This window comes from Juglans microcarpa x Juglans regia, chromosome 4S (genome assembly GCF_004785595.1).
Source record: "Juglans microcarpa x Juglans regia isolate MS1-56 chromosome 4S, Jm3101_v1.0, whole genome shotgun sequence".
Classification (NCBI taxonomy): domain Eukaryota; kingdom Viridiplantae; phylum Streptophyta; class Magnoliopsida; order Fagales; family Juglandaceae; genus Juglans; species Juglans microcarpa x Juglans regia.
The window spans coordinates 5,328,317-5,472,495 of record NC_054601.1 but is presented as its reverse complement, the minus strand read 5'-3'; the positions used below and the strand labels follow the sequence as shown (position 1 = coordinate 5,472,495).

The 144,179-nt window shown below is 34.9% G+C and overlaps 8 protein-coding genes and 1 pseudogene across 12 annotated transcripts; 6 read left to right on the top strand and 3 right to left on the bottom strand.

The window, feature by feature from the left end:
- The first annotated feature begins 8,457 nt into the window (after window positions 1-8,457).
- On the top strand, window positions 8,458-11,695 carry LOC121262877 (transport inhibitor response 1-like protein). Its single transcript, XM_041165543.1, has 3 exons — window positions 8,458-9,348; window positions 9,730-10,234; window positions 10,320-11,695. The coding sequence occupies exons 1-3, from the start codon at window positions 8,729-8,731 to the stop codon at window positions 11,079-11,081; spliced, it is 1,887 nt and encodes a 628-aa protein (XP_041021477.1). The 5' UTR covers window positions 8,458-8,728; the 3' UTR covers window positions 11,082-11,695.
- Window positions 11,696-35,336: 23,641 nt separating this feature from the next.
- On the top strand, window positions 35,337-37,233 carry LOC121263014 (transcription factor RAX3-like). Of its 2 annotated transcripts, XM_041165773.1 has the most exons (4): window positions 35,337-35,770; window positions 35,893-36,022; window positions 36,147-36,511; window positions 36,596-37,233. In XM_041165773.1, the coding sequence occupies exons 1-4, from the start codon at window positions 35,635-35,637 to the stop codon at window positions 36,946-36,948; spliced, it is 984 nt and encodes a 327-aa protein (XP_041021707.1). In that variant the 5' UTR covers window positions 35,337-35,634; the 3' UTR covers window positions 36,949-37,233. The 2 variants fall into 2 exon arrangements, with proteins under 2 accessions (XP_041021707.1, XP_041021706.1); XM_041165772.1 differs by having other exon boundaries at window positions 36,147-37,233.
- An 8,866-nt stretch (window positions 37,234-46,099) lies between these two features.
- Window positions 46,100-48,318, top strand: LOC121263127. 2 transcript variants are annotated; one of them, XM_041165926.1, is made up of 3 exons: window positions 46,100-46,264; window positions 47,404-47,802; window positions 47,914-48,318. In XM_041165926.1, exons 1-3 carry the CDS (start codon window positions 46,202-46,204, stop codon window positions 48,085-48,087), a joined length of 636 nt encoding a protein of 211 aa, XP_041021860.1. In that variant the 5' UTR covers window positions 46,100-46,201; the 3' UTR covers window positions 48,088-48,318. The 2 variants fall into 2 exon arrangements, with proteins under 2 accessions (XP_041021860.1, XP_041021859.1); XM_041165925.1 differs by having other exon boundaries at window positions 47,896-48,318.
- A 236-nt stretch (window positions 48,319-48,554) lies between these two features.
- On the bottom strand, window positions 48,555-66,183 carry LOC121262847 (CSC1-like protein RXW8). Of its 3 annotated transcripts, XM_041165500.1 has the most exons (12): window positions 65,700-66,181; window positions 62,149-62,566; window positions 61,109-61,255; window positions 60,019-60,082; window positions 59,711-59,920; window positions 58,562-58,747; window positions 56,455-56,753; window positions 51,148-51,424; window positions 50,384-50,662; window positions 49,317-49,550; window positions 49,017-49,194; window positions 48,555-48,932 (listed from the first exon to the last, which is right to left on the bottom strand). In XM_041165500.1, exons 2-12 carry the CDS (start codon window positions 62,427-62,429, stop codon window positions 48,862-48,864), a joined length of 2,226 nt encoding a protein of 741 aa, XP_041021434.1. In that variant the 5' UTR covers window positions 62,430-62,566; window positions 65,700-66,181; the 3' UTR covers window positions 48,555-48,861. The 3 variants fall into 3 exon arrangements, with proteins under 3 accessions (XP_041021434.1, XP_041021433.1, XP_041021432.1); XM_041165499.1 differs by having other exon boundaries at window positions 48,555-49,194; window positions 65,643-66,183; XM_041165498.1 differs by having other exon boundaries at window positions 48,555-49,194; window positions 65,700-66,183.
- Window positions 66,184-73,612: 7,429 nt separating this feature from the next.
- On the top strand, window positions 73,613-84,565 carry LOC121263105. Its single transcript, XM_041165899.1, has 7 exons — window positions 73,613-73,912; window positions 74,884-74,925; window positions 75,724-75,852; window positions 77,091-77,326; window positions 83,292-83,328; window positions 84,014-84,071; window positions 84,192-84,565. The coding sequence occupies exons 1-7, from the start codon at window positions 73,772-73,774 to the stop codon at window positions 84,266-84,268; spliced, it is 720 nt and encodes a 239-aa protein (XP_041021833.1). The 5' UTR covers window positions 73,613-73,771; the 3' UTR covers window positions 84,269-84,565.
- A 211-nt stretch (window positions 84,566-84,776) lies between these two features.
- Window positions 84,777-92,909, bottom strand: LOC121262904 (annotated as a pseudogene).
- Window positions 92,910-97,800: 4,891 nt separating this feature from the next.
- LOC121263136 lies at window positions 97,801-101,252 on the top strand. The gene is given in 5 exon segments (XM_041165940.1): window positions 97,801-98,098; window positions 98,101-98,167; window positions 98,276-98,471; window positions 98,697-98,783; window positions 100,979-101,252. Coding segments are annotated over 5 exon segments (618 nt in total). The 5' UTR covers window positions 97,801-97,950; the 3' UTR covers window positions 101,099-101,252.
- An 11,446-nt stretch (window positions 101,253-112,698) lies between these two features.
- LOC121262861 (probable xyloglucan glycosyltransferase 12) lies at window positions 112,699-116,215 on the top strand. Its single transcript, XM_041165522.1, has 5 exons — window positions 112,699-113,879; window positions 114,023-114,331; window positions 114,463-114,753; window positions 114,851-114,964; window positions 115,089-116,215. The coding sequence occupies exons 1-5, from the start codon at window positions 113,076-113,078 to the stop codon at window positions 115,713-115,715; spliced, it is 2,145 nt and encodes a 714-aa protein (XP_041021456.1). The 5' UTR covers window positions 112,699-113,075; the 3' UTR covers window positions 115,716-116,215.
- A 15,866-nt stretch (window positions 116,216-132,081) lies between these two features.
- Window positions 132,082-136,286, bottom strand: LOC121262962 (transcription factor bHLH74-like). The gene is made up of 8 exons (XM_041165683.1): window positions 134,234-136,286; window positions 133,898-134,128; window positions 133,746-133,811; window positions 133,595-133,663; window positions 132,866-132,937; window positions 132,619-132,762; window positions 132,454-132,535; window positions 132,082-132,369 (listed from the first exon to the last, which is right to left on the bottom strand). Exons 1-8 carry the CDS (start codon window positions 134,819-134,821, stop codon window positions 132,347-132,349), a joined length of 1,275 nt encoding a protein of 424 aa, XP_041021617.1. The 5' UTR covers window positions 134,822-136,286; the 3' UTR covers window positions 132,082-132,346.
- Window positions 136,287-144,179: the final 7,893 nt, after the last annotated feature.

Genomic DNA, 144,179 nt, shown 5'->3' with positions numbered 1-144,179 from the left:
ACTTCAAATATCATTTATCAATGCTATTTACTAAAGGAAAACACTACTCCACCGAGTGGAGTCACCGATTTTTTTTGTTGATTGATTTTTTTTAATTTAATGATTAAGGAAGTGATTTTTAATGAGTTTTTGATTTTTATTTCTTTTTTAAAAATGTTTTAGAGATTTAAAAAATGTTTAAAAATAGAAAAAAATAAAATAACTTTTAGACACTTGGTGAAGAATTTCAATGACTTTTATTGTGAGAAGGGGTGTAAATCGGTCCAGTGGGTTTGGTGATAGACCATCATTTTCTCTGGATCGGTAGTCATCAATTCGGTTCGGTCCATTCAGTTTGACCTAATTATTTTATTATTTTTTCACATTTTTTTTCAAATAAATTAATAATAAAAATATTTTAATTACTAAGTTAAAATTAAGTGAATTATTAATATGAATTATGTAACTAACTCATTAAAAAAATATTTTACTATAATTATATTTATGATGTTGATAGTTACTACTTACTAATTTAGCCTAACTATTTAGATTTCATTGGATGTTGAGCTCAGTTGAGTTCTTTTTAAGTAGTAGTGAGTTGAGATGGTGAAGTAAGTTTTGTGAAACCCACTTAAGATGAGTTTAAATGTGTTTGAATGTTAAAATAAGTTTAGATATATTTATGAGAATTTCAAAAAGGTTGTGGGTCTAGCATGTAAAGAGGTGTTGAATTAAAAAAGGTTGTGGGTCTCACATGTAAAGAGGTTTTGAATTAAGATGAGTTTAGTGATTTAAGAGTTGAGCATTTGGATGTTAGATTCAGTTTAAAATTAGACTAAATTGAATTGATCTCAGTAGAGTAAACAATCAAACAAGGTAGTATGCATAATTATTAATTGTTAGGGAGGAGATTGGTTTTGGAGCTGAAAATCGAGAATCAGTGAGTTCGCTCGACTGCCGAAACTTTAACCGTGAGTTCACTCGAGGTGCACTCAATACTGGGCTCAAGCAAAGCTCAATCCGTGAGTTCGCTCGAGATGCATGCAACAGTAAACTCGAGTGAGACACAAACCCCAATGTTCGCTCCTCAACAACCCACTCGAGCCAATGTTAATGAATATCAAATAGTTTCATTGTACATAGATTATTCATGCTTGCTTGCAACTTAGGTATTTAAAAAAATTACTTAATTATTTTAATTAGTGTAAATAGTAGATTATGTATGAATGTATAATGTATTAACTATTTACATATAATAATCACATGATTTATTATTAATTGATAGCATATATTATTTTATATTTTATATGGTCAATAATAATAAATTAGATAAAAATACATCATTAACTTATATAACTACTATATAAAAATAATATATTAAATTATTAAAAATATTTTTAAAAATATATATATAGGGGTTCGATCCAATTCGGTCCGATCTTGTTCGGTCCAGTCCAAAATTTATAGACCCTGAGACTGGACCAAATATCATCGGTCCACAAATTTTGAGACCCAAACCAACCGGTTCATAATTCACTTCAGACTAAAAGTTCAGTTCGGTCGGTTTTGCCAGTTCGAACCGAATTACATAGAGCCCTAATTGTGAGTGTAGCATCACCCTTTACTAAATAAGAGGCTGACTTTGTCCAAAGAAAAAAGCTATGCTTGCTACTGGGAATTTTTTTTTTTTTAGTTTGTTTTTACTTAGTGATTAAATAAGTGTTTTTTAAAAATGTTGTGAATTTTTTTCTTTTTTAAAATATGTTTAAAGATGTTAAAAAATCATGTAAAAAAAAAACATAGAAGCATTAGCAAGAGCCCCTAGCAGGAGCTCCCAGTAGTGGGCGTAGACCCACTCTTTTCCAAATGAGTTTTGTTATTCATCATTCTCATACACCACACACTATATTTTTTTATTTTATTCTTCTTAAATTTATTAAATTTTTTTACTCAATATCTATATATTATATAATTTGTATGAGAAAAAAAATAAAAAATATAGTACGTGGAAATGATGAAAAGAGCGTAGACCCACCCTTTTCCAAATATGATTTAAAAAAACAAAAACAAAAGGGAAAGAGAACATATTGATATTAATAAAATTAGATTTTCACTATTACGATTAAAAATTTCGTAACTATTGAAAAGGTATAAAAAAAAAATCTGGATTTGAATCCGATAATAATAAAAGTACACTTCAATAGTCATTATAAGAATGGCCGAATAATTTTTGTTTAAAGAGCTATAATTCGACATACGATTGGCTAAGTACAAATAATTTAAAATCTGACATCGAATCTTCGTAAGTACAAAAACCAGAAATAAAATAAAGATATGCACATGGAAATTTGCTAAAAAGCTTAAGCACAACTCATTGGGTAGGGGGAGAGGGAGGAGTTGCCAAGTGGAAAAGGACAACGTCATGACTCCGGAAATGACCGCATTGCAATTTACAAGAGTGAATCGTACCATGAGGTAGAGTTAAAGATACCTTGGATAGGATCACAAAATCTTGCCTCATAAATGTGTCTCTGTGTGAGCGTTTTTAAGGAAGGAATAAAAAAAAACATAGAATTCTGTTTTGCACTGATATCAGCATCTACAAATTTCTAACGGCAAATATGGAAAACATATTTTATATTGTGATAAAACTTAATTTATAAATAAAAGAATTAATTTCCCTTACAGGCTGCTATTTCTCTTTCATTCCATCTGGCTGCTAACGTAAGTGAATGCATTATTTTGGATTAATTGCATTAATTGAGAATTATGAATTCAATTATTTAGTTTATATCTTGATAAATTTATTTAATGAAAAAAACCTCATTTTTAATTTGAGAATTTGATGATGAATTTTAAAAATAATATTAAATATAGTTATAAATTGTATAAATACTATACAACTTTTTAAAAAAAAAAAAAAAAAAAGAGTTCACCGTTAAAAATCTTTTTTGTATGCGTCTCGGGCTAAAGCCCTGCTCAAAATTTAATAATTTAGGACCGTCACTGTCCCATCAGACGGTAGCAAAACAAAACGACTCCATATCCTATGACGTTTGAATTGTAAAGTTGTACGTCGCCGTCCGTATATTTGAGGCCTCGGTTATACTCAGCTTCTTACACTACATATCATATATATTTTAAAATTTTTTTATTTTATTTATTTTTATTTCAATTTTATTTTTATTAAACTATTTAAATTTTTATATTCATCATCCATTCACTACATATTTATTATAAAAAAAAATTTTAAAAATGTGGTGTATAAGATGCTAAATAAAATCATTCTTTCACTTAAGATTTCTATAGTGAAAAAGATTCACATGAAGTAGTTTGTAACAATGGTAGCTAAACAGCTACTTGCTACAATTTCAATTTCAATGCAATCTCTTGACTTAAAAAAAAAAGAAAAAAAAAGTAGAATTATTCTTTCTATTATTCTAGACATAAAGTACACACTAAGCATATGTTTATAAATTTTTGTAGCATTTCAAATCACTGTTGTTCTCTCCTTTAAAAAAACTAAAATAAAATAAAATAAAAATCCCCTCCATGAATGATAAGCTTACACTTCACAACAACATTAAATTTTTTAGTAATGCTATACACAGTCATGAGTTATGCAAATACTGCACAGTCATTTTAAAAAAAAATGAAAGTTATCATTAAAAAATCAATTTTTTCATATAGATTTCATATTTATTCATTTTTTTTAAAGATATGTGTAGCTTGCACAATCCATAACTGTAAATATCATTTTTTTTTAATTTTTAAATATGCAAATTATGCAATAATTACATTAAAGAAAAGAGGTTATGCAATAGTTTAATTACAATTCAACATGGGCAGAACTAGATGGTGGGCTAAGATCAATTCAAGCTAGGTAGATGTTATCAATGGCCTATTATTTCGAATGGTACCATCCCTTATCACAAGCCCAACACTCGAATTCGGTTAATTTTTTAGATTATTGGCTCTTCATGATTTAGTAGTCCGAATGTTAAAAGAGATAATTAATATGCAAATACGGTTTTATGTGTTGACGAAATCAACATCAACATCACTGTATGTGCATGTCACTGCTGGACTTAGGTGTAATCGATCTAATTCGATTTTAGTTTAAATATTTTTTATAATCGAATCGATATATATTGATTTTAAAAATGTAAAAATTGATATCAAACTAATTCACTATTAAAATCGAAACCGATTTTTCCAATTTCTATCTGATCATATTTTTTCCATTTCGCAAATAAAATCATACTCTAATAAAACATTAACAAGTGATAAATCTCTCATTTTATAATTTTTGTCTTTTCTCTAAAAGTTGTTCCCTTTTGATGACTCAACGTCCCAATAACAAAAGTTATATTAAAATTAGAAGATTAATTTATGTTATATCATAATTAAATGTTACATCAATAGTTATAAGATTAATTTTATGTTATATCAAATATTATATTAATTTTATATTATAAGATTAATATGCATAAATAATATTAAGATTAAAATTTTATGTTATATTAATTAACAATTTAGTAGATAATATATAATATAATATAAGAAATTATATAAAAATATTTTTTATATAATATAAAAAATTTAAAAATATATAATTATTAGTTCGGTTTGATTCAAACATGTTATCATAATATCAAAATCGAAATCAGACTAATTTTCTATTAAATAAGTTTCCAATTACGAACGGGACCTAATACACCAATCGGTTTTTTCGATTTATTGTGTTTTTTTTACAGTCCTAGGTTTTGATTATGAAAAAATCTACACAACTTCTTACTATTCACACAACCTCTACACACTACATTTTTTTTTACTAAGAGGTACATTTGAGCGGTATGTTTGGAGCAGCATAGTAGCATTTTTATTTTCTTTCATATATTTTTTTAAACATTATTAATTAATAAAATAAATTAAAAAATACACAATTTTCTGAATAATCATTTCTTTTAACTATTTAAAAAAAATACTTAGAACTGTAATATTGAGGGGCATGGTCTACTTTTCAAACAGTACAGTTTTAGGTGTTTCCAAAATCAACGTCAGCATTATTGCATGTGTGTACATATAACTGTTGGAGTTGGTTTTTTTTATCTCCTTTTTGAGATTACAGACTAATCACGATTCTTGTTTTCTAGATGTTAAAAGGGACAATTAATGCACTTCACTTATTAAACACGGTTTTCTATGAAATCAAAGTCGGCATAATTGTATTTATGTGCATGTAACTGTTAGAGTAGGCTTTCGATCTTCTTTAAGCGATCTTCACGTTTTTGTAGCATGAATGTAAAAGAGACAATTTGATGCACTCCATTTATCAAAACACAATTTTTTAAGGGTGAATTTGGTTATACAAAATTAAATTATCTAATCATATATCATATCATATAATCATTATAATTTTTTTAAATTATCACGTAAAATATAATAAATAATTTAATTTTTTCAATTTTCAAAACAAAAATTATATTATAATAATATTTTATTCAACTTTTAACAAAACATCTCATTTTATTTTATCTGAACTGCATAACCAAACGAGCGCTAAGTGTTGTCAAAATCTATGTCATCATCAATGTATGTATGTGAAGGTTGGTTTTTGAACTCATTTTTAAATTATAAGTCGGTTTGGATTGAGATATGAGTTGAGATCAATGATTTCACTATTATTTATTACTATTTATAAATTTTAACTCATAAATCTCACTACTATTCATAAATTATCTTTAAATTTTTGCACCCAGAATGGTAAGAGAGACAATTAATGCACTCTTTGTTTTCTATGTACTAACAAAATAAAAATAAGCTAGCATCACTTTATGTGCATGTAACCGTTTGAGTAATTTTTTTTTTTTTTAATTTTTTTTTTTTTTTATCTTAGAGACTCTTCATGGTTTTGTGAGTTTCTATGTTAAAATATATTATTGTTGCGCTCCATTTAAAATGTATCGATAGCTAGACTGATAAGGGTAATAGTTTTTTCTTCTTTTTCTTCACGTATTTTTTAGACATATTTAAAAAATCAATTCACTAATAAATACTTTCTTAACCATTAAACTTAAAAAAAAAATTAGTATCGGTCAATTTTGGGGGTCCAATTCATCGGTCCCATGTGCATATAACTGTTGGAGTAGGTTTTCAATTGAGAAAGGGGTGATAAGTGAGAGTTTACGAGAGAAATCACCATTTAAGGAAAGCGATAAGGTTAGCTGATTGGGAGGGGGGGGCTGGGTGTTGGTGGTTCCTTATATTTGCATTGACTAGAAATCGTCACTCATTGATCAATATTCCTTTGTCAAAACAAAACATCGACACATGAAAATGTGAAAAAAAAAAAAAAAAACACAACAACAAATATTGAAACGCAACCTAAATTATTCTGTCATGTTTAATTATTAGAACTAAAAGCATAGAGTTGACAAACTAAAATCCCAAATCCAATGAAATCCATGTAGCGTAATAATAGTGGATTCAATCACAACTTCGGAACAGCAATCCCTGCTTATTAGTATAAGGAAAGGAAGAAAAGTGAGGCCCCGAGATAATACATAGTTTATTGATTTGGACAATGATGCTATAAAGGAAATCTTAATAATGATAATCAATGTCACTATGTGTAGTTAAAGTCAATCGGTTTTTATTACATTTATGGACAATTTATTCCACTCGATGTGGGATATTTATTTATGAAAAATTACATATACTCGTCATCTTTACATACCACATACTATATATAATTTTTTATTTTTTTTTTATCTTACCAAATATGTTATATATGGATGATGAATAGAAGAATTCAATTAGTTTAAGAAGAATAAAACTATAAAAAATTTTAAAAATAAATAAATAAAAATAAGTATAGTGTGTGCCGTGTGGTGTGTGGGAATGATGAGTAACAAAACTCTTAAAAATTATATATAGTATGTAGTGTGAAAATGATAAATATACTTTTTCTTATTTACGAGATATGCATTCCTTTCCTAAATGTCACTTTTTATCTAAACAGTTCAAATATAATTCAAAGTTTTATTATTTGCAAGTCATCACATATAAAATTATAAAAAAATTAAAATTACTATAAAAATTATTAAATTATAAACGCTACTGATGTGTTTGAAAGGTTAGATTGAAAATAATTTTAAATTCAAAATTTTAAAATTCATTCAAAAATCAACTTGTATTGCATTAATAATATAAGGACTATATTAGTCAATTATCTCACTTTTATCCTATTTTCTAAAGTATAATTATTTTATTAAGCCGGCGTATTAAGCAAACTTAATAAAGTGCTTGGATAACATAATTTAATTTTGAAGATAAGTTTTGAAATTTAAATTTTATAAATAATATTTTACTATTTAAGTGATACAGATGATGTGTTATATATACTGACTTAATAATAGAATAATTCGTTTGTAGTACTTTTTATCACTATTAAAAGATAATCAAAGACCTATCATTAATATTATAAGAGAAATAATATTTACAATTATGAGTTATGTAAGTGTCGCACATTATTCTAAAAAAATAGGTAAATATATGATTCACATAAAAAAAATTGATTTTTTGGTGATAAACTTCATTTTCTTTCAAAACGAGTGTGTTGCAGTTGCAAAACGGATAATTGTATCTAGTATTAGTAATATTATAATGAGATAAGAGTGAGATAGTAATTTTTTTAATATAAAATTAAATTATTAAAGAATATGTATTGTATGCGACCTTGTAAAACAAAAAGAAAATTGTTAGTATGACTATCAAATATATCCACTCATATATTTTAATTTTTGTAATGATTAAAGACGTGGTGACTATTAGTGAATATGAATTTTTTAATAATTAAAACTGTTTAAAAAATATTTAGGTCTCGTTTTGATTTATATTTGATCTAAAGGTCTCAACTCATCATATCATTACAACTTTCTTAAATTTCTACACAAAATATAATAAACAATTCAACATTTTTAAGTTTCAAAACAATAATAATATAAAAAATTAATATTTAAATAATATTTTATTCAATTATCAACTTTCATATCAATTCAGCATCCAAACCTCACTTTAAAAAAAAAGAAAAACCATGTTTGCATATTTGGGACGAACACTTTTGTGCTCGTTTGGAGAGTAAGATGAAATATAATTTTTTAAATAATAACGAGATAGCTTGAGTTGAGTATTTTTTAGATTTTGAGAAAAGTAAGAAAAAGTTGAATAAAAAATATTATGAAGTTAAAATATTGTTAAAGTATAATTTTATAATATTATTTTTATTTGAGGATTTAAAAAAATTGAATTATTTTTTATTTAAAAGTTTAAAAAAATTATAATAATTAGTTTTAAAAATAATAATGATTAATTTAAAAATATTTATATTTAAATTATATTTAAAAATAAAATAAAATAATATGAGATGATATTTCATACAAATTTTAATACGAGATCTATTTCCAAAACCCAAAGGCATATTGATGTTTTACTGATACGAGAACATATTTTTTTATTCTAGAATATAACGCGGAGCTTTATATATAGAACTCCGAGGAGGAAGTTTACAGACACTGTTGCGACGACTTGGGTAGCGCCAGTGTCCTTCCTAGTTGATCCCCCAATTCTCACTCTCTCTCTCTCTCTCCGCTGCCGAAAGCTCGAGATTTATTAAAATTTGAGGTTGTTATTGTCAGGCAAAACCTAGATCAGAGAGTGGGCGTACGGAAAATTTACTCGTCGGCGCATGAGGAAGGAGCGGAAGGAAATTTCACAAGACGACGATCGGTCCCCGCCGGCGGATCTTCGCGGGGCCGACAGCGCCGAATCGTCCAACAAGACCCGGAACTGCAGTGGGGTGGGGTCCGTGTCAGGGAGTACTGGGCCGAGTTCCATGGAGTTCCAGGCCCCGTGCCCGGACCAAGTGCTGGAGAACGTGCTGGAAAACGTGCTCCAGTTCCTCAGCTCCCGGCGGGACCGGAACGCGGCCTCATTGGTGTGCAAGTCTTGGTGGCGCGTCGAGGCTCTCACCCGATCCGAGCTCTACATCGGCAACTGCTACTCAGTCTCACCCAGGAGGGCCACGAACCGCTTCTCTCGTGTCCGGTCCGTATCCATCAAGGGCAGACCGAGGTTCGCGGACTTCAACCTGATGCCGATCGATTGGGGGGCCCACTTCGCCCCGTGGGTGACGGCAATGGCGTCCGCGTATCCTTGGCTGGAGAAGGTGTACCTGAAGCGCATGTCCATCACGGACGACGATCTGGCCCTCCTCGCCGAGTCCTTCCCCTCCTTCAAAGAGCTCGTTATCGTCTGCTGCGATGGCTTCAGTACGAGTGGCCTCGCCCTCATCGCCAGCGACTGCAGGTACTTTCCTTTTCCTTTGTTTCTCATGAGCTATATAGATCTATCCGAATATACACCCATGTTAAGATCTCTGGTCCGGAAACACTAATCAGTTGAATTTGTTGGTTGCTTTTTGTAATGTATTAATGTATTTTAAGGCTTTTTTTTCTTCTTTTATTTGTTTTGTTTTCTCTAGGGGGAGGAACGGGCAGATCTGTTTGTTGGATTTGATATGGGTTATGGTATTGATGCGTTTCCTTGTTTGTGTTACTCTTTAATAATTATAGTAATCGAACCCTAACTAGTAACTGACAAGATTGAGATGCTAAAAAAATGTTGGTGTATTTGGGATGGAAAAGCTTAAGGAACTCTATTCTAATTTTCTCATTTAACTTTCTTCAGACAACTGAAAGTGCTTGATCTGATCGAATCTGAGGTCACGGATGATGATGTTGATTGGATAGCTTGTTTCCCGGAGAGTGGAGCTACTTGTCTGGAGTCGCTGATTTTTGATTGTGTTGAATGCCCATTAAATTTTGACGCATTAGAGAGGCTGGTGGCTAGGTCCCCGTCCTTGAAGAAGCTTAGGTTGAACTGCTATGTTTCAATTGGGCAGCTATGCCGCCTGATAGTACGAGCTCCGCAGCTCACACACCTTGGAACTGGTTCGTATAGTTCCCCAGACGACGTAGTTCCGGGTGAACACGCTTCCGACCTTCAAAGTGCCCTTGCTTCTTGCAAATCATTAGTTTGTCTCTCAGGATTCAAGGAAATGTTGCCAGATTACTTACCGGCCATCTACCCTGTCTGTGCTAATCTTACCTCTCTGAATTTTAGCTATGCAAATATTCATGCAGATCAAATTATATCGGTCATATTTCACTGCCACAAACTCCAGGTATTCTGGGTAAGTATCTGTGTTGTGTTGTATTTATGTCCAAATTACGATCAAGATTTGGCTTGTGAAACTTACTATTACTTTCATAATGCAGGTCCTTGATTCAATACGTGATGAAGGACTTCAAGCTGTGGCTTCAACCTGCAAGGACCTGCGTGAACTTCGTGTTTTCCCTTTTGATGCTCGGGGGGATACTGAGGGCCCTGTTTCTGATGTGGGCCTCCGAGCAATTTCCGAGGGTTGTAGGAAACTGCGATCCATTTTGTATTTCTGCCAGCATATGACAAATGAGGCAGTGATAGCCATGTCAAGGAACTGCCCGGATCTTGAGGTTTTCCGTCTCTGTATAATTGCGCTACATAGCCCTGACCATGTGACTGGGAAACCCATGGATGAAGGTTTTGGAGCCATTGTTATGAACTGTAAGAAGCTAACTCGGCTTGCTGTATCCGGTTTACTGACTGATCGAGCTTTTGGTTATATTGGAAAATATGGGAAATTGCTTCGAACTCTGTCAGTTGCTTTCGCTGGAGATAGTGACATGGGGCTTAAATATGTGCTTGAGGGCTGCCCTAGACTGCAAAAGCTTGAGATCAGAGATAGCCCATTTGGGGATGCAGCTTTGCATTCTGGTTTACATCACTACTACAACATGAGATTCCTCTGGATGTCTTCATGTAGGCTATCTCCCAAAGGTTGTCAGGAGATTGTTCGAGCATTGCCCCGTCTGGTGGTGGAAGTAATCAAGGATGAAGTTGCAGAGGGCCCAGATAATACTGTTAACATTTTATACATGTATCGGTCTCTTGAAGGACCAAGGGATGATGCCCCAAAATTTGTGACCATCTTACAATAAAAGAAGTTGATTTGGCCGTTTGGTAAAATTTATGGAAAATTCAGTGGGTGGCTTTTATACGACCCGCAAGAAGGTTCTTGCAACCCGTCTGCCAAACAAATATGAGTGAACCACCGCTGGTCTTGACTTGAGCTGTTGCAGAAGCATCCAAAGCAGAAGTGAGGCATGAGACCATTGTTGAATTGGTATGCGTCTGAATTTTATGTTTCTTTTGCTTCACGTTCTATTTATCATAATCAAAGGCTGCCTAAAGAGAAGGGGGTTTTCAAGCTGCATGGGTAATTTAAAATATGGGAGTTTACCTGTATCATATTATTTATAAGAGATGGAGATGGTCTGGAGATGGTCTTGAAGAATTGGACATTGAGTAAGGTGAAATTTTGAAGAACTCTTCCATGCCGCCAGCAGAGAATCAGGAGCTAGTGTTCACTCTTGAAAATACTTCGATCTTTTTATTTTGATTCAAATGGTAGTTAGTTTAAGCTGTAGCTGCTGAAAACTAAATGCCCAAGCTAATGGATCTCTCTCTCTCAGAGTATTTGTTTTTTTCTTTTCCTTTTTCAGATGTGTTGTAGCACCTGAATGTTAAATTTATTATCGTTATTGTTAGCAAATGTGAGATGGGTCCTAAATGCCAAAATATGCATGGACCATTTGCCATATATATCTACTTGGGGGGCCTGAGTTTGCATCCTTTTTTCCTGGATGTGGAATGATCAATTGAAAGTGATACCCATTAATGATGTGTGGAAAGTGTTGTAGATCTACGCATTACAGGATTCCCCGTTCTCCACCGAGTTGGATTCCAATCAACTTACCAGCAGAATCCCGATTCTCTTTGCTTGTTGGTTGGTCATGGTGTAAGTTTTCTTTCGGATCCTTGGAGGAGCGCTTCAACTCTACCTTTATTTTAATATCCCAATTGGAATTCCAAGCTCATTCCAAGTTTGAAACTTTGAAGTCCATTTTTTATTTGCGACAGTCTGGGTTTTGCTTGCTGATATGTTTGCTGCATTGCAGTTCTAAGTTTCTTCTGACCTCAGTTGTATGTCTATATGCCTATGGTCTTGATGATTTGTCACACCCTGCTGTTTGCGTTATAAAGCAGGCAAGTCCACCAATTTGGATAGAAGTCTATCTGCCCCCTTTTTCTTTGCTGGTACTCTCTTATGGCAGGGTAGTAAAAGCCAAAAGGCGGGCTTATCATGATAGTGGGATCTGACTGTGCAGTTGAAAAGGTGATGGGGATATGCATAGCTTCAGCTTTCTTTCTTGTCGATCCTATTTGTAGGTCTGAAAAACAAGTGGACAATGCCAATGTTAATTGGGCATCTCTCTCTCTCTCTCTCACGTGGATCATTTGGGTCGCTAGGTCGGTTTACTTGGCAATAGGACCCGGTCTGGGTATAAGAATGGTGAGGTACGATAAGGGAAAGGATAAAAGAACATGGTAGTCTTATTACAGTAGTACTAAGGCAAAGCTTATCCGCATTGCTTAGGTTGGGCACTGCGATTATCTACAATTTTCTTACCTAAATATTTTTTAGTAATTTAATGAGAGGTATAATTTGGAGATTCGAACAAGAGTTAATTTTCAAAACGGTTCATTTGTTTATCTTCAAAAAACAACCTCCAATAGGTGAGTTACACGTAGCTTCCTCAGCATACCTATCATGTGCCTCCACCCCACGCACGCAGATGAATCCCTCAGGCCTCATCCCCTCTCATTCTCTCCCCCAGAATCCAGTTTAACCAAATTTCATCTTCCCCTCTCCGCCACTCTCTTCACCTCCTCTCTCCGTCATCGCATGAGGAATGTGACCTTCGATGGATTCCCTTGTTGCTGAGATTAGTTGGTTCTGGTAAGGGGGTGAAGGTGAGACACTGAGAACAATGTCGCCCACCTCCGATGGATCCCTCTGATGGTTGTGGTGGTTGCCTCCTCTTCCTCCGACTTTGGGTCAGTCGATATTTTTTCTATTTTTATTTGATCTGATCTTTTTATTTCCATTGGAAGGGTCTGCATGATTCTATGTTTTGGGAGGGGGGCTTCGTCTGGGTTTCGAGAGAGGGGATCAGTATTTGATATAGTGCGGCTTGGTAGTCACTGCTTCGCGCACAATTCTGTCAAAGTTGGGGTATCTTTTCTTGTAGTAATCGAGAGAGAGGTTGGATTCTGAGAAGGGAATGGAGAGGAACCATCTCAGCAGGAAATTGGGGAAGAAAGAGAGAGTTTATCTACAAATTTCGACGCAAAGTAAAAAAATTAAGAATAAAAAAGCCGATAAAAGTGGTGCGGATGGGAGATGTGTTCTTGGACAGTGAAATTCTGGTGTAAAGATGGTGTACTTGAGCGACGGGAAGATGTGTTTATTATCTAGTACAATGAGCTTATTCTGATTTGTGTGTAAATGTTGATGTGGTAGAGTACTATTGGAGGTTGTTAAAGGTTTATTTTCGAATGGACCTCTGCAAAGCGGCTTTGTTCTAACAATGATAAATGCTTTTACTATAAATGAATTTTATAAAATAAAATTTATAAACTGACGTAATTTGATGTTGTATTTCGTATTATTAAATTAGTTATGTTGTACAGTAAAACTAAAGTATAGTATATAATTACATTAATTTGTATATTTAGTCTTGTTGACGTAACACTTCTCACAAGCAGTATTTGTTCAGCATCTGGGATTGTTTATCGGCAATGTGAATTTTAGCATTAAACAAAGAGAAATCTACTGTTATAACGGTCTCTCTCAAAATTGGGAAGAAAAAAAAAAAAAAAAAATCTCTAAAGAAGAGATACATGTGAAGTCACTTTATATTTTTATTTATCTGCCGCTCTGAAATTCGGACATAAAAATTAAGAGAAGTTTGATCAGGCTGGATTGAGAAATAAAAATACTCTCAATTCATTTTATTTTATTTTATCTTTATTATTATAATTTTTATAAATTCTTTCATAAAATATAATAAATCTTTTAATTTTTTTAAATCTTAAAATAATAATAATATTATTTTACAATATTTTATTTAACTTTTAATTTTAATCTCAACTCATCTCATTTCAATTTGAGTACTATTATATTTACAAAATAATTATATAAAATAATCACACAAACTTACATAATTTTATATAATTTATTAAATTTATTTTACAATAAAAATATTTTTATAATTTAAAAAATCACATCAAATCACATTAATTTATAAATTATTTTTATATAATTTTATTATGACTAAATTATTTTTCTCTCAATTTACCATTCAAACCTAACCGGATTATTGGAAAGTGATGATGAACAATCTTAGCGTCATGCGGTCATGACCATTCCATTAATTATTGGCTTGGCACTTCACACGAGACGAGGAAATAGTGCTAGAGAGAGTCAATAGAACATTGGATTGCCGTACTACTGTATTTTCAAGGATAATGATTGGATTAGTAATACTACCTTTATTTATTATTTTATAATGTATTTAAAATTTTATTCTTTTTATTTTTTAAATATTTCTAATCATTAAAAATAATTAAAATATATATATAACTTCACTAAGAGTATTGGTAATAGTTTAAAGTTTGACTAGAATCTTAATTTTTAACTATAATATCAACTTTTGACTAGGTGAATCCACATTGGACTAGTCATGTGGAAATAAAATTTTTTATTTTTTTAATTTTTTTTTTGTAAATAAAATTTATATATTTCTTAGATCTTCATACTTTGTAGAAATAATATGTCTACTCTATCAATTAGTAGAAATAATATACATGCTATGTATGTTTTACCATTCAAAGAGAGAGGGAAGTGATGAAATAATAAATATCGCTTTCCATTGTGAATAGTAGCTAGTCATGTTTGGAGAGGACTTAAGATTTACTATTCATCAAGTCTTAAGCTTTGGACTATTGGCTAGTCCAATGTAGAGGCTTTTTCTCACATCTAGCTAAAGTTTAGACTTGCATTGACATTTGGCTAGTCCATTGCCAATGCTCTAATAGTTACTTACTTAACTATTAAGTAAAAAAATAAAACTAAAAATCAAAATAATAAATAGTAGTAGGAGATAGTTTATCATTATCTGTCTTTCAAAGCCCCAAAACGTCCTTAGATTTACTTTGCATTAAAATTGATATGGCCAACTCATCGCTCCGAGTCCAAGCCCATGAACATTCTGGTGAGTGTTCCTGGGTAAAAAAAATATAGCCTTTATTTAGAAACGTAACTGGTCCAGTTTTGGACATATTTTAAAATTGAACCGGCATATACTAGTTTTGAGATTTGAAGAACCGTTACCACACCGATTACACCCATAAACCGGTACTTCCGATTTTATCGATTCTGGCCCATATTTTCGGTACATTATATAGTATACAATATAGTTTATAATAATATAGTATATATATTATAGTACATAATAATATAGTAATAATATATTATAATATATGTTATAATTGTATTATAGATTATAGTGATTTAATATTAGTATAACTACTAATATAATAGACTATAGTGATAATATATAGTTATTTATATAGGATTTTAAAATTTAATATTATATTAATTAGTAATTTATCATATAATAAAAAATTATTAAACTATATATATTATATATAAAAATTATATATAATATAAAAAATTAAAATATATATTTATATGAACTTGTTCGATCTGGTTTGGTCCGGTGTTAGAAAAAGAAAAATTGGAACCAGATCTATTTCAATCGGTTTTGAGAAAATGTAACTGGTACCGAACCTAAAATACCAGTTCGGTCCGATTTACCCTTTCACTAGTTTTTTTTTTTTTTTTAAACCTTACCTTTATTGGATGATCTTTCGGATGAATGCCTTCTACAGATGGATCAACATCTGAGATGAGAATTTCGACGTCCCCAGCTTGTGTTTAGAGTCGAAGTTGACATTACAACCTCCCCTAAACTTGGTTTCAAGGTTTCGCAAGATCCATCTTCCACTATCTCGGGTGCAATCTCAATACGAATGGCCATTAGACCTGTGTTATTACTGCAAAAACCAGAAAGATAGACCAAAAGGAGTGTTAGAATAGTTAGAAGAAATGTGATTGCTGGTTCGAGTGATACCAGTTTAACGTATATGATTATATTTATAATGATTTGAGTTTGAATATACAGATAAGATAAACCATTTGAAAATACAAAATTACAGATTACAACAACTAGATAAAATGCTAACTATTGTTCCTAGATTCTCGGCACTACTTTCGGGATTTCTCTAGAGGCTTCAGATTATGTTTGATGAAGTTTATCTTGTCTAACATTCCCCCTCAAGTTGATGGGTAGTAACCGAATCATCAACTTGTCTCGCAGCAGTAAGAAACATGAAGAGGAGAGGCCTTTAGTGAAAATATCTTATGGTTGATCATAAGTGGGAATATAACAAGCTTGTAAGTCCTTGTTTAGAATCTTCTCATGGATGAAATGGTAGTCGACTTCAATGTGTTTCTTCCGAGCATGAAACACAAGGTTGGAGGATAAAGCTAGAGCTCCAATGTTGTCAACCCACAAACACGGAGTATAAGTTAATGGAATTTGAAGTTCAAGAAATAGTAGGTGCAACCAATATACTTCAGACACTGTGAGAGCCATGGATCGGTACTCAGCTTTAGTACTTGATCTGGCTACTACAGGTTGTTTCTTAGCAGCCCACGAAATCAAGCAAGGACCAAGATATATAGCATATCCTGTTGTTGATTTGCGATCATCAGGGCTACCAGCCCAATCAAAATCGCAGAAGCCATGCAGTTGAAGAGAGCCCTTTGTGAATTGAAGACCAAACTGAAGTGTTCCCTTAAGATACCTTAGTACCCGCTTAGCAGCAGTGAGATGAATTGTTGTGGGGCAATGCAAAAATTGGCAAAGTTGGTTGATACTATAAGAGATATCGGGTCTAGTCAAGGTAAGATATTGCAAAGCACCTACCAATGTTCGATACTCTGTTGGATCATGTAAAGGTTCACCAAAAAGCTTAGAAAGTTTACTACCTGAAATATAAGGATTTGATGCAGGTTTGGCACCAACCCTCTTAGTACGATGAAGAAGATCTATCACATATTATCCCTGATGAAGATGAAGGCTAGCAATAGTGTGAGTGACTTGAATGCCCAAGAAAAATGAGAGTGCACCAAGATCTTTGATTGTAAATTCTCGGCTCAAAGTATAAATAAGTTGAGAAATGGAAGTAGAAGAATTACTGGTGACTATTATGTCATCCACGTAAATAAGAACATGAATGCATATATTATGATGATGAAAAGTAAATAAAGAGGTGTCAACACTGGATCCAACAAAACCAAGCTCCAATAAGGCGTGTGAGAGACACATGAACTAGGCCCGAGGGATTTGTTTTAATCCATATAATGATTTCTGAAGTTTACATACATAATCTGGATGCTGAGGATCTTTAAAGCCCTTAGGTTGCTCCATAAAAACTTCCTCTTCAAGAAACTCACTAAGGAAAGCATTAGAAATATCCAGTTGTCTAATGGACCAATCATGGTGAATAGTAAGAGCAAGGACAAGTCAAATTGTTGTTGGTTTGATAACTGGACTAAATGTCTCGTTGAAGTCAATGCCAAGTTCTTGATCAAAACCTTTAGCTACAAACCGTGCCTTGTACTTGTCAATGGAACCATCAGATTTTTGTTTGAGTTTAAATACCCATTTGTTCCTCACTACTTTCTTGGATGTAGGTCGTGGACATAAAGTCCAAGTTTTATTGGTTAAGAGGGCATTGAATTCAGTCTACATAGCCTCACACCAATTCTAATCCTTCACTACTTTAGAGTAAGTTGTAGGTTCTAAAGGGAGGGTGACTGTCGACAAAGCTTGAAGGGAATGTTTAGTGGAGTAAAAGGTTTTGTAGTCAGGAAACTGTTTTGGTTTTAAGGAGTTTGTTTGGGATCTTGTGATTATATGGGAAGGTAGAGAAGGTACAGATTCTGAAGGAAAAATTGTAGGAGAACTTGATGGAGTCAAAGAAACAAGTGATGAGTTAGAGGAATGCTCGAGAGGATGGTTACTGATAGGTGTTTCAGATTCAGTTGTGACCAATGCAGGAGATTGATGGTAAGGAGCAGATGTTGAGTAGGATTAGAAATATTTGAGGAAATAGAAAGATCAATAGGGGAACCAAAGAGTGGTAGAGACAAACCTGATATAGGTGAAGGTGCAGAACCAGGAGTAGAAACCTTCGCAAGCCGAGGAAGCACAGGTGAATCTTGTGCAACAAAATTCAGTTCATCAAACACCACCTCGTGAGATGTAGACTCGATTAGTATGGGGATCTAAGCAACAATAGCCCTTTTGATTAGCACTATATCCGAGGAAAATACATTTCTTACTATGATAATGAAGTTTATGAGTTGTGTATGGGTGTAGAAAGGGATAACAAGTGCAGCCAAAAGTTTTAAGAAGAGAGTAGTCTGGTTACTTATTGAATAATTTAAAATATGGAGAAGTATTGGCAAGAATAGGGGTAGGAAGACGATTTATAAGTTAAGTGGTAGTTAAAAATGGATCAACCTAATATTTGGATGGAAGTTTGGATTGTGCAAGAAGAAATAGACCAATCTCAGTGATATGTCTATGCTTTCTTTCAAAAATTTCATTTTGTTCAGATGTATATGGGCAGGTTAGGCGATGGAGGATACCATGTGTTTCAAGAAATTCTTTGAATGTTGTTGAAGTATATTCTCCTCCATTATCAGTTTGTAATTGTTTTATTTTACAGGAAAATAGATTTTCAACCAAACATTTAAACTTAATAAAACACATAATAACATCAAATTTGTGATGCAAATGAAAGAGCCATGCAAAGTGAGAGAAATCATCAACGAAAATCACATAGACTTTGCAACCACTTACAAAAGACACTGGTGAGGTCCATAAATCCAAATGGATTAAATCTAAAGGAGATGTAGACCTAGTGTTTGACTCACTAAATGGAAGTTTGTGACTCTTGGCCATTTGACAAGATTCACAAAGTTTATTAAACTTAGAAGAACCTGAAATAGACAAGATAGAACTATTGACTAATTGATGAAGAATGGACTCAGAGGGATGGCCCAATCTTGAGTGCCATACTTGGATCGGTGCTTTAACTACTAGCAATGCAGTGAAAGAGGGAGGAGAAATAGGCATTGGTGATGCAATTTTGAATTGAAAATGCTGTAAATGAATGAGGTACAAGTCTACTTCCCTCGACCCTTGGAGGAGTGTCTCCTTGGTCTGCAAGTTCTTGATCATAAAAGAGGAGGCAGTGAGAATAAAGTAACATTTGTTGTCTTTGCAAAAATAATGATTTGATAATAAGTTAGAGGAAGCATTAGGACATCTTAAAATATTTTTAAGTAAAAATTTTGATTTTGGAGAAAAGTAATGAAGAACCAATATAGGTGATATGCAAACCTCCTCCATTACCAAACTTCACCATGTCTGCACCTTTATATGGCTTCTGTTGTAGAATTAAGTTGTCAAGATCAGTTGTGATGTGGCTGGTGGCACCACTGTCCAAATACCATGGATGTTCAACCTCTTGAAAGGCATGTGTTTGTGCTGCTAATGCTGCCAGCTGAGATGGAGGATGATGACATTGGTAGGAAAAATTCATCCTTTGGTAACAATCAAGTGCCTGGTGACTTGTTTTCCCACAAATTTGACAAGGTTGCTGATTTGTAGAAAATATTTTAGGATTGGTAGAGAACTTTGAACCTTGTTGAGCAGATGGTATGGAGGAATTGTTGGGAGACTTAAATTGTTGTTGAGAATAGTCTTGCTGCTAGAAATTTTTTTTCTTATGGTACTATTGTTGCTTTGGCTTATGTGTGAAGAAAGCAACACTACTTACTGTCTGCTGCAACAGGTTTGGGTTGTGCCTCAAGGAGCTACTCATAATTAAGCAATTCAGCTTAAAAATCATCAAAGCTGATAGTAGTGTTACAGATTGCAAAGTTCAATGAAGTGATAAATGGATGATAAGCAAGATTTATGCCTCCCACTATATATGAGATCAAATCTTTTTCATCAACAGATTTCCCAACCATTGCAAGTTGATCAGAATAGCTTTTAGCTATTAATAAATAGTCAGAGCAGCTTTGAGATTCTTGGTTCAAAGTCTGAAGTTGTATTTTGAGATGTGAGATTCGAGAACGAGAATGTGGAGCAAATCGATTTGCCAAGGTAGTCCAGACTTGGCGAGAGGTGGTCAGTCCATAAACTGTAGACATGACCTTCTCAGATAATGTGGCATTCAACCATGCCAAAATAAATTGATCATTTTTTCTGCCATAATAGATAGGCAGGATTGAGATCATTTCTCAGTATCATCAACAACAAATTGAGGAGGACAAAGATCTGAGCCGTCAACAATGCTCAGGAGATCATGGCTACACAGTACTAGAATAAACTAAGTAGTCCAGTTGAGATAATTGGTTCTATCGAATTTGACAGAGACCAAAGGGGTGATGTTGGGAATAACAAAGGCAGTGGAGGATGCACTTGAGGAGGCCATAAAAGATCAGGTGGGGTGAGCCAGAGTAGCTCTGATACCAAGCTAGAAGAAATGTGATTGCTGGTTCGAGTGATACCAGTTTGATGTATATGATTATATTTATAATGATCTGAATTTGAATATACAAATAAGATAAACTATTTGAAAATACAAAATTAAAGATTACAACAACTAGATAAAATGCTAACTATTGTTCCTGGATTCTCTGCATTACTTTCGAGATTTCTCTAGAGGCTTCAAATTCTGTTTGATGAAGTTTATCTTGTCTAACAAGAATAACATTTTTCTAATTATATGATCAAATGGTTTATGATACTTTGGATCCATCCATCTAGCTGTACGTTAGCCGATCCACTAACATGTGTACGTGGACCAATACGGTGAAGACAGCGGTTACATGACCATAGCTCAGCAAGTATATATGGAACTAAAAAACAGAGCCTCTCCCAGACTCCCGCTTTGTTTTATTTATGCTTTTTTTTTTTTTTTTTTTTTTTTTTTGAAATTTTGGAACACAAGGAATGCACTCAGAAAATGGAAGAGTAGGCAATACCCACTGATCGTATGTCAAACACCTTACACAGTTGTCGTTGGATCAATTCAGCTGTAAGCAGCCACATTACATGGGAAACCATGTCATCCTCCGAGAGCAGCAGCTCAAGCGAAGGAAATGATGGGGTGCAAAAAACCCTGTAATGACCTAAAAGCATATGATCTCTACATTTGCATGCAATCCTCAACCTGCTGATCAATGAAACACGCACGTACGCTTTTGAAAACCAAAACATGATACACAACCGCATTAAAAATCTTTCTATGAAAAGTGGTGTACATGGGACTTATTGCTAACATGTTGGGATCGCTTAAATCCTCCCCGGCCCTTTGGGATTCTGCAGAAAATATGCATGAATTGTAATCAATTCAACAAAAATCGATTGTCGATATGCGTGCATAATTTGGCAAGTTGCCCATGTGTTGTAGGGGACATTCCCATGCATTGCCAAGCTATCAATATTATAGTTGATGCACTGATTAAGACATAATATTATCTACTGTGCAATTAATAGTCCTTTGGATAACCATTGCTAACCAATCATGATAGCCTTTCCTTTTAATTATTTCTTCGTAGTTCACCATTCATCTTTCTTTTTGAGCAACCATTTCTGTCCCCTGATCAGAAAGAGTACTGTGTTTTCGTTTTTTTGGAAAAATTCGATAATAATGACCCTACGTGCCCAGCTGGGACGACGATGTGCATTTTCCTCAAATCTTTGCCGTTTGGTTCTAAACGATCGACCCATTTGATGGATCTGTATATCTTACCTACTGGACATGATATATATCAACATTCTGATCATCTTTTGTTAGATAAATATTGACTAAATTATGCGGTCCTAATTGAATAAGCAAACCAGACCCATCTGGTTAGCACATGCTTTGTACTGTTTACCAAGCACACACACATAATAACATGATGAAATGACAAAAGTTAACCCGATATTTGGGTATGCCCCACCCAATCCATCATTGAGTATGTGGGCCACGCGTACGTACGGTATGCGAGGTGGGATATATTAAATCACCAAGGCGTTTTTTGATTAGGCAATTAAGAAGAAATGTGATATTTTATTAAAAGTTAAATAAATTATTATTATAATATAATTTTTATTTTAAAATTTAAAATAATTAAATTATTTTTTATATTTTATGTGAGAGTTTGATAAAATTATGCAAAAATCATGCATTTATTAAAGGTAATGTGTCAAATGTTAATGGTGTTTAAAATTGTGGGGGGGGGGGGGGGGGGGGGGGGGGGGGGGGCAGAAACTACAGTCACAGGGGAAAACAACGAAAGCAGCTAATTGGCTGGTGAGTGCGCTAAGTTGATTGGGAAATTGTTGCGTAAAAATAGCATTACTTATATCATTTTTCTTTTCACTTGTCAAGATCATTTCATTCACCTAAAATAATTATACATACAATGATAGTGGTTAATTAAAGATTTACGAATATTATATATCTCATGTTTTTAAAAATAAATACGCTTTAGTACTTTCCCGATAGACAATATTTTCAGGATTGATATTGCATTCTTTATTTGATGGTCTAAGTTGAATCCATGTCTGATAAAAAGACTTTTGACATATCAATATTAATATTCAGTATTGAAGCGTTTTTTTACTACATCTTTCGTGTTCTCAGGAGATGTGCAGAACACAAAGATGCTTGGTCAGGGAAAAAGATGATGGAAGAGGAAATCCACCAAACCCCACGTCACTTCCATGAGATTCACTTTGATTTTGTGGTCAGAAAAGAAGGAAACATGATTGCGGCAGTGGGAAGAACATATGCAGAGGATATTTTATTTGTAAAAACTGACCTTATTCCCCATACTAATTCAAATATAGGAGAAGCAGCTGCAGTTTTGATGGGTATTAAAGAAGCAAAGCAAAGAAAATGGAGAAAAATTGCAATCAAAGGTGACTCACAGCAAGTGGTAAAGGCAGTGACATCTTCTAAACCAAATACGGACTGGACTATACAAGCTACCATCAATGACATCAAGCACAATTTGGAGAGCTAATTTGAAAACTGGTCTATGAAAAAAATTCATCAAAAAACCGATGTGCGCATAATATAGTGCAATGGACAGCTTCTACACAGGCCCTTGGGAATATCCCATTAATCCTAATACCACCAAGTTTGCTTGATTTCCCAAGTGGAAAAGATCCGCCTTTGTATTAAATTTAGATATATGCTGGCTATTTGTATTAATGTATTAACAATATCTGCTTGTTTAAATAAAAAAAAAAAAAAAAAAAAAAAGGGAGTTGGGGGGGGGGGGGGAGAGTGTGGACTGTGGAATATGATCAGTCTTCTAATCTAAGAGATTATTAGGTGCCGCCCAATCAATATATAATTTCCTGATCAGAATCAATGGGCCGGGGTCACGAGACTATCGTGGAAGTGATTTCATGTGTGTATATATATATATATATATATATATATATATATAATATAATACAAGTGCATTTTACCCGTTTAAGAGGTGGCCACTTGCATCTCAAATCGGAAAGTTATATAAGTGGGTCAACACTCAACATCAATTCCTTGGTGGTTGCTCACGTACGTAGTACAGGCTCTATAAGAGATTAACGTTTTCAAGGGTCAATGGTGTTTAAGATAGTAACTCGTGACTTGGATCAATCAAACAGCTTTACCCACTTGCTGAGGCTGATCCAAAGCAATTATGGTTCATAGGCCCTTTCAAATGCATGATTTGAAAGAGAGATCAAGGGAGGGAATCTGCTAATCATTTCTCCTGTAGAGCTGAAAAAATCCCATCACATCTACTTCATATACATACATATATATATATATATATATATCTCTGTTTGGGATGTTTGAATTTTCACACTGCGCCTCTCATGAAAATCTTTGATAATATTCCACTCATTGGGAAGGAAAACCACCCAAAGTTTCAAAAGAAAGTTGGGGGGGCTCCCACCATCAACTTAAAAATTAGCCTTTAACAACAAAGTAGTGCTTCAAGTTTAAGCTTGATGATCAGCTGGTCAGAGAACCTCAGCAAAGAATTTCCTGTTTTTTTCCATGGTGGACCCCGCCCATCTTATAAATTGGTCATGTTAGACATGAGTACCCTCGATCTTTCGGCATCACCCACCATCAATATCAACAAGCTAGCATCCATGAAAGAAACCTCCAAGCTCGAAGAGAAGTGAGATAAAGCATAAATAGTCCGTCTTGATTAATGGAGAGTACTGTCTCCATCCCTCCCAATCTTTTCTTTACAAACTCATGTGATTCCAATTAGTGAGTTGGAATTACATTCAACGAAAAGAAAATACTAGATATATCTTGTTAAAATATATACGGATAATATTTATTCATTTATTGATCATCATAGCCTTAATGATCTTGTCTATTCATAATTTTATATTTTGATTACTTCCTTTTTGAGGGTGGATATTATAATTTGTTAGAACGTAGTTTGAAAATAGATGTGGAGAGCGTAAATTACTACAGCTTGGAGACGCACAGAATATAACGAACTCTTCAATCGATCTCTTGATGAAGACCTTCTCGATAGAAAAGCAATATTAACGATCGGTGCACGGCCTGGAATATTATCAGATTACAATTCACGGGCATTTCGACTTTCATGATTGGTTTGCAGAAACATAAGAAAAGAACAAGTATTAGTTTGCATGCAGTACCACATGCAGCAGTGACAGATCATTAAGAGAGGGAAAAAAAAATGCTACGTCTTTTCCTGTTTATCGTCCAAATACCTGGCCCGTTCTGTTATCAACACACGTAACAAAGATCGTTGAGCTCGGAAATAGCTTGAGCTAGCTAGCTAGCTAGTTTGAATACTCTGACGTACGTGCAAGTGGATTTCCCAGTTGGTTTTGCGGCCAATTTCCCCGAGTTTCGTTTATAAATCCTTGGGACTTTAGCATGCATGGTGCAATACTTCAACGTATAAGCGGATCCGAGTAGCTTTACGGGATTCTGGATTGCTATATATATATATATATATATATATATATATATATATATATATATATTCCAAAAACAGCAAAGCACCAGGCCAGCTGAATTGACTGTGGTTGAGAAAAATTTTGGAATTAACTTGAAGTTGCAATTTGGAGTTCTAAACACCAAGAACTTAGATGCAACTGATTTAATTAACGCAAATACTGAACAGATGCTACTGATAATTTTTTTCACTGTGTTTAAAGATGATAAAGCAATTCCGATCTTAATTCCCTATCGATCAAATTGTATAGAGGAGATTAATGGTTCTCTGTTGGCCTCTGATCTGACTAAAATCTAGTGCATAACTACATGTTAGTCTGATTGCGCTAGTCTATATCCAAGAGGCTGTGCCAGTCATTGTCAGCACACTTGGTCGGCTGGTCCTGACAAGGATAATTAACATGATAAGCTGGCGCAATTGAGTTGAAGTGACAATACTCATCTAAGCTAAGATCAGCTATCTAAAACTCAAATCAACAAGATTGGAGCAGTGCAATGAATTATTAATAGATTGCAGTTTATTGAAAGTACCGTTTGATGCATATACAATAGTAGGATATCACCACTCTTATGGCTCTCCTCTTTTATTTTCTATCCTCTGGCATATATATGGCCCTAATCTTGGATATTTAATTAAAGTGTATGATTGACATGATTTCTGATATCTTCGTAGTTATTTGTCGTATAGTGTCAGACCCATTTTATATTACTTTTACAAAAAAAAAAAAAAAAAAAAACCAAAATACATCTATTTAGTAATAATTTGTCTTTTGGGCTTCTGACAGGGAGATGTGAATTGGGGTTGGCCTATTGTTGCAATAACCGTTGACCGATATGGCGTCTCAGAAGGAAGTTTTATTATTTGGGCTTAGAATCCAGTTTCCTTATTTGGGTTTAATAAGCTGTTTTCCTATTCGGGCTGAAAATGAGGTTATCTTCATAAAAGCGGAGAGGGCGAGCCTAATGGTCGTGTGAAAATTTGATTTGATCGAACCCTAGCTCGAGTCAATTCAAGATTTCTTTAAATTCATGTATTAAGTTTGTGGGGTCAAATCAGTAGCCTTGAGATAAGGCCAACAAATCAAGCTAAGAGATAAAACCGTGAAGTTATATGATAAGTTGACTCAAACTTTTAAGAGGAAAAACACACAAACTTCTAAAAGGAAAGAGACTCACATTTCTAAAACTAAAAGGTGTGTCTCTCTTTATTTATTTTTACTTATTTGTTTACTATTTATTTTATGGATGAACATGAAAAACACCGTATCGAAGCCCGAATCATCGTCGTGAGCCATAGATGATGTTTTCCTCCTTTCCGGTCTATTGTCCAAATTTAGACATTAACAGTTGATGCCGTTTGTAGGATTGACTAATCTTCTGCACCGGAATTGGGAGAAGGATATTCTCCAACTCACGAGATCGTCTTAGAAAAACCAGATAAGATCTCCTCAACTTTACTATTTTCAATTATTTACTCTCTTAACACAGCAGCAAATAAAAAAATATAGAGGAAGGACACAAGAAGCAAACCACACGTGTTGAGCACGTGCAACGTGCAGCATGCACTGCATACATAAAACACACAGTTCTTTTACCAAGAAGAACTTGCAGCCATCGGTAACTCACCGGTGATACACTGACGGCGTAGATACTACAATGACAGATACTCCGAACAGTAACTCATCGGATCAGAGTGATGTGCACGTTGTGCATAGTGCGGGCAAAGAGCAACGGGCTGCAGAAGGCTCAAGGGTAGGCGCCCGTGAGTTAGCCAGGATAGTACCGGTAGCCACCATAACTGCCAGAGCTTTTTGTGGTCTGCGGGGTAATTCCTCAACCATGGAAGTCGATCACGTCAGGTAAAGCACTACGAGCAGAGGCCGATCACGTCATGCAATGTTTCATACCCGAAGGACTACCATCGACCATGACCATGGCCACAGGATCTTCTGTCATCGGCAAGTAATCCCCTGGCCATGGACTCTCCTCCCGATAGCCTAGTCACCCACAACAAGTAACGTCTCGCGATAAGCCACGATGAGCATGTCTTGCCTAACCAACCATGAGCTGATGGAGACACACCCAACGACCACCGCTTGACCCATCGGCATTTTCTGCTATCAACAAGACAACTTTTTAGCTCAAGCTAGCCCTGTCGTTTTCTCTCTGTCGAAAGCTTGGAAGCCAGCTGGAAAGACCCCACCAGCGATTCTCGAACCAGGAAGGCCACTGCCTAGCTCGTCGGCCCACCACGATGGCGACAAAAGGCTACTCCTCGACCATAAAGCACTGCATGTCCTCGGCCACTTCCCATGCAACGTTTCATAGTTTTACTCACCCATAGTGATGGTCAACGGCCACACGAAACTCCTCGCCACTGAAGTTTCTCGTCACCTGCATTCACCACAGAAGTTCCTCACCACCACTGCTCGCCATTGAACTTCCATTACTCGCCACTAAGTTCCTCGTCAGTTGCTCACCTCAAGAAGTGTACCTCGCCATAGAGTGCCCCTCGCAATATACAATATTTTCCGCACCATACACATGAATTTTACTCAGTGATACAGTCCGATTTAAAAATAAAAATAAAAACGAGTCATTCTACTTTACTCAGAATTGAACTCGTCTTGCATCCAAGAGATTAGTGAACAAACAAAAATCATCCAAAGACAGAATAATTTTCATTGTTACAAAAGCACTCAAGGACGGACAATTTCCCCATGTAAAAATTATTCAGTAGCAAACGATCTAAGTCAAAGAGGAATTGAAATCAGCAACTAAACTACTCTGGTTTGTCTCTTTCAAACTTCTATTTTATTTTTACTAACAAATTTGATTTTTCAAAAACTTTCCCCCACAAAATTCCTCTAAGTTCCACAAAGAGAAAAACTTAGTGTCTATACATCACAAAAATATATTTTGCTGGAAATCACTTGCGTGGCGTAAAACATTGGCTGCCTCTCAAGCACTGCTTGGACATATTAATTTGTTATCATCATAATAGATTGTTCGGTATTGTGGGCATCCCATGTCTTCATTGTTGCAAAAACAAGGTTGCCAAAAGGCATCGTTCATGTATCACCAGCCTTTACCACACACAAGCGAGATAGCCAAGGTTTGTAAAACTCAACTTGTGATTTAGATTATTTAATCTAACCTATTTGGTTTTTATTTTGGTACAAGGCGAGCTCTAGCTCCCGACACAGAGTGCGGTCGCATTTTGTCTCCCACTACAACGAAGTAGTTAAGCTCAACTTTAACATCAACACGATCGAGGCATCCTCTTACCACGCTTTTATCCCCAAAGTTGAGACATCATCCTGCTACAATCCTATCACCGAGGTTACACGGTCGAGGCATCTTCCCCCTATACTTATCGCCAGAGTTACGCGGTCAAGGCATCCTCCCGCTACACTTCTATCGCCGAGGTTTTGATGTTGAGACATCCTCCCGCTATACCTATCACCAGAGTTATGTGGTCAATGCATCCTCCCGCTACACTCTTATCGCCAAGCTTATGCCTTCAAGGTAGCCTCCCGTTTCATCCATCGCCAGAGTTACGTGGTCGAGGCATCCTCCTGCTACACTCTTATCGCCGAGCTTATGCCTTCAAGGTAGCCTCCCGTTACACCTATCACCAGAGTTACGCGGTCGAGGCATCCTCCTGCTACACTACTATTGCCGAGATTATGCGGTCGAGGCATCCTCCCCCTACACCCATCGTCAGAGTTACGCGGTCAAGGCATCCTCCCGCTACACTTCTATAGCCGAGGTTTTAATGTTGAGACATCCTCTTGCTACACCTATCGCCAGAGTTACGTGGTCAATGCATCCTCCCACTACACTGGTATCGCCAAGGTTACGCCTTCAAGGCAGTCTCCCGTTACACCCATCGCCAGAATTACGCGGTCGAAGCATCCTCCTGCTACACTCATATAGTCGAGATTACGCAGTCGAGGCATCCTCCCACTACACTCTTATTACCAAGGTTACGCAGTTGAGACATCCTCCCGCTACACTCCTATCATCGAGGTTACGCAGTTAAGACATCCTCCTACTACAGCCATCGCCAGAGTTATGCAATCAGGGCATCCTCCTACTACACTCTCATTGCTTGAATTACGCGGTCGAGGCATCCTCTCGTTACACTCTCATCGCCAGAATTATTCGGCCGAGATAGCCTCCCGTTACACTCTTATCGCCAGCATTACGCGGTCAAGGCACCTTCTGGCCAAACGTAAGCCAAGTGTCTCCACTCGCCACAACTGTTGCCAAACCTTCTAGAATGAGCCACTGAGCTCCACAAATGCATCGCGCGGGTTTCCTTTGGGAACAAGTCAACGGGATCAGCAACCGCCTAATGTGGACCCAGGGAGTCAACGGACTTCCTAACCACTTAATTAAGCGCATGTTACTACCAACAAACAACGAAATGAGAACACCAACAAAAATTTACACCAAGGGCGGAATCCATTACTATCAACAAAAACAAAAATGATCACAAAAATACACACAAAAAACCAATCATGGAAATATGCATTCTTTGTCGACAATAAGCAATCTCTCAGCAAACGTCAACACAAATAAATAAACTTAAAATTGAGCTCCACGCTCACCAAATGTGGCCAAGTACACCTCCCGCCAAAGCAGAGCTACATGATCACCTAATGCGGTCTAGTACACCTCTCGCCAAAGCAGAGCTTCGTACTCGCACCTAATGTGGTCGAGTACATCTTCTGCCTATCTCTCCAAATTGAGCTCTTCACCGCTTAGCACAAAACCAATAGAAAACTGAAAATCGATGGATCAATGTTCAAAATATATTCTGCAGGTTATTGACTTGAAGATTCTCAAAGTCTTCTTGTCCACCAAATCACTATTAAGAATTGCAGGCATCTGTAGGGGTCAAATCAGCAGCCTATAATTTAGGCTCGAGATAAGGCCGAAAAATCAAGTTAAGAGATAAATCCATAAAGAGATAGGACAAGTTGACTCAAACTCTTAAGAGGAAAGACATACACACTCTTAAAAGGAAATAAATTCAGACTTCTAAAATGAAAATGCTCCATAAGGCAAGTTGGACTCAATCACTCCATGGAAATAAACCACTATATATATGAGGAGATCCCTCAGAAAATGGGCTCTGGAAAGACTGGCCACAACTTCTCTATGCTTATACTAAATTCTTCCATTGTATTGAGCGATATGTGAAACCATGAGAGATTGTAAAATCACCAATCATAGTGGATTTTACCTCCAAACAACCCGTAGACGTAAGCATCATGCCGAACCATATAAATCTTTGTATCTCTCTTTATTTATTTTTATTTCTTCTTTACTATTTATTTTATGGATGAACACAATGAACACCATAGCGAAGCCCGAATCACCGTCATGAGCCGGGGATGATTCTTTTCTCCTTTCCGGTCTGTTGTACAAATTAAGGCATTAACAAAGTTAATTAAGTGGAGAGGATAAAAAAGGCCTAGTCCGAGAGTCCGAAATCCCACAATTCAAAGGGAGGCCTATCGGTCTGGCAAAGTGAAGATGATGGCCTTTGGTGGGCTTGTCCACCAAGTGAGGCTGTTTGGCCCAACCCAAGAATAATGAGGCATCGAGAGAGGTGGCCAGGGATGACATACGCCGATCTATCAGCTGCCTTGAATCATCACCTACATGTGGATACCAGGAAGCATGCAGGGGAAGCTATAACCACCAATCACCTGGGAAAAGGAAGGTGGGCGCCACCAGGATAGGTTGAGGGGACGCAAACTCCTCAAGTTCCTGGAAAACGGCTACTAAGAAGCATGCGGAAGAGGTAACCATGACTTATACACTGAGGAAAGAAAGGCGGCTGTCACTGTAGCAGGCTGATAAGCAACCAAAGTGACAGTTGTGAAACATCAGCTGTGAGAATGTGTGCCGAAAGAGCAATCATGGCTCTCCCGCAAGGGGAGAGAGAGGGACTTGTCGACCTTGACTAAGAAGACGTCGAAACGTGAGTCAGAGCTCAATATACATTAATTATTTTTTTTAGGGTATCATGTCTCCTGACTGATTCACGTGCACGAGGCATGAGGCACGATAGGACAACTTCTTGGAATGAAAGCAACATAACTCCAAACTACCTAGTATAAAAGCCTTAAGGCAAAGTAAATACTTCCTAAAAGAAAAACTAACTTAAGCATCAGAAGGTCTACAACCATCCCCAAACTTCCTTATTTACTTGTATGTTTGTAGGTTTTTTGGTCTACCTCCCAAATGTAGGAGTTCTCTGGTACGTACGAAACACGTCAATGCCAAGTAACAAAAAAATAGACATGTTTCAGTCTGGAATTAATTGAATCGTCCAAAGCAATGGGACACAAAAGTCAGCGATACAGCTAATTTACACCGTAGACCACAACGTGAATTTTGACCATTAGTTAAAGACCAAATTTAAGCGACAAATATTAGGTTGTTTTTGTGAAATGCATTTATATATGTGTATATATATATATATATGTCCAGTTACATATAACCTGTGATCTGGCTATCCAGCAGGTTATTTAATTAGTTTTGTTTGGCATAGTGCAATGCATTTTTCTTTTGCACACGCCACTTTTTCTCGCAAGGTAAAACTTTGAATTTCTTTCGTGGAATGGAAGTCACATAATTTTCAAATGATTGGACTGTATTTACCATATATATATATATATATATATATATGATATTAACTTGTGCATTTCCTAGTACGTACTGTAAAGTGTAAATTGGCCCACATGTCTGAAATCAACTTGTAATTCCTCACTACAGCTAGCTCAAGCCAACGGTCCCCTTCTCCAGGCTTTATTTATATATTTTCTTTGTTTGACAAGATCAAAAACACACATGACCTTAATTATTATTATATATATATATATATCGAGGGTGAGATTTTAATTGGTCAAGGCTTTTTTTACGTTTTTAAAATAAAACGTTCTTACTTATTTATAATATTTTCTACTATTATTTTTTTTTTTTTTTTGCTTTCCTTGATTTTCGGAGATTGGTTTTTTTCATTTTTAAAATACTTTTGCCTTATTTAATCATATATATTGTGTTAGACGTTAGGCATGCAGTAATTAGGCTTATTCAAGCTCATGATTTATATTGAAAATGAGCCTTTTATACACACACACATGCGCGGGAACGACTACTGATGCGTTAGATCTGGGATGCACCTGACATAATGATTTAAATGAATAAAAATAAATAAAAAAAGTCAGTAGTTTATTTGTCTAGAAAAAAGAAAATACAAGGTAAAGAAAGACAAAAAATAAGATTAAAAAAAATCTAAATTTCAGCAAAGTATGAGCATTAGTCTGCATCCATATTAGATTATCTATTTACTCTCTATATAATAATAAAATATTATTAATTTTTTATTCAAAAAATTGAAACAAAAAGAAATGAAAATGAGTAAACTGTCAGAACAAAAAGAATATGAAAAAAGACGTCAATTCATGTGTGCCGCGAGCTATTAATAGCATTTTGGTAAAACGTGATCATTTATTAAATTCTACAAGAGAACTACACCTCAAATGGTTAAAGGTCTTAAGAACCTTTTGGTAAAACAGGATCATTCATTAAATTCTGCAAGGGAGTTACAAGTCAAATGGTCAAAGATTTTAAGGGTATTTTAGTAAAACGTGACTTAACGGAAAAATAAGAAAAGTTAACGGAAAAATACAAAAATTACAATTCATAGTTAGATAGTCACTTATTATAATAGAGTAGATATATATATATATAATTATATATATAATTAACCATAAATGGCCATACAAATCATGCACCTTCAATTCAATTAATCTAATTTTATATATGATCTATCTGAGGTCCGGAATGAGTTCATGACCACCACCCTGTTATTTTAGGTGAATTTTAGCAACTGAGTTCACATCTTAATTGATACTTTTTTTTTTAAAAAAAAAAAAAATTTCCAGTCCAAATCGTTTAGTTTGCAAGGTACAAATTATTGTTTGATATTGCACATGCATGCGCGCGCGGGGTAGCAGCCTGGTTATAGAAAAGCAATGTACAATTAACCATGAGAAATAACAAATTAAGGTCAAGTTAATGATGTTATATATGATGATGAATCGATCGATGATATTGATGCGTCACTGTTCACTCGCCCTTTGCCCACCAAATACGCTGCACCTTCTTTACGCATTTACTTCACAGTCAATATTTATGTCTTATATGAGAAAAACTATATATCCAAATTTTGGAATCATCTTCCAAAATTCTTGCTTTGTCAACTTGATTATTGTATACTACTCTTGAGTGTCATGATAACTCATCCGAATGTCGCAAAGAAAGCACAAGAGCACGTAGGCCTATCTAGCTGTGATGAAGCTTACCCAGCGTGGAACGCATCCAACCACCAACCCTAGGAAGTCGAACCCTAGCTACTAGCTCATGGCCGGCCGATTTTCAGCACACCACCCATGCGTGCGTAGATGTAAGTGTAAAGAAATTACAAAAATGTATATGTACAGTCAGTTTTGCTTACTTTTTGTATACTCTATCAATGTGATTAGTTACGTCATTTTTTTTTAATATAAAATAATTATTTTAATCAATTACATCAATGAAGTACATAAAAAATATATAAAAATGACTGTATATAACAGAATTCAACTCCCACGAAGGTGATGATAACGGTCATGACTATAAAAGCTAGAGATGATGGTTAATTAATTACCCCATGGAAACATGGTCATGAATACCGGCTGGCCGGTGCCATACAGCATGCGACATTCTTGTATATATAATAAACCAATAGATTTAATAAAATTTCCCAAATAAATACATATATATATATATATACACACACATTGACTTCGTGTCTAAATTAGACTCCTTAAATTAAACAACTAGCTGATCTTTTTTTTCCAACATATACAATTTAGACGACAGCTAGCTTCTAACTGTATCAACGTTAACATTGGAGGTGATCATGATCATAGGATCGATGAAGTACCTTCATGATCATCTAAACTTGAAGATGAGCTCAATCGCTAAAATCTTGATTTTCAACTATGAAACTATACCATTACCCAATATGCAGGGACGAAGGCTCGCGCTAGCTAGACTGGCTCGGGCGGGGCCGGGGAGTACATTAGCTTACAACAGCCAGCTTTGCTGGCCCCATTTTTTCCCTAGCCTGTTACTTGGCAACAAAGTAGTACTAGAGCTGCATGTATGTTCCTGATCTCTTCTCATGGCATTCTTTCTCCCTTGTTGTTTATTTGGTAACCTACCCAAAAGGAAAAATCCCCTAGCTTCTACAAAATTTTTGTACGCATCTGTTAGTCTTGTCGCTTTTGCTTCTAGAACTCTCTGCTTAAATTACAATCATGATGATGGATTTGATCATGAACGTCTGTCGATCTCAATTTCAACATCGTATTAAGCGATGCTTAGAGAATAAAATGAGATGAAAATTTTATGAATAGTAATAAAATTATTTATAAATAATAGTGAGATAATTTGAGTTAAATATTTATTGAGTTTTGAGAAATGAGAAAGAAAAAATTGAATAAAAAATATTATAAAGTTAAAATATTATTAGAATATAATTTTTTTAATATAATTTTTGTTTAGAGATTTGAAAAAATTGAATTATTTTTTTTATTAAAAGCTTGGAAAAATTATAACGATTAGTTTGAAAATTTTGTAATGATTAATTTAAAAATATTTGTATTTAAATGATGTTTGCAGGAAAGAAAATAAGATAGATGAGATGGAAATTGTTTCCAAAACATGATCCCCTTAATTTCAACCATTCATAATGATCATGTCGGGGGTTGATGTTATATATATTCATGTTACGTACTCATGTGTCAAGTATGGTTAATGCATGTTGTTCATTTTTACTATATTTACCAAAAATAATTTGATTGATTAGACGGGAAAAAGATGAACGCATACTACATGATGACGATCTTCTTATATATCAAAATATCGTGACAATAAGAGATCATAGATAGATTGGCATATCTCATGCACACCTAGGCATATATATATATATATATATATAATTATTAATATAGGTGTAATTAATGCGTTTATAACTTTATATATATGGGGTAGCTAGAATACCCGTCCACGGAAATCAACAGCCCTAGATATTATTATCTGAGTTGATTCTAGACTAAGAAAGACAAGAAGAAAAACCCTGCTCTCCCATTCTGGCATGCCTAGTTTCTGGAATTTTTTATATAAAGTTTGTGCCATACCTTTTTTTAAAAAAAATATTCAAATCAGTACTGTTCCGGAAACCATGTCTTATCTTTCAGCTTTTTTAATCCTCCCTGTCCTTCTCTCTCTTACTCCCCCTCTCTTTCTTCTATATCCTACTGGATTCTAGAGAGAGAAGCTATAGCATCAGGCTCAAATCAACACCAAGATAACATGGGGAGAGCTCCTTGCTGTGATAAAGCAAACGTCAAGAAAGGGCCATGGTCACCTGAAGAGGATAACAAGCTCAAGTCATATATAGAGCAGCATGGCACCGGTGGCAACTGGATCGCTCTACCACAAAAGATCGGTAATTGATACTGACCTTTTCCACTATTTTCTTTTCTTTTCTTGTTAGAAACACATCTGATTGAACTGCAGTGAGCTTGTTTATATATATCCCACATGCCAAGTTAATTTGTGCTGAATCAGGTCTTAAGAGATGCGGCAAAAGTTGCCGGCTTAGATGGTTAAACTATCTCCGCCCAAATATCAAGCATGGAGGATTTTCAGAAGAGGAAGATCACATAATTTGCAGCCTCTATATCAGTATCGGAAGCAGGTAAGTTCTAAATTATCCGGCCCTCGACTATAATTATAGCTTATTTATTTAACAATTTAGGCGCAAGAGAGATCTTATACAGTATTGTATTTTCTCTGTCAAACACTTTTGTTTGCATGAACAGGTGGTCTATTATTGCAGCACAATTACCAGGAAGAACGGATAATGACATAAAGAACTACTGGAACACAAGGCTGAAGAAGAAGCTTCTTGGCAAGCAGAGAAAGGAACAACAGGCTGCTCGTAGAGGTAGCAGCATAAAGCAGGAGGTGATGAAGAGATCAGGCGGTGGGAGTTCCATGGTTCCTAACAGTAGTAATAACCAAAACCCTCAATGGTCGCCAGGGCTGCCGCCTGCACTGCTGGCGCCCATACCATACTCAAACCAAGAACCTCGTTTTAATGACCATGCATCCATCAGGAAATTGCTCATCAAACTTGGAGGAAGATTTTCTGAGGCTGATCTGCCAATCCAGCTTCATGGGACAAGTACTCATCATTTCGCAAATTATAATACTTCCAGCACTGGTCAACAAATATATCAGGCTGTTAATATCCCAACTTCTCCCACAGATGCATTCAACAGCACTGGCAGTGCTACTCAATTTGCACAAGCCCAGTCCTACGTGGATGAGGCAGAATTAAACGTGCTGCAAGGAAAAATTAACAGTTTTCCGGCGGAGCTTGATCAGGAAATCGTATACAACAATCCACAAGGACTAGATGGGCTCGAATTCTTATGTGGGGAAGGCATGGTCGATAATATTAGAATTGGCACTAGTACTTCTGGTACTGAAAGTAATTTTTGGGGAGAGATGAGCTCTCTGGTTTATCCTCCTGTAGCTTCCAACTATGGAGGTATGCAACAAGGAACTGATCTACAAGAATGTGCTTTCGGAGAACTAAGGTACCACCGAGCAAATTAACTTGCTACATGTACAAGCGGTAAAAATTGATCTAGCAACTGGAAAGTGGTGTTAATGGACTCTAAGATCAGAAAACCCTAATAAACTCAATGGTAATGTGTTTGCTCTATCCACGGTACTGAACTATAGTACTTTGTCTACTATTTTGTGAGTGATAAGCTACCACTTTTCTTGGGTACTGTACATAATGGGGGGTTTTTCATCAGCTTCTGCTCCATATGCATTGGTAACATTTATGTGGGTATAAATTATGAACTCTTGCTTCTAAAATAATGAAGAAATGATTGAGTTGGTACTTGTTATTAATGCTGCTGGTTTAAATACAAATTTGCTGGAAAATCCTAGCTAGCTAGCAAGCGTAAGTACATTGATCTAATTGTAGGTAACAAAAAATGCGTATCGGGAAAATCACAGGAAATTAGACATTGCACATATAGATGATTGCTCATGGCCTTTGACTTATTAGCTAGCTAGGCAGGGCTTACTAATTAAGCTTAAGTTGGTTAATTATATTCCACATTCCATATAAGGTTGCATTAACTAGATAGTACTGCATGGTGTCTGTATCATGTATGTATGTGTCTATATGTATTTATGTATGTGTACTGCATACATGTATGTATCTTATATAGATGATATCTTATACATTATAAACAAGACCCGTGAGAACATGCCCTCATTTCTAATTAGTACTGATGCATACAAGAATTAAGTTCATTTGTGTTCAGCACATGATATTGGTAGAATATGGCATATTTCTCGTTTAGAGCATGGTTATACATCAGTCTCACTCTCCACACATCATACATAGTATTTTTTTTTTTCCTCTCCTCAACACGGTGTGCTGCGGCTACAGCAACTGATGTAAGTAATTTCTCTTCTCGTTTAATATAAGGAGATTAATCTAGGCAAGCTTCTAACTAGCTCTAGTGCCCGGTGAAAGCGGAAAGTACATTAGCATGCTTCATCTTATGTACATACATGCCAGTAGACTAGTAGTACTACTAGTCTAGTTATTTGAGTCTTTTTATATAGCATTAGCTAATTAATTAGCTACTACGTACGTACGTACTTCCCAAAAGTACTCTTATAAGTTAATTGGTTTTGGCCTCTATCGATCTTAATTATCTGCTTTCCTATATTTACTGCTTCTTGCTTCATCACCATCTTTTATCTTTGCTAATGTAAAATATTTGTGATGGAAAATTACTAATGTCCAAACATTGTCTTATTTATCCCAATTGTCTCTATATATGTACGTACGTAATATATATTGTTAGCTCTGTAGTTCTGTCTTGCTTGAGGTTAGCTCAGCTGTAATTTATTACAGATGAGCTGAGATTAATTAGTCTGGCTCGAAATCAGTTTAAAAAATCATGTGTTGAAGTTGAGAAATTCAGAAGTTTGTGAGACATCGATCTGGCCTGTGAGACACTGGTTCGATCGTCGAGCGAATTTTGCGATTTTCAATTTGTCAGATTTATGAGCTAGATTTCATCAGCACATGCAATGGATTATATATGAGTTTTGATTTAGAATGGCCGGTTTGATCAGCCCCTCTTAGGAACTGATCTTATGCACAATTTTTGAGACCAATGTGCATTATTTTATAAATTCTTATAATTCGCTTTCGAGAGAGAGAAAACCTATATATATATATATATATATATATATATATATATATATATATATATGCAAGATTGTGTGCTTTCCCAGCCGAAAGTTTTTTCTATCCTTTGTGTACGTACACCTTTTGGTTGGGATCTTGCTTATAGTTTATTAATGGTGCTGTTGGAGTTCCAATGCTAAAGAAAAATTCATCTTTCGGATGATGCCATATATACATATAAAGAGACATACTTTAACTATCATAAAGAGATTATACAAAAGTATCATCCTAAAGTAACGTGACTTGATGTGCTACATCATATTATAAAATTATTTTTATCTTAAAGTAAATCTAATAGATTATATGAAATTACGTCAATTTATAGATTTATTTTTATATAATTCTTTTATATCTATATCACTTCTCTAGATAAATAAAAGATGGCAGAGTTTCATGTATAACTACTATAGAACGAAGATTGAATGCAGGATGATTCATGAGGATTACAATTAGAATATTAATAAGAGTCAGCAAAGGTTTTATGAGTATCTCAAATCTGCATTAATTTGCATATATATATATATATATATATATATATATATCTCATACACTTTGTTTTTCTTGAAGAGTTTGCAAATTATATATAGTTTTTCCGCTGATTTTTAACTCTCTGATTTGGACTTGGCATCGATATCACAGTACTCAGTCAGCCACCAAAATTGCATTTCCTTGTTGAGCTTGAAAGACCAAAAGTCCAAGAAATGCACCCTAGCTAGCTAGACGCCAATCATCCGTAGCTAGCAGGATGTGAAAAGCTGTAGTTCCTATATATTTTCAATGCATTCACGCATATTATTATAAGTACGTACTCGATCTCTGCAATATGTAAGTGGCCTAGCTAGCTACCAATGATCTATAGCTTGGAATAACTCATTAATTAATCCAGAGGTCTATCAATCAAATAATATTATTGTATGTTTTTTACGTGTTTTTTTACATATTTAATTATCATCGTACGTATCTTTCATAATCACCAGTCCATTTCGTGAACCATCTACCCAATTGATATTCAAAGGTTTAGGTTTCTCTTTTTTCACAATATTTTTTTAAAAATAAATGCATTAATTGTGGATTTTGGGTGTGACTTTTCCCGACTTTTGCATTAAATCAACCAAAAAATATCAAAGTCCAATTACTTCTGCAAATCACACATCCAGTTTTTATACCAGTACAGATCAAGGAGACCTAGCATGTCTTACTTCTCCCGATTCTGACCCTTTTCAGCTGTTCATAAACCATGTGTGTACATACAAGAGTAATTAACAAAAAAAAGAAAAAACCATTTCATCCAAGAAATTACGAAAAATATAATTATAAGATGAGTTGCATGTCTTTATATATAGAACCAAACATGACAAGTATCACTTAATTAGAATCTTAGATATATAAATTAGGATTAATTAGACAGTATCTCCGGTTTCTTTTATCTTTCCTCCGTTTTTTCCATGCAGCACTCATCCGATCTGATGGAAATGAAACTTTGATAAGCGCCATAAACAAAATAAGTATGTGTTTTTTCTAAAATTAAAGAAATATATATGGCTCGCACTTTGGGTTTGCTTAATATTTCCGTACATTTATGATTTATTGATGTTGACAACCTTTATTGATATGGTGTATATTTCATGTGAAGTGTTTCTATATATATATATATATATATATACATGCCTATATATCTAGCTAGAAGTATATCTAGCTAGAAGATCATGATAAGCATGCATGCACATGATGATCAGATTTCACGCAACTTCATCTTGCGAGTTTTCTGAACTTGCAGCTACTAGCTCGCTGCTTTCATTAAGGCCAGCTCGGATATTCAGTGTTTGGATATATTAATTTCCTCTAGCTGGCCTTTCAAAGGAGACAAAAATTGGTCTTTAATTTCTCAAATAAGCATTTTTATTTTTTCTTTTTAGTGTAAAATTACTTAAAACGCCATCAAAATGCACGCTTGATATTGACTGATACCTAACAATCGAGCCCTAATTATTAAACCCTCAATTGTCAACGCAGTTGCATGTGATCCATCGTAATTAGGGTTTCTTCATCGCATTTGGTTTCAATCAACATCACGATATCGAAGCCATATCTATTTATGCCTCGACTTTTTATATTGTTAATTGTTAATTATAATTGTTCATTTGGCATAATTTGAGCCATGGCTTTTCTCGCATGTGTGTCTATATGTTTGTGTGTTTTTATTTTTTATTTTTGCAGTATTTTTAAGTATTTGTAGTTTTGGTCTTTGTTTGTGTTAGGAAATAAAAAAAAAAAATAAGCTATTAAACTTTGGTCTATAGCAGTAGAATCCCCACCTCTTTTAGAGGATGAGAGTGGTCTAATCATTTTCCTCCTTTGGAGGATGGGGTGGTTTGTCCTTCTCTTCCTTTAGAGGATGGGGTGGTTGTGTCCTTCTCTTCCTTTGGAAGAGATGGTTATTTTTGTTTATTTTACAGAAAATGGTATTCTCAAACAAACCAATTTTGTTAATAGAGAGTTCCTAGAAGTTAAGACTATAATGTCTGTCGTAAAAAAATTTGTGTGTGAGGAAGCTCTCCACGTACAGATGAGTAGTTTGACTTGTAATCTAAATTTTTTTCTGTAATGACTAGTTACAATTGTAACTTCGATTATAAGAATGAAATAATATTTATTTCCTATAAAAAAAAATAATAATTAAGACGTTATAATATTATTCCATTAATGTATTGCTTGGAATGGCGTTTAGCTGTCTTTCTTGTACAAGGACGACGCTACCAAGCTAGCTAGCATTTCTCTTTTGATAATAATTGGTTGTTTAATCACAAAATTCACGAATTTATTTACACCTGGGTATATGTATAGGCTACAGCTAGTAAGTACTGCAAAGTCATGAAATCAATAAATATATTCGTTGAAAATCAAATCGGAGATTGGATATCAAAATCATCCACCCAGCTGCTGAATTGATCACACGGATGCATGGCTAATTTAGTATCCACCAGGACGTACGAAAGCCACGTCCTGCAAGCACATTTCACTCTCTTTTTTATCTGATAAATGCAATAATGGAGTTAACCTGCTATAAATTAATGGTTCGCAACCAAAATAATATCCAAGATCGGCCAGACACCATATTGCAGTACCCCATATGAAATTTTCTTGACGTCTTAGATTACAAAAATAAATTAAAAGCACTACCAAACATGGAATCCCCAAGACTCAACCCGACAGTACTTCAGAACGGAATATTCCTCGTAAACTGAATTTTGTTGTTGCAGTGAGGAAATTAAGAATCCTATGCAACTGCAATCTGTAGAAAGACATCCTCCAAGACTGACTACCCCCTCCCAAAAAAAAAAACACCAAATGAAATCGCTCACACGGATTGAAGAATATCTTCAATATATAACTGATGTGATGATCATCAGCCTCTCTAAGCTTGGGGAGGTCGATCATGATCAGCCTGACCTCGCAGGATTAATGGTCGTTTTTTTTTTTTCTAGGTTTATAGGGGTATCCAATAAGATTTATTGCTGACGTGGCAGTTCTATATATATAAAAAATATACTGAAGTGTCACAACAATTTGGATGGAACTTGTAGTAAATTCTTAAGTCCCTGGCTAGGCAGTCAGTCTATACACATAAAAAAACAAAAACAAAAAAGAGAGAAAAGGTGTCCTACTTTCCAGGAGTCATGTAACATGAACGTACAAGTACTAGTGCTAGTGCCATTTCATAGAGACAAGACCGCAGGGTGTCACAAGTATCATATGTACAAATTGTATGTCAAGAAAGGCAGCTGAGATGAAATGATGGGTGGAAAAAGAAGTTAAAACACTCTGCTGTTAGTTGCTGAAGCCTTTGTCTTGTTTTTTTTCTTTTTTTTTTTTTTTTTTTTTTTTTTTTTTTTTTTTAAAGACCAGAGATCAAGATTATTATCTTACACGGTCGATCTCATAATCTCTAATTTGCTAGTAATTACAAGTACCATAAACATAGTTGATGACAGTTGTAATATTTTAGATCAAAATGTCCTTTTTGTTGACTATGCATCTTTGTTTGGTAAGCTATGGTCGTGATTGTTTGGAATTGGATGACATATTTTGAAATTGGAAGATTTCTTTTTTCTTCTCAAGTGATGAGTCAAAAAGGCGGGTCCCATTAGGTAAACCTAACTCTAAAATTCAAGTTATAAAAGCTTAACAATATATATATATATATATATTTATACACACCCACACACCCCACTAGCATGCATAGCTCTTTAATATTGTTAACATATATATAATGTTGGTCTCGTCCCACCTAAATTATAATAAACTCAACTTTTACCAACAGTACTGCCATATAAATTAAATCGACCTAGCTTATACATGATTCTTTCCGATGAACTCAACATATAAATTAAAGATCGATGTAGATTTCAAACTAATTTCTAGAGCCGTACACATGATGATAAGCCTGATCTAAGATTGAACCTCCTGAAATCTTTTCCTTTTTCTTCGTTCAATATTTCCTTTTATTTTGTTACATTTTAAAAAAAAATATTTTATCGTACCCAAAGAACCAAAACACACAATTAAAAAGGGATCATCAGGTCTAGATATCGGTAAGAGGGACGTACAATTAATTGAAAGCATGAGACGACAGATATATCATGATATGCTTGATCATTAATATAATTATTTCCCTAGGTAGCTAGCAGCTTGCAGGACTAGATCAATTTCAGTGCATAAGTTCTAGGGCTCTGAAACTTCATATAGATCGAGTATATGAAATAAACTTGTATTAATTCACTTAATTATATCTTCAGATCTAGTCATCTGACAATTATTGCTTCGTGATAAAACGCAGCCTCCAATGTGGAATGGTACTTTTTTATGGATGAGCATTTTCCCATACCTTTTTCTGAACACCCAAAAAGTGCATCAACCTTTTTTATAGATAGGATCGAGCAAGCAAGTACAGGCTTATATGTATGCATTTGAATACATTAGAGCGAAGATCAGATGCATGCACGCATGCAGCATAGGGAGGCCGCTTGCAGATTTCAGTCTCATGTAGTCAACCTTACTTGACGTACGTGGCAATATTCTAGTTGGCAATTCATCTTGTACAGCCTGGCAACTGCTCAGTGCCGACGTTCCTTCATATATATATATATATATATATATGATTAAGTAGTATTACAGCGCGCCTACAATAAAAACGAATATTTGTGACAATTTTTTTACAACAAAAATTATTATTTACGATAAAAATAATTATTTTACTGAAAATAATTGATCACAAATAATTAATTTTTTTGTAACTAGATGAACAATTCAAATTTCCACCAGCCATTTTCTTTCATTTCCATTTTCCTATGTTTGTCATTATTTTCTGCACAGTTTTACTTTTGAAACTTTTGGGGTATATATCGATTCTATCACTATAAATACTTAAAAAATGAAACGGAAACACAAATAATAAAAAAACAAAAAGCATGCACGCACCCTCGTACGTAGGTCGACATGCCTAATTTTCTCCCCTGTAAAGTAGCTGGGAATATCCCTCTCGAAGAATAAGCACAACACAAAAGGGTGTCAAGAAAAAACCAAGGATTAATTCATATATGACTTGGTGAAAGGCAGTACATTCCGTCAACTTGCTGACGATAATAAGCACCAAAAAGCATGCACCCGTAATTGAGGGTGCCTAGGGCAGCCAGCCTTATAAGCCATGACAATAGCCAAACGACGACTCCATTCCCCTACTTTTTCATTTTCCTAATTAATAACCCAACATCAATGTCGTATGATGCCCCCCGTGAATATTATTTATTTTATGAAAATGACACTCACTAACACAAGAAATTCTTTTCGTTTTTTGTCCTACGTACGTACCTTTCATGCCCTATATATATTGCAGACACAGTACAATCATATATAAAACGCAAGGGAAATTCAACATGCTGAGAACGATCGATCGAGCTGCGCGCAGATAGGGTTTAATAGTACTGTAAAAGTTATTCTGTTTATGAGGACACCGAGATATAGCCGTCGGTTTCGTTGTTTTCTGCTGTCAGAGGGTGAGCTGAGGGATAAGTTTCAGTTCTTGGGAATGTTTATATATATTGTTTATTTGTCTCATTGGTTTGGCCTATTTTGGTTGCTTGTTTTGTGAATTCTATTCTTTGTTACGCAGTGAACTACTTGATATGTGGCATCACCGACCACTGGGATGATACCTGTAAAAAATATTAAGAAATTGAAGAGGAAGAGATCCCAAACTTAGTGTGTTTTAATTAATTAAAGAAGAGTATATATCGTTATACCCATTATGCAGAGAAATGCATGCAGAGAGCAGCCGGCCTTACTGCATCTTGGGGATCATTTAACACTTACAAAACTATTCCTGGGAACAAGATATATATATATATATATATATATATATATATATGTAGATCTGGTGGGCTATTTGAAGGCCTACTCAGTATGTATGGTCTTAAGGGTTTTAGGCAACTGGGTCTTTGCTTGATTCTTTTATCCTCAGTTTGTTTTTTGAACTTTTCTTTATCTTGCAATTATATTATTTTCAATAATATTTAAGTCATTTCATAGATTAAGGTCTAGTTTGAGTACAGTTTTCTTACATTACTTTACTATTATTCATTATTTTATTATTACTTTTTATCTACTTTCACTACTATTTATTATTATTCAATATTTTATCATTACTTTTTCATTACTTCTTCACTACTATTTACAGAATACCTGAAAATATCTAACTACCCAAATGCAACCTAACTACTTTCATAATAAAAAAAAGTAAATTAAAATGTAACACTTTAGACAAAGTGATTAGGAATTAATGATCAAATTCAGAATAATGAACAAAATTTCTCTAAATAAAAAAGAAAAAAATAGACCTGTTATTTTTTAAACTTGCTACAAGTTCATTGAAACACATGATTTTCATCGTCAAATTCTATTCATTTGTGAGTTTCTTCAGAGGATATGTTTATTATGGTTTTACTAATCGGCCTATCAGACACATCTTATTTAATGATGAAGTTGTACGTCTTTCCGTCAACCATTATAAGTTAAACCTCTTTAACTAGTTATACATCACCGATCGAAAAATTGAGTAACGTTACTATATTTTATTCTAAGTTTTATTATCTTTAGTCACGATTAATTAGTATATTTTAAGTGAATTTAAATGTCTATTACGTAAAATTATCAAATCAATGGGTAATACTTAAATAAAAATAGCATTTCTCAAACAAATTAATAGATGTTTTCCATCCATGGCTCCACATAATAAATAGCGTTTAATTTTTCAAAAAGAACGAATAAATAGCTTTCGAGCAGGACTTTTTTGTTTTTCTCATTCATTTGGGCCCAAGCACACATTGTGAAGTGTCCTACACTGTAATTTGGGCCGTCTCTGGTTCTCAGGGCCTCGTACTTTACTAAGGTGATGATTAGGCCCACTTTCCTGAAAAAAGAGAATCTTGCTGAGTAAATGCTGACCCGAAGGATTTGGTGCTAAACCCTAGAGAAGCGAGATAGAACGCTTGCCAGCGAGTGATGAGGAAGAAACGGAGCTGAGAAACGATGGCAATGGCATCAATCGCGCTTCCAGCTTTCGCATTACTGCCTTCAACTCCGAAATTTCGTGTACGGTCTTTTCGGGTTATCCCTCCTTTGTGGAAACGTTTGTGTGTGTCTGGGTTTGTGTGGTTTACTTCTTATTCTTGTTATTTTCGGGTTGCATATGACCCTTTTGGAACTCGAGCTAAAACTTTATGCACTTATTTCCATGAGCATAAAATTCCCTATTTACTTACAATCCAAGAGTTTGAAGTTCGAGTCTGAGCTGCGCTTTGTCACTTCTCACACATTCGCATTCTGTTAGTTTTGGCTTGAAGTTACATACTACTCAATTCAACATTTAGTTGTAATATGCATATGGATTATGTTCATAAATTTTGACCGTTAACAATGCTGGAAATTGGGGTTCAGAATTTTCTAGAGAAATTTTTGGTTGATAGCATAATGGCTTTTGTTCTGGGTTTCTATGACGCCAGAATGTACAAGTGAATAGGTATCTTTGAAGACTGGTACATTTGACTGTTAATGAAAAATCAAACATGGGCTGCAAATAGAGAAAGGGTAATCAGTCGTACATGGAAATGCTTCAATGGCACAGCTTAATCGCTTTATAAGTTCAAATGTCTCGCTACCTTTGGTATTCTTGCTGTAATTTCCGGGAAGTATTTTTCTTTTCTGGAATAATTGCTGCACATTAGAAATTTTGAGTAACAAAGGATGCAGACTGTAGTAGCTTTAAGTTCATGGATTAACTTGAACATAATGAATAATATGAGTCTTAGCTCCCTTTGGTGGGCTTGTTCAGCTCATCGAGAATTTTGTTACTTTGCAGCGTTGCTCTTTTTTCTTGAATGGTCAGAAAAGTGGTCATCATTATTATTTTCATGCATGAGTAGAAAAGCAGCTGCATCCTTCCGTTCAGATCATAGTTGGCTGCGATTTCTTTTTTGGATCCTTCCAAATCGATGTTCACTTTCATATTATTATTTCTTGATCTATCAGCCAAGTGTTAGTGATTTTCCCTTTTCTCATCTATATTGGTAGCAACACAGTCAAATTTCCTTGCACACTTGACTCAGAATATACTTAACATTGCGTGTTGTGCAACTTAATTTAAAGGGTTGCCACCAAGATTGTGATCCCCAAATAATAATATGCTTTCTCCATCAGTATCATAATGGAAATTTCACATTAAGCATGTTCAGGACCAACCCTGTCAACAAAGGTGCTTGAGACTGCATGGACATCACCAACTCTCTCCCACATGCTCTATGAAAGTGTCCATGGCAGAATTTGGTGAACCAAATAAGGTCAAGATGCAGATCAATGTTGCGAGGGAGAAGTTGTGGGAAGCCACTCCTGACTCGGTTAAAGAAATTCCATGGAAGAAAGCAGAGAAAATACTGCTTGAGCGACTGCTTCTTCTGGGACAGAACACATTAAAGTGGACTCTTGTCATTTTCTTTATTTTTAGCTCCTTATACGATGTCATATTTTCCATCTCAAGAAACCAAGAACTGATAATTCCATGTGGTCTGTTTGTTGGCTGCTTGATGACTAACTTCTTGAAAGAGATATCAAATGAACTGTTTCGCAACTCAGAGGTGTGTTTTGCGGTGCATTCTTCTCCTTTGTTTACCAGTCTCTTTATCTGCAAATGAATTGAGTTGATATCTGTTTTGCTGAATCTGCGCATGATGCGATTGCTGCAACAGGAGCAAGGTTTGAACTGGCAGCTTGTGGGCATCGGATGCTTCTTTGTTCTTTTGAAGTTTCTCTCTGGAAGTTTAGTGTTACCAGCAAGGTTGTTTCTTTTTCACTTTGCAAATGGTGGGTTAATGCAACTTTTGTGGCTGTGGAGAAGCTTACCAGAAGAGAGAGAGAAATGAAAGTACCACTGCTGTGAGTACATTAAAGAGCTTAATTCAGAAGCTCATATAACAAAATATTTTAGGGCCGTTTCTGTACCAACCATTTGAGTTTGATTTGTTCTGATATTTTTGCCTTGAGAACTGGCTTGGACCCTTTGTAATACTGGCTGATGTTTTTGCACATTTATCAGCTGGGATTGTGCAGTAATTTCAGAAGAAGTAAAGCATTTTATGGTACTTCATTTTTCCTACCCAAGCTACTTTTTTTCCTTTTTTGGTAGCAGCCAAAGCTACGATTAACCACGCACATTATTTTATTATAAAATTAATTTTTCTGCATCACTTCTCGATTCGTAAAATATCTCAAATGCTAAAGTCCCATCCTAAAATTATAAGGTTGCCAAATTCATTTAGTTTGTCGTTCTCGCGTTGTTTAATCAAATGTCGAATCCATTTAGTTTTGTTTAGCATTGCATTACATTAGATACTCGGTTATCTTTGAACTTTATCATAATTTTACACAATTTGTATAAAGCTGTAGTCACAACGGTACAAGGTGGTATTTTCGTTTTCTATAACAACGTAACGAAACTTCATGTTTATAAGGTAAAAGATGTAGAAAACAAAGAACCGATTTCTATGCTTGTTGAACTACGCATTTCCCGACCAGAGTCCCCAGCAGCAGCACCTTTACCGTACAAGGCTTCCTAAAATATATATTTTCTTTGGCGCTTGTTCATGATGGATAAAACTGACATTAACATGGATTATGAACAAAACAATGAGCCCAATTTACTTCTTGCTGGTTTCTGCTATATCCAAATCGCAACTAGATGACCCGTTTAATTGGTTTGCTTCCTTTCCTGAAAAGAGAAGCAAAGACAGCCACCCAATTATTTCTTTGATTCCAGGTAGTGGGAGTCTCCCAAGCATTGGGTGAATCAAACCTGGGTTCAGTTTCTCCGGATCCGGAATGCTCTTCCCGTCATCGTGATGATTCAAGCATTCAGATCTACGCAACTCATGAGGTGTTTCTGTGAACTGACAATATGCGGACTGTAACTTTTGATAAATCTCTTCCATCCTCCCACACTGCTCATCTTTTTGATCCATCTCAATAAAAACCTATAAACAATCCAACCATCAGGCTTGAAATTTATCTTTTGTTTCAGAATTATCGAAATAAGTTCGATGGAAGGGGAAAAAAAAAAAAAACTGTTGAGAGAGGGTCCAATTAAAATTGCTACCTCTGCAGGAACCATCTTAAATATTGGAAGAAATCTCCGCCTACAGTACTCGTGAAATAGAAGAGTGCAGATAATCAATGGAATGGTAAAACCCGAAGCCACAGGCGATCGTTTGATTCCAAAGACCCCAAGCGCGATAATTTGAGACAACAACAATGAAAAAATTGTTGTGTTGTGGGCAATAGGCCAGTACTGTCCCTCGCTTTCATATTTTGGAACATATACATTGAGAATCTGAAAAAAAGTAAACAACATCATTTCAAATGATGGGATCAGATCAAAATCTCCAGTCAAACAAACAAAAAAGAGAGAATATTGAGAAAGAGAAAAATAATATTATAGGAACAATATATTTTCTTGTTGGAATACCCTGCTGTACCCTATTATGACCAGTCTATCATATAAAAGCATCAGTTACATACCTCAGGTGGAATCCATCGCCTGAGATTTTTATCAGACAATCAAGATGTTTTGCATTTGGATCAATTATGAAGAATCATCACATAAATCTTTACAGTCTCATTTGCATTTGGATGAAGCATATGTATTCCTCATCCCCAAAAAAATAAAGAGAACAAAAAATAAAGACTATTTCCTTGGCAGGTTTTATACAGAGAATGAAGGGGATTTCTTTTCATACATATCCCTTCAAAATAATTCCAAATACACACTGATTTCAATTCAAACATCTTCAAATTCTCTGTTTGGGTTTACAGAGAATTTTTTCTTGCTGTGTAGGCACATAAAAAGCAAAAAGGCAACTTCCATTTTCCAAGTAAGAGGGAGATGCTAAGAACATATTGCTAGAAACCTATGACTAACTTGGGATAAGAAAGCTGGCTGGATATGTACATAACAAACAGAACTACATGAGTTTACAACTCTGTATTCAAACACATTATGTAACTACAATGGAGAATGGAAGAACAAGCTCTGCATTGTGGAAAAAAAATATGATCAATCACTAATTAAAGGACTAGGCTAAAACTAAATACATTCAAGCAGCATATACAAACAGTAATCGCAAGTAACATCAAAACAGGTGAAAGACAAGATAAGGCACTCACCTGGTTTTTATACACAAGGTAAGCAAGTGAAAAGTAAATCAGCAAGAAGGGCAACATTAAGGGTGCCAAGATGGAACATGTGAAACCAAGGAATCCAAATAAGAGGACTCGTGGGACTTCTGTATGGTAGGGAAAAGAGAAAGTGCAATTGGACGAATCATCCTTGATTCTGAGTACGAATCTCTTGACTAGATTGCAGAAAAGAGCAAGAAATTGCATCACTTCACACGACAAACTTGCCCAACCAGATGTTAAAACATAAGTCATGAAGAAGCTAGCCTGCAACAATTTGAAAACCAAAATCACAGTAATAAGTTATTGAAAAAACTTCTACATTTCCACAAGAGAAGAATACAGGTTTTCCCCAATTTCTCTACTAGTTGGAATTTCCAGTTATCATGGCAGGAATTTCATCTCTATGTCCGTCTCCACAAATAATAATTTTTTTCCCACAGGATCATGATGTCTTCTACAGGATTGCAGCTCTCTTTATTTCATGAAAATCTAATAACCAAAGAAAGGACTTAAAATAGAAAGAAACCGATCATGAGGGATTATTTCACAAATAAAATTCTCATTTGTAAAGCCTTATTCAATCAATAATTGAAAATTAATATTACTCAAAACTTGCATCACTTCACATGACATAATTTAATATTCATGTTAGAAAAACAGAAAAACTGAATGAATGGTATACTCTGCATAGGGTAGCATAATCAGAGACAGGTAAATAGCAAATTAACAAGGGAATCAAAGAACACTACCTGCCTCGGCACAGCTTTGGCAAGTTGTGCAGGTATGTCTTTTACACTAGAAAAGAAGCTCAATTGGCTAATAACAGATCCCGTAAAAACGTTAACGAAAAATACATTCCAGATTGTGAAGTATAGGACTTTGCAGCATGCACTCCTTTTCCTCCCACTACGGGAAATAGACCCCTCCACAGCTGAAAATAGCATCATGGTTGGTGGAACTGTATACAGGGCTAAAATCAAAATCACACTTGGAAGATAACCTGTTACCAGCTGATTCATAAATTTCCTGCACCAGGCAAGGGATAAATTTACTTGAAAAAAAGTACATTTCTTACAGGGAATATAAAACCTAGCGACTTTTCCAAAATTCAGTTCATACAATATGATACCTCATACTGAGTATAAGTGGTGTATGAGATACCATATTGCTTGGAATGGAGAAATTCTAGCACTTTATAATGATTCCATTGAACTTCAATTATACCGTTGACTAGTCCTATTGTAGTATGGGCCCAGATGTGACAGCCTCCCTTAGTGCATTATAAATGGTATCAGAGCCAATCCCAACAAGAAATGTGAGAATTGAAGCATGCCACCTATGATGGAATGAACCCCAACAAGAATGTCCAAAATTTAAGGAAGAGAAACTGTGATGTCCCTTACTGAGTAAGTATTAAGTGGTGTAAACAATGAGTCGGTGGTGCTGAAAAAAAAAAACCTGTAAACCGGACCTGACCGAACCGATGGGTTTGGTCCGGTACCGAGTTTGTTCAGTCCAGTACCACTTTCATTTTTTTCAAAACCGGTCAAAATCGATCCAGTTCCAGTTTTCCTTTTTCTAACACTGGACCGGACCGGTTCATATATATATATATTAATTTTTTTATATTGTATAAAATATTTTTTATATTATATATAATTTTTATATATAATATATGTAATTATATATAAAATAATTTTGTATTATACGATAAATTACTAATTAATATAATATTAAATTTTAAAATCTTATATAAATAACTATATATTATCACTATAGTCTATTGTATTAATACTTATACTAATACTATATCACTATATATTATAATATACTATAATATATCACTATAGTTTATAATACAATTATAATATATATTATAATATACTACAATATATTATCATTATATTATTATATACTATAATATATATACTATATTATATATACTATATAATATACCGGAAAAAGGGAACCGAATTGAACCGAAACCAGTAAAATCGGAAATACCGATTTAGGGGTATAATCAGTGCGGTATCGGTTCTTCAAATCTCAAAACCGGTATATACCGATTCGATTCTAAAATATATCCAAAACCAGACCGAACTAGACCGGTTACACCCCTTTAGGATCCCATAATGCTCAGTAGGGAGTTCTTGAGCTTTATAATAATTCCAAGAGGCACGAATTGTACCATTGACAAGGCTTTTTGGAGTATGGACCTAGATGTGGCTTGGGGCTCTTGCATAGAGCACTACATACAATGCCATCAACCGTACCTTTTGAATCAATGGCTTTTCAATTATTTCATACACATAGCTACTACTCTAGATCATATCGAGGTGAGAAAAAAAAAAAAAAAAACCTATAGAAATTTAATAATTCAAGAAAAAGAATTATGAGCAAGAAGTGCGTCACAGGGATGGATGATTATTAACTTCATCAAATTTCTTCACAATTCTCACAAAAGCCTTTATATGTATATGACAAGATCTGTGAAATCCTGATGGAAATAAGTTGGACAGCTATTTAGCAATTTTATTCATATGTCTAAGTATGATAAGAAAGTGGACTGAGAAAGATAAAATGTCATTATCACACTAAACCATCAATGCTAGGTTATCTTTCAAAGCTACCACTAAAGTTCCATTTATTAGGAGGGGATGGCAGAGTTTCGAAAATCATATCCGTTTTGTGGCTGGAGAAGGCACCAGAATCAGGTTTTTGCATGATGTTTGGTGTGGAGATTGCGCTCTTGATAGGGCCTTTCCAGCTCTCTATCGCATCGCAGCCAACAGGGATGCTTCTGTGGCAGATAGGGTAGTTTCTCATGGTTCTCACTAGTGGAATATCCTATTTAATAAGGATATTCATGATTGGGAATTGCACACCGTTTCAAAATTTTTCAGGTTGATATACTCCACGAGAAACACTATAGCACAGGGGGATAGGATGTCGTGGAGGTCCAATGGCAGCAAGAAGTGTACAGTCAAGGAGTATTACAAAATATTGGCATCACAAGGTAATGGTCCCTTCCCTTGGAAGAATATTTGGAGGTCTCGTGCGCCTTCTAAAGTAGCTTTTTTTGTATGGACTGCTGGTCTTGGGAAGATTTTGACCACGGACAACTTGAGGAAGGGGGGGCTCATTGTGATGGATTGGTACTACTTGCATAAAAAGCAAGAAGAATCGGTGGATCACTTATTATTGCATTGTGAGGTGACAAGAGTGCTGTGGGATGAGATCTTTAGAAGAGTTGATATCACTTGGGTAATGTCATTGAGGGTGGTTGATTTACTAGCTTGTTGGAAGGAGATTTAAGGCTGTCCTCAAGTGGCGACAATGTGGAAGATGATGCCGTTGTGCATTATGTGGTGTACTTGGATGGAAATGAATGAGCGATGCTTTGAAGATAGGGAGCGCACAATGGCAGAGGTTTAAAATTTTTTTATACACACATTATTGCTTTGTTTTTCAGCCATTGTCCTTAAGGGGGACAATGCTCATGACTTCCTGTCTTTAATCTATCGTTCCTAGAATGTATTTAGGGTCATTTTGTATACCTCATGTGTACACGGGCTATGCCTATTTCATTCGTATCAATAAAATTTACCTTTTACTTAAAAAAAAGAAAAAAAAAAGAAGGTTGCAATTGCCCATGGCAAATTATGGTTCATTGGCCATATGCTAATGCTTTAAAATTAACATTATTCGATTATGAACATCTATATTCTATCATGAATCTATATGCTAGTGTATGTTGTGTATCTTCCAACAAATTAGAATTCCCTGACTTGTCCAAAAGAAAAGCCCTATAATCTTACATCTCCAGTTCATAAAGTGAATGTGTTTATTAACACTTCTTATCCACACAACACCAAATAACGAAAGACTGAGGTGGTTTTGTGGAGTGGTGAGGGATTGGTGGGCTTCCTATTTCTTTCACGATACCCCCAGTTTTATTGTGGATGGTAAACTCAAAACCCTTAAGCTGGATCTAAAGAAGTGGAACATTGAGGTCTTTAGACACACGGATGAGCAAAAAAGTCTTCTTTGTGAGCTGCATTCTCTAAAAGTTGGGGAGGTCACCGAGGAGTCCTAGTTGAGAAAGATTGAGGTGGTGTCTGAGTTAAAAAAGGTTTTTTTTATGGAAGAAATTTCTTGGAGACAAAAATCAAGGAGGACATGGTTGAAGGAGGGCGACAAATGTACTAAGTTCTTCCACCAGATGGCAAATTCCCACAAGCGCAATAATGTGATTGAGGTGATCCAATAAGGTAACACGGTGCACCAATATGCAGCAAGTTGGTTGGAGAGACCATTTGAGGAAGCCGGAGTGCAGAGGTGGTGAGTGGTATGTGCAAAGATAAAGCCCCGGGCCTGGATGGATTTTCTTTGGCCTTCTTTCAAGAGTGCTAGGATATAGTGAAGGATGACATGATGCAGGTTTTTCATGAGTTTCATCTTTGTCACAAGTTTGAGAAGTCCCTTAATGCTACCTTCATTGCCCTCATCCCGAAGATAGAGGGGGCAATTGAGTTGAAAGATTTCCGTCCTATTAGTTTGGTAGGCGGGATTTATAAAATCATTTCAAAGGGTGTTAGCAAATCATATGAGCTTGGTGATGGAAAAAAGTATCTCCAAATCTCAAAACGCTTTTGTAAGGAGTAAGCAAATTTTGGATTCAGTTTTAATAGCAAATGAGTGTTTGGACAGTCGGTTGAGGGATGGCGTTCTGGGAGTCCTTTGCAAGTTGGATATGGAGAAGGCCTACGACCACATGTGCTAGGATTTTTTGCTATATATGTTGAGAAGATGTGGCTTCAGGGATAGGTGGTGTGGATGGATCAAACATTGTGTTTTGACCGCTCGGTTTTCTGTTTTAGTTAATGGCCAACATTGTGGATTTTTTCAGAGTTCGAGGGGGGTTGGTGTTCCAAGGAGGGTATAGGGTCTTATGGTGTGAGTCTTTGGAAATTTATTAGAAATGGGTGGAAGGTGTTTGCAACACACATCATTTTTGAGTTGGAGAAGGCACAAGAAATAGGTTCTGGTTTGATGAATGGTGTGGTGAGAGAGCTCTATTTTCTGTTTTTCTAGCTGTTTTCAGATTGGCTGGAAATCAGCAGGCCGATGTCTCAAATGTGCTGTGTCAAGCCATTGGTACAGTGCATTGGAATATGATCTTTTCTACAAATGTGCAGGAATGAGAAGTTGAGGAGATAGCAGGTTTTTTCAGCTTGCTTTATTCCAAGAGGATACGAGGTAATGGGAGTGATAGAATGTTGTGGAAACCTTTAGGGAGTAAAAAATTCTGTTAAATCTTTCTATAAGGTGCTGACAAATTATCAGCCCATTGCGTTTCCATGGAAGGGTATTTGGAGAGTTCCTGTGCCTCCCAAAGTTGCATTTTTTACTTGGACAGCAACTTTAGGAAAGATTTTGATGGCTGACAATTTAAGGAAACGGGAGATGATCGTAATGGAGTGATGTTATATGTGTAAGAACAATGGTGAATCGATTGACCACCTTTTTCTATATTGTGAGGTGGCAAGGGAGTTATGGGATGGCATATTTAGTAGAGCCGGGTTGACTTGGGTTATGCCCAAGAGTGTGGTGGAGCTCCTGGCATGTTGGAATAGGCATCATTATAGCCCTCAACTGGCTGCGACGTGGAGGATGGCTCCTTGTGCTTATTGTGGTGTATATGGATGGAAAGAAATGAGAGGTGCTTCAACAACAAGGAGAGAGCTATGGGGGAATTATGGAATTTTTTTGTACTTTCTTTAGTTCAATTGCTTTCTGCTATAGTTTTAAAGGGAGGGAATGTTCATGAGTTTTTGCTATCTTTTCAGCTTTCTAGAATGTAACTAGGTGTCTATTTTGTATACTTCTTGTGTACATGGGCTTTGCCTACCTTTGTTCGATCAATGAAATTTCTTACTTATCAAAAAAAAAACACCAAAAAATGAAACATTCAAATGAATTCTAAGGATAACAAATAAACACAGTCATCATCACAATGTTTACCCCTTTTCTGAGTTATCGCAACATATACTTACTTCTTTAAGAGTCCTCTCAAAAATGGAAATGTTTGTTGTAGCTGATCTAGCTGAGTCAAGCCTTGTACAAATGTTACGGGAATAAGAAACACCAGCACAAAGGCAATGGAAGCCACAAGAGTTCCTATCTTTCGGATCCAAAGTTGTCTATATGGTATACAAAGGTTTGACCAATAAACATCATGTGGCTCTGGAGCCAAGACTGACACCCATAACATGGGATTTGAAGATTGAAGAACCTCTGCAGTAGTAACAGCAGCATAGCGAGTCTTGAAGAAAACAACAGCTGCAGCACACTCCTGTATGGAAGATCAACATGCTTTAGGCTACTAGTGACAATTTGTATACCTTAACGAGAAATGAAAATGTAACAGGTGAAGAAGTAATAGTACAACGAGAGAGAGAGAGAGAGAGAGAGAGAGAGAGAGAGAGAGAGAGAGAATAGGAAGAAGAAGAAGAATGGCCTTTTTGTAACTGGTACAATGACTAAACTGCAATGAGTTTAAAGCAAATGGAGGTGTCATACAAATCCAGTTTCAAGTATACCACCACAAACCATGTCTGCAAATCAAACCTAGACAAACTAAATAACACTATATCTCAATGTATTCTAATGTTTAAGCAAACAATTTCATCACACTTCACCTACACCATCCTGTCACTCTCCCACGCCCACAAAATGCATGTACAGCAAGCATTATTTTGATCCCAAACCATATAACTGAGTGAAGAACACATAATAATGCATTGTGACACTATATAAGAAAGATAGACAGGAACAAAAGAGAAAATAAATTAACCTGATGGTGATCCGGCAAAAGCCAGATCCTCCGGGAAGATCTAGATAAAATCTTAACCTAAAGGATTTATTTGTAGGTGAGGTGGTGGCTTAAAAGGTCCCAAACCTAAAAGATTTATTTGCAAGTGAAGTAGGGCGCTTTATTTGCAAGTGAAGTAGGGCGCCTTAAAATAATCAAAGCTCCCACTAACAGTTCATATCTGAGCACTCTTTGACAGGTTATGAGAACCAAACATCAACTTTCTTATTTCCACTTTTTAATTGGATATGTTATGAAAATACAAAATCAAATTTATAAACCATTTTTCAATAAGTGAGTTCATTTTTCAAAAAAGGCACAGGAACAATCCAAGCACACAACTTAAATAAGAAAAAGAAAATAATCAAAACTAAACATTATCGTAGCAAATCACCATATATCATAGTGCAACATATGAAAGACGAGTAGAATCAGGATTTTTGTAGGGGGGAAATAATTTTAAAAAAGAGAGAGAGAGAGAGAACTTCAAGACTTGGCAAATACAATTCCTTCCAAGTGTCCAAAAGCAGTCAAACTGAATTACTAAATTATTTCCAAGAAAAAAAGAAAGCCCTGGAAGCAACTTTTCACATATTTAGACTAACGTTTTTCTCCGTTAAAAATCACATATTGCAACTATTCTGAAAAATTGATCAACCCAAAAGTACTTGCTTATCTTGGAAAAAGCTAGACAGGTAACTAGAGAAGCTTAAATTGCAACATTGGACATTCCATGCTTTAAAAAATAAAATAACCAAATTATAACAATCCAAGGAAAGTTTAAGCCACACCTGGACCTAATACTCCAAAAGAACTAATCAATTATAAATTGGAGCTACTTGAAGCTTATAGCAACAACTTCTCCATACCAGGTAATATGAGAACTCATTCACCACCCACTCACATCAAATCCAGGGTATTAAAATCCCCCTGAAATCTATGACATCCTCGTTAAGCCATTTAATTGAAAGTAACACAGCCCAACTCCCATAATTTGGCTAAGTTGGCTCTCATACCATTTTTAAGGACTCAAAGAAAGCTCGAGCTACACATAGGTTTATAATCCAAAAGAACTAATGAATGTTATAATTAGAGTTCTTTGAAATCATTATAAATCGCAAGAGCTTCTCCCTCGCATGTAATGTGGGATTTAATTCACGATTCTTTCATACTAGATCCAAAGCTTACAAAGATGGAGAGAAGAAGTCAAACATGAATTACTTTTATGCACATAAATACCAAAACACACAGAAGTCAAATACTAAAATCAGTTCATGCCAAGATTTGACCTTTCTTATAGTAGCCAAATCCAAATCACCAAAGCCAGTTTTCCCGCTAATATCATCCGTCTCACGAGAAACTATCTCAAAAGATTTTGTAGGTCCTCCACAAAGACCTCGTGGCATAAAACTTGGCTGGCAGTTCTGTTCATGAGCAGCCACCTTAAAAGTCATGTACATCCTCTCTGCATCAGTCTGCAAATATTGAACAGATCTTAGAGGTCCAAAAAAACAAGATAATAAGGCACTCAAAACATTTTTTATTTCACAGCAGTCAACCAAATTTAACTCAGAACAACAATGCAGCAAAGGCCCCTCTTTGACCATCATAGTGAATATGTCATACAAAGCCTCAGATACAAATTTAGTCGCATAGCAATAGAGAGAAATATGGAAGCATCTAAATTAAGCATACTATGACTGATGCCTTAGAAGACGAGAAGCTGACAGGAATCAACTGCACAACATGCAAGTTTAGAAAATCAGTGGCAATGGTCTGATGCAATAATTCAAGTACTGATCAATGTTATTGCCCAGATAAACTAGAATGATCAAGTAATGCATGAGGACGCATTATTCACTTCAATCACAGAGTAACATCCATTCATCATTTGGTGCTAAAAAAAGGTCAGTACAAATCACAACACTAATCGTGTCCACATGATACTATGACTCATGATATCGTTGAATTTCTTATAGTATAGAATGGCACATTAATTATGAATCATAGCAAAACATTAACCGAAATCATTAGCACTCTCACACTGAAAGAAAGATGTGGTGCTTGATTACTAAAAAAAGAGGTAGTAGACTCCCTTGGATTTGCAAATTGGTTTTCTGAAAATAATGATAAAAAGGGGATATTCCATCCAAAAAGCATCAACTATGCTGACTGATATAAATGAGTGCTTGGGAAAGAAAAAAGAAAATTGGGCATTCCAATTTCTATTTTTGTTATAAGAAAAACATGAGCGTGCATTCACCTTAAACAATATAAGAGTTTGAGACTCAAGCATATGATATACAGATGTTAGCATGGTAACCAAAATGAAGATTTAATAAGCCAGGAGGAAATCGATTCACGGACATGCAAATCTAACATATTAAAAGAAGTGCGTCTATGTGTGGCTGGTTATAAATAATCAATTGCTCATTTACCATCAGTTTCTGTACTCTACCAGACCGATACACCATTTGGTGTGACAAATAGCTTGATGAATGATACTTTGTGAAAAATTTATTCACTGTTTCACTGTAAGTTTCATGTGAGCACCGGGGGATAGAACGAACAAGAACCGTAAAATGACTTGGATTTGGAGGAGCTCCAGTGATATGTTTTAGTCTCATCTTAGTGATGCTCTTGTACTCCTATAATAAATATAGAAGATTTGTCAAGAAAGTTACTAGAACCTTGAACAAAAGATAAGCTATACAAAGCAGATGCTACAGAAGAATTAAATCCTTACAAAGTAAAGGAGTATGCAAGCAGAACAGGTTATAATGTATAATGCGAGACAATGAGTCCAAAGCCTGAAAAAAAAAAAAGGGATAAAAAGAGAGAAATCAATTTACAGCAGTCTTATAACAAAAACTAATTATTTCGATAGCAAAGGTGATTAAATGTGGGACAACTGAAAAGCGATAATTAATACCAGATCAAGGTTATAAACTGCTTGAGTAGACTTCTACTCGAACAAATTAAAAAAGGAAGAGATGGCATTTTCCTTTTGGAGCATTGTATGCATGCCTAATAGGTAAGCATCTAAACACATGTTAAAAAGAAAAAATAGAGCAGATAGTTCTTTAATATAACAAAGATCTGGGATGAACATGAGTATAGAAATATTCATGAATAGTGGTGAAAAAAAAAATTAGAGGTTTAGGGCTTGTTTGGGGAGTGAGATGAGATGAGAATTTTGTGAATAGTAGTAAGATAGTTTGTGAATAGTAGTGAGATAGTCTGAGTTGAGTATTTTTTGGGTTTTGGGAAAGGAGAGAGAAAAAGTTGAATAAAAAATATTATAAAATTAAAATATTGTAATAATATAGTTTTATAATATTATTTTTATTTTGGGATTTGAAAAAGTTGAAATTGTTTTTATTTTTTATTTGAAAGTTTGAAAAAGTTGTAATGATTAATTTAAAAATTTTGTATTTGAATTATGTTTGGGAATAAGATGAGATGAGATCAAATGAGAATTTTGTGTCTCATATAAGGCCCCAAACCTGCAGACTAATAAGTGGTAAGACCCATTGAGAATATGTTTAAATATGAGTTTTTTTTTAGTTTTTATAGTGAGTGTAAAAAAAGATTTACAATTATGTTTTAAAAAACTAAAACCAAAAATCCACAGCCAGCCCGTAGTGGCCAGCCTGGCCACCTAAGGCCACCATGGGACGGCCCAAATCGGCGCTCGTGGTGGCTACCACCATGGGGTGGCCGTTCTTACTCTTTTTTGTTTTAATCAAAAATATTATTAAGGAGGCGGCTTTTTGGGAATAAAGTCTTTAGATGTCAAAACCCCCTCTAAACCATCAACAGAAAATATCTCATACCACTTTGAACCTTCTTTAACATTCGCAATAGTAAAAACTTCCAGCGACTCTAAAGGGATCCGCTTGTGACGCATTTCTTGCCCATGATAACTCACTGGAAGTAATAGAAAAAAGCAGATGACAACAGCAACAGAAAAGATTCTAATGCTGCAGAAAATTAATTAGCGTTAGTAAGTTTCAATTGAAAAACAAGCAGTTTCTACAAACATGGAAATGAGACTGAAAGCAAACCATAGATACATGAAAAGAGAGACCAATTTCAGAGCATGTAGTTTGAAATATAACTAAAAGCCTATTGCTTAAAGAATCTATGGCATGTACTTAAAAGGACAGATTGGTGCAAAATAATTAGGAGTGCTAAGAGTTGCCTCCACAACAATTGAATTATGAGAATGGACATTTAACAAGAGGAGTTCAATAAACAAAAACAACATCTAAAATTTATATCATTAGATACATAGATTATGATATATTGTAAATAAAACCCTGTGAACCCTACATCCACCAAGTTCAAGTAGCATTCCCAGTGTGCTTAGACTGTCTACTACAGTAGACTTCCCCAATTTATTACAAAAAAGAAGACATGCACCAAATATCTAACAGGCCCTCGGTCTCAGCTTCATCATCCAGATAAGGGGCACAAAACCACATATAAATTATTAATATGTGAAGCATGCACTTAATTGACCTAGAAACCTCATCCAACTCAAGTAAAGATATTTATATTATAGACAGTTCCTTTTACTTTTCAATTTTACTTACCAAAAATATTATAGACAAGTAAAAATGAATTGATAAAATGTCCAAAAAAAGTGAAAGAAAGTTGATCTTATGCAAAAAGCTTCACAACAAAAAGAGAGATGAAAAGAACAGAATAACAATAATCCACACATCAAACCATCAAGTAAAACCAACTATAACATCTTTCCAAGACATCCACCTTCAGAAATTCGTACAATCTCATTACATTTTTCACCAAACAAATAATAAGGCACAAATTCACCTTGATTGTCAACAAGTTTTGGGTAGTAGGCAATCACCTGAAAACAACCATCCTTAGAAACACCGCAGCATCCATGCCTCCAATGGCCAATATTTCCTCTTCAGTTGTTTCCCAAGCTTTCACTATCCAACTAGGAGAAGGAACAAACCTCTCAAAGCTGAAAGGATCACTAGGTCTTGAGCACACTGACACAAGCCTTCGTCCAAAGTACACGCCTACATTGCTTGGTTGTTTTCTCAATACGGAATAAAGTGATAAAAGAACAACACACACGCCTATATTAATTCCTGCAGAAGTTAAAAGCGCAGAAATGTTCATCTCCGTTCAATATGTTGGTAAGCTTCAAGCGTCCTATCACTTGAGGAGAGGAATATAGGATGTCAACAGGATTTCCATGGGCAGAAAGCATGCAGTTGTCTTCACTTCTGTGGAAAAGCAGCTTTACTTGACCTGAGCTGCAAAACTTACATATCAGTCTTTATTTTCTGCTTAGTGAAAAACTTAACATGTCTTGAATTCTGAACAATGGTACAAATATTGGACTCAGGTCAGTTTCTGTTGAAGCATATGCAAAAGCAAAGAATTAACTTCACTTCAACCTTAAGAATAAGCAACAAGATACCAAAGCAGAGCATAAGTTTTTTAAGTAATCAAAACTTTTTATTAAAAAAGCGTAGCCCAAAAACACAAGAAGTATACAAGAGAACCGCCTAACTAGAAATAAGAAAAGGCAGCAAGAAAATATGAACCTTGGCCCATTAAAATCTAGAGAAGATGCACAAATAAAAGGGGTATTGAAAACAAAAGTTTTAAGCTCCTCCATCTTCCACTCACGATCTTCAAAATTTTCATCATTCGTTTCTTTCCAAATAAACCACACCATATAGATATAGGCCATCCGTCGTTGCCTGCAATTTATGCGCTACCATGGAACCTGCTCCAGTTGAAAAAAGGGCCTACTAGTCTTATCGGCATAACCCAAGCCACCCCAACTCGACAGAAAATAAGTCTTTCCACAGGGCATTGTCAAACCCACAATGGAGTAAAAGGCAGCCTACAGAAGTATTGCTCTTTCTACACATATAGTACCAATTTATTACAAGGATATTAGAATTCCGTAGGCTATACATGTCAGTATCTTCATTAATGAGGCTGTCCAAGAAAAAAAAAAATGCTCTCAAAGGCGTCACAGTCAACCAAATACTCTTCTTCCATGGGAGACAGCTACAATCCTTAGGTATAAGGGCTGCAGAGAAAGATCAAATAGAAAACTTCCCTTTCAGGGAAGACTCACAAAAAATCTTATCTACACCTCCAAGATAATCTAGTAAAGTACAAGAGTTGAAGATTTTAAGAAAGTATCAACCTCCTCATCATGAGCCGCTCTGAAAAAAAAACATTCAACTAAGGGGAGCCACTTACAAACTCTAATAAATCAACAATTTGAAGCCTTCACCACGCATGCAATACTATACATCTATGAGAAAGCTTCCTTGAGAACCCTGTTACCACACCACAAGTCTTGTCGGAATCTAGTTCTAGAGCTATCAAACACCTTGAGTCTAGCATGACTAGAAAAAAATCCATCCTTTTCTCCTGATAGTTTTTCCATAACCCACCCCAAATACAATCAATTTAGAATCCACTACAGCTTTCCACAAGGCCTTCCCCCTCCATTGGTAACGCCAAAACCACTACCCTATAAGTGCAAAATTGAACAAAAGCACGTTTTGAACTCACAAATCTCCCTAAAAAATATGAAAGCCCGCCTTGGCCCAGTTTAGTTAGTAAAATTTGGACTCTTCACCTAAGCCGATTCATAAAAAGTCACACTGTAGCTTATCTATTCAATTAGCAACGCTAGTGTGAAAGCGAAACAATAACATAAAAGATAGAGCCGAATTAGGTCACTTGATCAAGGTGATCCTACCACCTTTAGACAAATACATCATCTAATAATCAGCCAATCGACACTCACTTTTCTCCATTACTACACCATCCTGAAAAGACAAAAGAGAACCTATAAAGAGGTTCCCAAACAGAGGCCAAGATATTTCACAGACAGATAAAACCTTGCACCCCAATATGGTAGCCAAACTTCCCACACACCACCTACTCTTTATAATATTCCAATGGGGTTCCAATTATATCATTGACTAGTCCTTTTGGAGTACAGACCATGTGGCTTGAGCCTTCCACTGGGGCATTATATTATCAAAAACATTTCCCACGATAACCAATCGCTCTAACTTAGCCAAATTTACTTTCAACCTAGAAACAAATCCAAAGCATAAAAGAAAGGCCCTCAAAAAACAGAGGTGATTGTTTGCCCCCCAAAATATCCAAGTATTATTAGCAAATAAAAGATGCGAAACACCAAGATTACTAGCTCCCATATAGAAGCTTGAGAGAGAACCTCTGTCAACAATAGCTGATAACATTTTTTCTTAACCTCCGTAACAATAACAAAAGATAACATAAACAACATCACCATGTCTCAAACCACGATAGCTACTAAAGAAGCCAATAGGAGTCTTATTCACCAATACAAAAAATAAAAGAAAAAAAAAACCTGCATCTCCCAAGCAAAGAATAAATGAACTCCCACTTAACATGATCATAGGCCTTCTCAATATTTAATTTGCAGAGGACTCCAGGCTCACTTGAACTGAGCCTACTATTCAGACTGTAAGAAAGCACAGCAGAAAAATACCTCAAGCTCAGCTTATAAAATTGCTCCACAAGTTTATCTAGATTGACAAATCCCAAGCGTTTCCTCTTAGTGGCGAAGTGTACTACGTAGTATAAAACTAGAGTAACACTTAAAAAATCCACAGCCTAAATATCTTATTAAGAGAGAACAAAAGAGAGAGAGCTTTTGTGTATTTTAGATGATGCCAAAACCAAACTGAGGGGGACTATTTATAGTCCACCAACACACGGGCCAGCCATTACACTGCAATCAAATTGCAAACGTTGCAAGCTGCAATGTAACGTATGGCATTAAGCCATCCGTTACAAGTCAAGTATACGTTACTCTGAGCATGAAGGGAGGGGGTCAGCCCACGTGGGCGCCCCTCCTGCCCTCCTGCTAACACAGACAATCAAAGCAAAACAAACACACATTTAGCAAACGAATTTTGTGCCTCCGGATGAAAGTCGCACAAGAGTATAAATAGCAGGATTACTAATGTCAATGATCCCCAATAATGTTTTCTAAACACAGCAAAAATAATATACGAACATCTCGCTTTGGGGCTAACCTACACAAAAAATGGCTTTTTTACACAGTAATTTTATTATGAAGCATGATTTTTATCATTCCATCATCTATAATTAAAAAAACTGCACATAACAATCTTTTTTTCCTGAGTTCGCATATTACAACTTAGCCCATGCAAGAATCCAGGAGAAAGTAAACCCATAATCGTGAGGGAAAAGTATAGTGCATGCAAAAACCTTAAAACAACACATAACTGATGTTAAACATTATCGACGCAATAAATTTGAACAAACTATGTGTACACGTACATAGGAAAATAGTGGAATTGAGCAAAAAGTTTCAGAAACAAGTAGAAAAAAGAAAACCTGCTCGGATCTTTGATTGAAAAAAGGAACAAGAACTCGTCAGTTATGCGAGAATTCCGAGCGATCAAATTCCCGAAAGGTAAAAACTACGAGTGCACCAAACGGTCTTCAAAGAAGCATAAAAGAACCGAACAAATAAAGACTGTGAACGCGTCAAAACTCGTACACCATTGCGGCTTTTCACTTCGACTTCACAACAACAAAGATCTGGATTTGATATGACTGGGAAGGAAGGAAATCCGAAACCCGGAGTCCTTGATCATCAAAAGGAGAAGAAAAAATGGGAAGTAAAAAAAGCCGCTGATCTTCGGACACAACACGCAAAGGGCAATGTAAATGTCCTTGTCTGAGTGAGTTTCAAGAGAATCGAGGGAAAAAAATCCGTGATTAGAGGGAACGCCACGTCCCGTGCGAGTATAAATTCCCAAAGACACCGGCACGTGGCCAAAACAAGGAGCAGCGTCCAACTCCGGAAGTTCTTCATCAATGGTCCCGCCTTCCGCCGTTCCGCGGATACGATTTCATCCTTATAATTTTTTTAAATTTTTATATAAAATATAATAAAATTTTAATTATTTAAAATTTTAAAATAATAATATTTTATTTAACTTATAACATAGATTTAGATACACAAATCTATTTCATTTCATCTCATATTATCATTATAATTTTTTTAAATTCTCATACAAAAATATAATAAATAATTTAATTTTTCTAAATCTCAAAATAAAAATAATACTATAAAATTATATTTAATAATATTTTATTTAACTTCCAACAAAACATATATATCTCATTTAAATCCTCTATCCAAACCAACCCTCATTTAAAACCACCTTATTTATCTTCCCATCCAAACAGAACATAACCGTATTCACGCGTTATCAGGTATTCAAGCGTCCTCGTTGTAAATTGTAATCATAATTATTATTAAATTCCAGAAGATAAATGTTTTTTATAAGTGAAAATCATAAGATTTAAGTTTAGAACGAATATTATTTTCAATTAATAATGCTCCCATGAACAATCTTTATGATATGGTTCGGGTATAACGTTATTCTTATTTTGAAATATTTAATAATTTTATTTTTTTTCGATTCAAAAAATAATAATAATAATAATAATTTTATTTTTTATAATTGTCTGATCAAATTATATAACTTATTTAATGAGAGAAAAATACAATACCGAGTATTTATATAGAGTCCATATTATTAAGAAATCTTCTCATTATACCGTTCACGTGATTTGATATATTAATTGGAATAATTATTTATAAGTCAATGTGAAATTATTGTAGAGTTAGTATATTCTCAAAGTCAGTTTACGAAACACATAATCCATGTAACTTAAATGATCAACTTGATTTGAAATTACTTTAGAGTTATTATTTATAAACTTTATTTTTTACGCATCCTACACAATGTTGATATGGAAGCTTTTCATTATAAGTGATACCTGCATCACCCGTGCGAGCAGGCTCGATTCCTCCCACACATGAGTGTCGGGGGACGAGTTGGGCCACCGGACCCTAGGCCACCCCTTTGGGTGGGTGTGTAACACCTGGCCAGCACCAAGCTCAAGCTAAGCCGTAATTTATAAAATTTTTTAGATTATTATTTATGGGAAGCTCATTCGATATTTATTAAATAATTTTTTAATAGATTACAGGCCCAAAATATTATAATGACAGGATTATGATTTTTATTGAATTGGATAATTAAGTTAAATCTCATTTATTATTTATGGACCAAGTGAGCTATAAATAATTAAAAATTGACCCAATAAATTCTTCTAAAGGCTCGGAGATATTATTAGAGGATGGATTTATTTTAGACATGAAGATTAAGGCTGATTTAAATATTTGTGTTCAATTTCAAATAGATTAGGGTTACAATTCTAGAGTCTCCTTCTCATTAAAATTCGTAAATCGACTATTTATATATATTATATATATATATATATATTCAACCCATGCATCGTGGTTGGATCTTATTCTTCCTCAAAACCTAGTTTAGTTTTCTAGTTACTTCACCCACGTTCACCGCACCATGCATGTTCCTTTCCCCACCACGTTCACGACAACAGTCTCATATATATAGATATATATTCACGTATAAGCAAGTTGTTCATTAGTTTTACAAACTAGGATTGCCGCACCTTCCTCATAGGTTTCAAAAAACTGAGCTCCGACCAAAAGGCAGCAGGACGTTGCTGTCAGCCAGCAGCAAAACAAGTGAGCCTCAAGATAACACCACCCAAAGCCACCTCAATACCCTTCTTGCACACCACCCCCACTTGCCGAGACCACCCTTACATGACGGCCGTCACTAGCCCCACTGCCAAGCCACGTGAATTTGGCAACCACCATGACTCTCTCCCATAAACCGCAGCCACCCATGCACAACGGCAACAAGTCGCAGATTGCACCGTTGACCTTCACGTCTAGGAAGCAACCGATAAGCCACCTTAACATGCACTCAAGCCTCCGCCCCACACCACCGTCGGAAGAGTCATCGTCGCCCAACATTGTCTGCTCTTTCGACATCCAAGAGTCGCCATAGTGATCACCTCTGCAAGCCCTCACTCCTCCATGCTTCAAACACCATTAGCCAACAACATCGAAGACCCACATTAACGAAGACTAAGCCGAGAGCCATCTTCCACACCAACAGCCTCTCCTTCACGGCCAATCACCCAATCGACACTACCCAGTTCCTTCAAGCATCAACGCTAACGGCATGCCCTGTTTTCCTCAACAAAAAACAAACAAAAACAAAGCAAGTTGGTGCTCCAACAGCCACCCACACACGTCCCCATAACCGTCACATGACCATTGTAGGCCACGGACGTAGCCAACCACAAGATTACACAGAGAAGCCAACCACCACGAAAGTCCAGTCCTCCTCCGCCCTTCTCAGCTATCTTCTTGGTAAAACTCACTCTCTTTCTCTAAGTCTCGATATCTCCCTCGAGTTAATAGTTTCTCTCTCCCTCCAGTATCTCTCTCTCTCATCACTATATCCTTCCCTTTTTACAGTGCCATGCCGCCACTCCCAACTGCGCCGCTATCGTCATCCACCCAATGTCACTCCGATCCGCCGTCGTGAGTTTCCCTCACGGTGAGCTTGTTTCCATCACATAATATTATGGTTTTCATCTCAAAAATAGTTTTTGCAAAGTTCAACATGCAGATGCATTTTATGCTTATTTCCTAAAATGCCTTTTCCTTTAGGTGGGTTTTATATCAAGTTTAAATTTTGTTATTTGTAAGGGTTTTAGTTTTTAAATTTATAACTTATAAAGAAAATAAATAAATATTTGAAGTATATTATTAGTAATAATATATTTTTAAAATATAAATTTTAGAAGTACATAGTAAGTTCAAAATTTCATTTTGAACCCTTTAAAGATAGTCTAATTAATCTATTTTTATTAAATGAAATTTTACTTTCCTATTTTAATCAATTTTATTATAATTTTGTTAAGAGAATTTTTAAACTAGAGATTTATTTTATGTGGCATAGTTGTAATTAGTAAAAATATTGGTATACATTTTTAGAAATAATTTAGAGTTTAATAGCCAGAGAAATTAAGTGGATATTGAGGAATTTGAGAAGTGATAGTATGTTAGGTTTTGAGAAATTAAAGTAGGTTAATTTTAGCATTTTAGGTTAAGTATTGAAATACGTGTTCGATGAAAAATTTACAAAGATTACATGACTATTTTTTTTAATAGGCGACGATTAATAATTGCTTGACATTATTGTGAAAAAATTTTGAAAAACTAAAATATCCAAGTAAGCGGGGTTCCTATACTAGATTTGCATAAAAAGAAAAAATGAGCTGAAGTTAGTTTGTAAAATGTGCATGTTATGTTTTAAAAGAAAATGTGAAAATAACCTCAGTTATATGTTCTGCATTCACTCGTGAAATATGTATGAAAAAGAAAAATACTTTTTGACATTAATAGTGCAGACACGAGCAATATTTGACATGTTTTTGAAATGTGCAAAATAGTGAATATTAAATCTGAGAATTTTTGCACATGTTATACGAAAATGATATGAATATATTCACCATTTTCTTTGATATGATGTGCATCTGAAAAACCTTTGGCATGACTTTCTTTTTCTATTCTGATTTTGATTCTGGTTCTAATATGATACTTCTGATTCTGTTATATGATTGATATCAACACTTCTGATATGATATGAGTGCACCCACTTTGTAAGCAAATAAGTTTTTTCTTGTATTTTTTTTATGTGTGCACACTCGGAGTTCTGAGAATAAATAAGGGAAAGTTTCACAATATGATATTGTCTGGTTTGGCCACCAATGATAGCACAACCCTATCATGAGGATTAAACATGGTATATGATATGATATGGTGATATGATACGATACGATACGATATGTTATGATAAGATAAAGATGTTTAGTCATGTTAAGCCAAATAGTCTTTTGAATATGAATAGTTTGAAACTTGCTCTGATTTTCTAATAGCATGTTTTTGAGATCTGCATATAAAAATGAAATGTTTTGTTTCTGCATACCGAATTTTCTGAAAATGCTCATATTTACATGATAGTATATGTTATCTGCTTACTAAGTTGTTGATGACTCATCACTTATCTCTACAATATTTTTCAGATATTTTTTAGTGTTCAGTTGAGGATCAAGAGTATAAAGTATGTGTAAGGCTACATGAGTATAGTGGATTAAGTATAAAGATGATACTTGGGTTATTGGAGATTTTATTCAATAGTTTTGTTTTCTATGTCGACCGGATATTTTGAAGGATTGATGTTAATTTTGAGATTTTGTGGTGTTTAGATTAATCATATAGTAGATTTGAAACAGCAAGTGTTAATCTTATGTGTGTCATCGAAAATTGTGGAGTCTATGGGTACGTTTGGGTAGTGAGAATACCTGAGAAGTGTTGAGAATGTTTGTGAATAGTTATGAGTAGAGATTGGAGTGAGTTTGTGGGTCCCATTGAGAGTATTTTGAGTTGTTTGGATGTGTGAAGTATGTTGAGTTGCTGACTTTTGGATATGTAGTGGAAAAATGTGTGGCTCCCATAAATATTATAGTTATTTTATTTTTAGTAATAAATATTATAGTGATTTTATTTTTAATAATAAATATTATAGTGATTTTATTATAGTGATTTTATTTTTATATATAATAGTGATAAATATTTTAATGATTTTATTTTTAATTTATATATAATAGTGATAAATATTATAATAATTTTATTTTTATATATATTAGTGATAAATATTATAATGAATTTTTTTTATATATATCAGTGATAAATATTATAGTGATTTTTTTTTTCTTTTCTCATTTTCTCTCTCTCCTCTGGCCCGATTCACCCCACGCCTGAAATGGGTTTTGAGCCCAGCCCGGTGCCGCCCCTTCTCACTGCCACCACCGACGACTCCCCCTCACGCCGGCGACTCCCCCAGCCACCGCCAATCTCCCCCACGCGCAGCGTTACGTCCCTTGCGGTAACCCAACCGAAATGGGTGAAACCCATTTCCATCTCCCTCTCCGTCGCACACATGCAAACTACCCTCTCCCTCCAACCTCTCCGTCAACCACCTTTGACTATTTTTGGGGAAGAATGTGTGTGAAGGGTGCGAAGAGAAAGGGAGAGAGAGAGAAGGGTGCGAAGAGAGAGGGAGGGAGGGAGAAGGGTGCGTGCAAAGAGAGAGGGAGGGAGAAGGGTGCGTGCGAAGAGAGAGAGAGGGAGAGCGAAGACTGCGAAGAGAGAGGGAGGGAGAGAGAAGTCTCTGGGCCGTACGAGAATAGGGTGCGAAGAGCATTTGGATGTAAAATACTTCTCATCCGTACAAGAACCATCAAGAGTATCTCAGAGTAGTTGGACACCCAAACGTAGCCTATAACTATATTGTTGAGACATTATTTTGAGTGACAAAGAATAACTCTCAAACCCATCCAGGACCAAGGCGTTACAGGGTGGCAGGTGCCCTCGTCTGGATGCGAGGGACGGATTGGCCCTCAAGGCTGTTTGCCCATCGCCCACGACGAGAAAGAGAGTTTCCAAATATAGAGCTTTTAGAGAGAGCGGGGGAGTGCTTCCAACCTTACTTTCCACATCAATTATGCTAAAAAATAATTTTTGTTTTAATTTTTTTAAATTATAATGGACTTCACTTTAAGTGGTGTATTAACACACCGACGTATATATAGTAAAATTCAATTTTAAAATAAAAGATTATATTCGCAAGCCAATGTGTAAAGTATGTCTAATAAAGTGCTTATATAACATAATTTGATTTGAAAAATAAATTTTATAATTTGAATTTTACAAATAAAATTTTACCATTTAGGTAATATGGATGGTGTGCTCTACACATTAGTTTGCGGATATAATAATTCTTTTAAAATTTATCTTCTAAATCAAATTATACTATGTAAACATTTTAAGTCTGTTCTAGACACATGTTTGAAAATATTATTTTTTATTATTTTAATAAGGCATCAACTCATCTCATCTCCATTCTATAATTATTTGATAATTAATTAAGAAAAGTCATAAGAATCTTATTAATTTTGGTTAAAATTGATAGCATTCTTATAAGATAAAACATGGGGACCGAAATATAGAGAATAATTTACACGAGTTGCGCTTGAGACTGGATGGGTGCCCAACGTCTATTCACACCGGCCAATAAGAATATGCCATGTGGGCATTCCATGGAAGATAAAATAAAATGAAATGTACTAGATCTTGTCAGAAAAATTACTCCTCTCCCTCCCAGTTCATTTCAAGTCTCAGCCAAACATCACTTCTCTCTCCCTCTCCTTTTCTTCCACTTTGATTGAACATAGTTTAAGCAAGGTTACTGGTTTTATGAACATTGATGCAGTATCCAGATAAGACCCAACACCAAAAGCATAGTCTTTAAAAAATTAAAATTAGAAACTAAAAATAAAAGAATATCAAAAAACTATTTTAGTATTTAACACCATTTTCAAAGACTCAAAAACTCATTTCTTGAAAAACCTCTGCATAGATTCAAAAAATAATAATAATTAAACTAAGAAAAATTTCACCATAATTTAAAATAAAACGCCCTTTCATAAAAGCTTTATTCAAATTCTATGTAAACAACCTTTCATTTTAAATTCCTTTTAAAAAACTATACAAAATATTGAAACTTTTAGCTGCCTAAAGATGGCTATATACGAGCCAATCATATGAACAGTTGGAAGATGAAGCAATCCATTGCAACCGAAAAGGATGGACGAGATTCTACGGCAACGTCATCGACGATGTAGCCGCAATAAGCAAAAAAAATAAAAAAACAATTACAAAGGAATAGAAAACAAACACGAAAGAAGGCTGGCTTCATTAGGTAAGATTATTGAAGAAAAAAAAAATTATTTACCTTTCAACTTGAAGATTATTTTTTGGGGCTTTCAGTGTGGTGGAGTGAAGAGCAGATGGGGCTCGAGAAGGCTGGCTCCGATGCGCAAATGGGTTCCATGGTGCCAATGGGTTCTGTCGAGAGGGAAAAGGAGAGAGAATGAGATATGTGAATTTGTGTTTGGCTAAGAACTCCAAATGAACTCAGATTCGGGAGGGAGAGGGAGAGGGAGAGAGATCCAGTGTATTTCACTTCATATTACTCTCCCATAAAATGTCTACATGACATATTCTTATTGACTGATGTGAATACACGTTTGGCACTCATCCGGCCTGAAGGTTTTTCCTTTACACAAGTAGATACTAATCATAGACTGGACTTATTGTCCATCCCTTTCCAATACGGTAAGCCCATTTATTTTCCTACTGATGAGCCCACTTCTTTCTAGGCCACGACGAGTTCAGCAAGATGACAACAAGGGTGCCATTGCCATGCATCCAAAAGTACACCTCACGCACAGAGATCCGCGAGAACCAAATTCAAAGCCGGTCTATAGGAAGAGTTCTACCATTCTAGTCAGATACTCAGCAGAAACAAAGGGTTCCCGCTTGCATCCTCTGCTAAGAGCAATCGTTGAGTGCACAACCTTTCAAGTTTCGAGACAGAAAAATGAGCGGCGACGATGCTAATCGGAACAAGGATAATCCCTGGCCGTCTCCGAACAGAGCCTCTCAAGAAAAAGAGGAATACATGAAGCTCTGGGGGATTTTTCTCTTCAGTCTAATCGGCGCCACTGCCACTACTTTTGCCGTGAGTTATTTATATAATTCGACGTATTTTCTTGTTTTTCCTTCCAATGACAAGTTATTGGTTTTTTTTTTTTTTAATATTTTAATTATATATATATATATTTTTTTTTACGTTAATTAAAATTTCTTAATACGTTTTGCTTTCTTGTAGGCTTTAAAATTAGCAGAAAGAAACATTGCGTTGGAATGTTGAGTGAACTTGAATATAATCTGCAGTATTGCTGTGATTTTTCGTGAAATCGATGGCCGTTTATTCTATATAACTTAAACGCCCTTTAAGCCATAGCTCTCTATCGTAATCTTAGGGTTTGCTACCCTGCGACGTGTTCAACAAAATCGTAATGTTACGGTTTGCTACCCTGCGATGTGTTTAACCAAATCATAATGTTAGGGTTTGCTAACCTGCGATGTGTGATTAATTGGTTATTAGTTTTTTGGCTCGTAAAGTTAATATTGCGCTAGCGACTCGTGTAAAAAAATTTGTTAAATTGTAGTTGTAGTAGTTGTTAAGGTGCTGGATGTAAACCATAGCTGAGGTATTTGTTTCCTCTTCCTTTTACATTTTAAACGACCAGGTACAAGTGTGCACGTTTAATAATTTTTATGGCACTTTCATTGCTTTCGTTATTCACAACTGCTGCTTTTAAACGATTTGCAATTCTTTTTACTTGAAGTACATTATGTTGCTTGCCGAATATTATCTCATTATCTAGGAACGGACGCTAACGTCTTGGCTTAGCAAAAAAAAGAATGCTGATGTTTTGGATACATCTGAAAAAGTGTTATAATTATATGGTTCCATTATACAGCAGAAAAAAATAGTTATCATCCTGAGTACTTTATCAGGTGCTCTAAAGTTTACTAACTGAGGCACCTTTGCTACATGAGATTCTGAGAACTTTGCCTTTTTAGTATTCTTCACTTCTTACATTCTGTGAAGTACGTCTTTTGATTTTTGTGGCTATTTGGTAGGTTGGCCAACTTCGGAGGACTGCTGATTGGATCTATGTTCAGGTGGTATACATGCTATGTTTTCAAATTTTCTATTATGCCAGGCCTGTGCTTGTGTTTCTTAATCCAAATCCTGGTAGTTCAGTCCTAGTTGTTATGATGTTCTAATCTTTAATTTAACAAACTAGGGTCATGCTTGCTGGTTTTGCCTGCAGCTCATATGAAGCCATGCCTTCTGAAATAGAAAAGAGGAAAATTGTGGATGTGTGTGTATGTGCAGTTGCACTGGGTTTTAGTGAGACTCTAGTTTATCAGCTCTATGTTGATTTGGTTGTAACAACCTAGTCCACCAGTTAATGTGTCCATGTCAGCATTTCAAGATTGACTAACCGATATTAGGTTAATAAGCAATTCGTTTCAGTGTGGCAAATGATTTCTGAGTTACATATATACTGTTTCCTTTAGCAAATTGCTTCTTTTTAGTCGGGAAAAAAAAACATTGTAGAAGATATGTTTTGTTATTCATCTGTCTCTATATGTTAGCCAGGGTATATTATCCTCCCTTATCTGACTTACATGCAAGGTTGTTTCTTGTAATATATTGTTATCATCCATACTACTTTTTTCTACAAGCATCTTGCTGATAAATATATTTGCAAGAGTGGTGGTTTCTGCTGACATTAAATTTTTTGGAATTGTTCTGGGGTCTGATTGCCTTTGTTGGGAAATAATACTTTGAATGAGTATGTTTATTATGTTATTGTTTACAATAAAAAATATTAATTTTAATTATCGAAGAAAGAAAAATATAAATTTGAATGTACCAAGGAAGCTGACCTTGTATTAACTGCACCACAAAAGCTGACCAGGTCACAATCATCATGGAAAGGAGGAACTGGCAGTTCTTTCCGGTCAAGCTTTCAGGAGGAAGCACGGAAAAAGTATAATCGCCGCATGCAAGAGGAGTATGAAGAAGAAATGGAGAGAGTTGTGAGTCTTTCAACCATTTTGTAACTTTTTCTGTTGCATATTTTTCTTTATAACCTAAATGTGATGATGAAACTAAAAAAAATTGTATTGTTAAATACCAACCATTTTGTAAAATTTTGTCTGTTGCAAATTTTCTCTTTATTAAGGAAAGTGTTATGATAAGCAGTGTAGAAGCTATCCAGTCAAATATTTGTAATGTTGTTTCTATTTGGAAGATTGACTAGTGTTGGATGTGCAAAAAAGTGGGGAAATGGTTGGGCGAATTCTATCCAGAAAAAGATCTCTCTACTTTGAGAAGAGAATTGTTCGTTTGATCAATGAACCATGTGGGATAATTGACCTTCTTTGGATTTTCAGCAATTTTAAGTAACAATTCTTTTTTTTATATAAGTAAGAATCTTTATTGAATAGAATGAAACTAAGCAATGCCCAATTAAGTAACAATTCTATTTAACTTGGCTTTCGAAGACTGGTTGGTCATAGACTAGTGCATTCGGCAATCTAAAATCAAGGTGCTAGTTAATTTCTATGGTTGTGGTTGCATTTATTTACTCAACTTGACACACGGGAATGATTGGGAGTGTTTTTGGTCTACAGTAGAATAATTTATTCTACAGTAAAAGTTCTTCCCCAACTTTTTCCCAAACATACAAAACTCCTAATCAAATGTTTCACTTCTTCATTAAAAACATATTATTTTAATAAAAATACATCAATTAAAAATAAATAAATAAACTATAAAACTTTCACATCTGTATTAAAAATTTATTATTTAGACAAATTTAAGATGAGACCCACAAGGGCCACAACTTTCACAAAAACTTATAAAACTTTCATCTCAACTTCATTGTTTAACTATTTATCAGGAACTTTCCAACTTTTTACATCCAAACATTACCTTACTCTCCCAGTGGCTCGGCTTGACCTCACTCCCTTCCCACGCTGTTCCTTCCCATGCACAAGAGCGATTGATAATCTCGATAACCTTTCTGAATATCTATCATCGTGGCGTGATAAATGATATTGCTACCTTTTCATGTTTACTACATTCTCGCATCAGAGGTAGTTTTTTTTCCATTTGTCAGAACCATGCTTGCTAAATTTCTGAGTGAAATTCTATGTTTGGCTGGTTAGCTCATACCCAGTTATATTTTTCTTCATATGTTTGTTATTCTGGTCTTTTTCTCCAAAAGAAGAAATGAACTTCTTGTTGTATATGACTCTTCTGCTCTTTGTAGGAACGTATAAGGCGGGTGCAAAGTGTGTTCAACAGAGAGAGGAACAAATACAGAACGGGCTATGAGAGCTGGAGGGAAAGTGGACCTGGTGCATATCATCAACATTTCCAGCGAGATGATTGGTATTGGAAAACTGATACGTCCCATAAATATCAGAGATCCAGTTTCAAGGAAACTCCGAGAGCAAGTGCTGGTTATTGGTTATCACATCATTATTCAGTTTTGGGTCTTAACAGGTGAGGATGTGTTACAGAAACCTTTTTTTTTTTTTTTTTTGATAAGTAAAATAAGTATTTATTCATCCAATCAATTGTCAATTACAAAGTCAGAATATGCCCTATTTATGTAGGAGCATTAGAAACTAAAAAGTCATGAAAATCCATGTCATTAAGGTCCACAACAATGGCCCAAGTACAAAGAGTCCTAAAAAGTAACATTTTTAGCTCCGCCATAGATCTCTCTGTCTTCAAAAATCCTCTCATTGTGTTCCTGCCACAAGCACCACATAATACATATAGGAATCATCTTTCAAACCGCTTTGATATGTCGCACACCTCGAATTGAGATCCAGCATGCCAAAACATCCAACACAGTTTTTGGCATAACCTACGCTATATCCATTCTGTTAAACACCTCATCCCATATAGACCTGGCTACCTCGCTATGTAAAAGTAAATGATTTACCGACTCACCCCCTCTTTTACATATGCAACACCAGTCTGCAATAATTATCTCTCTTTCTCAGATTACCGTAGTGATAATCTTTCCCAAAGACGCTGTCCGCACAAAGAAAGAAGCTTTGGGATGAGCCTTATTGCGCCAACGCTTTCTCCATGGAAACTATATCTCAAGAACTTGTGTGAGTACCTTGTAGAAGGAACGAACAGTGAACACCCCTTTCCTTGTTGGACTCCACCACAAATCATCTTCATGCTGGATATTTGGACGACAAGAATACAAGAGACTATAAAAATCTACAAAACTCTCCATCTCCCAATCCTGTGCCGCCCAGTTGAAGTTGATATTCAAGTGAATGTTCCTTCTTGCGACTTCCATAACCTCCGCCACCATGGCATCTTTAGCATTTGCAATCAAGAATAGTGTAGGAAACAGTTCTTGTAGAGCACTATTGGTACACCATACATCCTTCCAAAATTTGATCTTGGAACCCGTACCCAATTGCAGTCTAGTGTGTTGGTGAAAGACCTCTCATCCTCTTCTAATGTGTTTCCATAGCCCCATTCCAAAGGCCCATCTTACTTCTCTAGTACACCATCCCTCCCCTAAATCACCATATTTGTTCTCGATCATAGTCTTCCATAAGGCTTCTGGTTTCTTGATATATCACGACAACCATTTGCCAAGTAACGCACGATTGAACAACCTCAAATTTCTGATACCCAAACTGCCATTAGAGATAGGATGGCACACCATCTCCCACTTGACTAGATGGAATTTAAACTCTTCTCCTAAGCCTCCCCACAGAAAATCTCTCTGTAGCTTCTCAAGTCGACCTGCCACACTTGCCGGTATAGGAAATAAGGATAAGAAGTAGGTGGGTAGATTAGAAAGTGTACTTTTAATTAGTGTAATCCGGCCCCCTTTTGACAAATAGATTCTCTTCCAACCTGCCAGTCTCCTCTCTACTTTTTCAATCATTGTATCCCAAATAGAACGCGACCTTGAAGCTATACCCAATGGTAATCCCAAATAACTCATAGGGAGAGACGCTATCTTACAACCCAGTGTGCCAGCCAACTCCCTTATATTCTGAACTTCTCCAATAGGCGCTAACTCAGATTTATCATAATTCACTTTTAAACCAAACACTGTTTCAAAACAAAGCAGCAATGCCTTCACAGCCCTCAACTGATCTTGATTGGCTTTGCACATAATAAGCGTATCGTCTGCAAACAACAAATGCGAAATAGTAGTGATACCCCTACTCGGCGATCCAATCTGGAAACCACTAATAAGACCGTTAGTCACTAAAGCCGAGATCATCTTGCTTAGTGCTTCCATAACAATAACAAGAAGTAAAGGAGATAACGGATCCTCTTGTCTCAAGCCACGAGAGCTCGGGACGAAAGCCTCTGGGTTGCCATTGTTTAATACAGAGAATCTTACCGTGGATATACACCAGCTGATCCAAGACCTCTACCTTTCTCCAAAACCACACCTACCTAGTAGATATAGAAGAAAATCCCAATTAACATGATCATATGCCTTTTCCATATCTAGCTTACACATAAGCCCTGAGTTGCCAGACTTCACTCTACTGTCCAGACATTCATTCGCAATTAGAGCCGCATCAAGGATCTGTCTACCCTTCACAAAGGCATTTTGAGGCTTAGTAACAATCTTCCCCAAGACCCCACTTAAAACGATTTGCAAGCACTTTTGCAATAATCTTGTATGTTCCATGCACTAGGCTAATAGGCCGAAAATCTGTAATCTCAATGGCTCCTACTGTTTTAGGGATCAAAGCGAGAAAAGTGGTGTCGAGGCTTTTCTCAAATTTTCCTATCGAGAAAAACTCCTGAAACACCTTCAGAAGATCTATTTGAATTACCTCCCAACATTCTTGGAAGAAACCCATAGAGAAACCATCAGGGCCGGGGGCCTTATCTTTTGCCATTTTCCTTATTACATCATAAACTTCTTCCTCTTTGAAAGCCCTCTCCAACCTAGCAACATCCCCCAACTCAATAGTGTCAAAAACCAATCCATTCAGCATGGGCCTCCACCCACCTGCTCAGTGAGGAGCTTTCCAAAGAAATCGACCACGTGATCTTGTATTACCTCTTCTTCTCTGCTCTCGACCCCATCAATTTTTTCAGCACTTCAATGGTATTATTTATTCTACGAGAGTTTGCAATTTTATGAAGAAATTCCGTGCTCCGGTCCCCTTCCTTTAACCAAAGAGCTCTTGATTTCTAGCACCATGACATTTCTTCTAGTAGGATTATCCTCTCAAGATCCACAACCAGCAAAGTTTTCTGTGCTTGCTCCTCCTCAGTAAGTAGTCTCCCTTCCTGTATTCTTTCTAAATCTTGTATTTCCCTCCACTTAGTATTTTTGTTTTCTTCTACATTGCTGAAAGACTGCTGATTCCACTCCTTTAAGTCTCCTTTTAAGGCTTTCAGTTTATTTGCAAAAATGAAACTGGGGGTACCCTAAAAAAGATACGAAATCCACCATTGTTTAACCCTTTCCACAAAACCTTCAGACTTCAACCACATGTTCTCAAACTTTAAGTACCTTCTACCGCTACGAATATCTCCACAATCAAACAAAATAGGCCAATGATCTGAGGCTAGGCATACCAAATGCGTTTACCAAACGTCGGAAAATGGCTTTCCCATTCAGGTGAAATTAAGAAACGATCCAAGCGGGACCAGGTCTGATTATTCGACCATGTGGCTAAACCTCCTGCAAGTGGAAGGTCGATCAAATTCAAGTAAAAAATACACTCTGAGAACTCCAAACTTGCTGGCCTCAATCTTCTACTTCCAAAACATTCACTTTGGAAACGAACCACATTGAAATCTCCCCCAATACACCAAGGGAGCTCCCACCAGCTATATGCCCCTACAAGCTCATCCCACAACAATCTTTTGTCGACATCTTGATTAGGCCCATACACTTGCAAATGCCCACAAAAAGCCATCTGATACACATTTAAATGAACAAGCTATCATATATCTCCCTATGGTCCAGCCCCATTCGTGTTCTACCTGTTGGGCTTAGATGGCCCAGACCCCCAGACAGTATTAAGTTTTGTTTATTGGGCCGGGACGGCCCACCCCTCTTTTGCCACACAGCCCATCCTTTGCCCCTATTAAATTTCTGATAGGCCTCATTCTGGGCTTTGCTAAGCCCATGGCTCGTAACTTGTGTCTTCCCTTTTAAATCCCCCGTATCTTCCTTTGCCTTAAATGAACCAACAAATTCCACTATTGCAGCCATGTCCCTCTGCAGAGAACACAGCTGCCCTTGCATTTCCAGATTCCTCTTTCTGACTTCCCACTTCTCCTGACACGTCGCAGAGCCCATGCCATGGGAGTGGCTCGGTGCACCATTCGATGTGCCTTCTCGATGCCACTGCCCTTGCCCTCTGTCAGAGACTCGCGCCACCATCACGCAGGTTTCCTTTCGGCATCGACGCAGACAGGGCCTCCTTATACGACCGAGCATGGTGCCTCAGCGCCCCTTTACCATGATTCCGATAACCTCCACCAGTCAAATCCCCCACTTTAGTGACCTCCTTCCCTTGCTCTACCAACACCTCCCTCATCTTCCTCCATCCCCATCTATTTTCTCCTTCAGGAATACATAAAACATTCCTCCTCCCCCTTGGTTATACTCTGAAATTTCAAGATATCTCCCTCTCCTATCTGCACATCGTTGAGCAATAATACTACAGAAACCATCTCGCGTTGCCGAATACACCTCCTTCTTCCCCTTGTTTAGGCTCTCCTCTAATACCTTCCCAAGCCACTGGATTGAAGAGTGCCCCAGCATCACCGTTTGCTCTGTTTTCTAGCTTCTCTCAGTAACTCGCAAACCATCAGCACCAAATTTTGACAGCATAAAGCATTTGGATTCAATCACCACTTCTATTGAACGACCCACGTAATCATCAAAACTTCAGAAAAACAATTAAAGTAACATTGCCAATGAAAAAAGCGTTACATGAAGCAACAAGAAGAAAAAGTGTGCATGTGTACGGAGAGAAAATTTCTAGGAGAGGTGTTACAGAAACTTAGTTGCAATAAGTACTAGAAACTGTCTTTTCTTTGTTTTATTCTTATCAAGGTAGTATACCCCACCTATCAAGCTGTCCCAAACAAAAAAAGTATTGAAATTGTATCACACCATCATGATTCATGAGGGTGTGTTTGGTTGTTGAAATCAATTAAACCCATCTCAAACCAATCATTGATGGGACTCACTACTTTTTCAATCTCCAAAAAAAAAGTTGAACACATCTCAACCTACTTCATACATTCAAACACATATCTCAACGTATTTATATTAAAAAACATCTCAATGGAGTCCACAAAATACTATTCACAAATCAACTCAGATCATCTGAGATTATCTTAGCATCCAAACACAGCCTGAAAGATCTTTAATGAAAAACTTAAAAACTTGTTTTTACTTTTAAAAAAAAATCTTTAATGAAAAACGCTAGCCCATAAGTTATGCTGAGAAGTAGAGTTTATATGGAAGTCTTGGGGATTGTTGGGTTTTTTCAATCGCACCTTATGGCTCGTTGGGAATTCTTTTCCTGCTATAGTCAGATCTTGCCAAATATGCTGCTTTGGAAGGAGTAATGTTCTGTAGCAGTTAGTTTATCTCCTATTATTGGGCCATCTAGACGCATATGAGTTGTGTAATCTTTAGTAGTGGCTGGAGATAAAAACATACTAAATGTAATCAATTGACACTCTTGACAGGTTCACATTACTCCCGTTTGCCTTAGGGGATGTTTGGAAAATTTTTTTATCTCATCTCATCTCCTTCCCAACCATCATTCAAACACAAACACTTTTAAACTAATCATTACAATTTTTTCAAACTAATCATTACAACTTTTTCAAACTTTCAAATAAAAAACAAAAAACAATTCAACATTTTCAAATTTCAAAACAAAAATTATATTAAAAAATTATATTATAACAATAATTTAAGTTTATAATATTTGTTATTCAACTTTTTCTCTCTCTTTTTCCGAAATCCAATAAATACGTGACTCAAACTATCTTACTACTATTCACAAACCATCTTATTACTATCTACAAAATTATCATCTCATCTCATTCTCCAAGCATCCTTTTATGTGATAAGTACACAATGCCCTTGCATCTGAACAAGAGAGTACATCAAAGTTCATAAGCATAAAATTTTTGATACGTTGTACTTCTAAGACCATAATACAATCTTTCTTCATGTGGTTGATCCAAATAATATAACAAGAAACCTCCGCTAAAAATGGCATATGCATGAGTAGACTAGAATTGTATTCTCAATTTTAGGGAGTTTGCACGAGTGTTGCTGATGTACCGGAATTCACTCTAGACATGCTCATGCACTTCATGAAATCATATCAATCCATATTAGGAAAAGCTAATGCATTGGACAGCCATTCTTTTAATTAGATAAAATAAATCCAGTGCTTGGCTTTCTTTGGAACAGGTGCAGAACAACACCATATACTGATGCTGAGATTAAGGTATTCCTCCCGAGCTTTGCTACTCACCATCCCACACACCATACTTATTTTTATCTTTTTTGAGTTTATTCCTCCTAAACTAATTGAGTTTTTCTACTCATCATCCATGCACCACGCTTTTGGCAAGGGAAAAAAAAAATTAAAAAATCTCGTGTGGTGCGTAGCGTGGGGATGATGATTAGAATTTTTCATTCCTCAAATTCAACATGATATCTGTGGCATCTCTGTTAGAATGCTGTAGGTTCTTGCGAGCTATAACTTACATTAAAAAGGAGAAAAAAACTGCTTTGCCAGCTATAAGCTGTTATTGGGTTGTATCATCCATCTAACAGTTATGATCAAATCACCATTTGATTTTCTATTTGATTCGTAATTTGTTGGTGGATTTGAAGGTTCTTTAGGTGATAGGCTAATGAATTCCGTGTTCCCAATCTTTGTACCGTATGATTCTAATTACAGCTGGTTTATGGTAGTGCATAGTGGTTTCTGTTTCTGAGTGTAGTCTTGGTAAGTTATATCAATTGCTTGCAGGAACCTCTTATATAGTGATTTCAAGTCAGAACTTCATGGAATCACACTGCCATTACTCTGTTTTGCACTTCTTTTTTTCCTTTTTTCACCTTTTCTATTCTTTGTTCCATTTTCATATATGCAACGGCAAAAATATTCCTTTTTATCCTTGCAGACAGCATTTAGGGCTAAGGCAAAGGAGTTTCACCCAGATCAGAACCAGGATAATAAAGGTGGGGATGTGGTGGGCCATTACTTTATGCAACTAAGTAATCCGAGGCCATTGATTGGCTTCTTTTTTTTTTTTTTTTTTCCCTCTCCAGTTTAATTCTATTGCTCGTTTTTTGTTCCAGAGGCTGCTGAGGTAAAGTTTAAAGAGGTGATGACGTCATATGAGGCCATTAAGGAAGAAAGAAAGAAATTTGCGTAAATCGCCTCAAAATCCAGTAAGACTTGGAAGAATGCACGGTATATACAGCTTGATTCAACCATTTATCAACACCATCAACCGGCGCTAGAAAAAAATGGTTAAATTGAGATTATTTGAATGTACAGGCTACATAGGTTGAAATGATGCCTCTTTTTCTCACATACAAGTTGTCTATTTATAGAGCATGCGTATCGCCAGTGTAATATATGCGGTGTAACGAAATTCTATGGAGTTTTTTTTTATAGGTTGTAATTCTTTTAATGAAATAGTAAGTAATAATTCAATTATGATTTTTAACTGTCGTACTCAGTGCTAATGAACTAAAATAAAAGACAGAATGGTCATTTTACTTATGAGAATAACGTTTAGCCATGAAGTAAACTCGAAGCGTTTATCTTTTCGGCTCAGACAGCGCCATTAAATTTCACTCGACGATATTTATGGACATTTAGAAAAATTGTACTTTCTTTAAGCTATATAAGTCAGTCCAACAGCGAAAAGCGTATCGATACAAATTGGCCTGGCCTGACTGACAGCAGCGAAGTGTAGTCTAAATTATTTCACTGTATCTGGCTCTCTCAAATGGTCTTTCTTAACGGGTGGAGCTCTGTAATAAGCTGGAACGGTTGCAGGGAAGAACATTTGCCTAACACCTTCTGCCTTGATTATGGGGAAGATGATTGCTGATGCACCCTGCAAGGGAAAACTCAAAAATTCTTCATCAGTGAGAAGAAAAGACATCTTAATTGCTATGTTTATATATATATATATATATATATAGAGAGAGAGAGAGAGAGAGGCTCATACTGACCGAAATTAATCTGGCTCCAATCCAGATGCGTGAGGGTGAAGGGAAGGGCACCAATAAGCGGCCAACACCGTAAACTGCAACAGCAAAAAAATGGAGAACCAAGCTCAATGGGCGAGGGTTCAACCCGAGAGTAGAGAAACCGGTCCCATTGAGAATACACCTCCAAGACTTAAATAATCAAAGCAAGCCTGGCGCATTTCCTTCCTCGCTCGATCAGGTGATGCACAAAACACCTTGTACAAGGCCCCGCCAAAGTATTAATTGTGGATGCCACCGGCTGCAAATTGAAACATTTTAAGAGATTCTAAGTTTCCTTGAGAGAGGAAATTATCCTAATAATAATAATAATAATAATAATAATAAACATTCATGTGAACGTGTTCTCCTGTTGCTACTTGCGAGTGGTAAAGTTCAAAGGAGAGGACCACTAACAGCTGCATATCATTACAACTAACCTTACGCAAGGTGTAGAAGGATTCAAGATACTTGCAGAGTGTGGGTGCATCATTTAGGTCTCGCAAAGGCTTGAGCAGATCCCGCAGCACGACAATATCAGACAATGCCACAGTCATTCCTCCACCGGTTAATGGGTGGCGCATGTTGAATGCATCCCCATTAACAAGGCTCCAGGAGTAGGATGGGGGGCAGCCGGCATACTTCGGTTTGGCATTGTCCGTATGTTACCTCTATCGACCGCAGCTACAAATGAATCATATATTTCAGGGGGAAGCTGCAATATAAATGCACTCAACCTATCAGATCTTTTGATTTTAAAACATGTCTCAAGAACAAGGATGAAAAAGGTTAAAAGAAATAAGGAGGCTGAAACTAAATGGAAACGGGCGGAGCACTTGTATACCTGTGGGGCCACCATGTTCTTCAAATACTTTTCCATTTCACCATTTGCAATAGATGGAACTTTCTTTCCAGGTACATCAACCAGACATCGTACCTCTGTGCTACTAATAGGATAAAACAAAATGGGTGAAGGGTCTGCTAGTACGACATGCCCGTGATTTGCATATGGAAGTTCGCAATTCTCCAGAACCAAACCAACAAAAGATGAGGGCACATCAACCTGCAAAGAAAATATATACATGATTAAGTTTCTAAAACTATTTATAGTCACGAACAGGGGATATATATGAAGTTCGAGTTATAGAAGTGCCTTTATACTCCACGGGTGAGATTAAGAGGGAACCAAACCTGAGGATTGCAAAGTGAGCGACGCAAATTTGAGAAACAGCCATCACAAACAATGGTTAGAGGTGCATATGCTGTCAGTTCATTGCCATCTTTAGTCTTGTACTGCACACCTTTAACTGTTCCATTTTCTTCAAGCAAAGAAGTAACGGTTCCTTGCTGCAATCGAACACTGCAGAAGATTGAAAAAAAGGAGGCATAAATTCAAGAAGATCCTCTAACACAATGATATATAAGATAATTACTAACTATATCATGACACCAAGGCAACAGCGGTAAATGTGACTACAAAAAATGAAAAAGACTGGTGTGGAACTTTGACCAAGTTTTTGTAAAGTGGTTTTTACTCATACGCTAAGTGAGGAATGAATGCTATAGATTGAATTATTTGCTGAAAAAAAAAACTGATCAAGTCAACAATCAAACTGGGGAAAAAACCACTAGAAAACCCAAAAACTTGCATCAGAAAACCTCACAGATCATTTTCAAATCTCAAAGCCATAGGCATGCAGAAATTCTTGGTAATTAATTATTAATACGCAATGAGTAGTAACCATGTAAAAGAACGGGAGTAAATATATAAACATCCTTCTGCACATCTGTAAAGGATTATAATTTTTACTTAAGAAGGGATGCAGCCTTCTCCCGCATCCTCTGTATGAATCGCCCATTGTGAAAGCTTCTGCCAGACACATCTGAGTGAAATTTCTCCAAGGGATAAGAGAGTCGGGTATTTTTCCCATCCTTAAAAAGAGCATAGCCAAACACTCGCTGAGCATCAATGTCCTCCACACAATCTGCAGTTGGAAATGATATATCTTTCATTCAACAACTGAAATCCTCAGTAATTGGGGGTAAGACCTAATTTCTATGCATAGTCAATAAGCTTGAATTAAACACCTACCTTCAAGCCCCAGCTCAATTAACTTGAGGTAACCTCCAGGTTGTAGCAATTCGCCAACAATTCGGTCAGGCTCCGTTAAATCTCTTTCAATCACATGAACTCTACGTCCATCCTGCAACTTTGAAGTACAAAATCAATACCCGAAAAAATCTTCACTGGGGAACCGTGTTATTGCTATAGAGACAAGCTAAAAGCTAAATCCAAGATGAATATAGAGATCAACCTAAGGAGTATGTGTAATGTTACACGTAACATCACAATTAAAACACCCACATAATACAACAACTGATGTGGGAGACATATATTAGTCATTAAAATTTGAAATCAAACCATATTCTGCTTGCTAAATCAGTAACTTTACATGGATGTTACACTGGTGGTGTTACAAGTAGCATTAGTCACAGAATATTTGAAATCAGTAATTGGGGGTAAGACCTTGCATCGAGAGGGTTAGAAGGCATATGTTGCAAGGTTAAAAAAGAGTGTTCTTTTAATTAGACAATCAAACTGTCGTTTGGATTATAAAAATTTATTTGAAAGTATGTTATTGAAATCCTAAGTAATTCACTTTTCTTTAGATTGTAAGCATGTAGAAATCAATACTTTAATACTTTTATTCTTACTTTTTAAAAAATTCTCAAAGACTCTTCAGTCTAATATTATTAAATGAAATACTTTTCCTTTTTATTATTTAACCCCACACTCAACACGAGTACTCTGTCACCTTAATAGTATTAGGAAGTAGGAACTGTTGATGGCGTTGTAGTGTATAGATATAGTGCACTAGGACACAAAGGTCAAATCGTGTTTAGTCATTAGTGCATCAAGAAAGTGATCGACAAAACACCACAGCTTAATTTCCAAGCATAATCCAAGTCAAATTATATAGGCACTCAGAAATATCTCGGATTATGGCAAGCGCCATAGTTAAAAGGATAAATCGTGTCATTAATCCTATGGTTAAAAGACCCACTTGTCTTTATACACGAATAGAAATTCGAAATAAGCCTTCAATCTTTCGAAGTATTAAGGCTTCGTTTGGTTCATTAACTGCTCTCAACTCATCATTACAATTTTTTCAAATTTCAATACAAAATATAATAAACAATTCAATTTTTTCAAATCTCAAAATAATAATAATAATATTAAAAAATAATATTCTAATAATATTTTATCATCTCAACTCAACTCAACTCAACTCACTTCAACATCCAAACACACTCTAAAAATTCAAATTCCCTGTTCCCACTATGAGTAAGAAATGACTTCTACCAGAAATAGTTTTTACGTACAAGTCAGACCCCACTCCCCACCCAAAATTTTTAAACTATTGATTGATAACTAGGGCTGTAAGTCGGCCGGTCCGGATCGAGAAAACCGACCGGACCGACCGGTTCGGTCCGGTCCGGACCGGACCGAGAATAGGCATTCCCGGTTTCGGTCCTCACAAAATGAGATTTTCGGTCTTCGGTCCAGTCCTGGGTTTAGGGGTTTTCGGACCGGACCGGACCGACAAAAAAAATTAAATTATATATTTATATTTTTTATATAATAAATTATATAATTTTCATCTAACCTACCACATGGTCCAATTAACCTATCATCAATTCACCACTAACTAATTAGTAGACATCTACAAATACAAGACTACATCTATCTAGATTCTACATTATTAGATAACATTTTTTAATATATCTAAATTGTAAGCAAGTATAAAGCAATTAAAAATTTAAAAGTAACTAATGTAAATTATAATTAACTTCATGATTCATGTATGACATGAATATCAATTAACTCACCTATGAGTCTATGACTAATTCACCATTAACTAATTTAGAAGTTAGAAGTTAGAACTATAATAAATTGTAATACATTAACATACTTTAAATTAGTAATAAAGTAACAATTAACATCATCAATATAATTATAAGTTTATAACCAAACTAAATTTATAACTAAATCAATGTAAGTCTATAAGATATTATAACTAGTAACTACAAGTCTACAAGTCTATATATAGTATCAATACAACGAATACTATGACTAATGACTAATGAGTATTACTAATGAGTATGAGTAATGAGTCTATATGATATATCACGGATTCACTATGACTCTAATTTACTATTAGTAATTTAGTATAGTATAGTCCATAATTTAGTATCCATGTGTTATTATATAATATATATTCCATAATATATAACATATATAATTATATTATTAGTATCACTATTACTATTAGAGTATAATATATAATATTATCATTAATTATTTTTTCAATGAGTTACAGGAATAATCACCATTAAATAGTTTAATTAAATTTACTAATTTAAATAATTTTTTTAATTAATTTATGTGCCAAAAAGATAAAAAAAAATCACAAGTTTAAAATTAAAACACATCAAGTTTGGAAAACATCAAACGGCGCCGTTAAAAACAAAATTGGACTTAAACGAAGTCCCAAACAGCGTCGTTTCACGCAACTTTTTTTTTTTTAAATGAGTGCAAGCTTACTTAAATGGTGCCTTTTGGGTTCAAATTTAACCCAAACGGCGCCGTTTCGTCACCCCCACTTCCCCAGTTAGCCCCCGGCCCCCAACCCCCCACTCCACGGGCCACGAAATTGGAATTCTCAGTTTCCCAATTCTGTAACCCTAGCAGCCGCGCGACAACCCCCCTCTCCAGCAGCCCAGCCCCTCCGTTCGGTCCCCTAAAAATTCCAGCCGGCAGTCCATCGTCTGAGTCGTCTTCGTTGGGTCCCCAAAAAATTACAGCCGACAGCCCCACTCAACTGCTCCGGTGCTGCCTCAGACTTAAGCCTCACTCTCGGTATGTTTATTTCATTTCATCTACTTGTAATTCTCGGTATCTTGATCTTGAATATTGTGAATTTGTGGGGGTATAAAATTTCGGATGCCCGAATATGAAACCCTTTTTTCCTCTTGATTTTTTTTATTTATTGGCCCTCTTGTTTGGTTGGTTAGAAAATTTTTTAATGGTGAATCGGTGATTTTTTAAATCATAGACTATAGTTTATTATGTCTTAAATTTTAATAACCTGATTATAGACTATAGTTTATTATGTCTTAAATCATAGACTAGTAGTAGAAGTAGTAGTTATATGCATCTATTTTGGTATCATTACGCTGCAATTAAAGGGGAGCCTAACGCCCTGCAACAATATATCAAACAGTTGGCCGACCTAATTTCCTTGAAGCCAAATACCTGCACCACAGCTAGCCATGTTTAATTAGCTTGCATGATCTACCTAGCACCATAATCAGATCAGTAACATGCATGCATCATGATATCATGCTATTTCCTAATAATTTCTTTGTTTACACTTTACAGAATACTGTGAAAACTGAAAAGTATGCCAAGCCAAAAGATGTAGGAAGCTATGGCTTATGAGCTGTCAGGAGAAGAATTATCTTTATTGTAATTTGTATTTAGAGCTTTTAATTTTTCAGTTATTTGGGAATTGTATAATTTTTAATTTTCATTATAATTTATCTATGCTTGGGAATGATTTTTTTTTCTTTCTTACTTTTAGAAGCCAAATCTGCTTGGAATGTTATTTCAATTTTCTTTCATTATCTAGTATAATTTTTAGTTTAATTATGTTTAAATTGTTTGGAATCTTTGGATGGATTAGTAGTAAGAAAATCAAGTAGCTATTCCTTTTTTAAAGTTTTTTATGTATATAGACAAAATTTATTTTTTGTACTAAAACCTTTTATTCAAATTTATTCACTGTAATTTAGTTAGCATATTGCTTGGCAACACAAGTATTAATAATTTATTATATTGACAATTTTTTTATGATTATTTTTATTTTCCCTTTAAGTTCTTTTGTATTTTTTGGTTTCAAATTGGATAAATTGTTAGTGGGCTTTCACCATTGGGCCGAAAAAATAGAGGAATAAGATTGGGCTTTTGGCACCATTGGGCCGAAAAAACAGAGGAAGAAGATTGGGCTTTTGGCCCATCCAGTTAGGATTGGACCGAATAGGACCGACCAGACCGGACTGGACCGGACCGGTCCTTCTGCCTATTCGGTCCGGTCCAGGGTGAAAAAACCCTGGACCGAATTAGTCCGGTCCGGTCCATAACACCTCCTTCGGACCGATCGGACCGGACCGAATTCACCCCTACTGATAACAGACATTTAGGGCTCGTTCGGTTATACATCTCATTATTACAATTTTTTCAAACTCTCACATAAAATATAATAAACAATTCAACTTTTTTAAATATAAAAAAGATATTATTAAAAAAGATATTTTAATAAATATTTATTTAATTTTCAACTTTATCTCAACTGTATAATGTAAAACTGATTAAAATCCGACTTCCGACTAAATGAAAGCTACAATCTGAGCTTAATTATTTTTCAAGGTATAAGAATATAAACTCAGGGAATTGATTAGATCACCAACACAATAATGTCAGACTCATTGCGTGTATCGTCGTGTGGTTCTAAATTTTAAGGCCATATCCCTGACAGATAGAAAATTGAAATCGTCAACCACAAAGAGAAGATCCAGCTAGCGAAAAATAACTATAATAAGATTTATGTAATGGAGACTCAAATATTCAGCAACGCCTTGAGCAAATAAATAGAAAACCACTACACAAACTCCAAATTTGCAACAACTTAATTCATTTGGTTGATCGAAACGCATATCTTAGAGGATATTTTGTAATTTTGAGATTTCTCTCCCCAACAAAAACGCATGTATAATGGGAAGACTCTAAGAGTACACGTTACTTCGACGAGCTACATATTAAGAAAATTACAAAATTTATAGCTCATGCAAGACTGTCACAATAAAAAATAAAAAAACAAAAAAAAAAAATCAACATGTAATTCGGCATATCGAATCTGTAAATTCTCTAAACAGTAAACCCTGGGAAAAGAAAAACACGAGGTACTAGTTTTGCATCGGAGAGTACAACACACAGCAGCACACGGTTTTTATTCTTTTTCTAACAGAAACGAATTCTGTTGCCTTGATAATTTAAGCAAGCAAATCCAAAACCATTCGAATTTCCAAATTCCAGCGTGAGTTTTCTCGTAAAGAACAGACAGAACGCCAAATATAAAAATGCATCAAAATTATATGATTTGTATGGATGCCAAGAAACTGCAAGAAAGCAAAAGAAAGGGAAGAAAAACGAAAAAGAAAAAGAAAAGGCTGAGAACTATAAAATATGATAATCACCTTGCCAAGAGTATGAGCGAGAGAGGAACCGGCGACTCCGGCTCCGACGATGATTACGTCGGCATCACCGTCAGTGAATCTGCATTCTCCGCTGGTGGTCGTGTTGACGCTCTCCATGCCCTCGCTTCTCGCCTCCGAAGAAACTTTGCTGCGGTTCTTCTTGTCCACCAGAATGTAAAGCGCCACGAGCCCCATCAACACGGAAGCAAAGCTCCACCCAAGCGCGTACGGATCCACCATTCTCCAAAATTCGAATCCCGGCACGCTCACCAGCGGAGAATCACGGTACAGCACCACGAGTCTTACACGCACGCTCTCTCTCTCTCTCTCTCTCTCTCTCGGTTTTCAATGAAATGAATCAACCGTTGATCCACAGAATTCGAGGAATCTGAGGGCAGATGTCCATCTATATATAAGGCCTCACCGGTCACGAGGACAAATCACGGCTCAACGTCTAATGTTTCCGTGCTAACTTACACCAGCTAGCTCGTGTTTTCCCTTAAGCTGCGCACCACTAGGATTTGTCCATTTGACTGCAATTATAGTGCAATATCTTACTCCCTTGGGAACCAATATAGAAAGGATTAAACTAGTCTGCCGCTCCATTTATATCGATCAGTGTGACCGTTTATCATATTTTTTTTTTTTAGTAATTAAGAAAGTGATTATAAGTATATTGATATATTTTTTTATTTTTTTAAAATATTTAAAAATGATAAAAAAATATGAATAAAAAAATTAGATAAAAAAAAACACTAATTTTACACTAACAGTCACTTGCAGCGGTAAGCTGCAAGCCGTGTGCTAGTGCTACTCATATAAAAAATGAAATACGAGTGTCTAAAAATAAATTAAAATTTCAAATTAATTAATTAATTAATAAGATATCTAATTGAAGAAGGCTATTTTTCATCCTAAATTCTATTATTTTTAGGCATATATAATGATGTTTCATATTTCAAATAATTTCTACTCTCAAGTAATTAAATGGCATATACTTGAGATTTATGGCAGTATCATGTATGACTAAAAATGATAATAATATTACTGTATTTAATAGATATTCTATTACAAAATATTACTTTGACATTGGTGATGTTAATTAGAGCATACATTTAAGACATGATGAAACACACATAGGGAAAAAAAGTCTACATATCAAACATCATGGTAAACAAACTTTACTTTGTCACTTGAATTATAATTTTAATAGAACTATCTAGAGTTGTCGAACAGAATGTTTGATTAATACCATTGAAAGGGATGATTCATAAGTTTTGGGCGGTGCATGTGATTCAGCCTTTTAGCATTATACATCTTACTAGCTGTCATTTTTTTAAATAGATTTCATTTTATTTAATGAAACTCAAAATTACAGCTGTGACTGATAAATATAGGAAAAAAATCTGGATTACAAGCTAAACTACTCATCTATTTGGGACTTTTCTGCACAAAATTTATTTGTGACGTACATTGTCTTAACTTCTATAAGATCTCTAATGACAAAATCTTATGAGATATGAGACTATGTAAGAACATAGATTTCAATCCCATTTTATCTGAGAATATAACACTTTGTAAAAACAAAATAACCAACCCCATCCTCTAAAGGAGGCGAGGGTTCTCCTGCTATGGACAACAAGTCTAACAACTTATTTCGTTTTATTTTTTCCTAACTCAAACAACTAAACAGAAAAACATAGAAAATATCGAAAAAAAAAGAAATATAACAAAATAGAAACTTGAAATACACTGAAAACTGAAAAAATACTAAGAAATGAGGTTGTAATGGTGCGTGAAGGACACGTGCCACACTAGGAGTGTGCCGGACTGTCGATCCTGAAACTAACAAGATCGCTGATCCAAATAAACGCTGCGTATGGCGACAACATAGCCCTCTATGTGGTGACGCGTGGAAGTCACGCACGCACTTTGACCCACGCATGTAGATCACGCGCCGCTCATTTTAGCAAAAAACCTTTGGCAGTTTGAAAGATCGGGGGCTTAGGAACCCCGCGGTGAGGTTCGTGGTAGTCGCTGGCCACCGGAAAACATCAAACACCGTTTCTAAATGCCTTGATCGGAAAAAATAAAAACAAAACTCAAAACACAAACTAGACAAATAAACACTTTGGAGAAAATTGCTATAAGACGAGATTGTTAATTACTAGCTGTCATTTGCCAAACACCATTATCCGCTCTGCATAAATACTTTATTTTTCTTTACACGATGTTTTATTTATGGATGCTACTGGTTCCTAATCGATGGTCCTACCGATAAAATGTAGAAGCGACTTTCCTCCTATGTCTCAACGGGCTTAAAAATGGTAATTAAGTGGATCAGAAGCAAAGGTCAGGCCCACGAGTAGACTCTTTGGATGCTACCTACATTAGGGAACGTGTTGCTGGAGATGAGACTCTCGTACCTAGAGACCCCTCGAATAGTGTCTAGCTCTGGAGTGTTTGTCCGTGTAATTGACCGAAAGTACGGGGGACCCTCGATCCTTTAACATGGAAGGCATCAATGGACCACCAAGGACGCTAGTAGGGTAAGGCAAATGAGGAAACATGCTGCATTAATGACAACATTACCCGATATACACGTCACATTAATGACGTTGTCGCAAAGTCATGCCGCATTAAAAAATTCTGAAAAAATGAACAGTACGAATAACACGAACTCTATAGGGGCAGACACGATCTATCCCCAAACTCATGGTATAAATAGCAAGTCTCAGGTACGAGAAACTCTCTCTGATCCCTAGACTCTTTCACTTATTTATAAACTTCCAAGAGAATTCACTGACTTAGGTATCGAAGACTCCCAGCCCCAAGCTGCCCTTTCGCAATTGCCTTATTCTCTATTTTTGCAGGCCCAAGTTTTGAAGACTTGAGTTGGTGGAATATGGTCCAAATGCGTATGAAACATGACGTTAACAAAATGTAATTTCAAATTTTTTTTTTCTTACAAAAATACATAAATTTAATAATATTCACTTTCTTAACTACTAAGATTTTTTTTTTTTTTAAAGGGTAAAAACCACCAATCCTTCACCGATACAATAAGCATTACTCTTTATTTATTTTTATACAACCGTGCTTTATATTTTAACGGTAAGTGTTGTAGTCACATGGATTTTACAAAACTAAACTTATAAATTAATATATTTTTATGTGATATGTTAGATATATTTTATAATAATATATTTATAATTTCATGATATAATATACCGTATTAAATCACGCCAATCTATGAATTTATTTTTGTGAAATTTTGTTGTGACTAAAATATTTCTCTATTTTAATTTGCAGGATCGTTCCCCATAAATAATTTAAAGAATAAGTGGATGCCACTTATTAGTTTGTTTGGATAGAGAAACGATATAATCTCATCATTACAATTTTCTCAAATTTCTACATAAAATATGATAAACAATTCAACATTTTCAAATTTTAAAATAATAATAATATTAAAAAATAATATTTTAACAATATTTTATTCAAAATTTTTTTTTTAGTTATTATTATTATTAGTGTTGTTGTTATATCTATAATTATTCAATGGTTGAAAGTTCCCTTAGTATGTTATGGTGTGATGCAATGACCCATGAATACTGCACGTCACTAAATGAATGAAGTCAATATGAAGTTATACATTTTATAAATCGTTGTCCACTTATAATGTCCTTGTTCATGATCATCATCCTTTGATTTTTTTTTTTTTCCCACGTATGGTGATTTGAAGTTGCTTAGCGACTCGCATCAGTTAGGATTTAATAAAAAACAACAGCAGTGTTTATAAATAATTATTAACGTAAACAAGTCAAAAAATCATAAAATATTAACATTAAAGTAATCAATTTGGTAGGTAACAACTAGCATGCTTTATAAAAAAAATTACAAAACGCCGATCAATGTTGGAGATTGTCAAACTATATACATGCACATAATTATTTGAATGAAGCACTGTCTGCTCTGTCCCTAAATTTTGCTTGCGGAGAATTAATTAAGTATCAGTGGGATACTGGTATTTGTCATTTTTAGCGTGATTGGTTCAAGTCATTATACATTATGTTAATTTAATTAGTGTCGTTTTGGTCATGCAAAAAGGTAGATGTTTGACTGGAACGAGTCCTTACCTACCATCGGAGAGCGTCGTTTCTATTTTCTAGTTTTGACGTCGCCGGAAAAGATAAGAACCAAATGTTATTTATAGATAGATGATGTCAAAATAAGTTTAGAAATTGACGGAGTTTAATGTGATATCTTAAAAGAGAACAAAATAAAAAAACGTGTATATATATATATATATATATATATAAGAAGTGTTATATGTACAAATGGATTACATAAAAATAGACTTATAAATTGACGTATCATATAAAGACACGTCATTTTAAAAGTTTATTTTTGCGTAATTTCTTTATGAATAAATAATTTTTGTTCTCTATATATATACATATATATCATAGACAACTGTTTATGATCAATGCAATAATTATTTATTGAATTGAAAAGGGTTATATATTACACAATCGTTCTGTTTTAACTTAATATGTAAATGCTAATGATACGTCAATTCTTGAATTTATTATTATAAAAACCAATAATTGCTTTAGTGGTTAATGAGCGATACATGAAATAGCATAATTCTATTGAATTACCTATAAAATTCATTTCATAAGAGGAAAAGATTTCCATCTCACTCTAATTATGTCCATGTGGCATTGTTGATATGCTTGAATCCCTTTTTTTTTAAAAAAAACACACTTCAAAGATCAAAGGGAAATTGCCAAGTAAGTTATGAGCATGCCTAAGAATTGAAAAAACCACAAATATATATAATATATTTATAATTATTTCATAATCAATCAGTGTAAAATAAATTTAAATTTTGTAAAATTATTTTCATTTAATATAAGGTTATATAAACCTGTAAATTAATCATTGTCCTTTATAAATTATATCTATATTCGAGAGTATGATAATTTTCCAAATGATGATGCTAGGATGCTCTCTAAACATGTCTCCAAAAGTGCTTATAGTGTATTTTATTTTTATTTAATATTAAAAAAACATACACAAATTAATTAGTGATAACTTTTTTTAAACATTTGAAAAAAATAATTACACTAAAAGGCTGCATTGGATGCTAAGATAATTTCAGATGATCTGATTTGATTTATAAATATTAATATTTTATAAATCTTATTGAGATGTATTTGATTGTAAAGAAATTGATATATATATATATATATATTTGTATGAATAAATATGTTGAGATAAATTTTAATTTTTTTATAAAAAAATTTAAAAATAAAAAGATTTACCAATAATTAATGAGATAAATTTATATCAGAGACATATTTGGAATACAAAACAGTTTCCTTTCAGAAAAGCCAGGAGCCTAACAGCAAAGGGCAGTCTTCATAAAAGTACCGCGAACTTTACAATCTGGCACGCGGGGAGAGGCATACGATACTAAAGCGGAGGGAGGAGGGGAGAGGAGAGGAGAAAGGTATAGGAAGGAAGGAGTAAAATGAATTTAGAGTGCTCTGATCCGAGTCTCTGGAAAGAGGCTCTTTCATCCTACTCAAATCGCATTCAATCCCTCAACAAACCCAATTTAATTTCCCTCGACCACTTCTACTGCAACCTACTCCCTCCAATTCTTCACCAACGAAACCCTAACCCTACATCACCACCACTGAACTCTCCACTCTCATGCAATGGAAGCTCACGCGTGGCAAATGGAGGTACTCTCTCTCTCTCTCTCTCTCTCTCTCTCTCTCTATTCATACATGCATATAGATTACCTTTTGCGTGTGAATATTATTGACGAGAATATTATATGTGAACTTCAGGCCGCGTTTGTTGGACTTCGTTTCTTCTTTGGATGAGGTCCTGGTGAAATCCTCATCCCAAAAGGCATTTCAATCTCTTCCCGATGTCTCCAAGGCTGTGTCCGAGCTTACGGCGCTCAAAGGCGTTGGTCCTGCTACCGCCTCCGCTATTTTGGCCGCTTACGCTCCGGATTTGGCACCGTTCATGTCTGATGAGGTAAAATTCGAAATTTAATTATAGTCAATATATGTCTTGTTGCGGTCTATGTGCGTGATTAGGTACAGCAGACACGAGCGAGTGAGTGATATGGACATAAGTTAGCTAAATTGCTAAATTTGGGGTTAAGATGACGTCAAAATTTGTTATACTACGGAAATTCCGTTGCTGTTTATCCTTGATTTTTAGGTATAATTATCGATTTGTTGTAATGTTGGTGAACAGGCTATGGAGGCGGCCCTTGGGAACTCAAAAGATTATTCACTCAAGCAGTACCTGCTGTTCGCTGATAAACTCCAGACTAAAGCAAAGGTCAGTGAATGTCCCTCGTTTAACTATATGTTTAATACTGGCAAGTGTATTAAGGGAAGAAAATACTCCAAGCAAGTCCTTGCCGTTATAAGTGACGCACGAGTTAAGGCCATTCACAATTGTTGGACTGCAATAATCAACTGTGATTATTTTGTTCGTCTACCAATTTTTAGACAGGATGTGTCATTTATGCTACAGCTCGTTAGCAAATATTTCCACATAAAACACACTAATCTCAAATGTATGGCAAGTATATTCTTTTTGTGACTTAACATCGAACGCATATTGTGTGCGAGTAATGGCACAGATGGGAAGACTAAGAGAAGAAATATTCGGAGGATTTTTTCCTAATAAATTATAACAGGATGTTTACTTTTCAAAAATTAATTTTTGGCAAGCAGCTAGTCAAGAATAAGGCTGTTGTGGTGACTAGATTCTTTCTTACATCATAACCTTTCTTTGCTCTATTTTAAGGGTTGTTATAGGTGCAAACTTCTTGGGGAAACCATCACTCTTTATGTAAATAAATTTATTGCTCACCAAAAGAATCCCTACATCAAGATAAAGTCATTTCATCGTTATAGGTGCAAACTTCCTGGGGAAACCATCACTCTTTATGCAGATAAAATTATTGCTTACCAAAAGAAGCCCTAAATACATAAAAATAAAGTTATTTCATCAATAGAAGGTTTGGGATGTTGATCATCTGGTGAATCTGACACATTAGAAAACTAGGAACCAAAACTTTGAAATGTATTGCTTTTTGTAAGTGGCATTTCCCTATACAGAGAAATGTAGTATAAGGTTGTGAGAGGATCTTTATTAGTGATGCTGATATGGGCTTTTTGTTCATATCAGCCTTGGTGGTGCTTGGGAGATAGTTTGGTGACAGGATATTATTCGTGATGGTATCATAATATCAACATTTTCTGCAGATTCCTAAGAGGCTGAACCTCTGCAACAGTGATTGCTATTAACCATGTGATAAAACCATAAAACCAGATCATTTGGAGAGCAATGTTGTGGCTATTATTACTTTGCTTACCCCAGTGCTTCTCATGTCTCCTGATGGATAACAGCTCTGATATTTGTGTCAAACATATTGTTTTTGTTAGTATGGTTTTAAACTCAATGCTATTAGTGGGTCGGTGGTGCAATAGTAGTTTTTTGTGAATGATTAGTGTATATAAATCCTAGTTCAGAGTGTCAGAGTCGGAGGCTAGTTTACACACCAACTACATCTCCGACCCTTCCCCTGCTGACCAACATTTGTTGTCCATAAACTGGAGCATGAGTTTCTCTTGGCTGTCTGGTAGTTTCTATTGGGCTTTGACAATTTTTGCCGTGTGAGTTTTTTCTGGGTGGTGAGGACTGGAGGGTTACAGATCCAGGCTAAAATGTACTCTTTACGAGAGTAAAAAATGGACCTAAAAATGCAAGAGAATAGCTGAAAGGAGAGAGGATCTACTTGGAACTTAGAGTGGCCAGTGAGAATGGGAGGGAGGGATGCCCAACTGTGGTTTGGGGATGTTTGGGGTGGTGTTACGAAGGCTACGGATAGCTTTTGTCTTTATTGGGTCTCGTGAGTCTTGATTCACTTCAATAAGTATTAATTATAGTTGTAGTTTACACTTTATTAAGAAAATCGCTTTTAATCAAAATTAAAATTCGGAGTTTGTAAATTTTGTGTTTGACTCCAACTCAATCCGACTCCAACTTTGATTGGAGCGGAGTTGAATTTACTGTTTTTGGCAAATTACTTCCCTGTCCGTGTACTCCTACTAAAATTCAAATAAAACTTTTCCCTCTAATTATATATTCAAACATGAACTTCAGGATGTTAACTAAGAATTCTTCATAGCTTCTAGATAATAGATATACAAATCTCAAAACCTCACTATAGTAGTCCATCCGGCTGCTCTTGCTGAAATCATTACTCTTCATTCTCTTGTGCTCTAGCAATTGCACTCCCAAGACCATTGCCATGTAGTTAGGTAAGGACAATCAATCTGTAGTGACGGGAAACTAGTAATGAATGGGGATCCCTATCAATAAAAAAAAAAAATTAAGAATGCACTTGCTCCATGTTGGTTTCTGCCCGTCAAATAAATTGTACCAATAGTCAGAGTTGAAATGTTCCCCACTTTTATGGATAATGGCTGTCTTTTTAATTTCTGATGGAAGATCATATGCAGGAATTAAGTTCAGAAGACGATACCTTCACTCCATCAGATGTAGAAAGGGCTTTGTGGAGTGTTGCTGTAGGGGCCAAGATTAATCCATGTAAAACCTCCAAGAGGAAGAGAAAAAGTTGATTTAGCGTCGAGGAAGTTGACTACAATGCATATCCAGTTTTCTAAAACTATGTCCTCTGTAAGTCTTATATGTTCTAACAAGCTTGTTCAAGTCCCTTACCTGACAGTTGTAAATTTTTATTTACTTAATGCTAAACCTTTTTTCTTTTTACTATTATGGTTTCTAGCCCATCACTTTCTGCAAAGTACCATCAAAATGACCCATTGTTGCTGCTTTGATGTACCATTTGCGGGGATCTTTCTCATGGAAAATTTTCAATTTGTTCGGACATGAATTAAAATCTTATTTTTGGGTTTGGGCCTCACGTGCTTTATTAAAGCCCATCCGAGTGTTCGGATTCATTTTACTAGTATGGCTAAACTAAAAAAGTTTTGAGACATTGTTGCTTTTTCCTCTACATTAAGAAAGAACGAGAGTGCGAGTTTGATCGATATAGCTTTTTCCATAAAAGTAATGCTACTGACAAATCCCAAATTCATAAATCTTGTGCAAAGTTATTTCATTAATTCTACATGTGATAAAATTTGCATATTATGTTGAAAGTTCTATATGTTTTGCAATATTAATTATTAAAAAAAATTATGTGGCATAGGTTGATTTATAAGATAATTTTTAAAATTTGAATTTTATAAATTAAAACTTATCATTTAAGTGATATGGATGGTGTGTTTTATACACCGATTTAAGAATATAATAACTCAATTACTAATATTTACGTAGGAGTAAAAAAAATTCAACTGAAATGGACTAGGCGATGGGCGTCCAATGGGGTGTCTCTTGATTTATCAATTTTTAGTTACACCTTAGTCAATGTAACATGTCTATCTTTGTAAATATAGTCATTCGCCCGGTAGTGATTATGCGATAAGTTTATATTTTTTTTAAAAATTAAGTTAAAAAATTACTATTTATTCCTTTATTTAAAAAATTTATTCCCACCCAATTTGAAGGAAGATTCTCTCCTTCTCCCCTTTTGTTAAAAAAAAAAGCCGCTTTCATGAAATCTGCACATGGCTGATGTTGTTCTTGTAGATTATGGGCATTATTGATATTATCAGCAAGAAGTGGTTGCTGATGGTGAGAATAAACTGTTACACGTGGATGACGGTGTTATGATGTCCATATCCATTATCATGGCATATAATTAATTTCAAGTGCGTAAAAGCAAAGTTCGGTTGGGTACAAACCTATATTGTATAGTAAATTGCTCATTGAAATTTAGTTTTTGTTGATTTACATACACTTGCACCGCGGGTTTCCTTTATCAAGAATATTTATCTGCTTGGCAAATGAAGCTAGAAGAAAAGCAACCACAACTATGGCAAAACCCTTATCACAACACTATAAGCATTTCTTTTGATGTGGTAGTCAGGACATCGTCCTCTTTGGCCTTTGCAATAAGTCGTGATTTTGAAGGAAGTACAATTGAAATATGGACAGAAGAAATTGGCACAACAATTCCAGTAGTTGCATAAGCAATTGCGGCAAGACTTGCAATCAATATGACTAAACAGTTAAACATTCTAAATGTTACAATTGAAGGAGATTCTCTTCTTGTATCTCAGCAATTCAAGAGTCATCTTCAGTCTGGCAAATTTCTCTCATCTCTAAAGACATAGCTCTTATCATGTCCTCTCATATAAGATGGTGTTTTAAAAAAATAGATCGATCTCAAAATCGATTTGAGCATTCTGTGGAGCAATGGGCCGCAACTAATGGAGTGATTGGTCGCATACCAATAGCTATTTTATCTTCTAGTATTGCACTTATTGATAGTAGCAAGGGCCCTCCTAGTATTGTAATTTAAAACTTCTTATTTATAAATATGCAAACTTGATTAGGAAAAAAAAAAACTATGCGTCCGTCTATACCTACAAAGTTTATAAATTTTTACATGTATACGTATTTATGTGTTTATATATATATATATATATATATGTATATATAACGATCACAAATCTAGCATTCTACATTATGGCAGGTTAAATTTTTACACTTTCTCAAATGGAGATCAAAGCAATAAGATGAAAGACTAAAAATGTTAGTAGATGAAAGGTGGGATAAGATATCTCATCTCATCTATTGTGTTGTTTTCCATTTTTTACTTCATACTTTTTTAATCTTGTTCAATTCTTATTTCTGTTGGCGCAACCCCGGTTGTAAAGAATCCCAATGGCTGTGTTTGTAAGACCCATTTTACTAGAAAGAGCATTTAGGGCATGAGTGGGTAAATGGTTGACCCCAAATTCATCTGTAAAAAAATCAGAAACAACTTCTTCGCCATTATTATTTAAAGCACTGGTAGAGTGTTGTTATTTCTTTAAATCAATAAGTATTTGATTAATTTTATTAAAAATGTTGGCCTGTTTGGTCTTAGGACCTTGTCTATTCTATGGTAAAATAATAAAAAAAATTTCAATTTTGGAAGTCGATTTAGAAACAGGACTTTCGATCTTTTATTTAATACAATTCAATCGCAGACCTATAATATGAAGAGTTTGATTGACAAAATTATTTTATTCAATAATCTTATTTGTTTTAGTAAAAAGATCAACATATATTTTTATATAACTTGTCTTGTAACTTGTGTTGCTTCTTATTTATAATTAAACTTGAGGTGTGTCATCTCCTGTCATAAACCAGAGTGAGAACTCAATAAAATCACTCTACTACTTGTGCATAATGGATATGACTTGTTTATTAAATGACTCATTATTATTATTATTATTATTTTGAATCATTCATCAATATTCATTCACTGTAAAATGTTACAAAGTTTGTCCTTTACAATATACTGTTGTATAGAGTTTGGTACCTCTTCCATCCAGAAAAGTTCCTCATCATTCAAGAGAGCTATTCTTGCCAAATTATGAGTCACTTCATTACTTTCCCTATGACTGAAAACCACCTTCCAATTGCTGTGCAGATTCCCCAGTTGCTTAATATCTTCAACAATCAGCCCCCATCTGGAGTCCTCCTCTTCGTCTGACATCACAGCCTCAATCAATTCTTTTGAATTTCCTTCAAAAACCACATCCACCACACCAATCTCTAGACAGAATCTCATTGCTCTCCACAAGGCCATCCCTTCTGCCACATAAGAATTTTGGATATCTCTTCTTGAAGCACACATAGCAGCAACTACCTCTCCCTCTATCTCTAATTACCACTCCCATTCCCATCTTTGAGCAACTCTGGTCAAGAGCTCCATCAAAATTGACTTTGAAAGCTACACCAATAGGGCATTTTCGATGACATTTTTCTCTTTTCCCTCCCTTCCCCTTATTCAACTCAGTTTTTTCCTCATTTGCTGAATAAAAAGCTTCCAACCCCGTAACTGCCATATGTACTACATTACCTGGCTTCCAAAACTTCTTCTCAAAAATATAATTGTTTCTTTTATACCATATACCCCTCATTATTACAGCCACCATTTCAATTATTTTCTGATCCATACCTCTGCACAAGTCTAACAATTTTTTTTAAACCTGTCATTCACGTCATATTCAAGTCATATCAATTATTGAATAAGTAGATCAAATGCACACCTTGTCTCATGTGTCCTCACTAATCTTATATATAAGATAATACAAAAAAGAATATATTTACATATAATTTCTACAAACTCTGAAAAGTTAGATACTTGTAATGTTTGGTATTAATTTCGACAATCCTCCATTTCATTGTCATTTATATATAATGGTAAGTTGGTGATTTGCGTTATCATGTCGAGTTTGTGTGGTTTTTAAATCATGTCTCCGTTAAATATAAATTGACCATGATTCAAAATTATTTATTTAAACCAATAAAATTTGAATGAGAAATGTTATTTATTATCCTTACACCGCACACTAATATGCGATTTGATATTTTTATCCTTCTATTTAAATATATATATTTAAACATCAATATATATATTTAAATAAAAGGATAAAAATGACCAATCGTATAGATGGTATAAGAAATGATAAATATAATTTTTCAATCTTAATATACTAATTTTTTTTTATTCACTTATCACGTAATTATAAAGAGAAATTAAAAAAGATTGCTTGATAATGCTTTTGGATTTAATTGGAACAATCCTCTGTTTATAGTCATTCCTATATTATATGCGTTCTCTATGACTTTTTTATTCCTCTGGTTCGAGGAATAGGTACTATGTAGTTCTCATCCGAATTTGGAAATAACTACTTTTGATGCTAAAAAACACATGACGGCTTTAATTAACACGTAGTAATATGATTCGATATAAAATAAATACTAACAATAAAGACTCGTCATATAAACAAATAAATATTGTATATTAAATATTGATTAAATTTATATATCACTATCCTACATCTCATATTTTATAAAAAATACTCACATTTTATAAAAAAAAAATTATAAATATAAAGTGTGAAAATAAATAATGATGCATAGAATTCTTCATTTCTAATTTGACTCATACGTCTATTATGAAACGTGTCCGGTCTATATTTCAACCTAATTTATTTCTATATGCACAGTACATTGAACAATTAAAGATTCCAACATATCATTGTACAGCTATTATAATCAAACTCCTTAATCCGTTATTGAATTTAAAGTGTGACAAATGGCCCTTTATTCACACGTAAACCCTTTGATTTGATAATAAAGATGCCATGGGGCCTACATGTCATGATGATTTTTTAAAAAAAGAAAGGTATTTTTCTTCAATGTTATTGCAAACGAAACTTTGATAATTGGATCCTTCTAGAGTTACCGCAAGGGCTCCGCTGGTGTATTTGATATGTGATTTTTTTTTTTTTTTGTCATTGTTTACATATATTTTTTAAATATTTTCAAATATTAAAAAAAAATCACATCACTGTTAAAAAAAAAAATTTAAACAATAAATAAAAGAAAATAAAAAATAAATAAAAAATCCCAGCGGGAGCCCCAAGCGGGAGCTCCCAATGAGAAGACTAGTATTATCCGTGGATAATTCTGTACGTTGATTTGTAAAAGGAAAAAAAGAATCCAAAAGCAATCGTACGGAGGAGATAAGCTGTCACCCATTAGTTCTATTTCCGGTCAAATCCTGGATTCAGATGTTGTGTGTGGAACAAGATGCTTACTTGACCATGGAAGTTTGAAACAGAAACACGTTTTTGAGGTTACTGCACAATTTTGACTCGATTATTATTCAAAGTTTTTATTTTCCCTTTAATTCAATCACATTACCTTACCATCAACAGTTTAAATATATTTTAAGAGATTATTATTTTTAATAGTTGTAATATTTGTGTAAGAGTGATAATTGTATTATTTTTTGTAAAACTTTTTAACTACAAATAAATTTTATAAGAATAAATTTATAAATTAACATGATTTGATATAATACATTAAATTATGAAATTATTTTATTATTAAATAAATTTAACATAACATGAACTCTAAAGGATCGCTTGGTTTCACAGATAAAATTATTTTATTTCATATAATCATTATAATTTTTTTAAATTTCTACATAAAATATAATAAATAATTTAAAATAAAAATTATATTTTAATAATATTTTATTTAACTATCAACTTTTATCTCATCTCATTTGTGTAATCAAAAAGGCATAATTCATAACTTTATTTTTATAAAATATATTCATAAATGTAGTGCTTATTTTTTCTTATCTTAAATATTGTATATCTTATTAAAAGTCTTTATACTTTTTATTTAAGACTTGGTAATCAACAAGAAATTAAAAATTCTCCAATCTTTTAGAAACGTCGGAGCAGGTGTGGTAGCGGAGATTGCGCGCAAATGCCTGCGGGCACGACAAGCTCCATTGCCGGCTGTGGTGGCCAGCTTGTTCCTCGGTGTCTCGTAGGACCACCGCTTCCACGTGTCCCATTGTCTTACTCGTCGTGTACTGTTCTTCACGTGCGGTTCGTTCGTTCCTCGTCTCCTGCTGCGTCGTGTCCAAAACTCACTAGCTATACCAGCTACGTACACCTTCGACGAATCCCATCAATCAAATTGATTAAGGTTGATGGACGCGAAATCCCTTTTCGCTCCCCCCGATCTCCTCAGAATCACGAAAAACACCTGAACAATTTAGTTCTTGTTGAAATGTCCATTTTATCCCTTATCCGGTGCGTCCTTTTGCATTTGAGTCCTGAGTGAAATTTTATAATAAAAAATAATAATCACACAACGCTTTATATTATATTTTATATAATAATATTTAAAAGAAGGAATATTTTTATAAAATATTTTATAAAATTAACGTCATTTATAAAAATATCTTTATTTTTATAATATATTGTAAAAAATATTATGTAAAATGTTATATATTTGTCACTACTCTTTTATAATTTTGAGTCGGCACTCAAGGACCCACGGTCCTCACGTGACTACGCAATGACTCGTTATTACCGCGAGAGAGATACTCTAGTGCAGCTCATCAGTATGAATGTTCGTGTAAAGACAAATCATTTATGACTTGCAATTTTTAAAATTTTATTTCATATTATCTAATTTTATCATATATTCGTTCAAAATATAATTTAAATATAAATATTTTTTAACTAATTATTATAATTTTTTCAAATTTAAAAAATAATAATATTATAAGATAATATTTTAATAACATTTTAATCTTATAGTATTTTTATTCAACTTTTTATTTCTCATATTCTAAATTTTAAAAAGATTCAATTCAAGCTATTTTATTTCTATTCATATATTATTTTATTATTATTTAAAAAATTCTCATCTCACTAACCAAAGGTGAGATATATTTGAATAGTGTGATGAAAAATTTTTATTTTAGATAAAAATTTAAAATATTATTTTTTAATATTATTATTATTTTAAATTTAAAAAAATTAAATTATTTATTATATAAGTAATTTTATATATAACTATGAAGTGTGTAAACGATGCGTAATCGTTTTGAAAGATAGTAAGGTTCATAATTAAAAAATTAATCTTTTTTATATGGATCTCATATTTTATTCATTTTTTTAAAACGATTACGCGACAGTTGTATAGTTTATGATTACAAGTATATTTTCTCATATTATATTTTATGTAAAAATTTTAAAAAATTATAATAATAAAATAAAATGAGATGAAATATAACTTTTCAAACCGAATAATTTTATATATAACCGTAAAGTGCATAAATACTACATAATTATTTTAAAAAAATAAAATTTATAATTAAAAAATTTATTTTTTCATTCAAATTTTATATTTTATTTATTTATTTTAAAACGATTATATAATTACTAAACAATTCAACTACAGATATCTTTTCTCTTTCAATCCAATCCAAATTTGGATGAGGGTAATAATTGGTGATCTATGGTGGACGTATGTCGCGGGGCTCAGTAGTACGTTTGCAGTATTTCCGGACTTCCGTCAGCTAGTCTTCCTGAAATGCCCCCAATGCCCTCCAATTGAAACCGTCGGTGGCCGATTCCAGTCGAGGCTAATTTTGGCGATTAATATCTTATCTCGTAACTTTTAGCAATAAGTTGGGAGTATCTCAATTGCACCGGCAATAAGAGCGCGTGTGATAACAACATTTTAAAATGAATAAGAACAAATATAACAATTTTGTTGTTAAAAAATATACTAGAAAATTGTACAAAATAAATAAAATGAGACTTTCTCAAAATCTAGATATCTTAGGTAAAAGGATTTCATTTCATTATTATAATTTTTTTAAATTTTAAAATAATAATAATATTAAAAAATAATATTCTAACAATATTTTATTCAACTTTTAACTTTCATATAAAATTATCTCATCTCGTCTAATTATTCACACTATACGAAAAACCAAAAACCAATTAAGATTTTTGCACATGAATAAAAGCTCATAAACGTACAACCTATTGGTGTATTTTTATTTTTATTTTTCTAATCAAACATTTTATAGATATATAAAGAAATACAAAAGTTCAAAATAGATCTTTTCTACTATCAATATGCAAAAAGAAATTAGGAATATTATCTATAGGCAGGCTTCTAAAAACATGATTGGTAGCTGTCCATTGCGCCATAGAGTGTGCACATCGATTTTGAGATCGATGAATTTTAATAAATCTCCAGTCTTGATAATGTCGAGAGTTAATCAGTATATCCTCAATGATGGTTGAGATGTTTCAAAAAGGAGTGAAATCTGGATTCTCTGTAGATGTGAATATCGATTGAGCATCCCCTTCTATAATTGCTAGATTCTAAGTAGAGGCCATTTTGGATGCTAGCAGTGCTGCCGATGCTTCTGCCACTAGAAGGATAGTTGTTTGTACCTTATTTGTTATTATCCCCAAAATCTCTCTATTGTGATTTCTTTGTATTATTGAGACAACTGAATATTGGTCTCGTATTGCTGCATCAATTGAGAAGCTTAGATAATTTAGAGGAAGAGGCTTTCATTCTTCTTCTTTGCTCTGTTGACTCTGTTTTTCTTTCCATGCATCTTTATAGTCTTTATAGATGTGTTTCAACTGGACATTTGCTTATTCCAGTGACAAAGAGATGTGATTGTGGACTATGTTATTTCTTTTCCTCCAAATAAAATCTAGCATTATAATCGCAAATAGCTGAAAATGATGCTTTTCTTCTATTCGGAGTCCCAACTCTTTTTCTGGGTAGATGATCATTTTGATCCAGTCTACAATAGAGTTAATAGTAATAGGCAAGCTTGCAAGGTTTAGAAGCCAACTGCTCTGTTGTCACAAAATTCTGATGACAAGACATTCTATGAAAATATGTTTTAGAGTATTTTTTTTCTTGATTGCAGAGTGGACATTCTTCTGATTCTTGATGGGGAACGAAATCACCAATTCGTGATTTAGTAGGAAGAATATTCCAAAATAGTTTCCAGATCAGTAATTTATGCCTATCATAAATTTTTAGGCTCCACATTGGCTTAAAGAGTGATATTAAGTTGTCATGTTGATCTAGAACATGACTACTCAATGTTACCTGATAAGCTGTCTTAACAGAGTATTTTCCATTGTGGTTTAGTATCTAAACAATTTTGTCTCGTTCCATTGATCTAGTTGAGAGGGGTATTTTTTTTTATATATGATATACTTACTTGATCAAAGAGAGTTTGCATTTTTGGAACATCCCAACTCTTATAATTATTGATAATAAGATCTGAAACAGTAATAGTTGGGTAATCTAGGGCCATATCTTGTATTTACTGTGGTTTAAAGTTATTCAGTGAAGGAATCCATGGATCTGACCAGATGTTTACTGATTCTCCACTTAGAATTTGAAAACAACGACCTTTATTTAGCAAATTCTTTGTTTTGAGTATTCCCTTCCACATGCATGAATCAATTGTCTTCTGTTTTATCTCCCAGAAAATAGTGTTCTTTAGGTATTTGACAGTTAGAATTGAGTGCCACAAACCATTTATTGGCTCACCTAATTCCCATCCTGTTTTTGCTAACATTGCTTGATTCATATTATTCATTAATCTGATACTTAAGCCACCTTTTTTCGGTAAGTAGATGATAGACTTCCATGATTTTAATGTCATATTATGAATTTTGTCTTCTGAGAATCCCCACTAGAAGTTTTTGAAAGCTGTATCAAGTGATCTGTAGATTAATTTTGACAGTTGAAATGAGCTCATATAATAAGTCTTTTATAAAAAAGTAAATCTCGCTAATAAATAATATTTTTTTACACTTTTTTAAGTGTAGTCTACTTTATATAAAAATATATTTTATTTAGCTATGATATGTATAAAAATATATATTTTTTTAATCGGTTGGTTTGGCAATTTGAACCTGCTTCAAACTGAAATCGAATTGGCCAATGTCAGTTTTAAGTAAGGAATTTCTACTGTCGTCTGACTGTTTCTCTACCGATTTTAGCTGATTTCGTGCTTCAGTGATCAGTCTGCATCGGTGTCGGCCAGTTTCGTCAGATGGTATTCAACCCTATTTTATACCATTAGGTGCTCAATTTAAGTGATGGTATTAAAATGGAAAAAATGAATTAATATGCCTTTAAATATACATATATATACATGCAGATATCATAACATTTTAACATATCATTACATGTATAATTTATTGAATATAAACTATTATCTTTGGAAAAGGTAATTAATGATTTTTAAACAAAAACCATCAACATAAAAGCCAATGTAGATTTTTTGTTTTTCTTTTAGATCTTTTTTTTAACACTTTTAAATAATTTTTAAAAAATAAAAAAAAGAACAATCCGACTTGGTCATAGAACTTCCAGGGACTTGGTCATAGAATGACTTTCTAAACCTCTCCACCAATTAAATGGCAGGACATCAAAAACAAAAACGTTAAAAATACAACAGACAAATATTTTTCACTTTCCTCTCCCCACCATTACGCGGTTGGTGGTTACACGTTATACTCTCTCCCCCCTCTTCCCTTATCCTTTCCTTTGAACCTTCTGGATTCGGTGCCAACTCGTGTGGTTTTATTTGAATTTACAAAAGTTGGTGGCTTCAACAAAATTGAAACAAAAAAAAAAAAAAAAAGGCTGTCTTTGTCGGAAATCTGTATCTTGTTGTGGCTTTGCAACTTTTACTTATTGCCCATTTAAATTCGATCATTTCTTTGTCTCAGAAAGAAAAAAGAAACTAAAAAAAGGACCCATTTCGGAGCCCGAGAACGTGCTGTCTGCGTACATATTTCCAATGAATATTGTTTTGATTTTTTGGAATCAAAACCCAAAGACGCGTTGAGCTCTTACCACATCTCCGCGTATATATCAATCGCTGTCTTCGTCTCTCCGGAACACACATACATACATTCGATTGGTTTGTTTTCACCTATAAGATGATGTGGAATAAAATGAAAGTAAAAAGTTAAATAAAATATTATTAAAAATATTTTTTTAATATTATTTTTATTTTAAAATTTAAAAAATTTATTTAATTATTTATTTTATTTTATGTAAAAATTTAAGAAAATTATTATGATTTGATAAGATGAAATGAGATGAGATGAATTGAAAAGTTTTGTAAAAACAAACTAGACCACCCGGTTTCGATAGATAAAAACATCCCATCTCATATTACAATTTTATCAAACTTCTACATAAAATATAATAAATAATTTAATTTTTTTAAATATTAAAATAAAAATTATATTAAAAAATTATATTAGTAAAATTTTATTTAACAAAATGTATCATCTCATCTCATCTGAACTGCGTAACCAAACGAGACATTAAGATGATATATAAATAGTGAGATGAGATGAAATAATTTTAGATGAAAATTAAATAAAATATTTTTAAAATATTTTTTTTGAATATTATTATTATTTTAAAATTTAAAAAAATTAAATTATTTATTATATTTTATATAATAATTATAATAACGAGATAAAATAAAATAAATTGAGATAATTTTGATATCAAATTGAAGTAAGAGCCGATTAGCTTTTGTTTCATCTCAATTTTATTGTTATAATTTTTTAAATTTTTATATAAAATATAAAATATAAAATTTAATTTAATTTTTTAAAATTTTAAAAAAATAATAACATCAAAAAATAATATTTTATTATCTTATAATATTTTTAAACTTTCTCCTCGTGTCCAAACCGCACCTTATTCTGCTTCTTATGACGTTTTCGACACTTCTGTTGCAAGCTGTAAATTGAACGAGAGCTGCTTCTGAACTTATTCCGCTCTCAATACGAGCTTTAGCTCTTTATATCTTCACTCCCTCCATCCATCCCTCTGAAATTAGCTCTCTCGTATGAGTATTCTCCGAATGTCAACCAGGATTTAGAGATGCCTCGTGCCGGTGCTGCCTTTTACTTCCATTTCCTCCACGCGTTTGCATTTTTCTGACAATGAGATCGAAGTCATAGCCTTTTCTTTTGTTTTTGTATATTCCGATAGTTTTGTTATTATCCTAGCCGTCTTGAAACCGAGGTTTAAGGGGGTCTCGTGTCCTGGAACTGTGAGATCGGACTCCCAAAAATGGCACCCTCGTTCGATTGGTGGGCGAAGCAGAGCCACAGGGGAACGCCGGTGGTGGTGAAGATGGAGAACCCAAATTGGTCCATGGTTGAGCTCGAGGGTCCATCCGAAGAAGACTTCCTCATCACGACCGAGTCTCCCGGTTCGGGTCGCGCCAGAGACAAAGGCCACCGAGACGGCAAGAACGCCAAGCAACTCACTTGGGTCCTGCTCCTCAAGGCCCATCGCGCCGCTGGTTGCCTCACATCCATTGCCGCCGCAATGTTCAGCCTCGCCGCCGCGATCCGGCGTCGCGTCTCCTCGGGTCAGACCGACTCCGAAGACGCCGACAACGACCAGGTTGCGGGATGCAGGGAGAAAGAGAACCCCACGGTGAAGACCAGGTTCTACTTCTGCATCAAAATGTTCCTCTGGCTTTCCGTGCTTTTGCTAGGGTTTGAGGTGGTTGCGTTCTACAAGGGTTGGCATCTCGGTGCTCCGCATTTCGAATTCCAGTTGCAGAGTCTGTGGGCAACCCCATTGAGGGCCAAGGGTATGTTCGACTGGATTTATTCTAGGTGGGTTTGGGTTCGGGTGGAGTACCTTGGTCCTCTTCTGCAATTCCTCGCGAATGCATGTACTGTGCTCTTTTTAATCCAGAGTCTGGATAGGCTAATTCTGTGTCTGGGATGCTTGTGGATCCGAATAAAGAAGATCAAACCGGTTGCCAAACAAGATGAAAGCGATAAGGATCTCGAATCGGGCGAGAATAATGGTTTCTTCCCTATGGTTCTTGTTCAGATCCCCATGTGCAATGAAAAGGAGGTAAATAGAAGTTGGAAATTGAATTATTGAAATCGAAGTCCCTACTTCGGTTTTTCGAACTCTCGTTGCTAATCACTATTTAAACCCTGGAAAGCTTTTTCTGTTTTCGGTTTTTAATGCAACTCGGGGATGCTTTCGTTCAGGTATATCAGCAATCCATTGCTGCAGTGTGTAATTTAGACTGGCCGAAATCGAAGTTTCTGGTTCAAATTCTGGATGATTCGGATGACCCAACGACGCAATTGCTGATCAAAGAGGAGGTCCACAAATGGCAGCAAGAGGGTGCCCACATTGTGTACCGGCATCGGGTGATCAGAGATGGGTACAAGGCTGGAAATCTCAAGTCCGCAATGAATTGTAGCTATGTTAAAGACTACGAGTTTGTTGCCATTTTCGATGCCGATTTTCAGCCCAACCCTGATTTCCTCAAACGAACAGTTCCTCATTTTAAGGTACACATGAGTTGCTAAAATTTCTGGACTTGGATGAGAATTCAAAAAGATAACACGAGTCTAATGCTTATGTTTATCTTAGTAATTCACTCGGAGTAACTTGAATGGAGTCCCTTGTTGTGACACAACAGGATAACGAAGAAGTAGGATTGGTTCAGGCAAGGTGGTCCTTTGTGAACAAGGACGAGAATCTGCTAACAAGGTTGCAGAACATTAACTTGGCCTTCCATTTTGAGGTAGAGCAGCAAGTGAATGGTCTTTTCATTAATTTCTTCGGGTTCAATGGCACCGCTGGTGTGTGGAGGATCAAGGCCTTGGAGGATGCTGGTGGGTGGCTGGAGAGGACCACCGTGGAGGACATGGACATTGCTGTCCGTGCTCATCTTAAGGGATGGAAATTCGTTTTCCTCAATGATGTCGAGGTACTGCTTCCCCTCGTTCGTTTATCTTGTTGAATTTGTATTTGTCGAAAAACAGTTCCTCTGAAATTGATTGTTACCTTCTTGTGTTCAACTTCAGTGTCAGTGCGAATTACCTGAATCTTATGAAGCTTACCGGAAACAACAGCATAGATGGCATTCTGGACCTATGCAGTTGTTTAGACTTTGTTTGCCAGATATAATGAGAGCTGAGGTATACTCGAGTTTGAGATTGTTCTTGCCTTCTAATTCCGTTCTGTTTATCCAATTTCATTTGTTTAAAATCATGACGGAATGTAATTGCTGACGCGGCTCTTCTCAATTTTGGCTTGATGCAGATAAGTTTTGGGAAGAAATTCAACTTGATATTTCTCTTCTTCCTCCTTAGAAAACTGATACTGCCCTTCTATTCCTTCACCCTTTTCTGCATAATACTTCCCATGACAATGTTCATACCTGAGGCTGAGCTTCCTTCATGGGTTGTATGTTATATCCCAGCCACTATGTCTTTTCTTAATATCCTCCCAGCCCCAAAATCTTTCCCATTTATCGTCCCTTACCTTCTTTTCGAGAACACCATGTCGGTGACCAAGTTCAATGCCATGATTTCCGGGCTATTCCAGCTTGGAAGTGCTTATGAGTGGGTCGTTACTAAGAAATCTGGGCGTTCCTCTGAGGGTGATCTTGTCTCCTTGGTCGAGAAGGAGCCAAAACATCAACGTGGGGTCTCAGTGCCCAATCTAAAGGAAATGGAGGAGGAAATACTACAGCAAGAGCAAAAGACTTCTCGAAAGAAGAAGCATAACAGAATATATACGAAGGAGCTAGCATTAGCTTTCCTTCTCCTAACAGCCTCAGCAAGGAGTCTCCTGTCGGCTCAGGGAATCCATTTCTACTTCTTGCTGTTTCAGGGGATATCATTCCTGTTGGTTGGTTTAGATTTGATTGGCGAACAGGTGGAATGAACAAGAACCGTGAGATTGTGATGCTATTTATGGATGATATAAGTACAAGAAACATGGGTGGACATGGAATCTGAGTATCGCCGACTGAAAACAGCTGTGGGGGAAATCCACAGAGGCTGAGAGTGCTTCCTTTCTAGCTTGTCCTCCACCCTCTAGATCCCCACTCGGAATCTACCCAATACATGAAGAAATTGTGTTACACGCTGCACAGAAGAATGACTTTCATATGGAGAAAGACTCACGTTAGAAAATGATGAAGCTCTTCAATATATGTAAGGTTTCATTTTTCTATTCTGTAATTTTCTTTTGTTTTGATTCTTTTCTTTTTTGGGTCAATTCTTTTGTATGAACAATTGTCGTTCAAACATCATACAGAGATTTTAGTAACAGTTTTAGTCAGAATAGTGGCACTCCTCTTGTGCTTCTTATCGTTTCTCAATTGCCTCGTAATGTTGTTGAGATTCCCATAACGAAAGAGAGTGGAATTTATTCCTTGTTTAGGCTTGAGTTTCTATCTGATGCCTGAGTGAACGAGATTTTTAGTCCGTCATCACTTCAATTTCTAACATCTTACGAGGCTTTGCTCGCATCACCCTTCCCCCCTTCTTTTCAACACACTGCAAAAAGAAATAAAGAACGAATGTTAAGAGCTGCAGCGGCAAAGAAAACCCATCGGTTGTTTTGGTCATTCGGCGCGATTTTTCATGGAGAGTGTTGGGTGTTGTTCTTTGGAGTTCCACGTCGGTGAGAAATGAGGAAGAGACGAGGTCCAAGGTCTATAAAAGGAGGTTAAGTAGTTTAGATTTAGAGATGAGTTGAGATAAGTTGTAAATAATAAAATAAAAGTTGAATTGTTTTTTATATTTTGTGTAGAAATTTAAAAAAATTATAATGATGAGATGAGATGAGATGAGATGAGTTAAAATGAGTTTATGTGGGTTTTGAATTGAAATGAATTTAAGTACACCAAGTCATAAGTTTAGTTAGCAATTTATGATTCTAGTAAAATTTATCTGCTGTTCTTTTTTTTGTAAAAGAGAAAGATGTGAGAGTTAAAATTTTGCTAGTGAGAAAGTTTTGTGGGTGTCTTTTGAGATGAAGAGAAAAATTGTGTGATTATAACGATTTTCACATAATGGATTTTCTTCTCTGGATCTGATGGTGGTTCTCCTGTTTTGGGAGTTTCTATATAAATTCTGTGTAGTTAATATTTATCTATTTTTCTTGAAATTCTTGCAAATGGTGGATCCTAGGTGGTATTGAGAGGTCCAAATTCCTAATAAATGATATCAGAGCCTAGGTCCTTTTGGTGGGATATAGTTTTGGTGTGGTAGTATGGATATGTACTGTCTAAGAATGTTCTGTCTAGGAGATTGGAATTTTAGTGGGACCATTATAACCTTCCAATCTTTCCTGGAAATTTACTTAGTGGGTACTATTCATTTCTACCATAAAAATTCATCAAGATAATGTCAAGAAGTAAGGTTTCAAATCCTATCAGATTAAAGGTGGAGAAATTTGACAGGAGAATCAATTTTGACTTATGGCAAGTTCAAGTCAATGATGTTTTGATTCAATCAAGATTGCACAAGGCGTTGAAGGGTAGACCAACCCCGGAAACCAACAGTGATACTAGCGACTGGTGAAATGGCTAGTACAAGGAGCATGTTTGGCAAGTGGTTCCAAGTCAGTAAATGGAGATACTGGTAATGAAGCTAACATTGTGTCTCTCTATAGAAGACGATATCTTTTGAAAAGAGACATGTACATCCTCATGGCATGTCGCTAATTCTCAAAATTGTTATGATTGATGATGAGTTAATGTTAGCGAGTCCACAAAGTTTGTACACATGCATTGGTTTAGCATTGATGCATGGTGTGTGGTGGAGATTCATGTCGATGACAGATGAACTTCCAGAAAAGCCAAACGAGGAATGTTGTTTTTGACATGGGCCGAAATGAAATGCTTGGAATTGGTTTATTCTGAGTGGGTATGCTTTTATGGTGGAGCATGATAGTGGAAGCTATGAAGATCTTTATTGAGGCGGAACGTGGCAGTGGGAACAACCAAAGTCGCAATGTGGAGATTGTTGGGTGTTGCTCTTTGGAGTCCCACATCGGTAGGAAATGAGGAAGAGGCAAGGCTCAAGGCCTATAAAAGGAGGCTAGCCTCCTTGATTAAGTGCACCAAGTTATAAGCTTAACTAATAACTTGTGACTCTAGTATAATTTTATTTTATTTTATTTTTTATTTTTTGTAAAAGGGAAAGAGGTGATAGTTAAAGTTTTGCTAGTGAGAAATCTTTGTGGGTGTCATTTGGGGTGAGAAAAAAAATTGGAAAAAGTCTACTCGCCTCGCTCTTAGGTCTCGTTGTGTTATCCCGCTCGACGTGAAAAATAATTTATTCATTTTAAAACACACAAAGCCAAACGATCTTATTATTCTCCTACGCTGCCTTTGCACGTTATCTCTCTCGCCCATCGCCCATTGACCCTGTGAGCCCCAGGTTCATCTCCGACAGAATCTCCGAACCCCAGCTCCATCTCCGAGCTCATCTTTGTCCTTATCTCTACACGTTTTTTTTTTTCCTCCTAGACCTACCATTTCACCGTCCCCAGCCCCACCATCTCAGCCATCTTTCCGACGGAATCTCCAAGGTAGAGTAATTATTTTTGTTCATCTCAGTTTCCTTCCCCTACACTAGACTAGGGAGGCCGAGATGTTGTAGTTTTTTTTTTTTTTTTTTTTTTGTCTAGAATTTTTTTTTCTTCTGAGCTATGTTATGATTCTTGCTTATTATACTAAGGAAGGGAATGAAAATTGAATGATGAAGACATTTGTGAAAAAAGAGATTGCAGTTGACATGTTTGTGAAAATGCTTGTGAGAAGTGAAATTCCTGTGAAATGGAATGGTCTCTCGGTTTGACATGCATTACTAAATATTCAATAGATGTCATAATGCTTATTTCATTATATGTTTATCTCTAGCTCTCGTATTACAACTATTCTTATAAAGGTTTGTTTTAATATCCTTGTTTCATATGTTGTATATTTGTAGATAATTTGAACGTTGTAACAGATGCTAACATAGAATTTTCAAATAATAAGTGTGATGAGGTAGAAATTGATAAGGAGATTGGAGGTGAGGAAACTATTGAAGAACCTACGGTTGTAATGCAATTTTCATTATAAAAGAAGTGCATGCTTATTATATGAAGTATGGTAAGAAGAAATGGGTTTGGGGTATCTAAAATGAATATTAGACAGGATGACAATAGGACGGTAAGATGGTTTTGCTTGGCATGCGCTCAAGGAGGCACATCGAAGAGTACGGTTGTCAACGTTATGAAACCAAGATAAATAGTAAAGATGGGGTGTAAGGCTAGGTTTAATGCGGTATTCAATGTTGAAGGTGGATATACTATATCTAAGGTGATATTGGATCACACACACGCCTGTAGTCTGGGGAAGGTAAGACATTTTAGATGCTTTAAGAAGGTTGATGCTCGTGTCGTTAAGAGGCTTGAAATAAATGACGAGGCAGGAATATGGTTGTCTAAAAATTTCAAGTTTGTGGTTGTGGAGGCAAGAGGTTATGAGAATGTAACATTCGGGGAGGAGTGTCGAAATTATATTGACAAAGCATGACAACTTCACCTCAGGGTTAGAGGTGGCATAGCTCTATGTAACTATTTCGAAGATATGCAAAAAAGAAATCTGGAATCTTATTATAAGATTGACATTGACAATGAGATTCTGTTAAAGAATGTGTTTTGGATAGATGCCTGGAGTACAAATGTGTATGAATCATTCAGGGATGTGATTACATTTGATACAACATATCTAACTAATACGTATAAAATATCTTTTGCATCGTTTATGGGTGTGAATCACCATGGACAGTCAATTTTACTCGGGTGCGGATTGATATCCAGTGAGAATGCAGATGCATTCGAGTGGTTATTTGAGTCATGGTTGCAGTATATGAATAACCAACCGCTAAATACAATCATCACAGATCAAAACAAGGCCATGAAAATTGCAATCTCGATGGTGTTTCCAACTTCTAGGCATCACTTCTACTTGTGGCATATAATGAAAAAGCTTATTGAGAAATTTGGTTCTCATTGTCAATATGGGGAAATCAAGAGTATTGTACATAAGTACGTATATGACTCTTTCAGTCAGCATGAGTTTGATGAACATTGATGTCATATGCTCGATACATTTGATTTGCATGAGAATGCATGATTGATATTACTGTATAGTGATCAAAATTATTGGGTGCCGGCCTATGTTAGAGACACATTCTGGACAGGAATGTCAATCACACAGCGAAGTGAAGGAATAAATGCATTTTTTGACGACTACGTTCACTCTAGAACTACTCTGAAGCAATTTGTTGACCAGTATGATTCGGCCCTTAGGAGAAAGGTAGAGAATGAAGAAATTGCTAACTTCAATTCCTTTAACATATACATTCCTTGCATCAGTCGCTATCCTCTTGAGAAACAATTTTAAAGTGCATATACTCTTGCTAAATTCAAAGAGGTACAAGAGTAATTGCGAGGATTTTTATATTTGACTACTAAGGAGATGAGGTGTAAGGATGGTAGATATACGTTCGTTGTTGTGGATGAGGTTCAAGTTGATTATGACTTATTAAAACGTGTAACCATTAATGTGGAAGTTGATCAAGATCCTCTTGATGTGAAATGCAGTTGTAAGTTATTTGAGTTTAGGGATATTTTGTGCAGACACGCTCTTCGTGTCTTAACTCAGATGAGCTAACATACAATACCATCAAAATACATTTTGGATCGGTGGAGGAAAGATGTTAAGTAAAAATACACATTCGTGAAAAGTAGTTATGATACTACCAGCATCGATGATGTAAGAAGGTACGACAAGATCCAAAATTACTTCTATGAATTGTGTTCCAATGCTTCAAAGACTGAGAGCAGTTGTGTTAAATTGGTTAGTTAGATAGAACAGTTGAAGACACAGTACCCTGGTATCGCTGATCATGATTAGGCCTGAAAACCAACATTATCGGTTTGGTTTATTCATGAAACCGAAAGCAACATTTTGTGGGTAAAAACCGATCAAAACCGACCGGTGTTAAGGGCTGAAACCGGCCTGCTTCGGTCCGGTCGGTTTGGTTTGATCGATTTGGGCTTTTTCATGGGCCCTTTTTGGGCCTTTGTTCTATCCCAATTGGGCCAATTCAACAAATATTTTGGACTTTTTTTTTTCTCATTTCATTATTTAAGTTCTTTTTGAGTTGATTTCATTTTAATTTTTAATAGTAATGTCATTTATAATTTTCTACTTTTACTAACTAACTATATTAATTATTACTTACTACTTATTACATAATTAAAAAAAAAATAACTTCACTGGATGTTTAGTATTACTTAATACATATTAAAAAAAACAAAAACAAATTGTCTTAAGTATAGCAAAATGCAACTAAAAAATATAACATAATTAAATGGCAACAAATTGGATAGTTGCTACTTGCTACTTCAACTTCAAGCCGTCAACTTTCAATCTTCAATACTTGTCACGTTTGATTGTGTGTCCAACTCTATATACAAACATTCATAAATATTAATAATAAGAATAAAACATCAAATATTAGTGAATTTGGTTTATAAAAAATACGAAAATTAAATTATAATAAAATCAAAGAAAATATTACATGATTCTACTATGAAGCTCTCCACATTATCTATAGCCTCCCGGATGTCAATGATTGTTGTCGGATGTTTTAACCAATTTTGAGTACAAATCAGTGCCTCAACGGTTCTCAGAGCCAATGAACTTCGAAAAAGGTCAAGCACACGACCTCACGTACTAAATGTTGACTCGGATGCAACCGTGGAAACAGGCATGGCCAATAAGTCTAGTGCAATCCTCGCGAGTATAGGATAATTAGCCTCATTAATTTTCCACAAAGTCAACAAGTCAAACGATGTGGAGAGTGCCTCACAACCATCTGATAAATATCGATCTACTTCTGTTTTGACAATATTAGATCCCATGACGGAAGATGTTTTATACCACTCATAGAACCATTTGGTCTCACGCTTGCCATCACCATCATTCAAGGTTCTAGATGTCGGAAGGGGCACATGTTTTTGGGTACTTATGGCGGAGCCGAATTCCGCATACAAATCTTTCAATACTTGTTTCACACTCGACACCAACTCCTCAGCACGAAACTCATTATGAACTTTCCTCAAGTGGAAAGTAAGAAGTCCTAACTTGCTTCATGGATCAAGCACAACTGCAATTAACATGAGCAAGTTTAGCCTGTCTAATGACCCCCAATACTTATTATATTTTGTTCTCATATTTATGGTCATACGCTTCAAGCAACTATTAGGACTCTTGCTCAACTCCATCAACTAATTTTGGAGATCACAAATCTCCAGAAAACTGGTGTTGGCTGTCACATATAAAGATCCAAAAAATCTATTAGTAGCATCATAAAATATCTCAAAAAATTTAACAAAAACCCTCACTGTCTCTCACTCACTAGCTTTAAGAGGCCCCATGTGCCCAGACCCAAGGCCATCATCAAAGTAAGAGAGGTAATTATAATCCCCACTCTCCATCCGCCTAAAAGCCTTCTCAAACCTCTCAGCCGCCTCCAACATCATATAAGTTGAGTTCCATCGTGTCTGTACATCAAGACACAACATTTTCTTACAATCAATTTTTTCTTTTTCTGCACATCTCTTAAACTTGTCTAATCTTGCAAGAGATGAACGCACATATTTAGCTGTATTTCTAACCATTGTGATGGTGTCATTACACCCCTTCAAACCCTCATTCACAATAAGATTCAATATATGAGCACAACATCTCATGTGCATATACTTACCCCCCAACAAATTCCCACTCAAAAACTGTTTCAAATATGAAATTACAGTATCATTTGAACTTGCATTATCAACTGCCACAGTAAATATTCTATCAATGCTCCAATCATATAAGCATGACTCAGCATATCTCCCAATAGTTTCCCCTCGATAATTAGGGATTAAACAAAAGTTAATGATTTTTTTTTCTGCAATTTCCAATCTTTATCAATGAAGTGTCCAATTAGACATAGACACATATATTTCAAATTTTGTATTGGTGTCCATGTATCGGTTGTCAACAAAATCCTCATGCTACCATTTTTTAACACTTTTTAAAGTTTTCCCTTTTCACTTCCATACAATTTCATACAATCTCTTGCCACTGTGACATGACATGGCACTTTAAATCGAGGTTCAAAAGACCAACACACTTTCTTAAATCCTTGTCCTTCAACAACTCTAAATGATAACTCATCAACAATTACCATCTCTGCAATCGCCAACCTTACAGCATCTTCATTATATTTGTGGGTTATAAGACTCCTTAACATACCATCACTCTCTCCAACCCCTCCTCAGGTGTTGCCTCACCTGTTAATATTTTTTGATACCTATCCAAAGGCCCACGTTTATGAAGATTTTTAGGACATGACGGCAAATGGTTTTGTATTATTGAAGTCTCATTCCTCTTTAAGTGGCAAACATACGTCTTGCCACAATAATTACATTTAGCTTTTGGATTATCTATAGCACAACCATCCACCTTCATAAAATGATCTCAAACAATAGATGGATCCTTCCCTTTTCGTTTTTTAGGTAATGGACAAGTAGTACTAGTAGGGGCACTAGGGGTTTTTGATGACTGGATCTCCCTCACATCATCTCCCAAGTTAATGGTTGGTGTTGATGCATCAACATCAATCGGAGACGACGAAGAATCCATCTAATTATAAAACAAAACATAAATGTTATACATTAATACTTAATACGTTATCACATACATTATAAAACAACACAGTGATTATTAATTTAGTATTACACAACAGCTAGTTTGTAACATAGCAAACATCACAAGTCTAAGACTTTAATTTAAGTTTAGTTCACTCATCACATTTCATGCTTTAAATTCATGGATTCAAAGACTGGTAAGAAAATAAAATTTCCAAATAAACACAACCCACAAGTCTATCACAGACACACACACAAATTATCACACACTGTCTGTCACAGTTACACTGTAAGCATTTCGGGCCTTCAGCATAAGCTCATTTTGGCATTGCTCCATCACACACGACACAATGTCAGTCACAAACCACAATATTTTTAATATGCAATGCAAAAATAGAGATTCAATATTTCATCTTCCTCCCAAAAAATTCCTCAAGAAATTAACATTAACAACTAACAAAAAAATTGAACTCAGAAAATATGAATTACAGTTCTGAAAATATAAAACTTATAGTGAGATGTGGGCCATATGGGTCGTTTGCGACGAGAGAGGAGAGAGGGATCGACGGGAAAGGATAGTGTAGACTGATAGTGCAGATCACATAAAGGGAGAGGGAGATTGCAGGTCACTGACTCACTGGGTCCGGGGAGAGGGAGAGCTAAGAGGGAGTCTGGGACTGGAAGCGGCTCACGAAGACGAAAGAACGAAGAGGAAGGAGAAATAGTGCCTGCCGCGGGGGGGTGGGGTTCTAAGTTCTAACCCTACCCAAAAATGATGCCGTTTGATTTAGACCAAACGACATCATCTCGCCATTGTTTTTTTTCATAGGTTTAAGATCAAAACAACGCCGTTTCATGTGAAACGACGTCGTTTTGTATACGAAATATATATAAAAAAAATATACAATTAACGTCGGTCAGTTCTTCGGTTTAGACCGGGTCTGAACCATAGACCAAATCGGCCGACGTCAGTTTCGTTAATTTGCTACCGCTAGCCGACCGGTTCTCTGTCGGTTCTTGAATCCGGTGGTCGGTCTGCGTTGGCGGTGGTCGGTTCGGCCGGTTTGTGTACAACCCTAATTATGATACTAGCAACACAGTTGATACAACTCATTTGACGGAAGCTTTGACCCCTAAAGTTCTTAGTCCGTTGGTAGTTTGGAATAAGGGAAAACCACCATCTAAGAGAAAAATGCACCCCGCTAAAAAGAGTATTAAGAAATCCAATACGAAAAGACGATTGCACAACAACGAAACTGAAGTTCATTTTTATTAATGTTGTATGTTAAATTTACGATTCACTTGGTTTGAATGTTTTGTTATTTTTTATTTACTTTATTTTTAAATTATACTAGGATCAACAAAGTCAATTTTGGACACATGCGCCAGAATTTTTTCAACTCCTTCCACTGCTCATCACTCACAGGTAATGTGAAACTAAAATATTTTGGTTATGGGTTTCGTGAATTGCGTTACCACTTACAACATTTTTTTTTATGCCCATATAGGATAACACTACGGAGGCTTTCCATCAGGATTTCAGTGCTTTTTTTATTGTGGAGGCTTTCCATCGGGACTTCAAGATTTTATATTGTAATCTTGAAATTTTATTGAACCTATTTTTGTATTGACGTGTTTAGATCAAGTGATTCTAATATTGGGATTTTATTGAACCTTTTTTGTATTGACATGTTTAGATCATAATCGTAATCATAATCATAATTAGGCTATTAATTGGATTTGGATTACCTAGTACTACACAACCACCCAAGATTACATGAAATTACATTAACTTCAAAGATTACATATTGTCTTAAGATTTTCCAAAAAACATACCTAAACAAAATACTCATGACATTGAAATTTCTAAAACTACAATGACTCTCTTAACATTTCTCTTGCACCTTTCAATATCTATTTCTAGTCGATGTCGAGTAGTTTGGACATCTATTGCCAGATGTTTCTTTTGAATTTCGGTCTTTAAACGGCTGATTCCCTTCTCGCCATATAGTGCTATTTCCGGGTCATGCCAATAAAAATATCCGCAAGAATATCCAGACTGCAAAATCAACCAACACTAGGGATGTAACCGGTCCGGTTCGGTCCGGTTTTGGATAAAATCTAGGACCGAACCGGTATGTACCGGTTTTGTATTTTTCAAAACCGATTACGCACCGGTTACCCACCTAAATCGATACTTCCGGTTTTACTGGTTTCTGGTCCGGTCCGATTTTTCAGATTTTTAAAAATGTAAGTTTCACAATTTTTCATTAAAAATTTGTTTATAAAAAAAAAATTGATTTAAAAAAATCTGTTTTATACTTTTATTAATATATTAGACTATATAATAATGTATTAATATTAGACTATTAGTATAGTTATAAGTTATATATTAGTATTAGTTATAAACTTTTAGTGATTTAGTATTAACATTTTATGTAATAATTTATAAATTATAATAAGAAATTATTTCATATATGAATATATATAATTATATATAAAAATTTATAATTATACATAATATATAAAACTTATATATATTAATATATATATAATATTTTGTATAAAACCTATATATACAATAATACAAATATTATTTTATATATATATTTTTTATCAACCAGTCCAGTTCGGTCCGAAAAATCCTAAAACCGGAACCGGATCGGAACCGGCCGGTTTTTACATTCTAAGAATCGGTTTCGGACCGGACCGATTTTTCGATTTGAATTTACACCCCTAACCAACACATTAGCAAACAAGGATTACCACATTTCTTAGCAAACAAGATTGAAATAACATACCTCAAAGTTTTGGCAACTGAAAAATCGACGCTCTTCATTATCCTTTGTATGCGTAGTTCGTCTACATGCTTTCATACCACAAAAGCATATTGGGTATTCATTTTGCCAAGAGTTCTTTGAGCCTGAGATATTGCTAGTGCTATTACGTGCTTCCAACATTGTAGGATTACCACACTTCTTTAACAGCTTTTGTCCTTCAAGAAATGAAAATGAAATATTTCTTTGTATACAAAATAATTATATCAAAGCCTCTATAAAATGTAAAAACAGATACATTATAGCACCTATGACCTTATCACAATAAAATGGCAAAACAGATACATTATAACACCTATGACCTTAGAACAAATATGTCTTGTGGAATTTAAAATTACACTGTTTATTCTAAATATACTACCCTCTTACTACTACCAAAAATCAATCAGTCAAAATGATGAATTCATTTGAATTTAGGAGTCTTTAGTCATGGGTTTGGGAACAAGAGGTGATCAGAATTAAAAAGACTAGGCTCAACAAATTTAATCATTTGTATGCATTTGTCATGAAGTGGTTTAATGGGTCCATAATCCATTGAATTGGGTTCATAGATCTCATGATGTCATGCCAGGGTGGATCGGTAGTTAGTGTTTAAGAATTGCCAAATTCCATATGTTAATATGCTCTAAATTCTTGATGCACGAAGTGGATTTGTAAGCTACTAGCTCATATTAAATATATGTTTCTTGTCTCAAAACGAGTTCAAATAATATATTAGGCAGCTAGGTATAATTAGAGGATTCAGAATTTAATTACTTCCCCACATTCAAAAAGAAACCAAACATATATATGTATATATATATATATATATATTTATATACACCCAACTAGAAGTAGCATGTGGTGACATAATTCAAGAGTGAGGTTGCGCTCATGATTCCTCTGCATCTCTGGCTCTTGTTCCCAGTCAATACTGCCACTGCATATCAAACATCCCAAATAGCATCTTAACAGCACTGCTTCAAAACAATTGTATATATGTAGTCTAGTTTTAAGAGACCATTCCATTTCATTGTAATTTCTCTTCTCACAAGCATTTTCACAAACATGTCAACTGCAATATCTTTTTTCACAAATGTCTCAAACATTCAATTTGCATTCCCTTCCTTAGTACAATAAGCATGAATTATAACAACATAGCTCAGAAGAAAAAAAAAATTCCAGACAAAACAAACAAAAAAAAATTACAACATTTCGGCCTCCCTAGTCTAGTGCAGGGGAATGAAATTGAGATGAACAAAAATAATTACTCTACCTTGGAGATTCTGTCAGAGAGATGGACGAGATGGTAGGGTTCCAACTGGAGGGGTTGGGGACAGCGAAATGGTTGGTTTCGGCGGGCAAAATGGTGGGTCTGGGAGGAAAAAAAAAGATACAGAGATGAGGTCGGAGATGGAGCTGTGGTCCAGAGATTCCATCGGAGATGAACCTGGGGCTCACGGGGTCGATGGGCGAGAGAGATAACGTGCAGAGGAACCCTTTTAAGAAATTTCGTAATAAACCGTTACCCTTTTTTGGTGTGTTTTAAAATGAATAAAGAACTATGCCACGTCGAGCGGGATATCACAACAAGTCCTAAGAGCGGGGCAAGAAGCATTGCCCAAAAAATTGTGTACTGATTGTAATAATTTTTCACGTGGTGGTTTTTCTTCTGTTTTGGGAGTTTACTACGTAAATTCTTATGTTGTTATTATTTATCTATTTTTCTTGATATTCTTGCAAAGAGTTGGATCCTAAGGGGAGAATTTGGGAGGTCCGAATTCCCAACAGAGAGACACTTTGTAAACGATTTTCCATTGTCATGTGTTAGTTTCAGGTATTACAATCACCAAGCAGACATTGAGGCATTATAAAATAAATAAAATCTTTAAAAGAGTGTCAAGTTAGCCCCATGACTTTCAAGATTTTGAGTGGGCAACTTGATCTTCTATTTCTTTACTTCATATAAGTTTGATGTGATGATATATGCTATATCATTTCTCATTTATATTTGAGAAATGTTTGCTTTACATATAAATCTTATTAAAGAAAGTTTACACACTTATACTAGGACACAGTTAAATATGATTCATAGCATTGTAAAGCTCCTTTTATAATAAAGTAGATATAACATATTGCATTGAATCACATCAGTTGTGGACTTAGCCTCATTTGGATAGTGAAATTGTTTTATCTCATCTCATCATTATAATTTTTTTAAATTTTCACATAAAATATAATAAACAATTCAACTTTTTTAAATTTCAAAACAATAATAGTATTAAAAAATAATATTCTAATAATATTTTATATAACTTTTAACTTTTATCTAAAATCATCTCATCTTATTTAACTATTCAAATCGTACCTTAATACTTCACTTTCATTTAATAGTAAGACAAATGTGATAAGTACGACAATGAAAATTATATAACTAATTAATAATAATAATATATAGATTTTAGAATATCAAAATCATAGGGGTATAAATTTAAATCGGTAAACTGGAAAATCGGTCCAGACCGCTTGGTCTGGAATCGGTTCCTATATTATGAAAACCGGCCGAATCCGGTCCCGTTTCGGTTCCGTAGTTTTTGGGACCGGACCGGACCGGACCTATATATAAAAATTAATTTTATGTATATAAGTTTCATATATAATATATAATTATATATTAAATTTTATATATAATATATATAATTATATATCATATATGAAATAATTTTATATTATAATTTATAAATTATAACATAAAATGTTAATTTTAAATATGAACATTTGTAATTTGTTTGATCATATGTTATTAATATAATTATATATAAGATAATGTTATTATAATTTATAAAATAAAAGTTTAATCTTAAAGATGAAAATTTAATTGATCAAATGCTTTAAACATAATATATATTAAATTATTAATAACATTTTATCATAAGAAGTAATATTTTATTATATATTTTTTACATTTTAAAAAAATTGAAAAACCGGACTGGACCGAACCGGAAATCGGTAAAACCGGAGGTAACGGTTTAGAAGGGTAACCGGAGCGTAATCAGTTTTGAAAAATGTAAAACCGGTACATACCGATTCGTTCCTAGATTTTATCCAAAACTGGACCGGACTGGACCGGATACACCCTTACAAAATCAGGGGTAAGGAGGTAACAATGCTTCAAACTTAAGGGCATTTGAGCGGCTTTATTGTTGATGCCCACTTAATTTATACATGCAAAGGACTTGATGCATGTAGAGTTATACGAAGGTTGTCGTCCGTTCAAATTTCAAGCATTCGCCTAAACAGAAATCCTAGTCTGGGACGCAACCTTGGACCCGATCTCCCTCCAGGGCGAGGTTTGTCATACAAGATAATGTGTCCTGTGAAGTCAGTTAAATGTACCACGCCAACTGATGTTACTAAGGATAATTTTTTTTAAGCAAGTAGGATTTGGTACCAACGGTCCTTAAAAAGACAGTCCACAATTGCAATACGAGTTATGATCGAAATTGTTTCTGTAAATTCAGTACATGAGCCTGAGGCCCGGCAATTGGTATCCCAAAGTTTTACGGGTCTTGCTGTCTTGGCCTTGTGGAATTATTCTATTACACAGTTTTTTTATTAATTGATCTTGCTCATGTTTGGCAGATTTACTACATTAAATTTGTCAACTGGTTTCTATCGGCAAACTTGTATGGTTTGCTCCCTCTTCTGAGGAGCTCCCTTCGTTGTAGATCCACCATTTCTCTTGAGTATGATTCCTCTCTCTCCCTTCCAAACCAATGTATTCTGCTTTCATTCTTCGCATACTGCATACTGCATGGTTAGTGAAAAGAAGGAAAAGGAAAAAACCAGCTGAAGCATTCTTGAATAATCATGGTGATATTTCTGTCATTGGGACTAAAAGTCTTTTAAAAATTTGTTGGTACAATCTTATTACAGATTAAGGCCCCGTTTGGAATTTAGACTCAACTCAGTTTAGTCTAATTTTTAGCTGAATCTAACATTCATACACTCAACTCTCAAATTACTAAACTCATCTCAACTCAAAATCTCTTTATACGTGGAACCTATAACATTGTTCAACTCAAAGTGTAATTGTTGTTTGCGTCCGCAAGTGGAGACTTTAAACCATATTCTTTGTGAGGGAGACGGAGCGAAACATGTTTGGAAGTTTTTTGCAGAGGTTTGTTGACTTTGTCTACCGCATATTAGAAATTGGGAAGGGATGATGTCCTTCTAGTGGGAGCACTCAACGGAATCTTCACAGGTTGGTTGGATTCGTGGAATCCTACCGATTAACGGAATCTCGTGGGCATTGTGGAAGGCTAGGTGCTCAGCCAGAGTGGAGAGTATTACATTCGAAGTAGGGGTCATTTTGCGGGTTGTTAAAATCTCGCTAAGGGACATCACAAGTAACTTATGGAGGTTCCGAAGGATGGGTAGTCAAGACCAGTCAGTGTTGTAGGAGTTGAATTGCCCAATTGTTCTAGTTTATGTGAAGAAGCCTAGACCTGTTGCGTGGAGTCTGCCGAAGGATGGAATGTTTAAATTAAATGTGGATGGGGGATCGTGCGGAAACCCAGGATTGTCGGGTGGAGGTGGTATTATTCGTGATTCACAAGGAAGAGTGTTAGCCGAGTTTGCACATTTTTATGGTCGAGCAACAAATACAATTGCGGAATGTAGAGCTCTACTTGATGGCCTTCGTTTATGCCGGTCGTTGGGGTTGAGAGAGTTATTGGTAGAATCCGATTCAAGTGTGGTGATTGGGTGGTTAGTGTCGGGTGTGTGTAATTATTGGTTTTTATGGGATTTTTGGGAGGAAGTGAAGAAGCTTGTTGGTGTTATTAATGCTCGTCTTCAGCATATTAGAGAAGCAAATATGATGGCGGATTTCTTGGCAAAAGAGGGGACAAAAGGTAGAATTTTGGATTTTGGCCAAGAGTTGATGCAAGGTCGTATTCGGGGCTTAGTTCGTATGGATAAATTGGGTATTCCTTATATTCGACATTGATGTAATTTTTTGGTTGCTATGGTTTTTGTAAACATGGTTGTTCCTCCACCTTACTGAGGGATTTTAATAATACGAGGCTTGACCACGTTGGTTTATTTGAACAAAAAAAAAAAAAAAAACTCAATACATTTTTATATGGGAGACCCACAACTTTTTTCAACTTTCCATAAATACATCTTAACTCATATTAACATTCAAACATATCCAAATACATCTTAGGTAGACCCTACAAAACTCACTCTATCATCTCAAATCATTACTATTTATAAAGAACTCAATTCATCTAAACTCAGCTCAACATCTAAACGAGACCTAAGTCAATTTCATTGCACCCGAAGTTAAAATTAGGTCTGTACGTTTAGATCTCGATCTAGATACCAGTGTTGTTGCTTCATTGAACGTTGTGGGAAGTGAATGAAATGCAAATCGCCAATAATATTATGACCCAAGTTGCATGCAGGCGCATACTGCAAGCCCAGATAATTGTTTTCAACATGCAGTAACACTTTCAACAGGAAATGCTTTGTAGAACCATCTCAAGAAAGTAGAAGTTTCAAGAATGCAGACTTGTCTTAGAAACGCATATGCCATTTTATTGAAAAGGTAGCTAGTCTTGTAGGGGATGACACGCCTCTTGTCCCATCTATTCTCTTAACCTGTTGTACCCTATAAACACACTTGATTTTCTTCCACGGTTTCCTCAAAACTCTCACAAAGCTTCACACATAATGGCTCTTATATACAGAAACAATTAGAAACAATAATCTTCACCAACCATAGTCTCATTGTTTTTCTTGTCCGAATATACATGGTTTCTAATTCTAACAGGTCATCTTCTTCTGCAAAAAATTAGAAGAACAAGCATACAACTGTTTATTCTTTGACCTATTTCTTTCCCCTTTTGTAATCGAGTTAAATTTGCAGTCAACTTGATATATTTTATATCTTGTTAGGAGGAAATCAACACTGCTCTCTTCCAATCATTAAAGCTCTGGTTTAAAGTGCCCTGCGGAACATGATAGTATGTCAACGTTAGAAGAATGTCGTAACACCACTCTGCATCGATCTCAAATGAACCTCTGCAAATTACCATTTGATCCCAAATTGTCAACAGCTGGACAAGAATCAAATCCCACTTGGAAAAGACCATGGAGCTCATTGTCTAAGACAGTCTGCATGTAGAAAAAGATGCCTCATTTTAGTATTACAAGAAGAAAAAAGGCGTGCAGAATGAATTGAAGAAATTAAACTCCACCTGCGGCAACAAAGGATATTTTGAAGTTGTACTGGAGATACTTGGCAAGGTCCCTTGAAATGTTCCACGATGAAAACGATGAGAGGAGCTTGTTCCAGGACCAAATCCGAGAATAGCTCCGGTGCCACTCCGTGAATTAATTATCTACATGGGGAAATCTAAGATGAAGTTAAATTCATCAACAAACATAATTGGCATACACATTAAATCATCAATCAAGTTCAGTAATAGGGTGATCTTGACTTACATCTTTTGACAGAATCTGTTCTATATCAACGTTCTGTTCTGGATTGACAGTGGCGAGTTTCATTGACAAAAACTGCAACATGATAGCAAGCACATTTTCACCGAGTATTAGAGCACTCAAGAGCCACACCATCACGGTTTTAAAATTGATTTGCATTTGTAAATGACAGACATTTCTCGATGAAAATATCTCCCAAAGTAATCATAATACAAGAATATAGTTGAACCTAAACTCTTGTTTCATTTAGTCAGAGCAACTTTCTGTCAGAAAAAGTAGGTCCTAAGTTGTTAAAAGAGAGAATATCATCATCTGGTATTGAAGTAGCAATATAAGACCACGGATAAAAAAAGAAACTAGTGATATAAGATCAACTGAACTGGCTTGGGTCCAGTTCCCATTGGATTTATGCAAGCTCTGGTTTTGAGGCATATCGTGGGAAAGAAATGAATAAGTTCCTAATCTTTTAGAGTTGCAAAATAGCATGAGTAGCACTAGGCTTGCAGCTTACCGCTGCAAGTGACCGCTAGTGCAAAACTAGTGTTTTTTTTTATCCAAATTTTTTATTCACATTTTTTTTATCATTTTTAAATATTTTTAAAGAATAAAAAAAAATGCATCAATACACTTAAAATCACTTCCTTAATCACTAAGTAAAAAAAAAAATTTAGCAAGCGGTCGCACTGAGCGGTATAAATGGGGCGGCAGACTAGTTTTATCCAAATAGCATACCTCAACTTGTTGTTGTAGCGACTGCACGTAGTTGATAATCTCGTCAAGCATTACTGCCTTCCCAGTAATCTAAAACAGTAAATAGCATCAAATTAACAAGTACACAAAGGAAGATAAGAGATCATTCTGAAACTTGACTCACTCCGATTACCTTATTGCATCCGGGTACAAGTTCTTGAAGCAATCTCATCCTCTCACTAATCTTTTCTCTTCTGACCTGAAAGCAGAGAGTTCTATCATTCCAAGCTAATAACAAAGCAAAAGCTTTTCTTAGATGTATTTAACATGTTAATAAGAAGGTACCCTTTCGGCAAGGCTATGACTGTTTGTGGCCTGGCCCCTTCGTGCTCTAACATGAATATAATTTTCTTTAAAACCATCTGCACTGGAAGCATTTTTACCTTGTTTTCCCGTTTGTTTACCACGAAAATTTGAACCTGGGTTTTGTTCAGTTTTAGGTTTCTTCTCATCTGATTCTTTTTGAACATCGGAGCTCTGACCAGACAGATCCTTCTCCGTCTCCCCTGCAGCATTCTACCACGGACAACAAAGTACTTTCACTCTTTTGGTAATAAAAAAGCAGAAGGCCAGAAAATCTTCAAGATCCTAAATGTTGCAATAGTAAATATCTCAAGTTACCTGTCGCGGGCTGACTGGCGAATTGTTATAATCAGACACTCGTTTCCTTCTCTTTGCATTAGGTGAAGATCCTACAGCACCCTCTCCTGACATTTGGCGATCATCCTGAGACAGTGCACCATTTGTTGAAGTTCGTCCAGTGCCATCCTCTTTGCTTGAGGCATAATTCTGAGGACACTCAGAATTAACAATCTGGCTACACTCGGGAAGGCCAAAGGAATTAACCATATCTGAGAAGCTGCCACTTCCAAGGCACGGAAGCTTTGGCACAAGTTCAACATAGGTGGAACTGGATGGATACTGTACCAGGTGGGATGTGCCACTAATTCCCTGATTTTCCAGAACAATAGGGTAGGGAGTACTGGCAAATTCTCTGTGAGAAACCATGGAAGAACCCCCAAAATTCTCATTGTGGCTCAATGAAACGAGTGGATCCCAACCAGAACTAAAGAAAGGATCAGCTCCATTTGAATGTTTATACATAGAGACAGAGTTCATAATCATTCCCGAAACCTTTTCAGGCAGTGGGTTTGTGCTCATTCCTGAAGATGGACATTGGAGGATACCCTCATTTTCATGACCATCCATCTCCTAAATTAAGAAGCTACACCGACAGAAATAGGAAACTCACTTGTATCCTAAGCAAGTGAAACCCCGATCAAAACAGTTGCTTCAGACCAGGACTAAAACAAATGAAACTATAAAACTAAAGGTAAAGTGGGTTTGACCAAAATTGACCGGTGATATCTTGCAGGACTCAACAAGGAACGAGAAACCTTGGCAGCTTTATAGAACTCATAGGGTGTAAAGCAAAAGAAGCCTCTTATTGCAGCATCCTATAGACACAAAGTAAAAGGACCAATCCAAATCTATCAGGCATAAAATCTAAACGGCACCAGCAAATTACCTCTTCCTTTCGAAAACCCTAGGATCGAGTCTATCGAATTCTAAGGAAAAAGGAAAATGCTTCCCACAGACAGGAAAGTGAACCTTTCAGAGCATAAAGTAGACTTAGACAAACGATGGCATCGGCTAATTAACAGCTCAACAGACTAGCGAAAAGAAAGCAGATTCCCTTTTCCTCTTTTGTTTATGGGAATTGGGAGAACTGAATTTTTCATGTCCTCCACTCAATCAGTCATCATTGCGTTTGCCAAAAAAGAAATCAATGTGATTGATTTAAGCAAGCTTGGATCTTTTCAAGAAAGACTTGATTGAGAAGGATCACTTCAAGTTTCAAGCAATGAAAAATCTGGTATTTGAAGTAGTGCCCAGTGAAATCCAAATGAAGAAATGACCAGTTCTTCAAGTTTCGAAATCAAAAGGCCCAACAAACCCAAGAACCACTAGACCAGGAGTTGCAGAAACCCTTTTGACAGATTCTCGGATGAGTACCAAAAGAAGAACAAAAAGCATCAAATTTTTGCTATAATTGTGCACTAACTGAAATGGGGCAGTGTTTTAGCACTGAACCCCGAATTGGGCATTTGATTGTACCTTCAAGAGCATCGAATGCTCTGTTAAAATTCGACAAGAGAAGCCAAATTCACCACTTGGGTACTTGCTTAAACGGGCAGAGAAAGTATCAAATATCAAATTTAACAGATCATAGACAATCTAGTGAGCTCTTAGGCTAGAGACAGAGAGGAGAGATTGACAGAGAGAAGAGACTTTGCATACCTGCCTCGGCCATGGAGTGACATGTAAGGTTTTAAAAGACAAAACTACTGCCAACTGCTCTTCAGTTGTAGGTGAATTATTACAGAACCTAATCACTTTTCCCTTCCCACTGCTTCCACACTTCACTCCTGTAATTTCTCTCACTCTAATCTTGGATTATAATATTATTTACTTTGAATCTTCGCCATATTTTATTTTTTTTTCCCTCTCAGAGGAATTGAGTCTTTGGAGAGGTGCTTCCCTTCAAGACCAAGCTTGCTTGCTTCTTTGACATGGTACCTTTTTTTACTGACACACTTTGCCAACTATTCCAACAGACCTCTCTTTGCTGTTACACACTCATTTTTCTCAGTGCCAACTAACCCCCCGCCCCGATTTATACTGAGAAATCCCTTTATGCACCTAACCTCCATCATCCTCCATGTACACCACCATCCATCACACTAATTTTCAGATCTACCATCCAAACTCTGGACAACTTATATTTCCCAAAAAAAAGTATACCATCAGTCTCAATTCTCAAACGTGATCGTGCAAACTCGATGATACATTTGAACAAGTGTACGGCTGTGATTATACAACAAGGGTGAATACCCGTGGTTGCAGGACAGAAAAGACTTGCTCTTTGTCTCCCTACATTTTAATATCTTGTGTAAGCAGCAATCTTTTTCTTTTACTTTTTAGGGGCTTCGGGTCTCAGGAACATAAGGAATAATGGAATCTAATCATCAAATTTTACCTATTTGTCATTGTACGGGTTCCAGCTGTATATGTGCGTTTTTTTTTTTCCGTCCCTTGAGAGTAGCTGTATATTATTATGTGCTTTGCCTGTTCAAAGCCTTGGCCAACTAATCTAGTCAAACCAAATTATCTGGTCAACCTCTCATCCGGTTGTGATCTTGCTGGAAAAAAGATCAAATTATTCCGAAATTAACGGCTAATTTTCTTCCAAACCCCAGTTGTGATCCAGTGCAAGACACCCCTTAGGCTTGGTTTGTATAGTAAGTTGAGATAGAATGAAAGTTAAATAGTAATATAATATTATTTTTATTTTAAAATTTAAAAACATTAAATTGTGTATTACATTTTATTTAGAAATTTGGAGATGTTATAATTGTTAGATGGTTTCACTATCCACTTTAAAAAAAAAAAAAAATTACTCTCACCATATACTAAAATATAAAGAAATATTTTATTTTATTTTATTTTATTTTATTTTTTCTAAATTTCTTGAAATTATTTCGTAGAAATTGCATTAGAGTGCATGCTAGTGATCAAACCTAAGCAGGCATGGTTGGTAGCACTACCCTAATTTTAAATTACATATTTTAAAAAAATTAAAATCATATTTAATGCAATTCAAACATTTTATATCATCTATAAAAATATATAAAATATAAATTTATTGACTAGTTTTAATAAAAATATTTTACCAATCTAAATAGTTTCCATAAATATATAATTAATGTCTTTAATCTCAATAGTCGATATTTTTTTGCCATACTAATCTTTGTGAGTTATGAAACATTACGCATATGGCAATACATTGTTAAGGTAAATAAACTTCTTGTGAGTCTATCCAAAACAATATTAAAACTTGGTTAGAACAAAAATATCTTATATACTAGGAGAAGCTTGTTTCGTACGGTCAGAAATTTCTCAACTTAATTCTGCATAAATAAATAAGTAGTGCTACGCATACGCATAATATTATAGGTATTGAGTGGTAATCTTATTTTATTAATGTTTTAATTTGAATTTTAAATTTTAAGATTTTCATTATTTTTAATAGCTGACATATTTATGTAAATAAAATTATAAATATATATAACACTTTTTTACATATATTGATCTCTCAAATAATAGTTTTAAACTTTAAAAACAATAGTATACAATAAAAATTAAAAACAACTAAAAAATGCAGTTCATTTAAAAAAAAAAAAAAAAAACTATTGAATAAAGATTGAAATGATTTAGATGTTGGGTGAAGAAGGGACCCCATGCGTGTCCTTCATGGTGGATAGTCAAGGAGAATCTCTGGAAATTATGATTGAAGTGGTACACCAAACTTATCAACGTGGGTACTCAGGCCAAATCATTCTTCACAGTACCTTCCTATTTGCCCTTGGGGCCTGCGACTCCCCACCCTTTATAGCATGGAAATGGCAAATCTCAAAACCTCGAGTTCCAATTTTGATTTTTTTGTTTTCCTATTACTGTGACCATGTCTGTTCAGATGCTGTGCGATGCAGATATTCAATGAGACTCGCACGTATGTGCGGATTAATATGTTGTTCTCACTATTTTCCATGGGAGACAGTTCAAAATTGAGAAATAGCCATTAGCCAGTGGTTTTGATCGAAGGTTTTGAGTTCTATTCTTCCAGGGCTGTAAACTAATTAACTATCGCTGAAAATAATAGTAAATCTTAATATAAATATAAATGATTAACGTCTTGTTTATTTTTATAAAATTTTTCATCTTAACTCATCTAATTATTATAATTTTTTTTTAATTTTTATGCAATATAAATTAAACAATTCAATTTTTTTAAATTATAAAATAAAAATAATATTAAAAAAATATTTAAATTTTAATTTTTATCTCAACTCATCTAACCTCATATAAAAAAATAAATGAAGGTTAAATCTATTTTTTATCAGTTTAAAATTATTAAAAAAGTATTAATTTCACGTGTTATCGAAATAAAAGTTGATTTTCAACCTCATTTCGTACGATATGTTCTTTTACTTAAAAGAAAAGGTAAAATAATTGTACAGGTATGGGACATAAAGTTTCAAGCCCTTTAAGAAATTATGAATTTGAGCCTCGTGAAAAAAATGTCCACAATTTTCGTTTAATCATTATAAAATTTTAAATAAAATATAATAAATCATTTAATTTTTTTAAATCTTAAAATAAAAATAATATTTTAAAAATATTTTATTTAACTCTCATCTTATTTCAACTCAATTCAATTCAACTCACTGTCTAAACCTTTCATTCAAAGTTAAATTAGATCATAAAAAGGGGTTTATACTTTATATGGGTCTTTTTTATATATATAATAGGGCTTATACTAAACTTGCGCGTCCCAGACTTACATATAGTATTATAATTTATACCTAACTTTTATGTCAATTCCAAAAGGCTCAAAATTTAAACACTAGAAAGTAGAAACGCTGCCCATCTAGGATTTTATGATGGTCTGGTCACAATCAGTCAACAATTATTCATGTTCTGTCATTAGGATTATATTCAAAGAAACCGAGACCAAAAACTATGGGTTCCATATTAATATAGAAAGAGCATTGACCCACAAATATCGGTCCATTCTATTTATTAGTGGGCATTGGATAGGTTATAATAGAAAATAAAATATAATAGAAAAGAGAAAAAGAGACTTTGAGATAGGGGTGCCCCCTCCCCGTACCATGCGAGGGAGGGTTTTCAACCCTGCCCCCAGGAGGAGGGGCCCCCACGTCCCTGTACGAGAATTTGGATTGAAACCGCACCTCGTCTCACCCCTCGCTCTATATGGGAGGTCAAGAGAATCTATTAACTTGAACTCAAGTTTTTAACAAATTTTATATATATATATACATAATATATTTATATAAATATAAAAAATAATAATTTTTATTATAAATAAGGAAGGATGTGGAGCGGAGTGTAGGGCGGCCCCGTTGCCCACCCCTACATTGAGGGTTAAATTAAATCTTTACTTTCTCGATTGGTTCATAGAGAAATTATATTAAGATAAGATAAGGTAAATATCATCTTAAATATTATAAAAATCAAGTCAAGATAATATCGAATGAAAGTGATTTGATAAATATGAAAATCAAATCAATATAATATTATATTATTTTCAACATCTCCTCTTAAATTCAAGGTGAAGAACTTTGAAATCTTAAGTTTGAAAATTGAAAATAGCCTGCATATTCATTAATTGATCGCCAATGAGATGATGGTGTTGGTGATGAAGTGACTAAAAACTGAAATATCAAATCTGAAACTGTAGCCAACAATGGACTATGTTTACTATTAGGCCAAAATCAAAAGACCAAATTGGATCTAGGATTGCAAACAATGCTCACAACAGATTAAAACTAATAATAATAATAATAAAGTCTCACAATAAATAGAGATACTCCAAATACATTAATTTGAGACAATACATAATTGGACGGCAATAAAAATTGTGTAAGAGGTAAGGGTAGTGGAAAAGTACATATTCCACATAATCAAGTCTAGCGTTAGCCAATGACTCTAATACCATGATAGAAAATAAAATATAATATAAAAGAAAATTGAGAAGAGAGAAAGAGATAAATAGACTTTGAGAGCTACATTTTTACTTTCTCAATTGTTATTGAATACAAGATATACATTCCTATTTATAGAGAAATTACATTGATATAAAATAAGGTAAATATCTTAAATATTATAAAAATAAAATCAAGATAATATGAAATCAAAGTAATTTAATAATTATGAAAATTAAGTCAAGATAATAATCTTCAACAGGTTAGACCTCAGAAATGTGTTGCATGTGTTAAACATCACTGAACCAGTACAGCAAATTTTAAAAATAAAGCAGAGGGCCCTTCATCACGCGTGCAGCTTGCATTGAGCTTGCGGTGGACCTAATCCTCCCCTGTGGTCCTCCCTAAATCCTAATTAGCAATGATGGGTTTGATACCTAAGAGAAGAATCTCTCAAGATTTCTTGCCTCTTCAGATTTATTTATTTATTTTCTCCAACCCCGATTTATCTCCATAATAATATCGAATTAGTACCTTTCTTTAGGATAAATTAATCACTTCTTTTTTTTTAATTCTTTGCTTTATAAAGTTGACAGCCCATGCTTGATGCTCACTTACACTCTCTTTTTGGCCAGGAAGATTTATACTTTTAATGAAACTTTTGCTTCTTTACAAAAAGTTGCCAACCCATCCTTTTTCACTATGCAAAAGCCATCTACTTCTTTGAAGATAACAACCAAAAACACCAGCTAACAAGCTTACCCTACTTATAATAAGTAAGTGTCTAAATACATCACCTGCCTTCAAAGTTTAAGATTTAAAAAAAAAAAAAACACATATACACAAAAATATTTTATTTATTAATTGATATGACAAACTTTTACATTAGCCATGTATTTTTTAAAGGTGAATATTAGAGTCTTGAGTACTCGGAAAAACAATTCACCAAGATTATATTAAAAAAAAGAGTTTTGCTACATTAAGTCATTTTTGTGTATTTTTTACGTACTCAACTGATATAATTTGTCAAAATAGTTATTTTATATTAAAAAAATAATAATACAATTAATCACATTAATAAAATACATAAAGAATATATATAAGTGACTGCACTTAAATTTTTTGTTAAAAAAATACCCACGTTAGAAAACTTGAGCCCATAATGGATATTGGGGATTATATTAAAACAGATGCAAAGTGTCTCAAACCACATATCCTCCAATGAAACAGATGGAAGCATGCGCAGAACGAAGTAATGAATCATTAAAAATTAAAGCACAAAGGCTGCTGTAAACGAAGATGAAGAAAATCAATGATGCCTGGTGCTATGGGAAGCAACTGATCATCAGACCCACATGGCGGCTTATAGACCAAATAATCATTATAAACCATCTATCGATGTTTCCACATCAAGAAGTTGCTGCACTCCTGAATGTGCAACGATATTGGTACCCTCTCTGACATACAGAAATAACTTAGAACAGGCTTTAAAATAATAGATATTGCGGCTTTATCCAATATCTGCTATCAATCGGCAGCAAAGATCGAGGATCGACTTGTAAGAAAAGAAAAGGTAGCCTCTGGAAGTAGAAGAAAGTAAGAATATATTTGTGTGTTTTGGACATAATGAGTGGTTTAGATATGGAACATAGCTCTGGAACTTCACCTCCTGGAGGTTGCACAAAATGATATTTCTTGGCGAGAAAACAGAGAAACTTGCCCCGCCAATCCCCCACCATTTATTTCGTTGGAGTTGCAATCACGCTAGAGTAGTATATTCCATTACAGCGACAACATTAGACTAGACAAATGATCATCTGGCCGATCCAGAATTTGGCTAAAAGTTATTTCTATTTCAAATTTTAGATCACCTACATTAGACTAAAATCGATATATATGTTCTTTTCATGTATGACATCTTTTATCTTAATTATATCATCTTTAATCACACTAATTAATACGAATAGCTGTGATTTTTCATATTGCTTTCCGAGTTTTCAGTTTTATCTGCTCCTTGTTCTATACCGGAGAAATCGCAAAAGTATTTCACTAATGTAAACTAACAAATTAATGTAGTTTGATAGGATAAATCAGATTATAAAGTTATTTTTATAGTAAAATAAATCCAATGTATGTTTATAGCACTTCTCATATATATTGAGACTTTTCCTCCAATTTCCCGGGTCCAATCTCCTTTCTTTATTTTTATTTTTTCAAAAATATCTTCTAAAAATGCGTTTGGATGTTAAACTGAATTGAGTTGAGATGATAAAATATTGTTAGAATATTATTTATTATTATTATTATTATTATTATTATTTTAAGATTTGAAAAAATTAAATTATTTATTATATTTTGTATTGAAATTTAAAAAAATTATAATAATGAATTGAAATGAGTTGACTTTCCAAACGAAGCCTAAATCCAACCATCTAAATTCTTCGTGAAACTCTAATCAATTACGTAGATATTGTGCAGAGTTGACAACGACTCCACTCCAAGGACGTTAAATATTCAATGTGAAGTCAATTTTTTTGGGCCCAATCCAAATCAACGACAGTCGTCTTTCCCGGATGCAAGACAGGACTTGGATCTCTTATTAGGCTGACTGACTGCAGCCCATACATGAAGCCTAAATGAAGCCCGGAATAGTCCGATGCGTACATGGGCTTGTGTAGGTGGGAAACATCCAGGTTCATACTTCATCGGAATTTCCCCGACGCTAGGTCGCCTACCAAAAGTAGGTAAACATCATATAAGAGGGAAAATAGGGAAAAACATATAAACATATAATTAAATGACAATTCACCAAAATCTTATTTGAATGACAATTAAATACATAAAACATATAATTAAAATTAAAAGCAAAAAACATAAAATTAAATGATCTCTAATAAAGCTGCTAAGTCCTTAGTTCTACTAATAATTCTAAGTCATTACAAGTACTATAGACAATTACACATTAATCTAGAACTATTACAAATTAATATAAAAATATTACAAATTATCAATTAAATTTGATGAATAACAATGTTTCAAGAATTGAAATACATCTTAAACAAAAGTAACAATGTGAACATAAGCTTGTAGCTCAATGAGATGGTTACTTCAATTGGCAGGTGCCATTATAAAACCTGAAAAAAAATGAGAATATGAATAACAATGTTTCAATAATTAAAATACATCCTAAAAAAGGTAAACAAAAGTAACAGCATGAACATAGGCTTGTAGCAAGATGAGATGATTAATCCAAGTGGCAAGTGACATTATCAAACCTGAATAGACAGGAAAAATGAGAATATTAAATTATGAATTAATAATAATATATACATATGTAAAAAGAATTACAAATAATTAACTAACAAAGTATTGCAACGGAATATTCCGGAAACAGTGCGTTTCGATATATTATTTTGGGATTAACCATCTATATTGAAAACATTGATAAAAAAGTAGTGACATTAGTGTGAAAATATAAAATAAAATAAAAAATCACAAACTTGAGTTGAGACACAAAAAAAATATAAAAAATAAAAAGTATAGAAATTATTAAAAATTGAAACTCTAAAATTACTTGGGTTTCAATTTTAAAAGTTTCAAAAAGAGTAGGAAGTTTTAAAATTGAAACTCCAAAATAAATTATGCTAAGGGTTTCAAAACGAGCCCCTAACCTAATTTTGGATTTCAATTAGAAACCCTAATTCCCTAAGATAAATTAGGGTTTCAAACCCCGCATATAAAAAATTAATTTAGGGGTTCGGATTTAATTTATCCTAAGGCTTTAACCTGAAATCCATTAACATCGAACAAACACAAACACTAATCAATCACATTTTCCACAACATCTAAAACATAATTCCATCCTCAAAATCTAAAGAAACAATCACATCCTCCATAGTCCATTGCAAAAAAATAAAAAGAAAAAGGAAAATGAAAAGGGTTTCTAATTAATGCTTACAAAGATGCAGAGAGAATGGGTTTCAAGTCCCGTTTGAATT

Excerpts from the sequence above, each read along its gene's own strand:
- LOC121262877 (XM_041165543.1), top strand. The coding sequence starts at position 8,729 with ATGAGGAAGGAGCGGAAGGAAATTTCACAAGACGACGATCGGTCCCCG. Across the intron at positions 9,349-9,729 it reads CTCATCGCCAGCGACTGCAG|ACAACTGAAAGTGCTTGATC; the intron begins GTACTTTCCTTT and ends AACTTTCTTCAG. Across the intron at positions 10,235-10,319 it reads ACAAACTCCAGGTATTCTGG|GTCCTTGATTCAATACGTGA; the intron begins GTAAGTATCTGT and ends TTCATAATGCAG.
- LOC121263105 (XM_041165899.1), top strand. The coding sequence starts at position 73,772 with ATGAGCGGCGACGATGCTAATCGGAACAAGGATAATCCCTGGCCGTCT. Across the intron at positions 74,926-75,723 it reads CTGATTGGATCTATGTTCAG|CTGACCAGGTCACAATCATC; the intron begins GTGGTATACATG and ends GCACCACAAAAG. Across the intron at positions 77,327-83,291 it reads TCAGTTTTGGGTCTTAACAG|GTGCAGAACAACACCATATA; the intron begins GTGAGGATGTGT and ends TCTTTGGAACAG.
- LOC121262847 (XM_041165499.1), bottom strand. The coding sequence starts at position 62,429 with ATGAACATTTCTGCGCTTTTAACTTCTGCAGGAATTAATATAGGCGTG. Across the intron at positions 61,256-62,148 it reads CTAAGGATGGTTGTTTTCAG|CATTAGAATCTTTTCTGTTG; the intron begins GTGATTGCCTAC and ends AATTTTCTGCAG. Across the intron at positions 60,083-61,108 it reads GTTAAAGAAGGTTCAAAGTG|GCTTTGGACTCATTGTCTCG; the intron begins GTATGAGATATT and ends TTTTTTTTTCAG.
- LOC121262861 (XM_041165522.1), top strand. The coding sequence starts at position 113,076 with ATGGCACCCTCGTTCGATTGGTGGGCGAAGCAGAGCCACAGGGGAACG. Across the intron at positions 113,880-114,022 it reads CCATGTGCAATGAAAAGGAG|GTATATCAGCAATCCATTGC; the intron begins GTAAATAGAAGT and ends GCTTTCGTTCAG. Across the intron at positions 114,965-115,088 it reads CAGATATAATGAGAGCTGAG|ATAAGTTTTGGGAAGAAATT; the intron begins GTATACTCGAGT and ends GGCTTGATGCAG.
- LOC121263127 (XM_041165925.1), top strand. The coding sequence starts at position 46,202 with ATGGCAATGGCATCAATCGCGCTTCCAGCTTTCGCATTACTGCCTTCA. Across the intron at positions 46,265-47,403 it reads CTTCAACTCCGAAATTTCGT|GACCAACCCTGTCAACAAAG; the intron begins GTACGGTCTTTT and ends AAGCATGTTCAG. Across the intron at positions 47,803-47,895 it reads AACTGTTTCGCAACTCAGAG|ATGCGATTGCTGCAACAGGA; the intron begins GTGTGTTTTGCG and ends AATCTGCGCATG.
- LOC121263014 (XM_041165772.1), top strand. The coding sequence starts at position 35,635 with ATGGGGAGAGCTCCTTGCTGTGATAAAGCAAACGTCAAGAAAGGGCCA. Across the intron at positions 35,771-35,892 it reads CGCTCTACCACAAAAGATCG|GTCTTAAGAGATGCGGCAAA; the intron begins GTAATTGATACT and ends GTGCTGAATCAG. Across the intron at positions 36,023-36,146 it reads TATATCAGTATCGGAAGCAG|GTGGTCTATTATTGCAGCAC; the intron begins GTAAGTTCTAAA and ends TTGCATGAACAG.
- LOC121262962 (XM_041165683.1), bottom strand. The coding sequence starts at position 134,821 with ATGGATGGTCATGAAAATGAGGGTATCCTCCAATGTCCATCTTCAGGA. Across the intron at positions 134,129-134,233 it reads CGCCAGTCAGCCCGCGACAG|AATGCTGCAGGGGAGACGGA; the intron begins GTAACTTGAGAT and ends TGTCCGTGGTAG. Across the intron at positions 133,812-133,897 it reads GTCATAGCCTTGCCGAAAGG|GTCAGAAGAGAAAAGATTAG; the intron begins GTACCTTCTTAT and ends CTCTGCTTTCAG.